At 42.8% G+C, this 144,179-nt stretch overlaps 4 long non-coding RNA genes across 5 annotated transcripts; 2 read left to right on the top strand and 2 right to left on the bottom strand.

The window, feature by feature from the left end:
* Window positions 1-49,957: 49,957 nt before the first annotated feature.
* On the bottom strand, window positions 49,958-109,697 carry LOC310679777. 2 transcript variants are annotated; one of them, XR_014512526.1, is made up of 3 exons: window positions 109,487-109,694; window positions 106,866-106,958; window positions 49,958-50,370 (listed from the first exon to the last, which is right to left on the bottom strand). It is a non-coding gene; the product is annotated as an uncharacterized lncRNA (long non-coding RNA). The 2 variants fall into 2 exon arrangements; XR_014512525.1 differs by lacking the exon at window positions 49,958-50,370 and adding an exon at window positions 98,927-99,277 and having other exon boundaries at window positions 109,487-109,697.
* Window positions 109,698-109,706: 9 nt separating this feature from the next.
* Window positions 109,707-131,455, top strand: LOC310679769. The gene is made up of 3 exons (XR_014512515.1): window positions 109,707-109,912; window positions 111,014-111,110; window positions 131,365-131,455. It is a non-coding gene; the product is annotated as an uncharacterized lncRNA (long non-coding RNA).
* Window positions 124,260-129,593, bottom strand: LOC310679772. The gene is made up of 2 exons (XR_014512520.1): window positions 128,059-129,593; window positions 124,260-124,343 (listed from the first exon to the last, which is right to left on the bottom strand). It is a non-coding gene; the product is annotated as an uncharacterized lncRNA (long non-coding RNA).
* A 169-nt stretch (window positions 131,456-131,624) lies between the features above and the next one.
* Window positions 131,625-132,691, top strand: LOC310679765. Its single transcript, XR_014512510.1, has 2 exons — window positions 131,625-131,821; window positions 132,557-132,691. It is a non-coding gene; the product is annotated as an uncharacterized lncRNA (long non-coding RNA).
* Window positions 132,692-144,179: the final 11,488 nt, after the last annotated feature.

Here is a 144,179-nt window from a genome sequence, read left to right as displayed (position 1 = left end):
AGATTGCTGGGTTGTTGTTGTTGTTTTCTGTTTTCTGTACGACATTCCAAACCACCCTTGGATCTTAATCCAACAAACATTGGTATAAAAGTTGACTGAATAAACAAATAAATATACAGCGAAGCGTGTCTGAATTTAAAGGCAACAATATCAAAAATGCATTGAGATGAACCGCTTAGTTATCTGGAACATTTTCAGGTATGTTTCAGATGCTGTTTTGGGAGCAAACCTGCCCTGGTTATCCTAATGAATTACACATGCTGGAGGCAGATGTGATCAGATCCATACCGTACACATCCAATGGACATTTAAAGCTCATTACTTCTCCTGGCAAATAGAAGGGGAAGAAATGGAGGCAGTGAGAGATTTTACTTTCTTGGGCTCCATGATCACTGTAGATGGTGACAGCAGCCACGAAATTAAAAGACGCCTGCTTCTTGGGAGAAAAGCAATGACAAACCTAGACAGAATCTTAAAAAGTAGAGACATCACCTTGCCAACAAAGGTCCGTATAGTTAAAGCTATGGTTTTCCCAGTAGTGATGTATGGAAGTGAGAGCTGGACCATAAAGAAGGCTGATCGCCGAAGAATTGATGCATTTGAATTATGGTGTTGGAGGAGACTCTTGAGAGTCCCATGGACTGCAAGAAGATCAAACCTACCCATTCTGAAGGAAATCAGCCCTGAGTGCTCACTGGAAGGGCAGATCGTGAAGCTGGGGCTCCAATACTTTGGCCACCTCATGAGAAGAGAAGACGCCCTGGAAAAGACCCCGATGTTGGGAAAGATGGAGGGCACAAGGAGAAGGGGATGACAGAAGACGACATGATTGGACAGTGTTCTTGAAGCTACCAACATGAGTTTGACCAAACTGCGGGAGGCAGTGGAAGACAGAAGTGCCTGGATGCTCTGGTCCATGAAGTCATGAAGAGTCGGACATGACTAAACAATTAAACAACAACAACAACACTTCCCCAAAGGAATTCTGGGAATTAATAGTGCTTGGACCTGTAGCTCTTGGAGTGAAACTGCAGTTCCAAAGGTTCTTTGAGGGAACCTTTGATACCATTGCTCATGGTCAGGGCCAGATTTAGGTTGTATATGGCCCTAAGCTACTAAAGGTAATGGGGCCCTTTATATGTCCAGCTGTCCTTTGACTGCAGAAATGGATAAAAGCCCCCCCCCCCCCATCCAAACAATGACTATCATCAGTGCAGGCAAGAATTTTTTTAAAAAAAATTATCATCTACAATACTGTTTTATTTATTTTATAGTACAGTACATTGATTATTGCTTTCATTTTATGGATCAATGGTCTCATTAGATAGTAAAATTCATGTTAAATTGCTGTTTTAGAGGTTGTTTTTCAAAGTCTGGAATGGGTTAATCTGTTTTGCATTACTTTCTATGGGAAAGTGCACCTTGGTTTTGGAATGCTTTGGTTTTGAAAAGGACTTCCAGAACAGATTAAGTTTCAAAACCAAGGTACCACTGTATATAGAAATGAGCAAACCAGTGATATTTTAGGGAGCAGGCTATCAGGTGGGGCCCATTACTTACATCATAGGAGCCTACACAAAACACTGTTGCTATATGTAGGTTTTATTTTATTTGTTTTTTCTCTCTTATATTTTGGAAATGTACATCCAGGATTTTTTTCCTTAAATTTTTTTGGGGGCCCCCAAGAGAGTGGGGCCTAAACTATAGCTTGTTTAGCTTATACGTAAATCCGGCATGGCTCATGGTCTTCTTCTGGATCACCTTGCATGGGTATCAGAGCTCAGTTGTTGTTTTTTCATCCAGTGTCTGGTAAAATATTTTACATCCAGATTTGTAGATAAGACTTTTGAGGATTATTTTTGGGGTCCAAGGCTGCTCCAGCTGTAACAGAGTTAAAGGGAAAACATCAAAGTTTAATTGAGCTCCCGTTGCTCGGTCCCTGCTCCTGCCAAATAATCAGTTCGAAAGCACGTCAAAGTGCGAGTAGATAAATAGGTGCCACTCTGGTGGGAAGGTAAACAGTGTTTCTGTGCGCTGCTCTGGTTCGCCAGAAGTGGCTAAGTCATGCTGGACACATGACATGGAAGCTGCACGCCAGCTCCCTCAACCAATAAAGCGAGATGAGCGCCGCAACCCCAAAGTAGTCCGCGACTGAACCTAACGGTCGGGGTTCCTTTACCTTTACAGTGGTACCTTGGGTTACAGATGCTTCAGGTTACAGACTCCGCTAACCCAGAAATAGTACCTCGGGTTAAGAACTTTACTTCAGATGGTAACAGAAATCGTGCGGTGGTGGCGTGGCAGCAGCGGGAGACCCCATTAGTTAAAGTGGTGCCTCAAGTTAAGAACAGTTTCAGGTTAAGAACGGACCTCCAGAACAAATTAAGTTCTTAACTAGAGGTAGCACTGTACCTTTACTGACTGTATTGACAGTCCACAACAGTTTTTCTGTGACTGATTTCACATATTTGTTTTTTATAACTTACCTCAGTTCCTATTATTGCTTTGTTGGTTGGATCCCTGGGTTTATTTTAGAGATTTAATATTTGAGGTACATGTTCTGGTACAAAAATACTTTGCAATAGAAATTTAATTTAGTTTTTTTTAAAAAAAAACAAAACTAACAAAGTTAAGTGTTCTCCTGCGAGCCAAGCTTTGACACCCAAGCAACATAAATATCTTAATACTTTGATTCAGCTCTATGTGGACTGTAGCACTTGCTGGTTGAGGATCACAATACAAAATTCTCAGTACCCACAAAACTGGTACAGCCAAGGGTCCAGAGGTTCTCAACTAGCCTTCTTCCTGACTGGATGTGAACCTGGCTATGTAAGCAGGATATGTGTGTGTTTAAATTCTGGGCCATGCAACTTCCCATCAAATGCTGCAAAAAAGGTTAAGCCAGTTATGTACCAATAAACCGAAACAGTAGGAATTGGAGATGTTCCTGAATTCTGCATGCTGGGATTTGGGAAGGAAAACTCAGTGTCAGAAGCATTTTTGGAGCAGGACGCCCTCCCACATACCACACAGTGTGTGGAGTTTTTACTAACTGCACGAGAGTCTCAGAATGTCTTACATATTCTGAGATTGTCTGGTGACAATCTCAGACTCATCACACTGGAAGCTCAGTGGATAGATAGTGGCTTGCAAATGTACCAAATGCACACAAGAGGAATGCATCATAAGGACTTGAAGCCAAAAGAGCTAGTCTAGCATTCTGCTTTCACAGTGGTCAACCAAACGTCCATGGGAAGCGTCTAAGCAGAACATGAGTGAAGTGGCACTCTCCCCATCTGTGTTCAGACCAACTGATGTTCAGAGACATACTGCCTCTGATACTTTTTAAAGCCATTCAAGGTGGTGGCCATCCCTGCCTCGTATGGGAACAAATCCCCTAATTTAACTATGTGCCGTGTGAAAAGGTACTTTGTTTTGTCTGTTCTTGTCAGGGATCGTGCTGTGGAGGGCTGCACTGGTGGGAGTCTCCCCCTCGCCCTGCTGCTGATCCGGATCCTGAATCTTCCCAGGTGCAGGAGGACAGTATAGATTTGGAAGAGTGGTTTGCAGAGGGGCATAGTTCAGAAGGCAGAAGCTGGGAAATACTGGATGGGGAACAGCTAGGAGAAGAAACGCTGGAAGGGAGAGGGTTAACATATTCACAGTTGTTTGACAGCATTCCTCCACTCTCCCCAAGGTCAAGAAGAACTCAGAAAGTCTCAGAACAGGAAGTGCAGAGGGTACAAACTCAGATTACAAAACATAGGAGAAACATAGATTAATAGGAATGAAGGGGGTGTGAGCCTTAATTGGGAGCACCACCAATCTAGGAGATAATAATAATAATAATAATAATAATAATAATAATAATAATAATAATAATAAATTTTATTTATATCCCGCCCTCCCCAGCTGAAGCCAGGCTCAGGGCGGCTAACAACAATAAAACAGTACAAAAGTATAGCACAAACAACACTCTAAAATCATTCATTATAAAATTAATTAATTCAAGCCACTGGCAACCATTGGGCCAGAGCTCTGCGAAGATTGCCGAGGGAGGGAGTCAGGCTGTGCCCTGGCCAAAGGCCTGGTGGAACAGTTCTTTGTTCTCTCACTGTGATTATTACAGATTCTAACTGGTAAGACTTCCTTTCATTTCATCCTTTGTTTACCGCCTCAGGGGAGGAAGCCTATTTCCCGAAGCCTTTCAGTTCTGAATCTTCAGACATTCAATTTCATTGGATTCAGGGCTTTTTAAGGGGGAATTCAACAGAACTCAGTTCCAGCACCTTTCAGGTGGGTTCCAGAACCTCTCAGGTGAGTTCCAGCACCTCTCAGGTGAGTGCCATTGCCATTCAAAGAAGAAGAAGAAAAAGGTGAACTCACAGTGACTTCCGGCACCTCTTTTTCTAGAAAAATAACACTGATGGGATGTCTTCTAGTACTGTGAGGGAGGGAGAAAAGCATTATTCTCTCTGCTTTCTGCACATCACATAATACAAGGTGGCTTCCAAAATGCAGCCCATTGATTTATTTCAATATTTCTCATGCCATCATTCAGTAAAATGTCTCAGTTCCATACAGTATGTTAATGGAAACAGTAAATATAAAAAGCGCTAGGAAAACAAAATGGAGATAGACTACACCAAATTGCATTAAAAGAGGTGCAAATTGCATGACATAATTCCTACCCATTCTCTTGGGACAAAAGCCGGGAGGAATGAAGTACCTGGTGTTATCCAATGACTGAGTTCATTGCAGACTTATTACTGCCTATCTTCTCTGAGGTAGCAAGACAAGGATTGCCACATAAAATAGGTGAATGAATACACATCCAAAAATATTATTTCCCTTCTAGTCATTTCATATTAGAGTAGTTGATGGCATTTACTTATTTATTTTAATGGCAAACCATGTTATCCATTTTTGTTTTGGCATATATATAAAAAAGCATGAGGTGTCATGATGAACACAGCGTGAGGGAGCTTTTTAAAAACACATATTTGCATTCCCTAATGCAGAGTTTTCCAAATGGTGTGTCGCAACATGTTAGTGTGTTGGCTGCAGTGTGTAGATGCATTGTGTGACCAGGCCGCGACAGCCCCAGCCCCCAGGGATCATAAGGAAGGAATAAAGACTGTGACAACAGGTATGGAATTAAAATTAGGCCACAACTTTATTAAACTTCTGAACGTAGGAAGACCTTGGCTTAGGCCTTGGGAGTGTATCCCTCCCAGCCCCTCAGCCAGGGGGAAGTGGGGCACATCAGGGTAAGTGGGATATGGGGATGCTCTGCGAGATGCAAGTGTAGCAGGCAGCCCAGCCCATATCCCCGCACACAGGGTAGTTGACTGACGACCTTTCAGTGTATGGCTAATGACACCCATATATATCACCACTTTAAGAGGGGACCCTGGAATCGCTGCCGCAGGGGGAGGAGTCACCACTTCATACACACCCCCATTATAGGGAAGAAAAGACTAAAGGATTCCACCCAAGGCCATAACCGCCAAAGTTGTGACGAATTGCTACGGGGAAGACAAATCCGGCCAATGCAGGAACATTTCTTCCCAGTCCCAACAGCAGCCAGTCAAAGACCGTAGAAGCGCCCGCCAAAGAGGAAGAAAAAGTTAACCTGCAAACAAGAAACATTAAACAAAGGGAGGGTAGGGAGGGTGAATCTCCAGAGCTGACTGCCTGGCTACTGTCGGATCCACCCCCTATTTATAAATGGGGCTGGCCCCACCTCCCAGCAAGAAACTTGATTACTGAGGCTGGGCGTGAACCTCCAAAAATTAACACTGAGAGGCAAGCCAGCCGCTGTTTTCCAGTAAACTCCCTGGGAACTGTAGCACCGCATGCAATCCCGCAAAGGGCACCCACAATGTAAAGTGTGAGTTCTCATTATGAGAACAGCCCTGCGCTCCTCCAAGAGTTTAGTTTAACCTCTAGCTTGCTGGTAAAACTGAATTACTGTGTTGCAAAATGATGCATGTCTAAAAAGCGTGTCACCAACGTGAAAAATTTGGAAAGCTCTGCCCTAAAGGGTAGGAACTTGTTTTTAATTAAAAGCCTGGTCTCTCAGGAAACTGAAATGTTTCTGAGTGCTCAAGTCGTTGCATTTGCTGTGTTCTGTAGAATCACCACAGTCCATTGCTATCGCAGAAATCCTGTTCATGGGCTCAAACTGTAAAACTATAATCCTATGTTCAGTTCCTTGAAAAGAACTGCTAGTGAAATGAATAGATTACATTTTCACATTACTGAGGGCTGTGTGTGTGTGTATTCAATTCAATTAAACTGCAGGAAGATAATGGAGAAATGGTACCAATGAAAGCCACAATGAACACTTAATAAAACCAACTTTACAGAAATAAATATTTTGAAAGAAAACAGCGCTGTGGGGGGAAAAGACTCTTTCTCAAGCTCAAAGAAATAATTAGAAGGCACAACTTAACAAAGAGAAAAACTAATAGAGAAACTTCCCTTCACGCAATCTGTAATTATAGGAATTAAAGACACACACACACACAATATATATATATATAGAGAGAGAGAGAGAGTATATATATAGTCAGACACAGCTAAACAACTAAACACACACACACACACACACATGCTGTTAATCTCTCTAGGCTGTGTGACAAGGATGAAATGGAAAAAATGATCTACACAATCAATGGGTTGGCTGAGGCATCTGTACCATACACACAATGTGACAGGCTGTATGTAATTATATGAATTCTTTTTAAAAATTCTTATTTAATTCTTTTTTAAAATACAGTTCAACATGTCATATCAAAACATATGGTTCTATAGACCAACGTATCATATAAACAAAGCATATTATGAGAAATTAGATTCCAGCAGATTGACCAGGAAATACAATCTATTCAGTTCTTATGTTAGCAATATCCACAATGTGGAATTCTTATATCAATCTTGTAATGTTCCACGTGAAGATGCTTTAAAGAATTCTAGCGTTCTCTGTATGCAGGTTTCAGACAAAAGACTTAGAAGAATGGCACATGCAGAAAATAAGACAAGGATTCCAGGATAATACCTTGTTTCACCCAACTGGGCTTCGTCACCCGTGCATGTGCCGTTGATATAAGAATTTCACATTGTGGATATTGCTAACATAAGAACTGAATAGACTGTATTTCCTGACAAAGGGTTTGGTAGTGTTTTGAGGCATTTGTATCAGCAATAAGCTCTTATGGGTGCCAGTGGGTCACCCAAAGCATTGAGGCGGGGGCAAGCAACAAAAGAAGATGCAATGATAAGAATGAGGCCACAAAATTTGGCTCTGCTTTCTTCTTCCATGCAGTTATGATCATGTAGAACAGGAATTTGGAACCTCAGATCCAGGACCATCTACCTGGCCCTGGATACACATTCTGGGCAAATCCACTTCTGAGCTGGAGAAGAGGCGGGGTTGCGGGCTTCACGCCCTCCCCACGTGCCATCCCCCGTGAGACTGGGGGAATCCTCGGACGCGTCATCTCCTTTGCCAGCCAATCGGCTGGCCTGGGAAGCGTGGCCCACGCTATTTAGGGCTGGTGCGGCCAAGGATTTCCCTTTTTCTCCGCTCCAGCTGCTCTGGTTTCCCACCCTCCCACCCTTTAGGTTTGGCTCTCTGACATTGCTATGGACTTCCGTTGGTCGCCGTCAAGGGGCCTGGTAGGAATTTTTTCCACTTGGCAAATTGGTACCAGCCATTTGGTTTTTTCACCTACCTCGTAGCAAATTGTCACAACTTCCTCGGCATTGGCGGTTAGGCATTGGTAAGGGTATTGTTATGCAGATGGGGGGGGAGGAAGCGCCATCACCTTCCCCCATATCGAAGGGTATTCCAGTAAAGGATTCCGGGGGGCGTCGCCCTGTGTGAAGCCTATGGAGGTGTGGGCCTAAGGCACGCCCCTGAGCGGTGACCCCGGGGGAGCTCCTAGTTGATGTGCATCAGCAGGACTCCCCCTACTGGTGGTTAACCCTTGCCGGTCTTCAAGCAATCAGGCTGAAGCCGGTTAGTCCATAGGACCAATGCCTAAGCCAATACCGCTCGATTCCTGTAATCAATAAAAGTTGTGGCCTATTTTCTCTCATTAACCTAAAATATTGGTGTCTTGTGTTTTTATTTCCAATGGGGAGGCGGGAACTCGCCACGCAACACCTCTTCCCCAGTCACACACCTTTGTTCCAAGTCACCCAACCTGCTTTTCACTGTCCTTGAGTGGTATTTGCCTGACTAGAATGTGCCTTTAAATTCTCATAGAGCTTCTTGCTTGCCTAGTTGCAGAATGGAGAGGTATATGTGAGTAAATTAACATGCCTTGCTCCATCTACATTTGGTCCTGCCTTGGCCCATTGCTTCCATGTGGCCCTTGTAAGGTTGCCTAAAAGGGAATGCAGCGCTCAGACTGAAAAGAAGAGAAAAATGTTCCCAACCCTCGATGCAGAATATTGTCCAAATATGGCTGTTTTGTGTTGATGATATATAAAAGTGTGCCAGCTAGTTTTGGTTCTCCCAGTTTCTCATTTTCCCCATCTTAAATCCAGTTCTCTAAACTTCTGCAGGAATTTGCACTTTTTGTTTTTTTAAAAAAATGTTGTGAAATGTCTTTGGCATTTTAGCAAAAAACTCACAATTTTTAATTCAGGGTTTTTTTTTGGGGGGGGGAGAAACATAAACAGTTTTGCAAGCAATTATTTTAATACGATGCATTTAATGTTATATTCACAAATATCTTCATTTTTATGCACACTTTCCCCTTAACTATGCATTTTGTTGCACATTGTTTGGAGAAATGCACCACAAAATTTGGATAGAGAATTTTGAAGCAGAGGTTGGATGGCCATCTGTCAGGGAGGCTTTACGTGTTCAGACCCAGAAACCTCCCCCCTAAATAAATTCACACTTGACTCAAATTTTTGGTTTGGTTTTTGGCAGAATTTAGGCCACAACTTTATTGATTACAGAAAGTGACTGGTTGCATAGGCTCTGGTTTGACTAGCTCCCTGTCATGCAGGTAGCGCTGACCCAGGGTTCCAGCATAGGTCAGCTAAGGGTGAACACCTAGATAAGTGGAAAGCCGGGAACAGGCTAACTCCGCCACCCAGATGTTCCCCTGGACTCAGGCACAGGCACAACCCTCTCAGGGGTTGACCAAACCATCAAGGCCCTGGATTCCTTTAACACAATACCCTTCACATAGGGATGGCGAGAGCGTTCTACCATCCCTATCACCTGAACCAGAGCCTATCCGCAACCTTACAAGTTGTGACGATTTGCTACGCGGCAGGCAAAACCCAAATGACACCAGCCAATGAGCCAAGTGGGGAAAATTCCTGCCATGCCCCTCTCCCAATGACAGACGACACACGATGGCATAGCAAGGTCAAGCACAACAAGCCCTAAAAGTAGGGTGAGGTGGGCAGGTGTTCCAAATGCACATGCTGAAAGAGGAAGCTCTGGGTCATGTGCATAGGCATAAACAGGTCCCTCGAACCGTTTGGACTGTGCCCCATTGGCCAGATTGTACCCAGCTTCGAGGGACCTACCAATCGGGTGTTGTGGCTGACCAATTGTACCCACCCACAACACAGGGTGTCGGTTGTCCAGGTCTCACCACAATACGTGCCTTCTTTAAGGGAGGACCCAATTTAGTTGAGATTCCTGCATTGCAGGGGGTTGGACTAGATGACCCTCGGATCCCTTCCAATTCTACAATTCTATGAATGGCTGTTTTCTCATATTGTTTCAGAAAGTGCAAATTTGGGAGATCTGGCTTTCAATCTAAACTGAAATTAATTTCACTACCATCCCTGGTGCCTGTTTAAAACATTTGATACTGTGATGTGTGTGTGTTAAATTGATGTTCCTTCTAAGCTAGGCCGCACATTGAATTTTGTGTTTTAAAAACAGGAATTTCTATCTCATTTTGTTCCTGCCTTGTAAAATTGACTGCTACTTGGGCTAAAAGATGCAGCCTAACCATCCTGCGGACTCCAATCCCTGTAACCAGAAATAGCCTGCATTTCAAATGGATCCCATTTCAAGGTAAATAAAGAGCCATTTAGCAACTCTGGTCTTGGGCGAGTTTCACAATTCACTTCTCCACAGGTTACAACTTCTGCATTATGCTACAATGATAGCTTATCTGAGCCACTTCCCCTCCATAAAATGGCATTTCACATTGAACAAAAAGACAAAACAACTTCATCCGTACAATGACTAGAAGCTGAAAAGCTTGCCATTAGCATTAGACAGAATACCGATTCCAAGGCAGAAGGCTCTTTAAAGTAGCTGCAGGAGACCACTGAAGATTTGCAGCACCCAGCCATTCCACTCTATCATCTAAAGAGGCAAGACTCTGGAGGAGATGCCAAGAAACATTCATAGTTTGAGATCCTCATTGGTTTTACAAATGCACTGGCCAAACAGTACAGAACAAGAATAGATAAAATGAAGGCAGAGCTTTTATACATTTTGTGTGGGTGTGTTTTGCTGTTGTTTTGCCCTAAGGAAGCCAGACTATCCACCACCAGGGCCAGGGTTTTTTCAGTGACGGCTCCAACCTGGTGGAATGCTCTGTCCCACGAGACTAGGGCCCTGCAGGACTTGACCTCCTTCCGCAGGGCCTGTAAGACAGAGCTATTCTGCCTGGCCTTCAGTTTGAATTAGCCTGATCATCTTTTCCCTTTTCCCTTTCCTCTTCTTTGAAGAAACCCTTTCTGGGACCCCACATTTAAATTCTTCCCTGGTCTCCTTGCTGGCCCTCGTAGGACCAGCTTGACCAGTTAGCCCTGGTGATCATTCAATGTCTACCAGCTGGGGTTCCCCCCCCCAAAAAAAAGGACCCCTGAATTTTTGAATTTTATTGATATTGATGCTGAATTTTATGCTGTTTTATGCTGTTTTTAAGTCGCATTTTAATCAATGTTTTATATTTGTTGTTAGCTGCCCTGAGCCCAGTTTTTAAACCAGGAAGGGTGGGGCATAATTATTATTATTATTATTATTATTATTATTAGCAAGGTTTTGCAAGCAATAACCATCTGATTTGTGTTAGGGACTGATTTGCAGTTGTAGCTTGCTTATACAACTGATGAAAGCCACCCTCCACCCCCTTTTCCTTTCCTTTCTCAGGCTCAGGGATTGGCAGCAACACTTGACTTGGGAAAGGCATTGTCATTGTCAATGTATTTCTATACCACATTCCCCACAAGTAAATCTGTGCTCAAAGTCGTTCACACACAAATCTAAATACAGTGGTGTTTAAATAACAACACATATAACTGCAACTTCACACTAAAAATTACTAAAAAGGCAACTGAGTAATGAATGCCGGATCAGTACTGCTGCAGGATACTTCAAGAGTTGTTGTTGTTTAGTCGTTTAGTCGTGTCCGACTCTTCATGACTCCATGGACACACCAGGCACTCCTGTCTTCCACTGCCTCCCACAGTTTGGTCAAACTCATGCTGGTAGCGTCGAGAACACTGTCCAACCATCTCGCCTTCTGCCGTCCCCTTCTCCTTGTGCCCTCAATCTTTCACAGGTTCAGGGTCTTATCCATGGAGTCTTCTCTTCTTATGAGGTGGCCAAAGTATTGGAGCCTCAGTTTCAGGATCCGTCCTTCCAGTGAGCACCCAGGGCTGATTTCTTTCAGAATAAATAGGTTTGATCTTCTTGCAGTCCATGGAACTCTCAAGAGTCTCCTCCAGCACCATAATTCAAAAGCATCAATTCTTCGGCAATCAGCCTTCTTTATGGTCCAGCTCTCACTTCCATACATCACTACTGGGAAAACTATAGCTTTAACTATATGGACCTTTGTTGGCAATGCTTGTATAACTGGTTTTTATATTTGAAAACTGCTTAGAAGCCTATTTGGGCATTAAGTGGTATACAAATTATAGTAATAATGTTTGCCAGTGTTCAGTTCTGCCAGCTAAACATTCTGGGGGCCACTGTTGTGAGAATGTACTTTATCCAGGGGCCACTTCATACCTGGAAGCTGCTCAGCTCAGCTCCAAGCCCAGAAGAATAAAGGATTCCATTCACTCCTATGGGAATCCCCAGTGAGGTTGATGGCTCATCCCTGCAGCTTTTACATCTTTCATTCAATTCTCTTTGCTGGCTCTAGCACAGTAAAAATAGAAAACAATGTTCCAGATCTCATCCAGAGTAGCAAGGGGGAATGGGGAATGAATAGCATGTTCCAATGATATTCACTAAAGGCTCAAGACCTCTGCTTGATTCCCTGATTCATGTATAAAAACAAACATATTAAATCAAACTTCCAGGTAATTTCCAGTGTTGATATATTAGCATAAGAGGAATGTTTTTCTGGCCAATTAGTAATCATATGTTGGTTGCAAAGGTTTGATATTATACAGCATGAATATCCAAAGAGTTAAAAGCATGAGTAAGTTTAATTGGCCATTTACAATAAATATATCCAGAGTCACACACATGTTTCTGCTAATGTTAATTGATGCCAACTGCCAGAGAAATTTCCTTAGAAAAGATCACAGTTGTACATTATTACTATGGATCTGATACCATCTTCTTGTGCTACAAACATCCGTAAATTAAACGAACACATCAATATCAGGGGCAGGTGGGGGAGGAATACTATGAAAAACAAATGGAGGGATTCTCTGAAACAGACTTTATTTCCATGGATACTAGGGTTGCCGCTGATATTTTGTCTCAAGTAAAATCTGACAGTTCTTCCTTAACTAGGCATTTGTATCACCACTACTCCACAAAACTGAAGTGGCCCAGAATGAAGGATGAGCAAATTAGTCTAATTCTGGTCCATGTCATGTATTCATTCATTCATTCAATATTGCATGTATCCATTCATTCCATATCCTGTTCACATTAATGTACCAGGGCAAACAAATCTGCACAACACTTTGCATGGAAACTAGCTCGCGAGACTCTACTCCCAAAATATGCATTTCTTTTTATTTAATAGAATCGATACCACTGCTAATATATTTTTAAAAAAATATTGTGTTTTAAAGAAAATAATAAATTATACATTAAAATCACAGATTAAAGCCAGAAGTTAAAACAAGTTGACCCAAAATACTTTATAGGGTATGTTTATCCAAACATTTTTTAAAAAGCAGGCACCATATACAGTGGTACCCCGCAAGACGAATGCCTCGTAAGACGGAAAACGCGCTAGACGAAAGGGTTTTCCGTTTTTCAATGCGCTTCGCAGGACGAATTTCCCTATGGGCTTGCTTCGCAAGACGAAAATGTCTTGCGAGTCTTGAGATTTATTTTCGCTCCCCACCCCCTTTTTCTAAGCCGCTAATAGCCTTTTAGCAGCTAATCCGCTAATCCCTTAAACCTTTAATAGCCGCTAAACCGCTAATAGCACTAAGCCGCTAAGCCGCTAATAGGGTTGCTTCACAAGACGAAAAAACAGCTAGACGAAGAGACTCGCGGAACGAATTAATTTCGTATTGCGAGGCATCACTGTATACAGTTCAGTGAAAGTACCTGCCTAATGTGATTGAGCAGGGTGTAGTGTAGCTGCTGCCATGCTGAAAGATCAATTGCTTTCAATAGTGGAATGAACATTATGTATATATAATTTTTATTAAATTTTCTGTTTTTCAATTTAAAGTACTCATTTACACATCCTTAAAATATGAATGTGTGGCGCGGGTGGCACTGTGGGTTAAACCACAGAGCCTAGGACTTGCCGATCAGAAGGTCGGCGGTTCAAATCCCCGCGACGGGGTGAGCTCCCGTTACTCGGTCCCTGCTCCTGCCGACTTAGCACTTCAAAAGCACGTCAAAGTGCAGTAGATAAATATGGGAAGGTAAACAGCGTTTCAGTGCGCTGCTCTGGTTCGCCAGAAGTGGCTTTGCCATACTGGCCACATGACCTGGAAGCTGTATGCCGGCTCCCTCGGCCGATAAAGCGAGATGAGTGCCGCAACCCCAGAGTCGGCCACGGCTGGACCTAATGGTCAGGGGTCCCTTTACCTTTAAGATATCAATGACTTCCCTTCTTCTCTTTCTGTGGTTCATTTTACATTTCATAAATCCCTGCATATTTTACCGAAACTATACCATTCAAGATTCCATTATTACCTGTTGAATTTATCTTAATGCTGCCAGGGTTTTCAGCTGTACACAGTTATTTCCCAAATATTCAATTAACGTTTTCCAATCTTCTCTAAACGTATGTTCTTCTTGTTCTCTTATTCTATATGTTGTCTGCAAGCTGCGCATATTCTATCAGTTTAAGTTGCCACTCTTCTTTAGTTGGACCTTGCTCGTTTTCCATTTGGGGCTAACAAAACACGGGCCGCAGTAGTGGCATACATAAATAACCTTTTGGGACAGCTGGGAATTTCAGTCTGAATTATCCCGAACAAAAAGGACTCTGTTGTTGTTTTTGTTTTTTTGGGGGGGAGTACTTTTAAATGTTTTTTTCAATTCGTTATGAATCATTTCCCAATACTCTTTTACCTTTTTACAAGTCCACCACATATGGAAGAACGTTCCCTCCACCTCTTTGCATCTCCAGCACTTATCTGATTCAGTCTTATACATCTTAGCAAGCCTACTCAGAGTTAAATACCATCTGCAAATCATTTCCAAGTAGTTCTCCTTTGAAGAATAGCATGCTTTGAACTTCAAATCACTCTCCCAGAGTTTTCCCCAGAGGTTAAAATCTATACTGTGACCTATATCTATTGCCCGATGTGGCACTTTTAAAAATGTGTTTACTCTCAAGCTATTTACCTTTTAAGATAAATTTTGATACATGCTGGAGCTGAGATCTCCATCTGGAGGTGTGTGAAATCTGGATGGCAACATTTCAGCTTGGGCATTGGAACATCAAAATAAGGTAAACTCAGAGTAGACCTATTGAAATTAATGGGTCTGCCCTGTTTCCTCCATTTAGATTTTTAGTTAGTTACGTTTTAAGCTTGTTGGTGTCTCTGGTATCTTCTCTCTCTTGCATCATGGATGTTGGCTTATGTTTTGGATATATGTTCTATATTATTTTATTGATACTATTGCTACAAGTTTGTCATGGCATTTGGCTAGAACAATAAAGTTACAACCTGAACTGAAAAGCGTGTTTCTTCTGGAGCATGTTTCTTATTGTTTGACTATTTGCTGTCTCATTGGATTTTAATTTATTTTGCTGTTTCGTGTTAAATACTTGCAAGCTGACTTGTGGGTGCATTGCATAGAAAGGCAGGATGAAAGTCTTGCAATAAACTTTGATGGACTACATGGAATTGGCGGGAATGACTGGCAGAATCTGAGACCAGGGAGAAGAGTCGGTGGAAGAAGACTGGAAAAAGTTTAAAGATTATTTACAGAAATACTGCAAAATTAATGAATGGAATGAAGTTATATAGCTTTAGTAGAAATGTTATAAGGATTTAAGTATAAATAGATTAATAGAATATTATAGGTAAAATAAGGTTAGAATGTGTTAAGGTAATTATAGGACAGGAAACAGAGGAAGATGGAAAGGAATTGCTGAAATAATTGATAGAAGTGGAATACAAAAAGGGAGGTGCGAGGAGGTCGGTGAAATAAGTGAATGAAAGATAAGATATTGAAACTGTTTGAGTGTTTTAAATTGTTTTTGTTTGGTTTTGTTAGTTTAATGTGTTAGTGTTATGTAGTGTTTATGTGTTGTATTGTAATGTTCTTTTTTGTTTTTGTTTTTGTTTTGTTTTGTAGTGTTTAAATTGTTCAAAAAGTAATAAATATTATTTTTTTAAAAAATATAAAAAAGAAAGTCTTGCAATAAACGAATTCCACCATGCAGAATTGGCAGGAGGCTAAAATGGACTTGCTCACCCTGAGTTTCTTGGAGGAACTGGGAGGGGAAATACAAATATGATAAATAAGTGTTAATGAGAGAAAGCTTTGTACAAGCTACGGCATATGAGATTTCCTTGCCTTGCTATGCCAAGTCAGATGTCACCATTATTTTGACAGTATATCTTCAGAGGCCTTTCAGCGGCAAGTGATTGTTTTATGATTAAGCTTCCTGCTGGCTTGCTAAAAAGTGAAAAAGAAGCAATATCCGATGCACATTATAAAAGCCAGTGGGAGATTAAACCCTGCTCATCACAGATATGTAAAATAAGTATCTGCCTGTCACTGCTGAGACGTTCTCTCTCGCACACAGCCCAAGCGCTCCCCCACCCCACAAATTTTAGTTCATTGCTCCGGAATGTTCCAATTGAGCTTGTCCTCTCACATGAAATGTGAAATGGGAGAGCTAAAAATAGTCTCATTAAAACAGCTCTTTCAAAAGTTGTGTTGTATTAAGAATTCTCTTACTAGAAAGAAAAAAACCCACTCTTTTCTGGTTGAGGAAGGAAAACTGCGCATGACAGCTTGGTCTGACTATAGAATTGTTGCTTTTCAAAGGATCATTCTCTAACGAGTGGTGCTCAGCCCCTGCTCTCTCTGGTCAGGGAAAGCACTTTGTGGAGAAAGGGCAACTCCAGGTGTGTTTTTGGCGGATGAAGATCTCCGTGGCAAAGCGCCTTCTGGTGGGCAACATCCTACCCTAGTGGGTCCCTTGTAGCAGCAGGAATATATATATATCTTAACCTGAAACTGTTCTTAACCTGAAGCACCACTTTAGCTAATGGGGCCTCCCACTGCCACCATGCCGCTGGAGCACAATTTCCGTTCTCATCCTGAAACAAAGTTCTTAACCCGAGGTACTATTTCTGGGTTAGCGGAGTCTGTAACCTGAAGCGTATGTAACCTGAAGCGTATGTAACCCGAGGTACCACTGTACATATTAGCCCAGCACATAAGGATCTGTTAAGTTGGTGTTTGAATTTGCAAAGGTTGAATTTCCCAAGCATCCTTAATTGTAGCAAGCATGCTTTGGCATGCCTTGCATTCACAGAAGGTCTTTGCTGTTTCACTTGAGGCATCCATTTTGACTCATCGTCCTTGGTCCCTTCCCTTCCATTTCCCCACCACCATATATGGGCATTGTATTGATGTTTAATAAAATTGTGCAACAGATATAATCATTTACTTGAATGAGATTTACCAACATGCAACTGATGCTGTTTCGAAATCGAAGCCTCCCTTTGGTTCAATTATATAGTCCTATGACAATGGAACAGAATTACTTGATATGCTGCAGAATCTGTAATGTGAAATTCTTTGACACCCTGTTTCTCTTTTGTGGAGATACATTGGTACTTTAATCTTTTTTTTGGCCTTTTGCAAAATTGTATATTGTTCAAATGTGCATTGGAGAGATGTTCATTTTTTATTTTAAATACATTGCATTTCAGGAAAGCCTCAGTGAAAGGAAGGGATTTTTAAAAATGACTAATACACACAAAAAGGAAATAATCATTCTCATATCCCCTGTCACTAGATGCCTGTTTTAATTAAAAGGTGTAACATCTTTTCCACACTACACCACATCTGATAGTTCCTAACATGAACTAAAGCTAAGTGGCAGCCACTGAAAATGATGTGGATATTGCAAATATCCATAATATATTAACTTTTGGTGTAAAATCTGGGTGTGGATAACTGTTTCACAAAGGCAGCATCTTCAAGAATATAATCTCAGGATCTGTACTCCCCCCCCCCCCCAAAAAATGGTGATCATATATATATAAGGTGTTCCACAGTTAAACCAAATGTGGATAACAACCTGATTAGAAATGTATATTGGCTTCTGAATGCAGAATATGTTCCCCATTTATACCACATGCATTATGCAGTACTTGGAATGAACTGGTTGAATTTTTTTAAAAAAAAATCTCTGAACTACGTGTGAAAGTAGTTTCAATAATGGCTGGGTGAGCTTAAGGTGAATTAAGTTCATTTGTGGGTACAACTTTGAATGATTTCATTTTTATTTTTTCTCATTCGCCTCACATTCATTCTCTCCCTCCCCACCCAAATGTCTTACCTCCCAGTTTTTTAAAAGGAAATCAATTGGCCATTTATAATGAAAGGTAGAAAGTGAAACAAGGAGGGAATGTTCTAAGGCTTATTAGGCAGACATGGAGACACTGCTATTGCTAAGGTTGCTTATTCACTTAATCACTGTTACTAAGCAATCAGAAGGAAGGAATGTAGGGAATTTCCTGTATCTATCATGCTGCACAAATTCATTCTCTTCCAACAGGAACAGCCAGCAGCAAGTAGTAGAGGAACAAAATGTTTGATTCCTTGTACCTTTAAAATCTCCCTGTGTTAAATCAAACAAGGTAAGCCTTCGGAAATTCAATATGGAAATGCAGTTACTTCTTGTTCGTGGCCCCTGAATTACTTTTGCATCCTATGCTTCAGAACAGCAGCTTGTAAGATGCAGAATGTCAATTCCCCCTGCCCTGGAGGATGATTTTGATATTAACTAAAAAGTTCATTTGGATGAATTTCAGTTGAACTATTATGCAGCACATGATTGTAGACTCTTTTGGGTAAGAGTCCCAAACATCCTAATATAGGTGATGGGAAGGATCAGGCCCTGGGACTCATACAGTGTATTTCCAGAGTGCTTATTTAAATACTGTGATGAAGCAGTGTGATTTTATGAAATAGACTCCATTTTATGAAAGTAGGTTTCTGACAAGTTGGATTTATGGCTTATGTTTTAGAGTTTATGCATTAAATCACATCATGTGCATTATTCATAGAACCTATTACCCTGTTGGTACAAAGTAGAATAGTCCATGCCTTTATATAATACACAAATTTCCAGTGTTTTGTATAAACAATAGGGATCAAAGCTATTAAAAACCTTGAATTTTCCATTCATCTCATCTTTCATCATGTGTTGTTGTTTTTTACGTGTATTGCATTCACTTGTAGTGATTAATATGCAGTTAAAATGTAGTGGGTGCATGACATCACCTATTTATCTCTATTTAAATTTTCTGACACGCTTAATAGTTTGAATCTTCCTGAGTAATTCCTAAATCCCAGACCTCCTGCAAACGTGCAGGTGAAAAAAGAAAAGATTTGGGTGGTTACTTGGTTGCAAAGGTCACAGGAGAATCCAATAAGAATGGGAACAGACTGTCTCAGGCCACGCCCATGGAGATGCCCAATTGCCTGGAGAAGGGACAACCAATGTGTTGACTTCCAGATATTTTTGGACTACAATTCCCATCAGCTGAAGCTAGCATGTCCTATGGGTGAAGTGATGGGAACTGTTGGCATCCGTCTTGGGAAATAATAGAGGAGTGCACCGTTAAATAATAACAATAACAACAACAATAATAATAATTTATTCTTTATACCCCACCCATCTGGCTGGGGTTCCCCAGCCACTCTGGGTGGCTTCCAACAGAATATTAAAAAACAATAGTCTATTAAACCTTAAAAGCTTCCCTAAGCAGGGCTGCCTTCAGATGTCTTCTAAAAGTCTGGTGGTTGTTCTTCTCTTTAACATCTGGTGGGAGGGCGTTCCACAGGGCAGGTGCCACTACCAAGAAGGCCCTCTGCCTGGTTCCCTGTAACTTGCCTTCTCGCAGCGAGGGAACCGCCAGAATGCCCTCGGCACTGGACCTCAGTGTCCCGGCAGAACGATGGGGGTGGAGATGCTTCTTCAGGAATACTGGACCGAGGCCAGTATGAAGTCAAACAGTTGGAAGGTTACAACGCCTGCTGTGACTATAGACACTGATATGGGAGAGACATCTGGCCGATGGCTACCAACAATAACGCTGATTGATTGAGAGACATATTTTGTTGTAGCTGGGACAGATGCAGGCATCTGATTGTGCTGCTGCAGATGCAACACAGTGTTTTTCTCTGTGTGCTCCTCCCATTGGTCCTCGCTTTTCTGGTCACTGCTATGGATGCATGACCTGACTGTCCCCAGGCACTGCGATGGTCTGCAAGTGATTCCCACATGGCGGGGTTCATGTTGTCAGCCTTCAGATCACATTTGCAGATATCTTGAGGCTACCGCCATCTTTCATTCTGTGGACATGACCAACCCAGTGCAGATGTTGCTGAGACAGGAGTGTGAACATGCTGGGAATGTGGGGTTGGAAGAACATAACTTGGTTTGAGACTCTGTCCTGCTATGTTTATTTATTTATTATTTATTAATCAGATTTATATAACACCCTTCCTCACATGATCTCAGGGCAGTTCACAAGATAAAAAAAGGCAAAAGCACAAATAAATAATTTAAAGCAACAAAATAACAGCATCTGGAAGGGACTCCATTGGCTACCCTTGGGCTAGAGGGCAAGGCTGGTTTGCAACACCCAAACTTCTTCTTTTTATTCAACTTAAATACCACCCTTTATCAAAAGATCCTAGGGTGGTGTACAACATGAAGAACACATTTTACAGATGATCATGATAAAAACACGATAAAAAGCATTGTTATGACTGCCCCTGCCTCATGATTCACCCTTATCTCTGAGTGAGAGGAACTTCAAGCTTTGCTGGTTAATTTTCCACTCATACACAACTGCCAAGTCAGTCCCCAGTTACCGACTGGGAGTGGCCGCCAAGACCATATAACACCGGTCCTGAAAGACCTACACTGGCTCCCAGTTCATTTCCGAGCACAATTCAAAGTGTTGGTGCTGACCTTTAAAGCCCTAAATGGCCTCGGCTCAGTATGCCCGAAGGAGCATCTCCAACCCCATTGTTCGGCCCGGACATGAAGGTCCAGTGCCAAGGGCCTTCTGGCAGTTCCCTCATTGCCAAAAGTGAGGTTACAGGGAACCAGGCAGAGGGCCTTCTCGGTGGTGGCGCCTGCCCTGTGGAACGCCCTCCCATCAGATGTCAAGGAAATAAACAACTATCTGACTTTTAGAAGACATCTGAAGGCAGCCCTGTTTAGGGAAGTTTTTAATGTTTGATGCTTTATTGCTTTATTATTATTATTATTATTATTCTGTTGGGAGCCACCTATAGTGGTTGGGGAAGCCCAGCCAGATGGGCAGGGTATAAATAAAGTGTTGTTGTTGTTGTTACTACTGATGATTGAGTTCAAAGCTTGCAGTGTCAAAGTGCAGTCTTGGCCCCTGGGGAAGATACTTGAGTTGTCAAAGGATACAGTCCAAACCCAGGTTTCAAAATTAAAAATTAAGGATGAAGAGAAAACAATTCCCATTTATAATGCTTCCCAGGTATAATGGAAATTGCAGTACAAAAACATCTAGATGTCTCCCCTTTTGTAAGCAATACTTGGCTTATGTATCTGAAGTATTACAAACACTCACAAAGTTCCATATAAATGCTAAACATTTTCATTTTCTTCTACTTCCATCATTTTCACATGGGAAGATGGTGCTGGGACTGGCATCCAAAACAGGTTTTGGTTTTTTTAAGTGCCTCCTGAAAACATATGTTTTTTTTACTCAGGCCTCTTCTGACCCTGGGTAGGACTTTTCAGTTCTGTACTTATGCATTTTTGTTTGTTTGTTTGTTTGTTTATGGCTTTTAAGATATTTGTGGTTGTTGTATATCATGTTGTGGGCCAAGCTGCAGCGCCCTATCTCTCCTCAGTGTGAAGATGAAAGAGAAATAGTTCTGTGTAAAGGAACAGACTTGGCAATACAACAATCTGGGATAAAAATGGCCACAACTCTATTGATTGCACACTGTAAGTAGACTGTGACTTGGGCATTCGGTGTAAATTCATTTGAGTCTCCTGCTGGAGGGCTGAAACTTGAACAGAGTCTTGCCAAGGATTATGGCCTCCCTAAAATGCTAATCTACTGAGGTGGCCACCCTCAGACTACTGCTGGAAGCTCCATGGTGTGTCTGCCCCCAATTGGCTTCTGAACTTTGGTTAATAGGTAGTGTATAAATACGCCTAAATAATTTTTAAAAAACAGATAGTGTTGCGTGATGGTGAATCTTTCTAATTAGATGTGCAGAAAATGACATTTGCTGTTGTATTTAGGTTTTTATTACATATTGGCATATTTTTTTGGTGATTATAAAAGTTGCTCGGAGCACATAAACAGAAGGGTGGGTTATAAAATTTTAAAATCAAATCAAACAATTAATAAAGCACAGAACTCTTGTAGCCATCTATAGCCTTGGGATTTTTCTGCCAAATATTCCAGATGTCAATCAACATTTCCAAAAGGATGCCTGCCAGATCCATGCACACACCAGTTTTTAATGCTTTTGTTCCTTCTGAATAGCAAATGTCCAATACGGCTTTTGTTTGTACGGGGAAATTATATTGACTAATTCTCCTCTACTGAGTCTACATTATTTCTGCACTTTACTCATAAGTCAAGCAGAGTGGGCACCAATTTGCAAACTTAAGTTTTAATGGTGGCATTTCTCCCTTCATTATTCATGGGTTTATAATTTCTCTATATCCACTTGTGTATAAAACTCCTGGCTATCTGGGTCATATCAGTCACATACTATCCAGCATTTCAAGATGAAATTTATATACTTGCATACTTTATATACTTGTATATTTTTACAGCTATTATTGCACCAAGACTTGCTGTCTCTATTTGTGTGTACACACAGAGAAAACACACACACACACATGCACCCACACACACCTGTCTACCTGCTTCCTTTGCTTGCTGTATACTGTGCAACAGCTTGTTCTGCACTTCCTTTTGGAAGATTTGCTAGTAAACTTGCCCTAATAGCTCCCTTCAAGGATATTTAGGAAAATGTTTAATTGGACATTTCAGGCTGTTATCCTCCTAACAACACATTTTAAGAAGCAAGACCTATTCAAAATAGTGTGATTTACTTCCAAGTAAATATGCATAGCATTATACTTTTAATTAAATAATAATAATAATTTATTGCTACTAACATGAGTTTGACCAAACTGCGGGAGGCAGTGGAAGACAGGAGTGCCTGATGTGCTCTGGTTCATGTGGTCACAAAGAGTTGAACACAACTAAACAACTGAACAACAACAATAAATTATTGGAATAACAAAATAGTCATGCTATTTTGGTGACTATATTTTTTAAACACACACAAAAAAACACACACAGAGAGAGTATTGTATTGCTGGAACACCCCCTTGGGTGATAGGTGGATAAGAAATCAAATAAATAATAACAACAGTAGCAAACATTTTACAAAATCCATATTATATTAGATTAACAAAACAATGGACAATGGCAAAAAAAACCACTGAAAAATTAAACCAGATCTTTCTTGTAAATGGATTCAGATATGTTTAATTGAAATTAGAAACAGAGATGACATACCTCCAGGCTTCAAACATTATAGTAACATTTTCTTTGACTACCCAGCCATACCACAATGTGAGATTGAGTTGCAACATTTACTGTTTGCAGTAGGCAGATATGGAGGCGCAGAAGGCATATGCTATGAATGGACATTTTGCATTCATGCACGTCCACTGAAACGTTATGTGCACTAGAGCAAAGATGCAGCCAGACCTACGCTCAAAAGATATAACTTCTAGAGATTTAAAGGAAGCAGCTGAAGCCTGAAGAACTCTAGAAGAACTCTAGAACATGGATGTGCATACTTGAGGAGATATAAATAAAATTTATTATTATTATTATTATTATTATTATCCTCAAGAAGGGAAATTTCGACAGATTTTTCTGAAGGGCAAATCCTAGAAAATAGGATCTGTCCCCGGGGAATAAGAACAGTTGGAGCATATGTGATCACAGCTCTGCTCCTTTGTTGTGGCTCGAATCATCAAAGCAAAAGGCATAAGATTGACATCGTCAGAGTCTGCTCCACCACAAGGAACTCAGTGAAGCAAAAGGCCATGATAAAGTTGCATGGTCGGGAAAATGAGGCAGTCATTTTCCACTTCTGTTCTTATGCATGTTGTGGAAGTGATGTAATGTACTATTATTCCAACTGGGCTACGGGAAGGGGGAGTTTTTGAGGAACAGTTAATATGTTGCTGCTCATCTGGACCCTTGGACTGAGATGTGAAATGTGAAAAACAAACTTGGTTCACATATTGGAAAAACGCAGATGGCGGAAAGCATATAATCAGATATCCCTACTACTACCATATTGGTGGAGTCTTTTGCAATCCATTCAAAAGGATCTGTCTAATTAGGGCTGTTCAATTTCAGTGATTCCATACACCAGATGTCCATGCAGGTGCGCTTCCATTTTAGCTGCCATAATGGTGACAAACAGCATCTGTAAATATGTGGGCAGAGGGAGAGATTTCATGTACCTTTCCTTTCCCCATCCAGCTATCTTCAATCACTGTCTCCCTGCTCTAAGTTCCCTGTGGTGTAGTGGTTAAGAGCAGTAGACTCGTAATCTGGTGAACTGGGTTCGATTCCCCGCTCCTCCACATGCAGCTGCTGGGTGACCTTGGGCTAGTCATACTTCCTTGAAGTCTCTCAGCCCCACTCACCTCACAGAGTGTTTGTTGTGGGGGAGGAAGGGAAAGGAGAATGTTAGCCGCTTTGAGGCTCCTTCGGGTAGTGATAAAGCGAGATATCAAATCCAAACTCCTCTTCTTCTTCTACTGCCTGTCACTCATTCACCACTCACTTTCTCATACCAATTCCGCTCCTTATTATTTCAAACTGAAGGGGGAAGGGGGGGTTGTTCCTTCCAAAAAGTTTAACAAGCAAACGGAGGGGAAAGGGGGCAAAGGACAGAGCCACTGTTGGGGGGGGGGGGAGAGCAAGCAACAAAGTCCCAATGTAAAACACCAACCGCTCCTTCAGGCCAATAAGGGCAAAACAACTCAACCCAGAGGGGACAAAGCAAGAGAAACCCAAAGAAAATGCAAGGCAACCGCCCCCCCCCCAGCCAGTCTCCAAACCTCACGGTTTGCAAACTGCTGATGATTCTGCTTCCTTTGAGGCACTCCACTCAGAAATCTGCTGCCAAGGCAAAATACTTGAGCCCGTGCTTCCTTGCAGGAACTGCTCCTCCTGGCTCTTGCTGCCCACACTCCCAAACCAGCCAAAAAACAATAAGCTCCTCCAGAGGTCTTGATCCGATGAAAACCAGCAGCAGAATGAAGGGGAAGTGCTGCCGCGGCCACGTTTGAGCGGCAAAACCCTGCACCCAAGCCTCTGTTAGGATATTTCCGTTCCACCTTAAAAGGGAGCAGGCTTTGTGAGTCACAGAGTCTGCGTATTTCCTGTTCACAGGAAGTTTAGGTTGTGTCTTTGCTTTCGTTTCTCTCTCTGTGCCGGAGACACTGAAGCAGGCAGTCATGTTTTTTCTTTGTTCTGACCAACGCTGAATAAACTTGTAAATATGCTCTCCTGCGTGCATTTTTCGCTGTGCGTTATCTGCTGATAGAGCGTGCATCGGCTCTGGAATGTGGCAAGCTATTTCTGTAGCTCGTGTCGCTAATTGCTGATACTGCGTGTCTGCGGGAGACCGATGGACGTCCGGAGACGATGTGGAGTCATGATGGACTTTGTCTCCCTGGCAGTATCCCAACAGCCTCCACCTGGTTGGTTGGCTACCTGGGGGTGTGGCGCGGCAGCCAGGCCAGCTGGGCAGGGGGCTGGAACACCCCCTGCCAACGCGGGAAACGGCTCCTGCTCACAACTCCTCCCCTCTGTAAGGAGGAGAGGCTTTATCATTTCAAACAAAACACCTAAATTGTGCAGAAATTAATGTACAGGACTGGGAATAAAACAATTCCAACTGAAACCAAAATAAGGACACAAGCTAACTTCTGCAGGGTGGATGGAGAGTGTAAGTACAGTTGTAAAGGTAAAGGTAAAGGACCCCTGGATGGTTAAGTCCAGTCAAAGCCGACTATGGGGTTGCGGCGCTCATCTCACTTGCAGGCCGAGGGAGCCGGTGTTTGTCTGCAGACAGCTTTCCGGGTCATGTGGCCAGGATGACTAAACCGCTTCTGGCGCAACAGAACACCATGACAGAAGCCAGAGCACATGGAAATGCTGTTTACCTTCCCACCACAGTGGTACCTATTTATCTACTTGCACTGGCGTGCTTTCAAACTGCTAGGTTGGCAGGAACTGGGACAGAGCAACTGGGGCTCACTCCATCGCAGGGATTTGAACCGCCAACCTTCCAATTGGCAAGCGCAAGAGTCTCAGTGGTTTAGACCACAGCGCCACCCGCGTCCCTCAAGTACAGTTATAGCTTGACACCAAAACACAAAAAGATTCAAAACAGTCCAGCATAATACTCTATAGCATGCATGATCTTTTATGGTACATTGCATGCATCACCAGCTCCTTGAGCATCCATATTGTGATTAGGCATTCTTCAGCCTGATCTCTGTGAAATCAATGCATGGACAGCTTCCGTCTGATATTCTTTTTTTTGTCATTCTTTGCTTGCACCGTTAAGCCTTATTTAGCAAGCTAAATATTTCTCATAGCAAGTCCCTCAACAGGCCGTTTTGCCACGAACCACAGCCATCCCTTGCACCTTCCTTCATACTTACTGAGGCACAGCAAAAGGCAGCTAAAAGGAAAATTCATTACGTAGAGTGTTTTTCCTTTATTAAAATGGAGTTCACCTTCACATCCAAACAAATTCCAGACTTCCCCAATGTATTTAGACAGTGTGTGCTCCCAAATAGCCATAATCAGCACATAATCACTACAGCAAATGTTCGTACACAAACCTAGTTTTCATGTTTAAGTAGTCGATGTAAGAAAAAAAGAAAGAAAAAGAAAATATTCCTAGTGTAATCCGGTGTTAACTCCACAATTAAAATGTAGGACTCAGCTACACTGGCAAAGAAAAAGCACTTTATATGTGTTGTTTATGCATTCTAACACTGACGCCAGATGGCGCTGTGGAGTACCATTTTTGTTAACCTGATTTCTCATACAAACTTAAACATTCGTTTAACTGAAATGCTTCTTTGATGTGTCTAGATCCAGCTGAAGTCTTCCACAGCTCTGCCCAGCAGCAGATTTTAGATGGAAATAAAATCTTTTAAATGCTGAGGCATGAGATTTTGAAGAGCTACTGCTCCAGAGATGAAATGGGAGGGGCCCAGTATTATTATGTAAGCATCGCATAACCTACAATGCAAACCAGCAAATATAATTTGTAACACATTCTACACGCTGTAAACAAAGCTAAATTAAAATATGATATAACAAGCCAAGGAAGCTTTGGTAAACAAGATCCTTCAAAAGAGTGTATTTGCACTGCGTAAAGAGAGTATCCCAATTTGAAGCAGTTAAGTATGGAATATTATCAAAGGGATAATAACCACCTCATATTTATGCATGCAGCATAATGAAGAGAAAAGCACAATAGGGCAGATACATTAGATTAGCATAATTTTATCCCACTATTCAGATGTGTAAGTTGGAAACGGATTTTGTTTCAATTACTGCTTCTCTCCGTGGGGTTTAGACATTTTTATTCAAAATCCCTGCTCTGTTTTTATTTTGTCTTATTCATTATATCCCACTGACGTTTGCTCTGCCTCTTTTTATCAGTAGATGTGTTTCAGTAATCTATCCCCAAACATTTGCACTGTACCAAACTATTGCTGAACTCCTGATTATTACATTTATCTTAGGGGTATTTCCAAAGTTTGACTGAACACCTAAGCTGACTGAATACTAACAGGGTCATTTCTTCACATCCTCCCTGCCCAAGATTGAAGAGTAAAGAAAATAGTAATGAAACCTAGAATGTTGTTGGCATTTTATGAAAGCTAACTAATGAAAGTTATTAATAAAAAACAATGTAATATAAAAGCAGGCTGTAAATGTGAATGACGCAAAAGGCTACTTCAAGGAATGAGTGGAAGTGTTTGTCCATGTTCCCATATTCCACCATATGCATTAAACCAGGCATCCCCAAACTTGCCCCCCCCCAGATGTTTTGGGACTACAACTCCCATCACCCCTGACCACTGGTCTTGCTAGCTAGAGATGATGGGAGTTGTAGTCCCAAAACATCTGGAGGGCCTTCATTAAACCATGCAAATAACTAAACTACCACCCTAGAGTCCGTTTTATCAGCCCAAGGTAGCTAGGTCAACCGTGGACCCGTTGAGACATGATGTTAAATGCATCTTTACATTCAACATGCACATTTTCTGAAATTGTAAAATTCAAACAACAGTTTCTGGGAAAGTATGATAATTAATCATATCACAGCATTAAGAGGTTGAGGGAAGAGTTCAAACCAGCCCTTTCCTCCCAAAGGACATTGACGTACCCTCCAGTGCTTCTCAGATGAAAATAGAAGAAGACGACGAGTTTGGATTTTATATCCTACTTTATCACTACCCTAAGGAGTCTCAAACCTATCCATTCTGAAGGAAATTAGCCCTGAGTGCTCACTGGAAGGACAGATCATGAAGCTGAGGCTCCAATACTTTGGCCACCTCATGAGAAGAGAAGACTCCCTGGAAAAGACCCTGGTGCTGGGAAAGATGGAGGGCACAAGGAGAAGGAGCGACAGAGGATGAGATGGTTGGGCAGTGTTCCCAAAGCTACCAGCATGAGTTTGACCAAACTGTGGGAGGCAGTGGAAGACAGGAGTGCCTGGCATGCTCTGGTCCATGGGGTCATGAAGAGTCGGACATGACTAAACGACTAAACAACAACAACAAGGAGTCTCAAAGCGGCTAAGAATCTCCTCCCCCCCCCCACAACAAACATTCTGTGAGGTGAGGCTGAGAGACTTCAGAGAAGTGTGACTAGCCCAAGGTCACCCAGCAGCTCCATGTGGAGGAGCAGGGGCGCGAACCCGGTTCACCAGATGACGAGTCAAGGGGCAGCTTGAGGCAATTACAACCTCTCTGTTGAACCTACCTCACAAAATTGTTGCAAAGGAAAAATGTATGAGGAAAGGGATCGTGCACAACACCGTCAACAGATAAAGGGAATAAAACAATATTTTAGCTGTAAGCTGCCTTGAGTCCTTGTTAGGGGAAAAGGTGCTGGCCACCATTTGCATTTAAAACAACAAGAACATGCAATTAAATGCCAAGATGCATTTAATGACAAGTGTAGTTTGGCCCTGTATCATCCCACTAAGGAGAATCTACCCTTTACCAAGTGGGCTAAGTGGTAAAATCATGGTCTGCCTTAGGCTTAGTGCTGTTTTTTACAGGATCTGATTTTCCCAAAGGCAGGGGAACACAATGCATTTCTGTTTATTCCATTCATGTGTATTTTAAAGTGGAGCGGAGCAAAAACTGCAAACATTTACCCTTGGTGTGATGCGACGGTGTTTTGTACTCAGGTATGCCCACTGAGTACAAAGTGTCAAGTGAAAGTCAGCCCCGATACAAAAGCAAGAGCAACAAATCTTCATATCTCAGCACGTAAAGCACATCTCGATTTGTCTATGTACGATCGACTAAAGGAAAACCTCCGCCAGTCTGCCATGACTCTTAAACCCGGAGAACAATATTTCTTATTATATTAAAGGCTTTTAGATGACTCATTAAACTGAATCTATTTCGGCTTCCACACTCAAAAATCCCATTTATTGACTCCCAGATATCTCATAAAGGATTAATACCCACATCGTGATGCCACAAGGACATCCTTAGGGTCATGTGAAGTGCAATATTATTCCTTCATTCCTGATTTTGCTTTACAATTTTACTGGGGTTGTTGGAAGCAGGTCCAGTATTTGCCTCCAGTTTCCACATTGTTAGGCTGGTTTCCAAGTGGTCAGCAGATGGCTGGTGCTCTTTGTCTTTCTCATCCAGAGATTATTACATGCCAGCTGCTTTTTTGCAAACATTTGATCTATAGGGCGGCAGGACGATTTACTATCGGTGGCACAGCTAAATTAGATTCGGTCTCCCTAAATTTAAAAGGGACATTTTGGAACAATGGATATTTATATGAAATTGAGGGAGCCACTTATTTATGAACACAAGTGTTAGCTCTTGGGGTGATTCATTGTTTCACCGAATAACAAGGCTGATCTACAATCCAATTAAGGCTGGTACTCGGATCAATTCTGTCCCAGTCAAGTCAAGTTTAAATGAGACTATATACAAAAACTGCAGCTCAGATCAAGGTGTGGTCCACAGTGGACAAATATCCAAGTGAAAAACAACAACAACCCTTTCTTTATTTGAAAGGGTATATGCTCTAAGTGAAATATTTTAGGGAAATGAACTTCTATAAATCCAGTTTAAGGCCCACAATTACTGATTACTCCCTTCTATTACAGTCAAACTTCGGCTGTTGAACGTAATCTGTTCCGGAAGGCCATTCGACTTCTAAAACTTTTGACAACCGAGGTGCAGCTTCCGACTAGTTGCAAAAGCTTCTTGCACTCAAGCAGAAGCCACATCAGACATTCGATTTCCAGAAAATGTTTGAAAACCAGAGCATTTACTTCCAGGTTTTCAGGGCTCGGGAGCCAAAATGTTCGAAAAACTGAGCTGTTTGAGAACTGAGGTTTGACTATATTGAGCTCAGCCGAAGAATAATCAAATGCCGTTCCAGAGATTCTGTCTGCCCCAACACAGGCAGAAGCTGTCTACAGGAAACCAACCTGGGAAACTTTTGGCATGCTCAACAGCAGGTTCTTAAACTGGAGGATAATGGTCTTATATCACCTGAATTTCTGAACTGCCTAGTTTCCTTTATTGCTGTTTTCCAACCAAGGAAGCAGAATGTTTTGCCTGAGGATGGAGGCCGATATGAGCATCAGCTGGATTTTCTGTTTCCAAAAATGAAGGATTCACTTTTTCTGTGTGTTTCTTCTTCCTGTCAGCCTTTGTACAACCTGAAACCTGAATAGAAGAAGAAGAAGAGTTGGGATTTGATATCCCGCTTTATCACTACCCTAAGGAGTCTCAAAGCGGCTAACATTCTCCTTTCCCTTCCTCCCCCACAACAAACACTCTGTGAGATGAGTGAGGCTGAGAGACTTCAGAGAAGTGTGACTGGCCCAAGATCACCCAGCAGCAGCATGTGGAGGAGCGGAGACGCGAACCCGGTTCCCCAGATTGCAAGACTACCGCTCTTAACCACTACACCACACTGGCTCTCACCAGTGTGAGAGCACACAATAGCACACAATAGACTCCAATTTCAATGTCTGCTTCTACTTCCCACATTCCCTCTTAAGATTGCAAACAATTGCAGACTCTGTGGTTTCAGCATGTGCCCTTTTTTCCTCCTCTCCTTGCTATGTTTACCATCCAACCTGGTGAAGCGTTCTGGAGAACGTGAGAGCATGCACACTGGAGCTTTCAAAGCCAATTTGACGCTCCTGCTGCTGCTCCCACACTGTACAAGTCTCTCCACTGCCTTGCCTTTCCTCTTCTCCTGTCTGGTAAGCACACCAGTGTGGCTGATGGGAGACCGATGCACTGGTGGGAGTCTCTGCTGTTTTGTGACATTTTGGCTCTAATATTACAATGCTCTAGTGCAGATGTGCCAGGCATTTCAAAGGCAGAAAATAAAAATAATGGTAAATGCTATTGCGCTGTGATGCAAAAGCCACTTGAATTTCACACATCAGATGGCAAAATGTCTTGGTGAAATCTTGCCCTGTAATAACCTTGCATGCATTGTTCTGGTGCATGAAAGCTTGTGGCATAATAAATGAGTTGGTCTTTAAGGTAATTTTATTGTCTAACATGGCTATCCTGTCCACTCTGCAAAGTGTGTTTTTTTATCAATGAATGCTGACGTTTAGCAAACAAAATGGAGTAACAAAGGTAAACAAAAACTCTTGCACATCATCAAATGTACCCATGTTGCAACCTTATTATATTCTGTGCTTTCTTGGCTATGCCAGCAGCTGGGCAGGAAAAATATGTGGTTCATCTGCAAGGGTGTTTCTAAACATTATGGGGGAAATGTTGATAGAGGGATGTCATTTTTTTAGAGCAGCTTCATGCCAAGTATAACTTGTAGTTCTTCATGGCATATACTTCCTTAGTATATGGGCACCCATATTGCTCACAATACCATGTATTCACACGTAGTTGAAGAGAAAAACATATACACAACACTTTAGAAAGGTCCTTGTTACCTTAGAGCCAGGAGGCTGCCTATAAATGAGATGTTCAGCCTTGCTAATCAAATTACTTATTGAAATCACTTACAATAATATAAAATAACTAGGCAGCAAGGGAGTAATAAAACCATTAAACCCATAAACATAAAAGCAAATAAAACGACAATTATTGCAATCATACACTAGTGTATTTCCCTAGATTACAGCATTACATTCCAGTCTAAACTAATACCTCCAGAACAGCTTCCTAGCAGGATGGGAAGAGATAATCTCAACTATTTCCCAAGGCAGTCAAAGGAACATGGTAATAGGAGCAGAAATAGCCAATTATTTACCATGCTAAATAAGATTTCCTGTGCCACTTGCTTGCTGTTTGAAACAAGCAGCACAGTAGGCTTTCATTAGGTAACTCCGAGCAATTGGTTATGTACTGTTTGGAACAATTAGAAACTGCAGCAATTTTTCCAGGCCAGAACCCAGCCAAATCCTTTTGCCACAGTGCATTTTTGCATGGGATTCATGTGCCAGTACGGTGCTTTTGGTTTGGTAAGAGTGCAAAAGAAATCAAGGTCAAAAGAGTGCTGCTTTGGTATATATACACTTTAATTGGGGAGGCCCTGGCATTAGGAAATCATCTAAGGCAACTGTTTTTGGGTATCATGGAATGACAGCAAATTGATAGTCAATGTCCTTTTTTTTTACTTCCAGAATAAGGGACGGGCATTTGTGACATTTTCTGCCGTAAGTGTCCAAAGAAAGTGTGTTCTCCCTCATGGAGAGCACAGGTTGCGGGCAGGGCTGACAAGACACCTCACTGTTACTAGGCAAATGGTTTGGCCATCCTTTAAGCAGGGGCGGGCTGTTACTGGGGAAATCTAGATGTTGCCATTTGTTGATTGACAGCCCTATACAATGCTCACAGCGAGGAACTTCCTCTTTTGCTGCTTACTTCGGATCACCCGCCCTCCCTTCCCTAATTTTGCTTGACCTTGCTATGCCTGTCATGGGATCATCTGCTTTGGGGCAGGGGCCCGGTAGGAATTTTGTCCATTTGGCTGACTAGTGTGTGCCACTTGGTTTTTGCCTACTGCGTAGCAAATCGTCACAACTTGTAAGGTTTGCGGTTAGGCATTGGTCTGGGAATTGGTTGGTGGAGGGGTATGGATTCGGCTGTGCCTGCCCCTCCAAAATGCTGCTGCTTCAAGGATTTTCCATTAAAGGAACCCAGGGGCTCCCCATGCTTTTGTCCAAAACCCCCTGGCAAGGGGCTAGGGCCACGCAAGCCCCTGGGAGCATTCTGGGGAGAGTTGAGGCACGGTTCCCAGTCCCGTCTCTCTCCCCAGGTGACTTACCCTTGCTGACTTCGTGGGGGGTGCGAATGTCAGAGCTGTCCCCGTGTGGGGTCAGTTAGTGCTACCAATGCCTAAGCAACCACTCACATTGCTGTAATTTGAATAAAGTTGTGGCCAAAATTATGCCAAAAACCTTAAACAAAAATTAAGTGTCAATTGTGTTTTTCTTTGGGGGGAGGGTGTCTTGGGGACCTCGACGCGCAACCAAGGCAATACACTGGTACCTTGATTACCTGATTGGCTTAGTCATCAAACAAATCAGCTCTCGAACGCTGTAAACCTAGAAGTGAATGTTCCTGTTTGCAAATGTTTTTCGGAAGCCGAATGTCTGACGCAGCTTCTGCTTGAGTGAAGGAAGCTGCGCCTTGGTTTTCGAATGGTTTCAGGAGTTGAATCGACTCCCGGAATGGATTAAATTCAAGAACCAAGGTACCACTGTATTGGACACATTTACTAGGCACCTTGGAAGGGAATGCCATTTGCCTATTAGTAACACTTTATGGAGGGCTGAAGGACCTTTGAATATAGCATCAGCTGCTGTGTGCAGGGATGAAGTTAGGGTGGTGACAGTCATCAGCCAAAATTCAGAGAAGGAGGCATCCTTCTCCTCAACCATTGGAGCCAAACCATTTTAGTCAGAGGTTAGCAAAGCTGAGCCAGCATTTCATCACAACTTGCTGCTGTTAAAGCAGGATAGTGCCAAAAAATATGTCACATATACTTTTTATAGTTTGAAATTTCAACAAGATAAATGTGTCTTTGAAATCTTAGCCTAATGTGAAATTTAAATACCAGCTGCTGCAGTAGAATACAAAAATAGAATATATTCATATATATATATATGAAACAATTGTTTCACAAGCGACAGTGTCAAGTTCCAATGGCATGAGAAACTGATTGCTTTGGTAGGCACATTATGTGACCCAGAGAAGCAACAAAGAAGAAGACAGGACACCAGGCGTTTGGATGAAAAACAAGTCAAATATTTATTGACTGCATCAGGCAGGGTAAGGGCCGGCATGGCTCTAACAAAGGCTGGCATGCTGGTGGAATAGAATCAGCTGAGCTTGGACCATGCCAAACCTGTTCCTTAGGAGTCACCCAGTATTGAACATTGTCATGGTACAAGCCAAACCAGCTAAGTCTTGTTGAGTGACCGGGATGAGGATACCAACCAGGCAGAGACCCCAACCGCAGCTTGGGGGTGCCAGGGTCAATTCCCACTTCTTCTGGCCCCCACTTTACAATATTGATCATGCCCAATGCCAGTTTCACCCTTATACAAATAGTTATTCCACCTAACAAAATGAAGCAGTAATTTTCACTGTGAGAAAGGCTTAAAAACAACAACAACAGCCAAGTGCCAATCAGGCTGGAAGACAAAAAAAATATTTCTGGCTTAGTCAATCAGCGACCAGGAAATCCCAGCGAAGGTTCTAACCCGAGGGTGAGTGGGAAGTTCACAGTGTGAAAAGTCTTCTCCTCTCTCCTCCTCTCGTGAGAGTTTATTCCCATGGTTCCCCTGTGCTCTTTTGATGGACTTCAAAACAAAAAGAAGAAGAAAGGGAAACCTATTTAATTATTACTTGCGTGTCGAGGTCCCCAAGCCACCCCCCAAATAACTCACAACACACACTTAATTTTTGTTTAAGGTTTTTGGCATAACTTTCGCCACAACTTTATTTAAATACAAAACTGTGAGTGGTTGTTTAGGCATTGGTTAAGACTATCTGTCCCCCCGCCTGGGGACAGAACTGACTTCCGGGCACCACCGAAAGACAGTGCAGGGGAAAGCAAGTCGGGGAGAAATGGAGCTGAGTCACAGACTCTCAACTCTTACCCGCCTGCTCCCCGAAGGCTTGCCGGCCCTAGTCCCATTCCAGGGATTGGACGAAAAGATGGCAAGCCCCAGGATTCCTTTAACGGAATTCCCTTTCGGCAGCAACCATGGAGGGGCAGGCCCAGCCTATCCTAACCCCTCCTCCACCAATTTATAACCAGTGCCTAACCGCAACCTTACAAGTTGTGACGATTTGCTACACAGTAGGCAAAAACCAAATGGCCCAGTCAATCAGCCAGATGGACAAAATTCCTACCAGGCCCCTGCCCCAACGGCAGACGACCCCATGACAGGCATAGCAAGGTCAATGCAACAACCCCTTACTCAAGGGCGGGTGGGCGGGTGATCCGTTGCATGCAGCAAAGAGAAAGCTCCAGGCTGTGTGCAGAGTATTTAAACATTTTACCCCTCCCACCAAAATTGCAACATAACTTTTACCCCAGCAACCCAGTGAACCAATCACTGCCCCAGGCCATCTTTAGAGACCCTGCCTGGTAACAGAGGGGTGGCTCAGCAGACCCCACCACAACACGTGCTCTCCATGAAGGAGAACACGCTTTTCCGAAAAGATACGTACTTGAAACCAAACACAATCTCTTCTCTGAATTTTGCAATGCAATGTGTACAAGGCACGGAAGGTCAGCACTCATACCAAGGCCTTAATATATATAAATAAGAAACTTGGGGCTGAGTGGTAATGGCTATACAGCCTAAACAGGGTTAGTGAGAAAAGAGAAAGCTACCTTTAGTTGAGGAGGGGACTCAAAGGAGGTGACAAAAGCCCCCAACACCCCATGTTCAGTGGTCATAGAAGATTGTGTGTCTGTTGCTGGGGTGAAGGGGGGCAGGAAGGGCAGAAAATCAGAGGGCAGGGAGCATAGAATGGAATATCTTAGAAATGGCTGACTGGCACCCTGAACAGGTGCATGCACATTGCAAGTGTTTTGTGTTAGGCCCCGAGTATAAACAAGTTTCACAGACACGGGTGGCACTGTGGGTTAAACCACAGAGCCAAGGGCTTGCCAATCAGAAGGTCGGCAGTTCGAATCCCCGCGACGGGGTAAGCTCCCGTTGCTCGGTCCCTGCTCCTGCCAACCTAGCAGTTCGAAAGCACGTCAAAGTGCAAGTAGATAAATAGGTACCGCTCCGGCAGGAAGGTAAACGGCATTTTCGTGCACTGCTCTGGTTCGCCAGAAGCAGCTTAGTCATGCTGGCCACATAACACGGAAGCTGTACACCGGCTCCCTTGGCCAATAAAGCGAGATGAGCATCGCAACCCCAGAGTCGTTCACGACTGGACCTGATGGTCAGGGGTCCCTTTACCTTTATCACCCCTAGGCAGGATGTATTGATTCAGGAACATACACACAGAGGTTCTTTAGTGAACACTGAAATGTGTCTATTGCGAAACGGCTTTCAAAAGTTGTGGTTCCCCGTGTCTTTGCTGAATATACGTCGCCTATCATTGCCAAAAGCAAATGCAAAATAAGATTATTACAAAAGGGTTTAGAGCACTGGCTCTAGTTATTTCAATAAATGGAGGCAAGTCAATTTCTTCCGAGAATACAGATATCAAGAATTAATAGTTTCATATCAAAGAAAAAGAGTCTTGTTTCTTCGCAATGAGGTTTCTAATGAAATGCAAATTTTGGTCTGGGCTTTAAAGATTTGTTCTTCCTTATCCAATTCAAGTTTATTAATATTGAGATTGTAGGTCTCGTGGTTTATTTGGCCTATATACTCTAAAACTGGTCAAGTAATAAGAAATGACATTTAAAGTTCCAAAGTATAGTATGAAGCTACAAGATTCACTCCTAGTACAGAAAAAAAATTTAAGCAGATCTGATTCACTGCACTGCCAAGATGGGAGAACAAATGAAATCCATTCTGTAGCCTATGGAGAACTGTCATGTTAAAATGAACAAGCAAGCAAGCAAGCAAAAAACAAACAAACAGGTAGTTGTGAGATATCACCTTGCCAACAAAGGTCCATATAGTAAAAGCTATGGTTTTCCCAGTAGTGATGTATGGAAGTGAGAGCTGGACCATAAAGAAGGCTGATCGCCGAAGAATTGATGCTTTTGAATTATGGTGCTGGAGGAGACTCTTGAGAGTCCCATGGACTGCAAGAAGATCAAACCTATCCATTCTGAAGGAAATTAGCCCTGAGGCTCCAATACTTTGGCCACCTCATGAGAAGAGAAGACTCCCTGGAAAAGACCCTGATGTTGGGAAAGATGGAGGGCACAAGGAGAAGGGGATGACAGAGGACGAGATGGTTGGATAGTGTCTTCGAAGCTACAAACATGAGTCTGACCAAACTGCAGGAGGCAGTGGAAGACAGAAGTGCCTGGCGTGCTCTGGTCCATGGGGTCACGAAGAGTCGGACACGACTAAACGACTGAACAAAAAAGTTGTGAGATAATCAAATGAGATATAACCATGCAAATATATGTAAGATATAGTCCAGTGACCTTCATGGAAATATATGTAATCTAAGTTACTGGTATGCATTCTCAATATATTTTTGTTTCGTTTCTATACTGTATTTTAAATTATAAATAATGCTGGACATGCTTTCATAAGGAAATGGCACAAGGACCTTACTTTACTGCCAGGTCAGCATGAGTGCTGCTGGGGGGCGGTATGTCCCCCCCCCCCCCCAAGATCTCATCCTCTAGTTCCCTCTCCCTGATTGCTGGACTCTGTCATTAACATATTTGTGATTTTTCTTTCAAGGATCTGAACATGTGAGACACAGCTCACCCACCTAGGCATATACATTTTTCATGGTGCCACCACTGCACGTCAGGCCCTGAAGTCTTTGGGAAAGGCTTGTCTAACAGTTACATCAGTGAACATGACCCTCAGTTTGTACAACTCTTTATCTCTGTTCCTCTCACTTAAAACACATCATATCATACTGGCATTTGGGGGAATGTCTGCGAGTAGGCCTGGTGATTTTGATGCTTCCGATTTTATCTGTGTTATGCTCGAATTAAACTCTAAAGGAACTGCTCTACAATTTTATCTTGTGTTTTCACTGTCCTGGCTTCCTATGGGAGGAAGGGTGGTTTATAAACATAAATAGATAGATAGATAGATAGATAGATAGATAGATAGATAGATAGGGTTATACTATAGGGCAGGCGTGCCAACTCTAGGGGCGGAGGTGTCATCAGCCCCCTCAATGTTCCTTAGCAGTGGCTTCAGCCCCATCCCACCCCAATATTTAGGGAGTGAGGGAGACTGAGCTGCTGAGCCGAGAGCAGTGTGACATCAAACACAAGGCCTCCCACTGACGACCTGCATGCCACGCACTATGCGCATTACATCGCAGGCACATGATGCACTGCTGCCCAAGCTTTTTAAAAAATCATTTTTATTAATTTTCCAATAGAAAACATCCAATTAACATATCCAATCACAATCCAATTAAAATAGAAAACTAAAATAAAAAAGACCAAATTATCATCCAAATTATAATTGTTGATTTTTGGGGGCTCCCCATAGTCTGGACCTCTGAAGCATATCTCCAAGTCCTGCCTCTCCTCATTATTTCTATATTTTCCACATCTCGATTTTAATGCTTTAAAGTTCTCCATCTCTGGTTCTACGGTTCTCAATCATGTCAGACATCATATATTTCAAATACAGCTTTATTTGTGTATATTTGTGACCCAAGGCGGCACCTCTGCAATAGGCTTCTTCAGATCTCCTTCTCTAAGCATGAGAACACAGAGTTCCACCCTTGTAAAGACCCCATAAGTTAAAGATAAAGGTAAAGTACCCCTGGATGGTTAAATCCAGTCAAAGGCGACTGTGGGGTTGCAGCGCTCATCTCGCTTTCAGGCCGATGGAGCCATCATTTGTCTGCAGACAGCTTTCTGGATCTTGTGGCCAGCATGACTAAACCGCTTTTGGTGCAACGGGACACCGTGACGGAAACCAGAGCGCACGGAAACGCCATTTACCTTCCCACCACAGCGGTACCTATTTATCTACTTGCACTGGCGTGCTTTCGAACTGCTAGGTTGGCAGGAGCTGGGACAGAGCAACGGGAGGTCACTCCGTCATGGAGATTCGAACCTCCGACCTTCTGATCGGCAAGTCCAAGAGGCTCAGTGGTTTAGACCACAGCGCCACCCGTATCCGCAACCCATAAGACCACCCCCTGCCAGTGCAGAAATCTCTGCCACTCTTCCCTTACTCACAGTGAAGTTCCAGCATTGGCAGTGGGGAAAAGGCAGCGTGCTAGAGCAGATCAGTGGAAGTTGACAGATGCAGTCTCCCAACACTCCCCTAAAATGGATGCATACACATACCGCCCCGAAACAGGTGTATCTGTTTTCCCTCCCACTGGAAAACGGTATTAAAAAAAGAAAGGTTAAGGCTTTTTCTTCCACCCTGTCAGCACAAGCCTGGCAGGGGCCTGCAAAAGGTGGATCATCCATCTTGGGTTCCGACTCCTGCTACCTTTTGGATTGTTCTGCCCATAAATTAATTAGCCAACTAAAGTGTTAATTGTGTAATTGGCGGTAGGTCAACTTTAATAGGTAGGGCTGTGAGTTACAGACATACCTATTTGTTACCAGAAGCTATTATGGCTGGAGAAAGTTACAGTAATAGGAAATGAAGCAGAAAATGTCTTTCCTTGTAACAGTGAGCAGGAATTGGGTCATAGCTCAGAGGTACGGAAGATGCCCTTGCATGCAAAATGTCTGTAGTTCACTCCCTGACATCTGGAGGAGGGGCCAAGAAAGGCAGACGCAGATGAACTGCGGTTTCCTACAGTATGTGCTTTAAGAACTACAAGTTATCATACGCTTCCTTCAACATCTCAAAAAGAGACTCGTATCCAGAGAGGTATTGATGATATTCAAATTAATGAAAATCTGGTTACTAATCAGTAAAAGACAGCAGATTCTTCCACTTGAAAAATAAGGTTTGAGATGAGAACCCTAGAATTTATCTGTCTGATTAAAACCACATTTTATATTTTATCAATGGATTGTGCTGTTTGTGCTTCTTTCCAATCCAATTTAAACTAATTCATAAACAGCCTTTTGCTTTCACATTGGTCTCTTTTATGAAAGAGGGGGATGTCATTTGAATGCTTAATTGTGTTATTTATTGGAGCTTGGGATGTTTTGATTAGCTCACCATGGAATGGAACTAAGGACAATTTGGGCTTATAAAATATAATCAGATTTTTCTTAATAATAAAAAAAACATGCTGGCAAGTGCAATGACGGTAGATTAAATGCTTACTAAAACAGACTAAAAGAAATGTATTAATTCAACAGAGCTAATATTCACACACAGAGACACACACACACACAGGTTCTTAGCACCATTCACCTTAATTATTTCAGATATTTCCATATAAAATGGGAACTTTCTAGACACACTGCACAGATCACAAGTGGTACGATTAAAATCTTACTGCCACACTCATCATTTTAGTTTACAAGGTCACGAGGCAATACCTATTTTACATTGCTTTACAGTAGAGTTAAAGGACAGAATTCAAGATGAAGACACGCTGTGTGTGTCCCAGTCTCCTCCCTAATTAAAGGCTGACAGCAGTTTCTACACCATTCTGTATGTCCTAGAAATGTCAGCATGTGCTTGGAAGAAGACTGATAAATGAGGCCTGTGGCTTTATTCCCTCCCCACAATAGTATGTTGAGAACCATCATGTACTACCAAAGCACTTAGGTTATAGGAAATAACCTATTTTTCACTTTCACTCCCAGGATGGGACCTGATATTCAACACTTGTCTCATCAACCGAGTTATATATACACCGCAGTGTAGAACTTTTCACAAGTGCGTCAAGGAAATTTCATTTGGAAGGTCTGTACTCTCAGATCATGCCTATAAGATGTGTCCCACAAAGGTAAGCACAGCCATTCAGCTACATGCCAGGCCATTGCTCCATGTAATCCAACATTGGCCAAGGCACAGTCCTTTGGTAATCCTCATAGATCTCTAGCCCAATAGTTGCCATTCATTTGATTTTGAATTGATTTTAGAATGAATTGATTTTAGAATGTTGTGTTACTTTTATTGTTGTTAGCTGCTCTGAGCCCGGCTTTGGCTGGGGAGGGCAGGATATAAATGAAATTTTATTATTATTTATTTTATTATTATTTATTAACACTGCTTAGTCTAATTAACAGAAGGCTTGTTCAAGCATTCCACTGGACGCAGGCATAACTGATTTAATTGACACAGAAATGGAAAACGTATGTGTATTCATGATAGCTCAGTTGGTTAGAGGATGGTGCTGATAACGCCAAAGTTGCAGGTTTGATCCCCGTATGGGACAGTTGTGTATTTTTGTATTGCAGGCAGTTGGACTAGGTGTTGGACCAGCTCCCAAAAGACTGTGATCTACTTACAGAATTAAAAACTGGCAGTGGTCTACCCCAGGTCAAAGTTGTTGAGCTTTTTTTAGGGAGGAGGCCCATTTTTCGGGAGTTCAAGGCTAAGCTGTTTATAGGGAGAAAGAGGAACAGCCACTCACCAACCTCAATGAGCAGCCTTTATGATGAGTATACTCTGTCTGCCGTTCTGCAGATCATGCAACAATGGAGGGCAGGGCAAGGGGCCGGGGCTGGGTCCTATTTTAACAATGAAAAGGAAAGGTACCCAATGATCCACCAAAAACTACCAAAACCTCCTGGAGATCTACCAGTAGATCGCGATCAACCTGTTGGACATCCCTGGATTAGATTATCCTCAGGGTCCCTTCCAACTCTACAGTTCTATGATTCTAAATGGAAGGATTTTTCTGCAGTAGTTTTTTAAGGGACTCTATGCTCCTAAATGGGTTAATGACTCCCTGTTGATTGTTTTCTGTTACTCACTTCTGTACCCTTAGATCAGGTATTGAGTTGCAAATTCACCATCTTGAAAGGATGCTGGCTGTTAGTCTTTCTTTGAACATGACTGAGAGCAGAAGGATGTAAATGAAGATCTCGAGGCAAACAGCTCCAGGGAAATGGATAGTGTTAAAGAGAGAGAGACCTTTCTTAATAGGTCGGCTTAGGGTTATCTTTCATTTCTAAGATGTTGAGCCTGTGCTGGACAGCACCAATACATTGTATGCATGTTTTGGATGTGTCATTTACTGTATTTTGTTTTGCTTCTGAAGAGTTCTGCTAGTAAAAACTGAATGCTCTTTTTATGAGCCTGGACAATGATTTCCTCCAAAGGGAGTCGGTCCTTATGCTTCTGGTTGTTTCAAACTGTGCAATAGTAATATCTTCAACAGGTACTAGCTGTGTAGAAGTGTTTGTGTGAATGAGTGTCCACTTATTGATTTGTCCAGCTGAATTATATGTCTACCCAGGTACACAGATTGTACAGTGGTACCTCAGGTTACATACGCTTAAGGTTACATACGCCGCTAACCCAGAAATATTACCTTGGGTTAAGAAGAAGAAGAAGAAGAAGAGTTTGGATTTGATATCCCGCCTTTCACTCCCCTTCAGGAGTCTCAAAGCGGCTAACATTCTCCTTTCCCTTCCTCCCCCACAACAAACACTCTGTGAGGTGAGTGGGGCTGAGAGACTTCAAAGAAGTGTGACTGGCCCAAGGTCACCCAGCAGCTGCATGTGGAGGAGCGGAGACGCGAACCCTGTTCCCCAGATTACGAGACTACCGCTCTTAACCACTACACCACACTGGCTCACACTGGGTTAAGAACTTTGCTTCAGGTTGAGAACAGAAATCGTGCTCCAGCGGTGCGGCAGCAGCAGGAGGCCCCATTAGCTAAAGTGGTGCTTCAGGTTAAGAACAGTTTCAGGTTAAGAACAGACCTCCAGAACGAATTAAATACTTAACCTGAGGCACCACTGTGCACTTGTTGAGTGCAATCTGTTAATACCCCTAGTTACAGCAGTGTTCTGCTACAGAGCCAGAACTTTGCTACATTCTAAGCTATTCATCCCATCAGATCTTGCCATAGATTGCCTCCTTATAAGTCAAACTCTAGCATGCCCCTGTTGTCTGCCTCCATGCCCACTCCTGACTGATTATTCTGCACTTCCTGTATAAGGGACTTCCTTGATGGCTACTCATGGGACCCCATACCTTCACAACAGCCTTTGCTTTTCGCAAAAGTAATGTGCAAAATGGTCTAAACAAACTCATTTAGTATTCATTTTGTTTATCTAATTTAGAGATGCTGCAGTGTTACCAGGCACTAATTTATCTCTAGGTTCATTGCTAGACTAAACTGTATGAGATTGCTCTTGCATATTTATGGGAAGGGATTTTTTTTTTTTACTGCCCCAACAATCTATTAAGCACAGCATAAATACTGGAAATAAATCAAGAGTAAATAGAGTCTGCTGTTGATTTACTAAGCTTATAACTTCTTCAAGTATCTCCTGCTAAACAGGGCAAATGAGTTCAAAATTTCCTACAATCCATTAAATGCTATTTCAATATTTTTTGGCTGGACATGCCTATAAACCTTGCTTTAGGGAGGCCAGTGGGACAAGAAATCATACTTCTAATAATCCAATCCATGCCATGATTACTCAAAGGTAATGTCATTCCTTTCAGTGGAATTTACTTTCAAGAAAGTTTGCTTAGGATGTGATGTGAGTCTGTTTTACTAAAAATAAGTCTCACCGAGTTGAATAGAGTTTACTCAAATTAGCATTTAAAAACCTGCAGCAGCCTAATATAATCCCAAATCCAATACATAAAAGTTTATAAATTTTCTAAATCAAAAGGAAAAGAAGCTACTCTGTGAGTTTCACCTAGTCATTGGTTGACTTTCTATGTTGAAAGGATATCTTCAAAATATCCCCACAGAGGAGGTGAATGGTGCTCAGTAAATTAAATGCTGACAACCCTATAAGAGAAGTGAAGGGTTAGTTTCCCTGGGATATAAACCTCATATAGGGACTAAGTACAAGACAAACAATTTGATGTAGAGGGAAATGGCTGGGAATCTGAGCAGGAACATGAAGAGGTCTAAGAAGACAGAGGACCCAAAGAACAGAAACAAGAGGGCTGGAGGAAATGTGGGGCAGGTAAGAAGAAAGTGACCTCAGACTAGAAAGAAGGATGGATGAAAGAGGCATATGGGGACAGAGGGGCAGGACAGTGTGTGGCAACTAGATCCAAGAAATGAATTGTTGAGAGGAGAATTGAGACCAGATAGGTTGTGATTTGTTGGTTGGTAGGGGGTTGACAGGCAAGCCAAAGAGACAGTGTGATAGTTAGCAAGGATAAGGCAGAGCTGACAGATGATTTCCTATTTGCACTAACTTGCTGCTTGCTAATATGACCAGTACAGTAGCTAGATGAAAAAGATGGCAGAGCTCCTGAGCCTTTAGTATTTATGTGAAAGAGGGAACTTTAACTGTTGGAATTCTTCCTTCTGTACAGATATTGAAGACTGAATTGCTGTCTCTCTGATACGGACTGAAATATTTCGGCTATTCACATTTAACCTCCTTTGCATATCATTAGTTTGCTTAGGCTTCTGAACTCTTGATTGGCATCACCAATTCATAGAATCAATGATCAATCAGGTCTGGTACTAATGTGTGTACAGTCGTACCTTGGTTTTCGAATGGAATCCATTCCGGAAGTCCGTTTGATTTCCGAAAATGTTTGAAAACCAAGGCACGGCTTCTAATTGGCTGCAGGAGCTTCTTGCACTCAACCGGAAGCTACGGACGCCACATCAGATTTTTGGCTTCCAAAAAAAGTTCGCAAACCAGAACACTCACTTCCGGGTTTGCGACATTCGGGAGCCAAAATGTTCGAGTCACAAGGTGTTTGAAAACCAAGGTACGACTCTATTAGATTATATCAACAGTCACATGTGTGCAATTGTAAGGAAACTTCTTGTTTTGGAAAGGCCTCTTAATTTCAGAAATTGTTAACTGGTGTATAGTGATGTGTTGGAAAATGTGAAAGATATGTTATCACAAGGAGAGAGAGACACATCCAACAGGTTATCTCTCTGATGTTTTATGCAGAGTGACCTGAACCTGCTTAGCTAATAGAATCCTTTTTGGCTGTGTATTTTAAGGAATTGGATCTAGAATTGTGTATGATGTCACAAGAAAGTGCTTCAAGCAAGTCCACAGTGTGAGACAGTACAGATATAGGGGGAGCGGGCTTCCCTAAAGGCCATCATAAGTCCTTGGATAGCTGCCCAGGCATCTTTGATGCATGAGGTTTGCATGGGAGTAATGAGCTATCTCCCTTGGCTACTAACCATTCCTTTGAAATAACACAGCCATGAGAGCGATAGTGGAATGTGGGTGGCTTCATTTTAAGATACTATAAATATTATAAAGCTCAGTAATGCCCCTGCTTAGTAGAAGATTTGGAGACCATCTGTGAGAGACTGGAGGAAAGAAAGGATGTGCTTTGCTCAAGAAGAAATTTCTCAGCAACTAAAGGAACATGAGAAATCTGCTTTATTTGTTTTGTGCTTTGTATTGTTGTTGTTGTTTAGTCGTTTAGTCGTGTCCGACTGTTCGTGACAACGTGGACCAGAGCATGCCAGGCACTCCTGTCTTCCACTGCCTCCCGCAGTTTGGTCAAACTCATGCTGGTAGCTTCGAGAACACTATCCAACCATCTCGTCCTCTGTCGTCCTCTTCTCCTTGTGCCCTCCATCTTTCCCAACATCAGGGTCTTTTCCAGGGAGTCTTCTCTTCTCATGAGGTGGCCAAAATATTGGAGCCTCAGCTTCACGATCTGTCCTTCCAGTGAGCACTCGGGGCTGATTTCCTTAAGAATGGAAGCTTTGATCTTCTTGCAGTCCATGGGACTCTCAAGAGTCTCCTCCAGCACCAGAATTCAAAAGCATCAATTCTTCAGCGATCAGCCTTCTTTATGGTCCAGCTTTTACTTCCATACATCACTACTGGGAAAACCATAGCCTTTGTTGGTAAGGTGATGTCTCTTAAAAAGTAGAGGGGGGGAGTGCTTTGTATTATTAGCTTGCAAATAAGCCTGCTAAAGTGCAACTTGGTGTTTCATTCATTGTCTACCTGAATCCAAAAAGAACTCCTTGGCAAGGTGGTGGTCAGGACAGTACCAAAGAGCATGAGTCCAAGCTTCACGGAGTGCATGAAACCTGGGGCATAGCATTTTGGACACCATCTTTAATGAAGCTTCTGACAGTTCCAATGTTTCAGTTCTGTGACCAAACTCATCAAGTGTGGGGAGGGAAGTTGGTTGAGACATTTCTTCAAAGCTTTCGGTGGCCCAGATGTAATCTGTCCATGGTACTGAACTGAATGGGGAAATTTCAAAAACTAACTGATAATTATTGCTTCAATTGCCAGAAAAATATCTTTTCTATTGTACCTTTTCTAAAATGGCAGTTATGGCATTTTCTGTCTCTTCTACAGATTGTATTCATTTATTTGCAAAAAATGCCTATAACACCAACATTAAGGGGGGGGGGTCATATTGGTTATGCAATGATCAGTTCAGGGAGGAGGGTGAGCTAGTGCTGGAATGAAGGGAGAAGGGGCCACATCTCTCACTAAGAATAATAAATTGTCTAGGTTGGATTGAAGGAATGGGTTTCCCAAACCCAAAACTGACTTGAGGCTATCGGGAATAATAATAATAATTTATCATTTATACTCCACCCATCTGGCTGGGCTTCCCCAGACACTCTGGGTGGCTTCCAACAAAATATTAAAATACAGTAATGCATCAAACGTTAAAAGCATCCCTAAACAGGGCTGCCTTCAGATGGGAAGTCACTTTGCTGATTCTTGAGGGCTTCCAAGGTGCTTGATTGAGGTGCTGCCATGGTATGTATATATTGCTTGCTGTTTAGAATAAAATTGATGTTTAAAATAAAATCTTTAATCTTCTCACTCACTTGTGTTTTATATCACTTCTGAATCTCATTTTAAAAGAACAACCTTGCATTGGGCAAGACAATCATGGAGGCGGGAGGCGACTTAAACCTTTGTCCAATGCTGCATTCCAGTTACAGATTGCCCCCAGCACCCATTGGTACTTTTTAAGAGCTACTCACACAGGTGTTAATTGTGTGAACTGCACTCTTGACACCAGGGTCATATTTATTTATGTATTTGTAGTATTTGAAGAAGAAAAAGCCATTAAAAGCAAGTAGGAGGGAACCAGCCAGTTTTATCTCTCCATGGAAGGGCAGTCATTAAATGCCAGGGTCTCCTATGTAATTGTCATTTAAAAAGAAAAAAATGAAATTCGAACTATGGGACATATCTTTAATGGCATGCGTTGGGAGAGCTTTGCAACAAATAACTAGTAAGACCATGCAGGGAATGCACAGAGATAAGAGTGGAAATCAAGCCAAAGAAATGTCAAGAAGGACGTGAGCAGTGTACACACTGGACAGCATGCAAAGCTCAGATTGTGGGAGAAACTTGGCTGATAAATATAAACCTTGGCTCCAGATTTATAAGCCTGTCAGTCTATATGTACAGAGTCGCAGCCGAACCATGCCAGAAGGCAGTTTTAAAATGTAATTTGACTGATACTCCAAATGAGTTAAGTCTTAGCTAACTAGCATTTAAATTAGCATAATGTGTATGAAAAACAGGAGCACGTCCATGACTCACGTAATAAATGCTAAGTTGTTGTTGATTTCCAAATTCTACAGAGCAAAGTGCTCAGAATGCAAGGGATTTGTGTACCTGTGTTCAGACAACAGAATTTCAGGCTGTGTACACATCACACATTTAAAGGACTACCCCCCCCCCCAATAATAATCCTGGGAAGCATAGTTTGTTAAGGGTGCTGGGAATTATGGTTCTATAAGAAGAAGTCTACATTTCCCAGGATACTTGAGGGGTGTAACCTTTAAATGCATGGTGTATATACAGCCTCCCCCTCTCCATTCTCTCTAATATGCTTCGTAATTAAATAAAGGCAAGTTTAAAGGGCACCTAATTATAAATTCAGCATGTCGAGATTTTGTCATCCAACTTGCAAGACCACTCGGTTATAAATAGCGTCTATCTCCAGCTGAAGAATGCTCACCGCAAATACCATACATTTGTCTTTGTCTATGCAGTGTGTGTGTGTGTGTGTGTGTGTGTGTGGACACAGCACATGCATATTCACTAAAACCCTTTCCCTATTGTGTCAATGTATGCAATGTGCAGGCAGTGTAATGTGAAGGGAAATGCATGTCCTGCGCTGTCGTGCCTTGATAAGGAGGGGATTGCGGAGGTGACCCTCATCATTTTGCTGAGTGCATTTGGCCACAGTGCCCATGTGTGCGTGTTCATTTCCTCACTATTGTTGAGGTATATCTTTCCTTCAGCAGAGTACTTGGTTGCCATCTCAGACTCTGTTGGAATCTAGACATATATAAAAGACGCTGTGAAAATGTGTGTTATTGGTTTTTTTAAGCGTTTTGAAAAATATATTGAATTTGCCATAAGCACCTAGTGTCACATTTGTATAATGCACTTAAAACGCATTTAGAATGTTATATTTGCAGCTGTATAGCTGAGTCCTCTCTCTTGGGCTATTGGAGGTGGGGGCAGAGGGGTACTGCCATCTAGGCAGACAGGCAGGGAGGCAGGCAGGCAGGTAGATAGATAGCATCCTCCATAAAGTATGTGAGGAAGCATCCCTTTCCCAAAGGAAAGACACACTGTGTGTGCTCTTAGGGAACTTATCCAGAATGCCTGATTTATTGTGAAGATGAAATGGCAATCATACATGCACAGGGCAGCTCAGCCCCACCCCCAATATGTGGGAACATGGCTGAGCCCCCCAATCTTGAGGGGCCAGGCTCCGCCAGGCCTCCATGCAGTGCCACCCCATGGTGGTGGAGTGCCTCATGGCCTGACACCATGATGTCACACATGTGATGTCACACTTGTGATGTCACACACAAGTGACAAGGCCCCCCTCCATGTTACATGGAAATCGGCACCTCTGATGGCAATCATATCTTCCCAACTATTAAAAAGCACAGCAGTCCTGTCTGTTTTTGCCAATATTTTTTCTCTTACTAGCATAAGACCAGGGTACCAGGAAGAACCCTCTATGTATACGCAGCTTGTGCACTGGAAACAAGAGGCAGCAAGGTATGCTAGCTGGGTTTGGGGGCATGTAGTTTTTTAGCTATGAGAAAAAGAACACAGACTCACCAAGCCACAAGGTTTAAATATGGAGTCAATACTTATTCAGAGATTGATTCAGCAGAGGGGAAAGAAATGGCCTACAATTACACGACAGCATCAATGTTTTGCTCTTTAATTCCTCTCCTCCCTTCCTTTTCTTTTGGCTCACCAAGAAATAAGAATCCAATGAAATGCATTTCCTCACAACCAGCATAAGAGCAATTTAGATTGCCCTGCTTAATGGACCAAATCAAATGGCATTGCCTTCCTATGAACAAGCCTCTAATAATATGTCGAGGTTGAGGCTTTCATCTCAATTTCTTACAGTTTTATTTTTTTCCTACTTAAACAAATGTTTCAGCAGTAGGGAAATCCTTTCCTCACACTTTCAATATTCAGTGTCTAGAAGTTGCACTTACTTTGTGTGCTTGGCAAAAGAGATCACATGGCTGTATTGGAGTCAGTTCTGAAGGCCCTTGATTCAATTCCTAGAATTCAGCTGCAACCAAAACCTGGATGTGAGCGGTAGGAATAATAATGCTTAAGATTTATGTAAAGCTTTAGACTATCCAAAGCAATTCCCATCTAGTAGCCCCGTTAGCCTTCTGACAACTCTGTAAGATATATCACTATTTTTAACCTCATAATGTAGATAGGGAGAGGGGAACAAAACAAGATTTACTTGGCTTTGCTTATTATTGACTCTAGCTCCCCCAGACATTTTCTTTGTTCCTCTTGTGTAGATCTCTTTGCATTCCACCTCACCATTTTCAGTGGGAACCAGACTCCCCTGACTGTACAGATGTTGCTCCTTCCAGAATCAGGACCTAAGATAATTTATCCACTTCTAATATTAGGATGTTGCTTCAAAAGAAAATTCACTCACTTTATTAACCTGATGAGATACCGGGAGCTAAAGCTTTGCTCGGATCATAACACAGAACAGTCTGTAGTCTATTGTTAGCATTTCATTCCGAAAGATCAAAAGTTGAGCATCTTCAGAGACTGAAGTACCCTTTTATCTCCATAGGTGCTGGTCTCTGTAGGTTAGGTATGGGTCGCAACTTCCGATAGTTGGCCAGTAAGTCTGCAAGACTCTTGTTCCTGTGGGTGTGGAATAAAAATCCATTAATGTAAGTAAAATAAAAGTGGAATGTGCATTATAGCTTTGCCCCTTGGCTTTCAAGCAGGAGAATGAAAGCCACACACCCAGAGATTTCTCATTTTCTTTTCCCTTTCATATCAACAAATTCCTGCTATGCTGCTTCTTTTTGATATACTTCTATGTTCTCAGTAACAATTTGTATGCCATAAGGTGTGGTGTTTTTTTCTGTATGTGGGAGCATTCAAACATTCAACCCATCCAACAGCAGCCAAAAATTGAGCAGCTCTGGAAAACTTTACCACTTGATTCTGCTGACTATAAAAACTGGCCCTCAGTAGATGAGAATTAATAAGGTGGTAAGTATAAAATAGGCGTCCAGACACCAGGTCTGGTTCTGCCTACTTTGGGCTCCAGCACAACACACAGATAACTCTGGACAAACCTACCCCAGATGTGTGGACTCTGAAGATTTCACATGAAGGACTGAAGCCCTCAATATAAAATAGAGTTATCCATTTCCTATATAGCAGAGGATGATTTCAGTGTCTGAATGGTAAGCTGCCGAGAAGGCTCATAGGTGCCTTATGAGCTTACATATTCATTCAAACTGAAGGAGGCAAGGGCATAATGAGGAGAAACAGGTTGCCATGAAGGAGTTAAAGGCTGATAAGGCAAATTGTAAGCAGTGTTGAAAATCTGTAGATAACGTATTTGAATGATTGATTTGGCCTGCTTAACACTCTTCAAGTATTTGCTGGTAATAAAGGCTTGTCAAGGGTTCTTCAATGAGATTATGAGTGATGATGCACAGGCTCCACCACAGATCTTCCCCTAGAGGGCATCACTACTAGAAAAGGTTGGGCGTGTTTAACACAAACTGAGTTTATTATATGGAGTGAGAATAATCTAGAGAATCTTCCCATAGGAACTGAATTTACACCCTAGAACAGAAGCCTCTCCAGCATATTCCTCAGCAGACCTATTAATGTGGAAAGTATTGTTTACAGGTGGAAAGTTTAAAAACTTCTGGTGTAGTAGATCAGAGATGGGGAACCTACAACCCTCCAAATGCTGTTGAACTCAAGCACCCATCAGCCCCACCCAGCAAGACCAAACGGCCTTGAGCCAGAATGATGGGATTCAGTGGTGTGTGGTCAGTGGACTAGGGGGACTAGGCTATGCCCTAGATGTTCCCTTGACACCTCCTTCTCAAAACCTAGGAAGCTTTTGCCCGGCTTAAGGAGGAAGGTGCAATGCTCACAAGTGTGGTGTCAGGACGTCACATGCATGATGTCCTGTCCCCCCAATTGCCCTTGCAAGTGGCCTTCTCTGGCCCTAACTGTTCCTCTATGGGGAAAAAAATCACCGCACACCACTAAATTGGGATTTGTAGTCCAACAACATCTGAAGAGCCAGTGAGGTCTTGCGTCTAATGCTTGCTCAATACTTCTAGATGGCCCTGCAGAAGTCACTATCTTTTCATCCTTAGTTACCCCACAGGGATATTCTGAAGACAAAAGGTAAAGGTAAAGGGACATGAGTGGTGCTGTGGTCTAAACCACTGAGGCTCTTGGGCTTGCTAATCAAAAGATTGGCGGTTCAAATCCACACAATGGGGTGAGCTCCTGTGGCTCTGACCTGTCAACCTCCTGTCAACCTAGCAGTTTGAAAGCACACCAGTGCAAGTAGATAAATAGGTACCGCTGCGGTGGGAAGGTAAACGATGTTTCCGTGTGCTCTGGCTTCTGTCACAGTGTCCCATTGCACCAGAAGCGATTTAGTCCTGCTGGCCACATGACCCGGAAAGCTGTCTGTGGACAACGTAAATGCCGGCTCCCTCAGCCTGAAAAGCAAGATGAGCGCTGCAACCACATGGTCACCTTTGACTGAACTTAACCATCCGGGGGGTCTTTACCTTTACCTTTATTCTGAAGACAAAAATGGGGTGATCCCAACTATATGCCACCCCGAATTCCTCGTGCAATGGATAGATTCCAGATATGATAAATACATAAAAATGAATGATGCCATAAGATTTCATATTGTCTGAAATACCTGATCTTTTCAAAATCATTTATCCCTATCAGCAATGTCCCTTGCAGCTGTTTTGATTTCAAATTTGCTTCAGATGTTGATTCTGGTGAAATAAGATAGAAATTCCACAGTGAAACTCATTGTGGCCATGAAGAGTCCTGTACTGTTCTATTGTTAAGACTTGCTTAGCAAAATTAAATGAAATTTGGTAAGATTCAGGGGTTGCACATTGTTACCTTGCTTGCTCAGGCTGCACATCCAAAAATGTCTGTAGGCGCCTTTGTGTTAAGAGATTAAGACATTTCAGAACTTGAATGACTAGAGTGAATTCAACTCAAATGGAGAAATGATTCCCATTGTGGCTTTGGCTCTGTCCCATTTGTCTAGTACAGCTAGTATGAAACTGTAATTCTAATTAAAATTCCCAAAGAAGCCATGGGTAAGTAACGTTTGGATCATTTATTCCCTGGGTGGGGAACCTCAAGTCCAGAGAGCTTTATATTTCCAGACAAAAAATGTAACCTTTTAGAGACAGTGAGATAAGGAACACACAGAATGACAGTGCTCTCTGGCTACAGCATGTAGTCATGTGAAACTTTCATGGCCTATGCCAATTGCAGATGGGGTTGCCATCTTTCTTTTTCTGATGGGGCTCCTGTGCCTGTGATGTTGGGTTGAAATAAACGACAGACGAGTGACAAGTGTCATACGGGAGGCATCTCTCGAACATGTCTCAGAGAGTCCCTTTTATTGAATATTACAGCATTGCCACGTATGTGCTTATTGCTGATTGGTTAATACAAAGACAAAGCAAGGGTTGCATATAGGCATTAATCATCAATAGATTAAAGGTTGGGAAAGGAACACAGAGTTAGACAGGTATGAAAACCTCCTTATTAAACTATTTACTAATGATTGATATACTCCATTATTAAACTAGTGATTGATATAGCAAAACTTAAAAGGGCATAACCATCACATTCCTAGATGTGGTCAACCACGCATTAAAAACAGGAACAGGTCAGGATACAATGTTTCATGAACTTGATATGAACTGAACATTCCAAGGTGGGTGAGCACGGAATGCTTTAGCTCAGAACGGTTTGTCAAACCCATGTGCAGAAGCAAAACTTCCCATCACTGTGACATTCAACAAATGAAACTTTCCCCAGCTCTGAAAACTTCTCGTACTATATTTCTGCTTTTTGTGCAGCTGTTAAAGGCAGAGACCCCACTAGAGAATATTGTAGCAACTCCAAAGTCCCTCGTTTGGAATTTTGAAAGAATGTTTGTAATTGCCAATGGGTGAGGGAGAGGAGGAAAAACCACTTTAAATACTGAATAAACACCCTTTTGGGGAGTAAGGCAAAATAACATACAAGCAAATTCACCCTTAATAATTTCAGTGCCTTTCAGTATTCTTCATAAAAAGCCTCTCATCTCAGGGAAAGCTATCATTATCCTTTTCATTTACCTCATGTTTACCTCACCATAGGCAATTTCAGTTCCAGAGGCTGTTCTGAAAGATCCGACTACAATCTGTGGCTTTTTTTTTTTTTTTTTACCTCAGGCCAATATCCTATCAAGCTTTTGAGGCTCTTTTTTGGATGAGCAAATGGAGAAGGAAAAGAGCTCAAAAGCAGCTTTCAAACCTCTTTCATTATTAGCTGTAGTGAAAAATAAACATGGCTTCTCATGAAATGAAATGCCTCCAGGTATTATAATAGTATTTGTAAACTTTTCAGTTTCTATCTTTGTTGTTATCTTGCTACTAGTATATATATATATACTAGTAGAATATATATATATATTCCGCTCAAACATACATGAATATATATTCAATAATATAAGGAACAAGAAGACAAATGTAAGAGGAGTAGGTTCAGTTTATAGAACTTCCATAACTTCCGCAGACCAAGATGGGAGCAGGATTCCTTGAGCACAATCTAAAACCCAATCGTAGGATATTTGCATTGTGTGCAAAAGTTCCCAGGCCCAATTCCCAGCGTCCCATATTTAAAAAGGGTCTCAGGCATTGCTGTGTCCAAATCTTTATCAAAAGGTTTATTGAATACAGATGTAAGGAAGCAGTAATTTCTGCCATGTTCTGGGTTCATCGCAACTAGCGCTGTTTCTATGCTGCCACAGTTCGGCTTCCACGGAAATCCACACTATTAATCTCACCATCTGCTATCATTGAAACAAATGTAATTACAGTGGTACCTGGGGTTAAGAACTTAATTCATTCTGGAGGTCCGTTCTTAACCTGAGGTACCACTTTAGCTAATGGGGCATCCCGCTGCCACCATGCCACCAGCGCACAATTTCTGTTCGCATCCTGAAGCAAAGTTCTTAACCCAAGGTACTATTTCTGGATTAGCGGAGTCTGTAACCTGAAGCGATTGTAATCTGAAGCGTCTGTAACCCAAGGTACCACTGTAATTCCAATGTGTTTTTCAATGGAAAGGAAACACAAAAAACAATGCAGAAAATTACATAACTATTTCTGTTACATTTGCAGACTTAAAAACAACAGTGGTGATAACAAATATTGGCTCATATTCGCTTGTGTGGTTTCTGTTCCTAACTCAGGTAGCAGCACTTGAAAACGGACCTACATAGGCCCCCCCCAAATCCATAACCACCCCCAGAACAGCCAGTAACAGAACAAGGATTCAGCTAAATATGAAGCAGCTTCCTGTGCCTATTGTTTTGCATGACTAGATGCAATTCAACAGCAAATAATAACCCCTGGTGCCTTTCAAATGGGACAACTACACCTGGTGAGTAGGTGGCATGAAAAGCCATGAGCTGCATCCTCAGTCTAATCCCTGTACCATGTGTAACCTCCATCTGGAGAGAAGATAAGAGACAACACAAACTGGGTCTGAGCTTTGCTGTATAGTGTGCCACTGGAGACCTGGATATAGAATATTTATTTCTAGAAGGTTAAGAGTCTGAAAAGAAGACGTTACATAATTGTAGTAGTTAAGGAGCTATAAACAGACATCATTTGGTGTCTTCTGCAATAAATAAATACACCTGAAGCGTCAAGCAGATTTACCGCAGCCAGCAAATAATTTAAATTTAGCACCGCTCGCTTCTAAAATGCAAATTCACGCCATCGTAACTTCTGCATTTAATCAAAGTGCACAGCACTATCCGATTCCAGAAAAGTGGTATAAAGGGATGCCGCCTCCAACCTGGGTGTCTATGTTAGAATCCCTGCTCCATGATTGCAGTCATGGGATTGTTGTCTACCACATGATGGTATATGTTTTGACTCCACAGAGTGGGAAGTGACAAAGACAGGATGTTTGTGTTACTGTGTTCCGTGAAGTGGGATTATTGTCCTTTGTTCTTTTTCTCTTTGCTGTCTGATGCTAGAGAGAGAGGGAGCCATGTTGCAGTGCTCCGTGTGTATTTATATGTAAATAAAGTAGATTAGCCAAAATGCTGAGTTGCTTGGCATTCTGTCACGCAAGTTGTGAAGACTCTGTGGATCCCTAAGTGTGCCGATGTCTGTTGGCATCGGTTGCTGTGATGTTCGGGCTGAAGAAAACTTTTGAAGCTCCCGAACGATCGACCAGGAGGGAGTGAACATGCCAGTCGGGCATGTGTCTCTGCCAGGGTCTTCCTCGAGTGTTGGCCGAGCTCCTGACAGTCTATAGGTGTGGTGGATGTTTGCTCCCAGTATCCCTGATCATTGCCATGTGGGATAGATTTTGACAAATTCATGAAGGATCTCAATGGCTGCCATTCATGATAACTGTGTACCACCTCCAGTATTAGAGACTGTAGGTGTCTGAATATCAGTTGCTGGGAATCACAAGTGGAAAATGATTCCGCTCATGTTTTATTTGCAGACTTCCCATAGGCATCTGGTTGGCCACTGTGAGAAAAGGACGCTTAACTAGACAAGTCTCTTCTGTTCTCATATAAAATAAACTTGCAAGAGCCCTGTCCTCTTTTGTATCTGACCATCCTAAAGGGAGGGTTCTGCATATTTCAAAGGATTCAGCAACACTCTTATTTTGCCCCCCAGAGATGAAAGCTGTCAGTTAACCCTGAGTCAGGATAAACACATAAGCTTGGGGCTTGCACAGAATTTGCTGAGACTCAGGGCTCTTACAAAAGAGGAGAGGCCCATATATCTTTGCTGAACATAAGGCTTATTAACACATTTCTTTCTTTCTTTTAAGTGCTGCAATAGACTTCAACTTTTTCAGACCCACCTGTGACTCAATAGATGCATTTGCGGGTACACTTTTTGATTTTTTTGCGGCTTACTTTAGATCAGACTGCAGCCCAACAGTGGATCCCAACACACCAGTTGAAGACCAGTGGCATACGCATTATAGAATTACAAGTTACAAATTACAAGTTAAATGTCATTAACACGTGAAATATGATAGTTTTGTACTATACTTTTTGGCACTCAGTGCCTCCTTTGAGAATGTTCACTCTCAATAAAGTCAGAGAGGTTTCATGCATGGAATGTTGGCTTGTATTTTACTACGTCTGTTTCCATGAATTTCAACATTATCCACCAGTTAATGATGAAGGGATGAATATTGTTGGAATATGAATACAACGCAACTGCAAACTGGCAGCTCAGTGTTTACATCACATGAAGCGGCTAGCGGTGGGAAAGAATGTTCCCGGAAGTTCACAGGATTTACAGAGCTTTGTTCTGTGTGTAATATGAGACCTTCCTATTGCGCATGTGAAGGAAGTCTTTGTCACTTGCTTGAAGGAGACTGAACTGTACGGTCATGTTTTTGTACAGCTGTAAAGTCAGAAATAAACTGTAGAGATGTAGACTTTCTGGCTACCTTCTTTCTCCTGCTGGTATGCAAAGGGGGAGAAGGGGGTGTGGCCTATCACGATCTTCCTAGACTTGCGGGGATGCCAGCCAGGGCAGATCATCGGTAAACAAGCCCGGGAGCCTGGGAGAGTTGCCAATCTCTCCCGAGGGGGCGAGTTTTCCAACAGAACAACCCTCCTGATAACATTGGACTCCCAGCTCCCATCAATCCTAGCCAGAATGTTAGGTGTGATGGAAGTTGTTGTTCAACAACCAAACCCAATTTAAATGCACAAAAGTTTACAGCCCTATATAAAATACAACCTTTGCACATTCATGTAGCCACTGGAAACTATAAAAAACATAAGTGAACAGCTGCTCTCAATAGTATTTCCTGCACTGAATACTCTAAACAGCAGCCAGTTGACTTTTTTCTTTCTTTAATGGATTCTATATATTTTTAAACTATTTTATTCTTTCAATGATGGTGGGACTCCTGCTTCTGGAAATAATCAAGCAACAACAGATACTAACTACTGGTATTATTTTATTAGTAAGCTCTTACTTTCTGGGGGCATAATGATTGAAGCAACTAATTGCAAAATGTGATTGAAATAATGGTATTTTTTCCCAATAGAGCAAGTTCAAAATTTCCATAAATTGTGTAATATAGATCAGAAAATTGATTCCACCATTTTCTTTCTAGCGGGAAAAGAAATAAAATATATATTTAAAAATAGTCTATCAGATCTAATTCAATGATATAAATCTCTTCAAGCAATTAGTGTGTTATCTTAATGTGGAATGTGTGAACGACATTAGCTTCTAATACAAACAAATAATACAGGGTGTATTTACTGGCATTTTAGTTCAGGTTAATCAAAATGTAACAGAAATATGCATTGTAATAGGGTCCTTGGGAATGAACTCATATGATTAATAAGAAATGAGTGTTGCATAAGAAATTAGGCTGAACAGAATAGAGTTGCTTAGTCTTAGGAAGGGATAGCCAAATTTGTCAATCTCAGTATCTCTGTTTCTCATTTGTCCAATCTTAAGTTCACCTTACCCGGTTTCTTCAACAATTTGCAAACAAAAAAGGAAATGTTGTTGTTTAAAGCTGATGAGAAATTCCATATACATTGCTGTGTCCATTTCATCTAACACATGCATTTTTATTTGCAAACAGCAGTACTGCCTAATATTATGCATTTTGTGCTTCAATTTGACTAATATACACATTCTCATGCATATTTTCTCCTAAGAATTACCTTTTCTTGTACACATTTTTAGTTGGTAAACAGCATCCGAAAATTTTGGTGAAGGATGAATTTTGAAGGATATCTGCATCTCAATTTGCATATTAGTTCAGGAAGTGTGGATTTGATAGGTAACAAACGGGACAAACGTCTTTCCCTTTGTTTTGGGTATATATGGATGTATGAAGACTTTGTGAGAATATCAGAAAATTCAGGGGTATGTCTGATTCACACATTATCCCTTGAAGTATGGATTGGTCATTTTGTACAGGAATTGCCTAAGATTGAATTCCTTAAGCATTGCCAGCCTTTTGCCACAGCCCTGTTTATTCCTTCAAGCATTTCTTGTACCTGGATTTAAAACATATGCACATGACTAGTGTTATCAATATATCTTTTGTACCTCTTGAAATTGAATGTTTCTCTTTGGAAAAAAGATCCATATTTGTTTTTAAAATGTTGCTCTAGATCCATGGTTCCCAGCATGGGGCACATGCCCCACAAGGGGGCAATATGATTTTTAAGGGGGGCAATTCAAGAATGAGTTATTAACAGTTAATGGCCCTTTAGGCTTCCTCCATGTGAATATGAGTTCACTTTTTGAATAATAAAAATTATATGTCGGGGGGGGGGGTCAGGATTTTAGAGATGCTTAAGTAGGGCTTGGCAAAAAAAGGGGGGGGGGGAACAACTCCTCTAGATGAAATTAAGTGGAAACTGTAGTTCCAGGTCTAATCAGCTCTAGTTCCTCTGTGGACATCTTTTACAAAGCCCTGGACTCACGAGTTATCCACATGGCACCTGCACTCATCTCGAGACCTTGTCCAGAAAGATTTATGTCCTAAGTATAAGCATAAGTAGGGACACGGGTGATGCTGTGGGTTAAATCACAGAGCCTAGGACTTGCCGATCAGTAGGTTGGCGGTTCAAATCCCCGCGATCGGGTGAGCTCCCATTGTTCGGTCCCTGCTCCTGCCAACCTAGCCGTTCTAAAGCACATCAAAGTGCGAGTAGATAAATAGGTACCACTCCAGCAGGAAGGTAAACGGCATTTCCGTGTGCTGCTCTGGTTCGCCAGATGCAGCTTAGTCATGCTGGCCACATGACCCGGAAGCTGTACGCCGGCTCCCTCAGCCAATAAAGCGAGATGAGCGCCACAACCCAAAGTCGTCCACAACTGGACCTAATGCTCAGGGGTCCCTTTACCCTTTACCTATAAGTGTGCCTCCTACACCAAGATATTTCACAAGGCCATTGGGAATGGTTGAATTTAGACACAGGCAAATACGATTGTACATTTAGAATAGAGCCACTGACACTAAAGGGTATAACTAGTTTAGGACTTTTGATTTCAATGGGTTTATGCTGAGTAGAACTTAGTTGGATACAACCCATCATCTCAAATAAAGGAAAACCTTAAGAATTAATTAAACCCTAATTTTCTGATGCAGTTTGCATTCCACAGAACCAAAATGCAGGTCTCTCCTTTCAGAACCCAACGCCCAGATATCAAAGCGAAAAGGCGATAGATCAAAACTGGGGAATAGCCATCATCTCCCGCAACACATACAATATTTTCATGTCCTTTGTGTCTCAGTTTTTGAATTCTGGTTAGTCTTTTTAAATAATTTGTTTCAGCTCTAATGCTAACAAGTGAGCTCAGTATTCCTCTTCACACCAGTCAACAATTTGTTTCCATGGTGAGCTATCCATTTAGCTTCTTAATGCTGCACAAAGAGGCTGCTCTCAACGTGAAGCAGATAAATCAGCACAGTCAAAATGAGCAATCATGGTTCAGTTCTGTCATGAAGACACGCTGAATACTAACCATGGATTTGTTCAACTAATCAAATTTAATAAACTCCCTCCCACTCTTTTGAGTGGGCACAGAAATCTTCTGTGGAGTGCAATGGATAACTTGGGAAACAGCTTTCCATCCTCATTAGGTGAGAATGATTATAAATCAGTGTTATTCCGCCAAGCTAAATTAAGTAATGGTGATTTGCTGAGGGCTTGGATGTTTTTGACCATTATCTCTGCAAAGTTAATGATTTACTGCAAAGGCTGTGGTCATTATTTCCATGTTTTCTATATTCAGTAAAAATGTGTTTATATAGTTGCGCCTATTTAATTTACCCAGACTTCTTAATCCGAGACAGCATGGTACATTAAATCATTTTGGGAGTGGTTGATCTGCAGAGAAGTCAAGGATAGGAGGCACATTAGGCAAATATGTATCTGGGATCCCAGATTGGGGTGAGTGGGGAGGGAACAATTGGGACGAGTTACAGGGGGAAAGCCATGGATGGAAGTGGGGAGATAAGCATCCCTTTCCCCAACCACCATTGAAAAAATGTGTGAGAGGCATGTGGGGTCATGCTTTGTAGCTCTCCCCGCCCCCCCCCCACACTGGTTTTGTCAGCTACACATGCAGTAGTTGTATCAATGTGCTACTAACATATGCGCAAAAAACTCCTCAGCATGAGGGTGTATCTTCACCAATACATCAGCCCCTTTGCAGCAGTGACATAACATGGGTTGCCAGTGCTTGGGGCCGCATAGAGGCAGTTGGGAGAGAGACTATGAATGAACATTCAACTGCCTGGTGCCCCCCACATCACCCAGGAGATTGCAGGTGCAGAGATAAGAAAAGAAGAGTCATTCCATTGTCTGGAGAGGCCACTTTCTCGTTTGCATGGAGAAGCAATTTGCAACATAGCTCAGCGAGGGAAGCACACAGCTCTATTGAGGCAACACCAGGTGTTGAAATTTTGCATCCCTAACAATTTTGCACCCAAGGGAACCATCCCTGTGGCACCCCCCATGCTATGCTACTGCTATGCAGGGCCTCTTCACCGAACCGTAGAATGCACATCTGTTGGGGCATGGCTGATTTGCACAAGGGTTGTTCAGATTAATTCTTCTGGCGCTGATTTATGCAGTGAAGAAGCAACAGCCTCAGTCTGGAAACATACCTTTCCAAGCCCAAAAGTCATTTGCTAAAATCAGCACTATTTGTAGCCGTAAAACTCCTATTCAGAGAGGGCTTCCAACAGCAAGTCCTATTGATTACATTAGAGCTGGCTTCTGAGTAAACATGCACAGGATTGCAGTTCATACTGATTAGAGAGACTGTTGCTCTAACTGCTTGTATGCTGCTCAGAGGGGAGCCCAAAGGATGCAAATTTCAAAGTGGAAATTTGCATCTTGTTTTCTTTAAGCTTAAATGCTAGTGCATGCTATCTAGAACCAGAAAACACACACCACAGGCAATTTAGAAATGTATATAATTATGATTTACTTTCTATACCATTTCTGATTATTGCATTTATGTTAATATCTCCTTGTCAAGAATTCAGAACTCGGTTGTTTAGTGGATGTATTCATAGCTTGGGTGCTCAAGAGAGGCTTTGCCAGACAATTTGGGATTCGCTGCTGTGCAATATGGTTTGACTGGCTAGCCAGGAGGTTCCCTATGGCAAACGTCCTTTATAAGGCTGTTAAATCACTCACAAAAAATATAGATTTCCAAGACTACGCATTCATAAATAATAGTTCTGGAAAATGCATGTTCTCTAAGCTGAGGGATTGAGGACGGTTTTAGGATGGCTATATTTCAAAACAGGCCAGGAGTTCTCGCCCCGTTAAAATCCTTAAGAAAGATCAAAGTTTTTTTTTTATGTGCAGCAACTGCCATCACAGTGTGCCTCATGCCCATGACAACTATAGCAGTAGCTTTGCCAGCTCTTGAAATAAAAGATAGAAATCTGTTCCTGGGGTTGTCCTCAGAAGTGAAGTCCAGAGTGGGCTGAGGAGTGGTGCTGGGGTTAAACAGCATAAAAATTCAATTGATGACAGCAAAAAAACAACAACCCCGAATGAATAAAATCCCTATGAAAACATTGACTTGCATCCAAAGAAACACAAGGAGAATGGTGAGCTTGCACAATGGGCCTTCCTTACCTCTGTAGCCCCATGCTTTTGCTGCAATGACACTCCTGAAGCTAGAAACCTTTCAAAGGGCTGCCATTTGCAGTTAGACTTATGGGGGCTTGTAAACCACTTAATCTCCATCTTAAAATATTGGAGGTGGAGCATGAGCTCCAGCTTGAAGTGGGGTTGCTTCTGAATCTGCTCAATTCAACACCACCAGTTCTAATACTCAGCCCCATACTTCCACCCATACAATCTGTTCACATTCTTGTGCCTGTGGTGGAGAGACCATAACTCCGTGGTATATACGGATGGGGGAGAAATGCAATTCAATGTGAATGTATCTGAAAGAAAACACAAACAACCTTTAACATTTTCATTCCTCTGAATTTTGCAATACAGTTTGCCAGCCAAGCAATTTGTATAAAAAATAGATAAGTGGGCTGGGAAATATATACCGGTAAGTGGGGTGTGAAGGGGGTTAATGTGAGGGAAATGGAGGGGGGTGACTCGGGGGAGCAGGGGCACCTTTATAGTTTTAAAGAAATCTGTAGAATGTACACAGTAAAATTCCAGCATGTTTCCTTTAGGAAAGTGATCAGTTATCCTGTGCAACTCAAGTTATTTCCCATGACACACACCAGACAGATTTCAACCCATCTTCGCCAGAAATTACTGATGTTCACATTTATCTGTATTTTCACTAAGAGTGCAGCTGGGATGTAGCCACATTATAAGTAACTCAAACACAAAACAAGTGGATTTCTCTAGTTCCTACATATTACATTATTGTAATACATGGGGTATTATTGCAAAAATGTGGGGTGGTAGGAATGACTGGTAAGAAATACAGAGAGATGGCATGCCTTCTAGAGCTTCTGCTTCTATCTCAAAACAGTTTGAGTTTTATCTTGAATTCATTTAAAGTAGCTAGTTCTTCCCTTACCACCTCTTTTCTGATGTATGAATTGCTTCAAAAAGGATAAAATTCTTCAAAATATAAAATACAGTCATACCTCAGAAGTCCATTTTGGAAGTCCTTTCCAATTCTGAAACATTTGACTTCCAAAGCACAGCTTCTGATTGGCTGCAGGAAGTTCTTGCAGCCAATCAGAAGCCACAGAAGCTCCATTGGACGTTCGACTTCTGAAAGAATGTTGAAAAACTGGAACACTCACTTCCGGTTTTTGATTGTTCGGGAGCCGTAATGTTTGACTCCCGAGGCGTTTGGGAGCTGAGGTATGACTGTAACAGTAAAACATCATCAGGTATTTTATAAGTTCTAACAAAAACTAATCTGTCTAAAACTGTGCCCCACAAATGTCAGCACTGTGCCCCTCAGAGGTCCACACCCTAGGCAGCTGTTTAGTTGGCCAAATGATAACACCACCCTGGTCAGGCAGGCCACTTCCCTGCCAGATGGGAGAGGAGTTCCACAGCACAGATGGAGCTGTTCGGGGAGGAGGAAAATTATGCACTGTCTTCAAGGCAATTGCAGCACATCAAGAGGCCCAGCCACCAACAAGTTGTGCCTCACTTCAGCCCAGGAACTCTTAGTGGGGTAGGGGACGCAGGTGGTGCTGTGGTCTAAATCACTGAGCCTCTTGGGCTTGCCAATCAGAAGGTCGGCAGTTCAAATCCCCACGACGGGGTGAGTTCCCATTGCTCTGTCCCAGCTCCTGCCAACCTAGCAGTTTACAAACATGGCAGTGCAAGTAGATAAATAGGTAGTGCTGCTACGGGAAGGTAAACGGCATTTCCATGCGCTCTGGTTTCCGTCACTGTGTTCTGGTGTGCCAGAAGTAGTTTAGTCATGCTGGCTACATGATCCAGAAAGCTGTCTGTGGACAAACAGCGGCTCCCTTGGCCTGAAAGTGAGATGAGTGCCGCAACCTCATAGTCACCTTTGACTGGACTTAACCAGCCAGGGGTCCTTTACCTTTTTACATTTACCTTAGTGAGGTAGGCATTCCCATGAATAGCTGATACAGCTTCTTGCCAGGGGCACTGATATAGCTCCTTACCAAGACTACAATACATCCTAGGTATGTCTCTGCCTAGAATCCTGACCCCTGGCCTTGTCCCTCAACTATGCTTCCTTGCTGCATCCCAGGCACCTAAGGGGATCAGAATTAATTCCATCTCTTCTCTTGTGCTGAGTTTACACTGCCAGTGTGCTAGAGTAAACCTTGGCTTCTTTCCTTACAAGAAAGGGCATCCGTTGTTGTTCTTGGGCAGCAGCCAGGACAGACTGCAGGAGACCTACAGTTAATCCTAATTTGCTTAGTACCTGCAGTGGTGTGGTAGCTATTGGAACCATAGTCACTCCCAGGGTATACTCTGGGTAACATCTATAGCAAAAGAGGTTAGGGTGGAGCATGTGGCTGTGTACTACATGAATGGTGCCTGTCAATAAATGGCAGGGTTTTTTTAATAGAGTATTTTTATTATGCAATTTCAACATAACAAGATATCAAACCACATAATCAATCACATTATTTTTTCCCTCCCCCCCCCCCAGGACTTCCCTCACCTCCTCTCTCTGATTTCTTTGCACATATTGTTCCCTGCATATTATAAAATTATACATATCCTTGCTTTATCTATCATGTGTTCAACTAATAAATTTGTGGATGTTTATTCAAAACTTTCCAAGGAGTCCAGATCATTTTATTGTCTTTTTAAGTAATTTGTTAAAGGTTCCCATTTTTCCTTGAAGTCACTGTTGTCCTTTTCATGCAGTTTATATGTCAATTTGGCCAATTCCACATAACTCATCAATTTTTCTTGCTACTGTTCTTTCGTTGGGATTTCCTCATTCTTCCATCTTTGTGCTAACAAGACTCTTGCTGCTGTTGTAACATACATGAATAAGTTCTTTATTTTTCTTAGAAGGTCTTGTCCTACAATCCCTAAAAAAATTGCTTCTGGTTTTTTTTTACAAATGTCACTTTAAACATTTTTTTTTTCAATTCATTATATATCATTTCCCAAAAAAATTTAACTTCTCTGCATTCCCATCACATATGATAAAAAGTCCCTTCTTTTTCTTTACATTTCCAACTTGTGTTTGACCCGGTTTTGTACATTTTTGCTATCTGTATTGGTGTTATATACCATCTATACATCATTTTCATATAATTTTCTTTCAATTCAAATAAATGGCAAGTTGATGGATAGGCCGTAACCCTGTGGTCCTTGTGAACAGAACAGAGCAGAACACCACACCACACCACACAGAGACAGACATTAATTCCTGGGAACAGTGCCTATAAAGTTTGCCACAACCGGTAAAATGTATAATAAAATCATATAAATCACTAGTATTTCCTAGAGATGTGTTGTTTATTTCCCTTTTGAGATTATCTACAAGACAGCTGATAAAAGACCACAAAAGTTTATTTTCCTCTGGAGAGCATATACAAGACAACTGGGATTGGAATGCTGATCAACATTCAGAAGTATTATACAGCAGAACTCTCATTATGTGAATTGTGGGTGTCTCATGCATCTTATCTGAATTTCTCAAACGTCTTCCCACAGTGTATGATATCTGTGTATCCCGTTGTGAATTGCAGTATTTTTCGAACTGCGCTTCTGATTATCTAAACCTTTAAGCAGCAGCAGTGATACTATAAATCATATCCACCCACTCCCCATGGCTTTGGGGTAAAGCAGATTGCACTGTATATAGGAACAGTGACTTGCCTGACCCATATTTCTTAAAATATTCCTCGGAGCACACAGATGGACTTCTCCTTCAATATGTGCAACATCTGTGAGAAGTTGTCTCAAATCAAAAGTTTTTACTGGCCCAAAGTGTCCATCCCCTGTCTATCCTTCATTCAGACAAGCAAGAGATACTATAGAGGGGCAAAAATATGCAAGGTTCAAAGCAAATCTAGTGAGGGATGTGGGCCTGTGGAGAAGAGGAATGGCCTGGGAAGAATTTCAAGGCCCAGATATAGAGACTTAGATGTCTATATTTTGCCCTGTGGCCCGAGATTCCCCAGTCTACTGCATCTCTGTTAAGAATTATGATAGACTGAATTCCCCTCACAATTCTTACCTTTTCTATCTTGTTGTTATCTACGTCATTATTTATGTTTATTTGTGAATTTAACTATGCAGATTTGTTTCTTCAATTATGCTACTGGATGAAGTATGGAGACACACATAAATTGTTTTAATATTGTGGCTCATCTGATATTTCCACACCAGGACAGAGGAGAGGAGGAAATATTTGAAACTGTTGTAATTTGAAAGAAGGAACAAGAGCAAAAGTTTGAAAAAAAGGAATGCTACATTAAACCACTCGTATTCTGTGCTGATGGTATATAGCGATGCATTAAATTATTGGAGCAGCCCAGCTACCAAAGGAAGAAAGTTCAGTTTAATAAAAAGGAAAGTAATTCAGATTCTGTGCACAAGATAGACAATCTCTTACTTCAGCTCCCCAAAATTGTTTATTGGATTGTTGCTTCACTGGAGCTGCAAGATCCAATGTGGACTGACATATCTGTGACAGAATGCGCCTGTATGGAAGGAAGCTTTGTGCTAAATGACAACTCACATACTCATGACAACCAACCGAGTACAAAGCTGAGTGAAATGTTTTAATATCATTTCCCCCTGAACTTTCCTGTTTCCTTAGAACTTGTTTGTGATTTCCCATTTCTTTTTACACTGCACTGGATCTATGGTCATGGTGGTGATCATAGTATGAGGTCCACTTCACACATGCCCACTCATCTAGAAAAGGAGATGCCTGCAGACAGCAGGTGGGGATGCTGTTCTGGTTTCCACCGGACTTCATGGATGTGTCTGCTGATGTTGTGTGTCCCAATCCATGACCATTACTCACAGGAAACACATGAACTGAACAGATTTCTACATAACTGTACACAGCTGGCAGAAACAACTGAGCTACTTTTGACATCCCAAGTGGGATTTTTTAATCTTTCTGCCTTTAAACTCCAGATATCCTATCCCACTGCTTTCGAAAGTCTCTTAGATTCAGAAACAATTTTCTGTGCGGCATTACGACAGCATGCCATTTCTTATTGTTTAAGGAACATTAGCACAAGATCTCTTGGGTGCATGGAGTAAGCTGTGTGTGTTTCTGGATCCTAGCCATTACATACTTCACTTTGAGGGGTAAAAATCACACCTGTTTTGCACACAGCAAAATTTATATCCATGTAATTTTCATACATCCATGAACATGGATATCTTTATCTATCTATAGATACACTATATGTTTTGGAAAGTTGCTTGTCTGCTTATCCATTTGCTTGTTTGTCTGTTCTCTGTTGGTTTGGATGCTTCTCAACATATCATTACCAAACTCAGCTCAAGGGTTCATGAGATGGGGAGCGTGTGGTCTTTGTTGACCCTGGGATGCTGGGTGCATTTAAAATCAAGATAGTGGAAGGAAATGTGACTTTGCATGGCTTCACCCAAAGTGTGCCACTTTGGATGCCACTGAAGATATCATTGTCACCCCATTTGGCAGGACTTCATCAAATTTGGCATCCAGATTCCAACCTGTTCTGATTTAGAAGCTTCTAAAGACACCATTGTCTAACCCAACAGGAGTGTTCCCAAGGGGAATTGGTGTTTGTCTACGTTTGAACACCTGGTACCATTTTGAATCAAGATGGTGGACAGAAACATTTTTCTTATATGCAACTGCTGCAGCCAGAATGATTATAGCAAAAAAATGGGAAGGGAGAAAAAACTCCCTCAATAAGAGAATGGCAAAAAAGATTTTGTGAATATATAGAATCAGCAAGACTTAAACAGCAGTGGTAAGAGGCCAATCAGACCAAAAACTGATAGAGGAGTGGACTTGCTTGAAGGAATACATCAAAAATCATTGTTCTGGCATTAATATACTGATATGCAATGAATGGAACTTATAGAGTAAAAAAATTAAGAAAAATGGGTATAAGATGAGATCGTCAAAATAATATTGATAACACAGTGAGAAGAAGAAAAGAAACAAAGGAAGCCACATATAGGTGGAGGAAAGTGAAGATTTATGTCTATGTTTAGTTTGTATGTTTGTTTTCTTTTTTGTAATCTAAGTTGAGAGGTGCATGTAGAATGTAGAATAAGTTTGTTTAGTGTTCTGGTTTGTGTTTGTAAGTATTGCATTTATCAATAAAAGTTAAAAAGGGGGGGGGGGTGAAACGTGACCTTGGTGTGCCTTCACCCAGTTTGGTGCCATAGGTCCAAACTGTGCCTATTTGGATTACTCTTAATATATTATTGCCCAAGTTTTGGCATGAAGGTTTGCAACGCTGCTCATTTGGATGCCTCTCAATATATCATCTCTGAACTCAACACAAGGGTTCCTGAGGTGGAGATCTTCCTCAATATTTGAATGCCGGGTGCCTTTTTGAGTCCAGTTAGTGGACCAAAATGTGGCTTTGGCATGACTTTATTCAATTTGGCACGGCCCAAAACTCATAAATCACACTACCCATTTAAAAAGCACAATATTTTTCCGTTTCCCAAAATTCCTTGGCAGTGCCGGGCACTTTCTGCTATAGCTCTCTGTTTTCCATGTAGGAAAAATGATACACAAAACACCCCCCAAGAGCACTAGCTGTACATCAATACAAGCCGAAGCCCTATTTCATCAGCAGTCAGAATAAAGATAGCACAGGTGCAAAATGGAGATCACCTTTGCAACTGATTGGGAATGACACTTCCTTCTGGCACACATAATATTCTTCCTGATTCCTCTGGCCATCTGACAGAATGGCCTGTAATGCTAGATTTTTGCACAGGGAAAAGCCACAGAGGCAAACATATTGTGTGAGTTATTACGGACATTTCACTCCATGACAGAATGCTGAAATGCAAAATTACTCTATGCTGCATGTGCATCTTGGGATGCTACTGCATGCATTACAAATTAATACAGGATGCTGGATATTCAAAAATGCATGTGAGAAGCCATCTCTACTGTCTAGGGTATTGATGGAAAGGAAATAATATTCACTGTGAATGACATCCATTGCTTGATTCCAGCCAACTAACACTTTGCCCATTTAAATTCTAGTGTATGCAGTATCCTGAGCATGGTGTATATATATATATATATTACTTTGCTCTGTACATTAGGTGTGGAACTTGAGATATTACAAATGAATTCTGAACAATTCTCCCCCAATTTTAAAAATTCTAGCCATGTTCCAAACAGCTCAGGTTGGTGTACTTAAGGTCTGTCTCATTGTGTACTCAAACTGGGCTGTGTTGGACCGCCGTATCATTTCCTGAAGGCCACCCAATGTTATGTTTCAGGAATTTGAACTCATATATTTCTGGGAATGCACCATATTGATTCTCCTTTGAGTTTGTCACAGTGGAGAGGGAGGGAAGGTTTAGCGGGCTCACTTAGCCTGTCTTTTCTCCTTGCTTCCATGAGTTCAAATGTTTGTGTGTGTGATCTGAGTGTTGCTCACTCCAGATCATATATCTGAAACTGGTTAGCTTTTGAAGCAATGACAACATTGCTTCAAAACATTGAGAACCAGTGTGGTGTAGTGGTTAAGAGCGGTAGTCTCGTAATCTGGGGAACCGGGTTCGTGTCTCCAACTCCTCCACATACAGCTGCTGGGTGACCTTGGGCCAGTCACACTTCTTTGAAGTCTCTCAGCCCCACTCACCTCACAGAGTGTTTGTTGTGGGGGAGGAAGGGAAAGGAGAATGTTAGCCACTTTGAGACTCCTTAAAGGGAGTGAAAGGCGGGATATCAAATTCAAACTTTTCTTCTTCTTCTTCTTCAACATAAGAAGATTCCTGCTGGAATCTGACTAAGGAACCTTCGGGTGCAGCATCCCACATCAGCTATGGAGAGCCAGATGCCGTCTAAAAAGTATATACAGTATGAAGATAGAAGCCCTTCCCTGTTGCATGTTTTCAACATTTGACGTTCAGAAATATACAACATTTGAAATCTGAAGTATCTTGGCATAGTTAATAGATGCTGAAGAGTGGGACCTGCAGCAAAATGTTGCATTGTTGGGTGTTCCTCTTCAGGGTGAGTTTTCTTTGCCCCCCCCTTTTTTTCTACTTCAACGAGTCTTGAGGTTCATGCCCCCCCCCCAATATCCCTGTTGTGTGTGGATGGTGCTGTTTTGAATTCATAAGATTCAGCACTTTTTTCAAGAGCTCCGCTCAAGTGCTTGCATAAATCTCTGTAGCCTCACTTCCATTGTCACTCCCCCTGCCCCCTGAAAGTGAAAGCTTACTTACCGCAGGGGAAGAGAGCAATAGGTATGGCTGCCCCACATAAAATAACTGTTAGTTTCCTTGACATTTGGAAGGAATTGGACCTTTCTATATGGACTGTTGTGTTTTGTATGGGAATGCATATATTTTTCTGTCTGTTTCCTGGGGATTGTAGGGTTGTAGCTAGCTGGGAAGAAGCAGTGATGTAAAGGGCTTTTTAAAAAGGCAGCTACTCTGGAAGTGGGCAGATCAAGGTGGATCTCAGCGTAATGAGGAAAGGCTTTTCTACACTTGGGAGAGAAAGGCAGAAAAGGAGGACTGCGTGAGAACAACAAAGGAGCTTGCATAAAAATGTATCTTGAGAGAAGGCACTGAGAGATGGTGCAGAGGATTGCATTTAATCTTTATTTGTTCTTCTGCTCTGTTGGGGAATCTGCTGCTTTTCTGCAACTTTTTGCATACAATATCTTTTCCTTAAAACTCGGAATCTTGAACAACATGTTTCGTAAATCTTTGTGGTCTCTTTTTAATATAAAGACCCTCACACCTGGAAGCCATAACCTCTGCTACTTGGAGAGGTTTCAGGAAGACCCCCAGGGAAGCATTTAGGCCATTTGATAGGGAGCAGACTGGTAGAGATAATTCCCCCCTTTATCTGGTGGCAATGAGTTCTTAAAGTGGGAATGGGAAGGTGCAAGCAGAAGGGAATACACTGCTGTGACCCAGATCTCTCTTCCACAGGCAACACCAGACCCAGGGTGGCTGGGAAGCGGCTGTCACAGACATCAAGGAAATGTATGTCTTTTTATTTTTTTCATTACAAGCCATTATTCTTTATAGTGGGGCAGGGGGTGGAATACTCAAAGCCCGTTGCTTGGTGAATCCATCTCCTACACTCACCTTGTACGTTTCCTGTCTTTAATGTCACTGTTTGTTTTTAGAATTATTTCAAGGGCATTTCATGTTATCCTAGATTCCACAGACAGCCAGAAGAAAGAGAAATTTGGAGTCATGGCCTGAAACAGAATCTCATCACATTTTGGAATGCTGTTTGTGACACAGATAGACAGACAGACAGACAGACATTTGCTTATGGAGAAAAATAATGCATGCAATGTTTTTCTTACGGTTTTCAGTAGCAATGGAATATATCTCCTCTTAGAAATTGTTACAGGGGCAGCTGAATTGCACCATAGGTGGAATTTGATGGCAGATAAATAATTCAGTGCGCAGTCCTACTGCTGTGTCACACAGGGAAATAACTCATCCATGCACATGAGCAAAATGCATCTTTGCCATAACTGCCTCTCCATTCTGTGGGAAGAAGAGATAGCAACAATGGAGCTTGAGACTCAACATAACAAAGGCAGATGTGGTCCGGCTTTTTAAAGGGGGGCAGTTGTGGAAAATGGGGAGCCTGGTGGTTTCTTGGGGGTGATCATTAGGTAAGGAGCTGCACATGTCCTTTCTATGTAGTAGGAAAAATACTTGGAGAGTGTGCATGTGGAAAGCATACTTTCAATACTGTGTAATGGTAAGAGCTTTCTGTACAGACAATGCAGCCCAGTTTTGTTTATTCTGAGCTGGCAACAGCTCTCCATCAAGAGCTGCACCAAAGTTTTACCCATTTTGAGGCTTGAGTTTTGAGGTCAAAACAGTTGCCTTAAGTATTATTTTTGAAGGGTGTCAGGACCTAATATTGAGAACAACTACTTTTTGTTGTTGTTCATGGCCACGTTTCCCCCATTCTGTAGCTGTTTTAGCACCATTATGTCTTTTATTTACTGAGTTGGAAGAAAACGTTGGCTTTCATTTCAGTGAGTAAAGAATTTTGCTGTCCTTTGAGACAATGTTCCTTCAAAAGTCATCACCCAAAGATGAGGGGACTGTTTTCTGAAAGTACTCCAACTCAGCCCTAGGCCTTGATATTTGTGAGAGCTTTATGTATTGTATTGTACTGTACTGTACTGTACTGTATCACATTACATTGCATTACCCTGTGAGGTAAATTAGGCTGAGAGGCAATGATTGGCCCTAGGTCACCCAGGGAGCTTCATGGCCAAGTTGGGATTTGAACCCTGTTCTTCCAGATCCTAGTTGGACACTAATTTCTACACCACACTGCTTCTCTCTTGTAGTGGTGCGGGTGGTGCTGTGGTCTAAACTACTGAGCCTCTTGGTCTTGGCAATCAGAAGGTCGGTGGTTCGAATCCCCACGATGGGGTGAGCTCCCGTCGCTCTGTCCCAGCTCCTGCCAACCTAGCAGTTCATGCAAGTAGATAAATAGGTGCCAGTGCAGCAGGAAGGTAAATAGCATTTCCATGCACTCTGGTTTCTGTCACGGTGTTCCTTTGCGCCAGAAGTGGTTTAGTCCTGCTGGCCCCATGACCCGGAAAGCTGGCTCTGGACAAATGCTGGCTCCCTCAGCCTGAAAGCGAGATGAGCGCTGCAACCCTATAGTCGCCTTTGACTGGACTTAACCGTCCAGGGGTCCTTTACCATTTACCTTACTGGTTCCCTCATTGTGCTCTCATGCAATCTATTGTTTTAAATTGAAAACTTAGACTGTTATAGCTACTTGTACACATCTGCTCTAACACTGATCTTTGGCCCCTTCCGTATCAAGAAAGTGATGTTTTGTACATTGCCATTCATGAATATCCACATGCTGATAAAACTAGGTATAATTACATTTCCTCCCCACATAACGTAATATTTACAAATACATTCATGAGTATATGTCTGGATATACATGTGGAATTCAGGAAGAAAACTGGGGAGCACAAGAAATGCTGGAAAAGGTTGGTTTGGGCTTTTGTTTTCTTTTTGGCTGTCATAGAAGGGGCAAGGACATAGCTTGATTCTATTTTTCCTCCAAGCAAGTGATTTGTTTCATATTGCCTTCAAGGAGGCAGAGTGTTCTTCCTCTCCTTTGAGCTAGCTGAAGAACTTGTGGCTGTTCAAGGTAGCAACAGTCGCTTTGAAACTGGGACACTGTATAGTGCAAATGCTCCCCAGAGGGATTTGAACCTTGAAGAAATCTAGATGCGCCTTCAGACAGCAGTGGCCTTTTATGTCATTGAAACACACAGCTGATTGATGCCACCTGGCCTATCCACATCTTTTAGCACAATGTTCTTCAGAGAGTAACCTTCAGGTGTCACCCAAATAGCAGAAAAGAAAAAGAAAGATAACAGAGTCGCCATCAATGCGCTCCCCCTCCCCAAGCACGCTAGAGTAATAAAATCATGCAGAATTGGCCCTGTAAAATAAATAAAAGCAATAATACTTAAGCACGAGATATATTGCATTGCCACATTTATCAAAAGCCCACACAAGAAATGTAAAATCATTAACATAACTAATATTGCCTAAAGACTGAGGGAAGCAAGGAGGAGTGAGCATGAATCAGACATTTTGGTGCCTTATCTTCTTCAAGCAGGGAAGTAATTTTAGAAGGTTTCAGCAAAACATTTGAAATTTTCAGTCATTTAACATTCTTCAGACTATTAAACATTAGGAAAAAAAACAATTAACCGCAGCAGAAAAGGGGAAAATGAAACCAAGTGAAATATGCACCAGCTGACTGGCTTCTCGCAAGCCTCAGTGCAAGGTTTCCATGGGAACCAAACTAGGACATCCATTTCCAAATAGACAAATACAGTGGTACCTCGGGTTACGGACACTTCAGGTTACGCGTTTTCAGGTTGTGCACCACTTCTGGGTTTTGGCTTTCGCGCATGCACAGAAGTGCTGAATCGCGCTTTGCGCATGTGCAGAAGCGCCAAATCACGACCTGCGTGTGCGCAGATGCGACGCTGCAGGTTGCAAACGCTGCGGGTTGCAAACGTGCCTCCCGCACGGATCATGTTCACAACCTGAGGTTCCACTGTAAGTAACCCAGTCCTGCAAGGACCTCTATGGAGATGTATTCTTTAAACTTGAACAACTCCCTAAACTTCAGCAATGAGCCTATTGTGGCCTACAATTACCAACAGAATATTCAAAGGAAAGTTATATTTTAAAGCAACCACATTCTACTGGAACATTTATATATCCACGTTGTTTTAGTCTTGTGTTGATTTCATTAATGGATCTCAGACTAGGACCCCACCTATACTATAGATTTAAAGTATCATTATACCACTTTAAACAGTCCTGGCTATCCCCAAAGAATCCTGGGAACTGTAGTTTGTTAAGGGTTCTGAGAGATGTTTGATGACCATCACAGAACTACAATTCTGATTGGGTGGTTTGGCACTTAATCCCCTTTCCAAGGAACTCTGGGAATTGTAGTTCTGTTTGAGGGAATAGGAGGTCTCCTAAGAACTCTCAGCACCCTTAACAAAGTACAGTTCCCTGGATTCTTTGGGGGAAACCAAGTGGTATGATGCTGCTCTAAATGTGTGGTATGGATGGGGCCTTGCTATTGCAAGATTATATAAAGAAAATACCAGCAACGATAAAGGAATATCACCCATTCCAATTGCAGGTGATAATTACAAAGAAACAGGATGCCATCAAAAATACTATGTAAAAATGACATGTGAATAGAAAGGTCACATTTCCACTTTCCGGTCGTCGTCGTCTTCTTCTTCTTCTTCTTCTTCTTCTTCTTCTTCTTCTTCTTCTTGTTTAGTCATTTAGTCATGTCCGACTCTTCGTGACCCCATGGACCAGAGCACATCAGGCACTCCTGTCTTCCACTGCCTCCCGCAGTTTGGTCAAACTCATGTTAGTAGCTTCGAGAACACTGTCCAACCATCTCGTCCTCTGTTGTCCCCTTTTCCTTGTGCCCTCATTCTTTCCCAACATCAGGGTCTTTTCCAGGGAGTCTTCTCTTCTCATGAGGTGGCCAAAGTATTGGAGTCTCAGCTTCAGGATCTGTCCTTCCAGTGAGCACTCAGGGCTGATTTCCTTCAGAATGGAGAGGTTTGATCTTCTTGCAGTCCATGGGACTCTTAAGAGTCTCCTCCAGCACCATAATTCAAAAGCATCAATTCTTCAGTGATCTGCCTTCTTTATGGTCCAGCTCTCACTTCCATACATCACTGCTGGGAAAACCATAGATTTAAGTATAAGGACCTTTGTCGACGAGGTGATGTCTCACTTTTTAAGATGCTGTCTTAAAAATTGGAGATGTTCCGTGCGGGATTGAAGAGACTCTTTTTGTCTCAAGTGTAAGTAGGATTTCTAATTCTTTCTGAATTCTGCTTCTTTCACTATCCCTCAAGATTTAGAAACATAGGGTAGGTTTAGCTGCCAGGTGCCCCAAATTCAGCACAGAGATATAATCAATGAAGTATCTAGAACTCATTTCCTTATTATTTTCCTTCTTCTTCCCTAGGTTTCGAAGGCTCTGAAGGATCTGTGGGCTGCTGGTCTCCTGCTGTCACAAGCCGAAGATCCACCCCCTGGTCTGGGATGAGGAGGTGAATGTAATAAACAATGACAAGCTGGAGAAGGTGGAAATAAGAAGGATATTCGTAAGACCATGCAACCAGGGAGTGGATGCCACCAATACCAACATGGATGCTGAGTGCTGATCTTTGTTTATCAGGAACAGGGAGGCCAGAGAGAATTTGGATCACTGGGGGGGGGGGAGGGGCAGCTCCCTGATTCAATAAGAGTTCAGGAATGGGATGAGGAATGGAGAAAGGTAGAATAATGAAGGCCACCTTGAGATTGTTGTAGAAAGGGAATATTAAGAATTGTTTCTCTTCTTTTGTCCAACAGTTGTGGGCATGGGAGGAAGCCCGGGTCTTGCTGCAGGAGTCTATGGTTTGGCTCCTTCCCTTGTGGATACTTTCCCCAAAAAGTAAAGAAGAAGAAGCCCTAGTGAAAGAAGAATGGATACCAAATCCTATGGAAGATGCAGAAATGGCGAAGCCTACCGGAAAAACAAGAAATTAAGATAAACTGATTAATTCTGTTTATAAATTCTGTTAATAAAAGATAAATTCTGTTTATAAAAGAGTTGAAATGGTTTATTGAATATTTACAAATAAACTGTAAACGGAAAAGAACACTGCAATAACTTGCAGTTTTATATAAGTATATATATATTTACAGTAGATGAATAAATGAGCAAATTTGGATATGCAGAAAATTTATAAAAAATAAAATTTAAGGAACAGTAGAAAGAGGGGGATGGAAGTCAAATTTTGAAATGTTAAAATGATTGAAAAACAACTGAAATGTATAAAATTGAAAATCATAAATACTGGTAATAAAAAAAGAATGTCCTCCTGGACTTTTTGGTCTTCCAGGAAAAAAGCCACAAGTGGGGTGCCACAGGGTTATGTCCTGGGAGCATCACTGTTCAATGGCTTTACAAATATAAGGTTTTGCATTTAGGCAGAAAGAACCAGATTCACAAATATGGGGGGGGGGGAACACCTTGCTTACTAGCAGTACAAGTGAAAAGGATCTAAGGGTGGACCACAAGCTTAACATGAGTCAACAGTGTGATGCAGCAGCAAAAAAAAGCTAATGCTATTCTAGGCTGCATCAACAGAAGTACAGTGGTACCTCGGTTTACAAACACTTTGGGTTACAGACTCCACCAACCCAGAAGTAGTACCTTGGGTTAAGAACTTTACCTCAGGATGAGAACAGAAATCGTGCGCCGGTGGCATGGTGGCAGTGGGAGGCCCCATTAGCTAAAGTGATACCTCAAATTAAGAACAGTTTCAGGTTAAGAACGGACCTCCAGAACAAATTAAGTTCATAACCAGTATAGTAACTGTATAGTGTCCAGATCAAGGGAAGCAATAGTGCCACTCGATTTAGCCTTGGAAAAGGCTGGAATACTGTGTCCAATTCTGGGCACCACAATTTAAGATGGATGCTGTCAACCTGGAACATGTGCAGAGGAGGGTGACCAAGATGATCAAGGGTGTGGAAACTAAGGCTTACAATGAATCCTTGAAGGATCTGGGTATGTTCAGCCTGGAAAAGAGGAGACTGAGAGGAGAGCTTCAAATATCCTAAGGGCTGTCACATGGAAGATGCTTGTTTTATCCTGCTCCGGATGGTGGGATTCGAACAAATGGCTACAAGTAAAAAGAAAGGAGATTCTGACTAATCATTCGTAAAAAAAACTTTCTGACAGTAAGGGCTGTTTGGCAGTCGAACAGACTCCCACGAGAGGTGGTGGGCTCTCCACCCTTGGGGGTTTTTAAGCAGAGGTTGGATAGACATTAGTCATGGATGGTTTCACTGAGATTCCTGTGTTGCAGGGGGTTAGACTAGATGACCCTTGGGTCCTTTCCAACTCAAAGATTCTATGATTCTCAAAAACCAAAAGATATTGTAGACCAGATCTGATAGTTAAGTGAGGAAGGATGAATTGAGTTAAGCTTACAAGAGTTGCCCTCTTTCTGCAGCATAATCCACCATCATTAAGCCGTGGATGCAAGCATTATGGGAGATAATATTTTATTATTATCCCCCAGCCCCCAAGTACAATAGGATGAGTTGCAAATGGTACAGATGTCTTACATCTATCTTAAAGACATTGGCAAAATTCTTTTGACATGTTACTCCTAATCAGAAGTAAAGTTTTTGAAATGTACCGTATTTTTCGCTCTTTAAGATGCACCAGACCACAAGACTCACCTAGTTTTTGGAGGAGGAAAACAAGAAAAAAAATATTCTGAATCTCAGAAGCCAGAACAGCTAGAGGGATCGCTGCTCAGTGAAAGCAGCAATCCCTCTTGCTGTTCTGGCTTCTGTGATAGCTGCACAGCCTGCATTCGCTCCATAAGACGCACACACATTTCCCCTTACTTTTTAGGAGGGAAAAAGTGAGTTTTATAGAGCAAAAAATACGGTACTTCATTCTTTTCTTTCTAGCATTATGGTCCTTCTATCATAAGACAAGGCACACCTTAACAATTATAAAATTATAAATAGTGCTATAATAATAAATTTCTTCTCACACAAAAATACAATATCCCTAAGATTATTCCACAAATGTCCTCCGCAAGTATGATTCCAACCACTAAAGTGAAGTATCACATTTTTTACATGGTGTTTCTCAGAGTATAAGTAAGATGCTGAAATTAAGTGGCTGGAAGTTATTAAACATTGTACATACTTGCTTTGTTTGTTTTGTTTTTGTACTACCCTTTCAGGCAGAGAAAGCTCGGCAGAGAAAAGCCAAAAGATAAATTGACATGGGTATGTTCTTTTTTCTCTGTAAGTTTTAGAGTTCATTAAAGTAGCATTTTAACAGTATGCTGCTGTATTTATACCTTTTTATGCCTCTTTGGTTCCCTTCTGTTGACACCAAGATAAATGGATCAGTGGAAATTGCAATCATCATTAACATTTTCATGGAAAAAAAATGGTGCTGAAGTTGCAGTTAAGATGATTACTTGGAATTGATTTTGCCCTATTAAAAAACACTCTAATTACTGAGAAACAGGAAAAGCTGAAACACCCTTCATGCTAATAGCCCTGATTAGAATAGATTTGCAACAAGCTTTAACTACACAGATTAATAACTTGAACCATCATATATAAGAAAACCATTCCTGGAATTTCTGAAGTCACGGAACTCAAGCATGACTCAGGAATAGAACTCTATGTGAGCAGATGAAGAGGCTCATTTCAACATGTTGAGTCAGGCTTGATTTTCATTGGCTTTGATTGGCTGCCATCTTGGGGCACATTTGGTGCAAAAGGCAGAGCTTGCTTGGCTTCCACTTTTTCTGGGCTTGGCTGTGCCTTGTGAGCCACTTTGAGAGGACTTTTTGTACAGAGCAGCAGCATAAAAGTTGCAGTGTCACCACCATCATCGAGCACCCAGGTGCCCCCTGGAGTCCTCCAAAATATACACCCTTCCTCTGCCTGCAGGCAAAATGATGGGCATTCTGATAAATAAGTTGTTGCTTATTTTATCCATTCATACTATGCGACCATGCTAGACCTGCTCTCAGTACTGTCTCCAACTCCTCTCCCCTCCCCACTCCAGCATCCTTTCCCCACTACATCTTTTGTCACCTTGTGATGGCAGCCATTTTGCTCCCACAGTGCCCTGGGATGTCTGGGGCATGTTGAGGTCCTAAAACATGTCAGCACATGCTGTCAGAAAAGATTGGTCCTCTTATTGGCCACCACCCAATTTGACAAAGAAAAAAAGGCGTACCCTCAATTAATGAGGCAAGCAGTTCTCCTGGGCTTTTCTATGCCAATGACTTTTAGGAGGACAAATTCACCACCACAAAGTAGGAATGTCAGAGACTTTAAATGAAAACGGAACTGGGAGTAGAAATTGCCAGAGTTAGCATGTCCAGAACAGAAATCAGTCTGGAGAATATGATAAGTGTTCACTGTTGCTATTTTCAGTCAACAGACAATGTGTAATTGATGATCCCCCAGCCAATTTGCAATTTGTTTCCTTTGCATTGGAATGAATGGTGTGAAATGACATGATTATAATGTAATTAAATATGCAAAATCTCACCATTGTGAATAGCCAGGCAAATAATGTGTATTTGCTGAAAGCTGGACTGCAGTGAAACAGAAACAGTGTTGAACTTGGTGAGCATAGGGTTGAATGAAAATCAATACCTTCTTACATCCTCACCACAAGGATCACTATAATGATATTTTGGCAAACCTTATTTCAGTCCTACTATGCTTGTCTATGCTATCCAGGCAACAGACAGATGACCACCTTCATGATTGATGCCTTATGGGTGTTGATGATCAGCACTGGGATCAATCAAGACACTCCAGAGTTTTTGCTTCCTTAAGGGTAGAGTTGTGAGCAGGAAAAATAAACCTTGAGATATTTCACTAATCTTAACCAAATCCTATTATTTTTGCTCAAAGTGGCTGTGGATAGTTTACCTGAGCAGGATGTTCCAAATTCATTTTGAGTTTTGCTCAGGGAGTGTGCTGTGGCCCAATGGCCCAAAGGCAAACTCCTTGCTTTTCTTCTGTATGTCCCTGAGCAAACAAACAAAAAAACCCTCCGAATAACTGCAAGGTTTACCATTTGCCTTTGTTTTCCCCAGCTGCACTCGTGAAAGCCTGAACATTTGTTTCTTTGCCTTCAGGCACGAGGAAAGGTGCTGTTTATACCAGTTCTCAGGTACTGCCATAGAGCAGACAGTTTCTGAAAAGAAATACATTTCACAGAGCTGAGAGTGGCAGGCAGCACACATCTTTAAAATGGTGAATGTAAATTTTCCCTTTGTGTGTTTGGCCAAGCAAGGTTATGCAGGGTGACATAGGGCTCCCAATTTAGGGACAGAGACTCTGTTGACTCATTACCTTTGTAGTATGGAAGCCCCTGGTGCTGTAGAATGGAAGCCAATGGAAGTTGAGCTCTTTTCTCATGCTGCAAAGATAATGTGGGAAGCTTCAGGTCACAACCATACAGTTGCTTCAGTCATGGCTTGTGCACCTTAGGACCAGCAGGGTGAGAGGCAAGGAGGTCAACAGTACCTGGAGCCAATGGAAGGCAAAGGCAACTAAATTATAGCTATGTCCCCATCCATCTCTCTACAGAGTTCTACAAGAGCAACACTGAGACTAAGAAGGAGGAAGCTGACAGCCAGTGCCACCCCCATGGCTGAACATAAGTAGGAAATTATTATCATTATTATTTATTGAGTTTATATATTGCGCTATACCTGGGGGTTTCAGGGCGGTTCACAGAATAAAATCAAGATATAAAACCACAAAATACATAATAAAAAAGCAACAACAACCAAATACCCCCCCTCCACCCCAAAAAACCTCCCACATTTTAAAAGGGCATAGGATGTAAATCAGATCAAATGAAGGCCTGGTTAAAAAGGAACGTTTTTGCCTGGCGCCTAAAGGTGTATAATGAAGGCGCCAGACAAACTTCCCTGGGGAGAGCATTCCACAGATGGGGAGCCAATACAGACAAGGCCTGTTCTCATGTTCCCACCCTCCAGATCTCTCAAGGAGGAGGCACATGAAGAAGGGCCTCAGAAGATGATCTCAGGGTCTGGGTAGGTTCATATGAAAAGAGGTGGTCCTTGAGGCATTGCAGTTCTGAGCCACTGGTTGAGGGCAGACTGAGATTGGTGGGGCCTGACTACATTCATCCTAATGGACTAGCGTCCTTCCCACACTGGTATTGCCCCTCTTGGAAACCAAAGCAGTGGTGCCATGGAAAGAACATGAATCTACCACCAAATCAGCCATGTAGGAACTATTTAGTAATGCTTTCCAGCATGCAAGGGACAGTCTTGCACCCAATTGTTGATAAAACAAACCCAATTTCCATGCTAAGTTCAAACTAGATGGTTATGTATATGTGCCTTAAACAGCTCTTGACTCTCCAAGTTGAACACAGCCCACCACCCATGGTTGGCAGCCCAACAGGAGCTCAGTAAAGCAGTTTCCCCTGCTTACATGGACTGCCAAAGCAGAAGGACAATAATCACTTGGTAGGCAAAGTATGTGGCTCGAAAGATTTGCATGATTCAGTGGGCCTCAGGTGGTGCCGGTCTACTTTGCACACTTCAGAATTAAATATTCTGTTGGGCTTTGAAATGAATTTCAATTTATTCTAGCATGCCTTGGGATTGAGTCCGAATGCTTGAAGGGCTTTAGCCTGATCCCAGGTAGGCTGGAGGACTTTACCGTCACACAGGTGCCTATTGATTTTTAAGGTTCCATGTATTTTAATGTTCATAGCTTTCGCAGGACTGAGCAGCTAGTTTCTTTCAGAATCTTTCCAGGCACATCAAATGAAGTTGGATTCATACAAATGGACACAAAAGCACTGGGATTTTGTAGCATCAACTACCAAAGAGAGAATGTTAGTAGACAGTCAGTCCCAAGAGGCTGTTGGTGATGGCTTGTTTGGCTTTGTGAAAATCAGAACTAGGATCACAGGGGGAGCTCAGTTTTTAGAAGGGGATAGCAGCTGCATGATTTGGCTTAAAGTTGAAGGAGTTGTGGGGAGCTTAGATTTTATTGTCTCTTCTACCTCCCCACTTCCAAATGAGTCAAGTACTGGTGGAAATAAATGGTGAATGGTTGGCGAATGATAACTGTGAAATCAGGACTTATCTGAAAATCCTTATCTGTTTCCCTTTATTTTATATCTTTGAGAGATGCTAAATGAAGCTAGATGCCTATTTAACAACTTCATTAGGATAATCAAATCTATACACAGGACAAAAAGCAGCATGCCAGGAGAAAAAAAAGATCAGTTTAGAAATCAAAATGGGATGGTTGTTTCTTGTATTCAGTTAATGAAGCAAACCAAGACCACTTTAGATGATATTTCCAGGCCTACTTTATACAGAAGAATGAGGGGGGGGGGGTGCCATGGCATCAATTCAAGAATGCCTGCATATGCAAAATTCAGTGTACACATTTGCTGGTAACATCATCAGTTTACCCAGGAAAAAAAAACAAAACTGGCTGAGGAGGGGAGGCTTCCTTCAGTCTGCACCCTGTGCTGAGCCAAATATCTGCCCCTGCCTCCCCGCCAAGTGTATGAACTGGCCTGCAAGAGATGAGAAAAACTCCTCATCATCTTTCCCTCCCCATTCAGGTTTATGAAGGCTGAAGCAGAGGCGTAGCTCATGGGGGCAGGGCACACTGGGTACCACATTGTGGGGGTGGCACTCTGACGGCCTGCAGCATGCCCAAGCCATGTGTCTCTCCACCCTACAGCTGAGGGGGAAGCAGCAGGCGGAGTCCATGGAGGCTCTGCGCACTGTGCCCTGCCCTGGCTCACCTCATCCTGTGGGCAACGTGCCCTGCCCCCGAGTGCCTGAGCGGCTAGCTACACCGCTGGGCTGAAGGCAAGTTACAGACATGTTTAATGAAACAAACCCATAACTTGAATTAAGCCTTCACAATGAAAGGATAAACAGAAATACTGTTCTTGTTGGCATCCATTTGTCTTGAGTGTGCCTCTAGGGGTTAAGTCAAACTACTCTGTTTACAGCACAAGCCTTGGCAGTGGGTGGGTATGGAGGTCCTGGGCTGTCCAGATGACCAGACCCCACTCTTGGCATTGCTTATGTGGTTCAAAGCAAAGAAGAGCAATACGTTTGGCACCAGGAGTTGCCAGGAGGCGGCATACAAGGCTCCATCCAAACATCTAAGGGACTCCACTAGCATTTGTGTTGGGTTTACTCTTTAGCCTTTTATCTCCCAAAGATATTTTGCAAGGCAGTGGAGTTTTAGGATCAGAATTTCTCTTCTCCAAGATGGGCTACTTTTCCAGGTTGAAGGTCCCCATCTGCCCCTCACTTCCCTCTAGCCTATAGCATTCTTGACCATTGGACCCACTATTGTCTTTCAAAAGATACAGAGTACCAAAAAATGTTTGAAGACTCCATAACTGCATCCCATTAATACATACTGTAGGATGGGATCTGCCCCCTTGATTGTGATGACACTTGCTCAGTATATAAGCATGGAGAGCCTCCACAGAATTCTTGGAAATGACAAAGAGAGAATGATGAAAGTCTGTTCCTGTGGCATGGTGATTTCACTTTGGAAGCACTGAACCATGGCTGGCAAGAAAGGAAAGCCATTTCTTATTCAAAATGATGAATGTCACTGTGTGAACATGCTTAGAAAATTCAGCTCCTCAAGCTAGCACTAGCAATTAATATCACATATTTAACATTCCAATCAAATCTTTAGCCCTTCCGGCCATTTCTGACTGGACACATTTTGTCAGCCCCACACCAAGCAAAATAACTTCCTTTGAATTTCACCTGTTTGATGATTTGTGCTTGACAGCAGTTCAACATCCCTGCCTCCAAATTTGTAATTTGTTTCTAGATGTTTGTTTTTATTTTTGGTGTTTGTGTTTCAATGAATATATAATAGTCAATGTATAAATTTTGTGTGTGTGTGTGTTAGTTATAGTGAGTAAACTTATTTCACAGCATATACATAGTGTTATGTACTGAAGTTCTCACCCTGGGCCAGCAGGGGGATACTGTAGATAGTTATGCAAATGAAGGATCGAAAGTGACGTTCAGTGATTGGATAGTTACAGAAAATGGTTACTGTTGCATTCTAGTGGAGCTCTATATAAGCAGGCTGACTGAGCTCCTCAGTTCAGTTCTGTTCCAGCTTACAAATAAAGAGCTGCTTTGGAAGAATCGCTGTGTCATCTGATATGTTCGCCCACAACTTAACACATAGCTGCAGTGCTTTCTTTTCTGGGGGGGACACAGGGGTACATATACCCCTAAACATTTTGTGAATCTTTGTACTTTTGTCCATTTACTGTATTTATTTTTCCTGAATTCAACTATAAAATGGTGATTTTAATGAATCAAAATGAGAGTACCCCTAAACATTTTTTTTAAGGGGAAAAAAGCACCGCATAGCTGCATATAAAAGGGATGTGTATCATCTTTGTGAGGAGGCCAAATAATGAGGCGAGTTAGGGTCTTCTACCCTCCTGAGTCAAAACACAAGGTCAGTACCCCTCTGAATTTGACCAAGGCTCCCACAAAGCCTCATTTCTTGCTCTGTTGCTTCCCTCACCCCACCCCCGTGCTTTTCTGATAAAATAGTTTTATGTTTCTGTATATTTCAATGTTTCTGTATGTTTTAATTTGGGGGGGGGGGGGCTTGCAAGAAGTAAAGCTATACAAAATGTTGCCTGTGGAGGACTAAAGGGTTCTGGGTTGTTTTGTTGTTGTTGAAGCACAGCAACAGATAGGCTTAAAAAAAAAAGTTTAAAGCTTCATTTAAGGTGTGTTTTTTTAATTAATATTCTACATTGTTCTGCTTTAACAAAACAAACAAATAAACCCAGAGCTCTTCAGAACTCCACATGCCCCCAGACAGACTCATGTTGTAAGGCCTATTGGAGGCCTGAAGGCAACTCAGAAGACACAGACAAGCACTGGAAATGTTTTTAAAATGTACAATAAAAAATACCCATCACTTGACCATCTCATAATTATTTCAAGGTAACAAAGAGCAAGAGAGAAATGCTAGCTCCTGCTTTAAAATATATGGAACTAATTGGGATTTTGGAGTTTTAGTTGGCTTAGTAAAACTATTGCCCTAATGTTAATTATAGAAGAAAGTTCTCCTACAAAGGTCCCTGGGCCTATTTGTCTACAATTTGACAGGCTTAATCCACTCTGCAGGGACCCCCATGCTTGTAAATTTCATCCGCATTGGCCCATAGCTGTCAACCGTCCCTTATTTGGCGGGAAAGCCCCTTATCCCAGTGCTGTGTCCCGCTGCTGTCCCTTATTGATTATGTCCCTTAAATTTCCCAGGTTTCAAAGGAAGCAGCTCCTCTCCCTCCCTCCCTGCCAGCCAGGGAGGAGGGAGGCTCCAACTGTGTTGCTTGGCTGCATTGCTCACCCAATAAGGAGTCTAAGAACAACCGGGGGGGGTGGAGCTTGCATGCCTTGTGCCGATCAAATTGGCCACGTTGCCTGGGGACTCGCCTTTGCTTAGCACTTCCCAGCGGAGAGGTGACGGTGGTTTTCCTTGCTGCATCCCCTTTGCCGGATTGCTGCGCTGTGGGAACCACCGCTTGAGGCTTCGTTTGGCTGCTGGCTGGGCTTTCTGCCTTTGGCTTGGAGGGGCTCAGAAGTTGAACATACCTGTGCTTGGAAAATCCCTTATTTTGGCTGCTGATCCCTTATTTTCGAGGCTGCTGGTCCCTTATTTTCAAATCTGTAAGTTGACAGCTATGCTTTGGCCAAAAGGGGGGAAATATTGCTGTTTTTAGATTTCCTGTTGTAGTGAGTGGGGAGTACAGAGCTTTCTTTTATACAGAGTGGATCATAACCCCAGACTGGAGTGGAGAGAGCAAATCAGAAACAGGCCAGAATTGGTTATGGCATACTCTCCAACATTTCTCCAATGAAAACAGGGACGGCCTAGTTGTTGTTGTTGTTGTTAATGCCCCACCCATCTGACTGGGTTGTCTCAGCCACTTTGGGTTGCTCCCAACACATATAAAAACAATAAACCATTAAACATTTTAAAACTTTCATATACAGTGCTGCCTTCAGATAGCTTGGGATTGGATAACTCCATACCCTCCAACATTTCTCCAATGAAAATAGGGATTTCCTAAGGAAAAGTGGGATATTCCGGGATCAAATCAGAAACCAGGACAGCTTCTGTAAATCCAGAACTGTCCCTGGAAAATAGGGACACTTGGAGGGTCTGCTAGTGATACAAGACAAATCTTAGGACCAGTGCACAGCCCTAACATATAATAATAATAATAACATGTATTCTAACAATTATCAGCAATTAGAATACCAAATCCTTTTTAAGCATATTTTGTCATTGTTATTCATCGCAGAGATACAGAATGTCAGAGTTTATATGCTGTTCTAAGCCTACAAAGCTTTGACTCTCTTGGCGAAATGATATTAGAAAAGGAAAGATGAGCATTAGCATTCTAAAGTAGGATTTTATAAAGATTGGGGTGAATGTTGTTATGTTAATAAAAATGTGAATACAAATGAAAGGTATTAAGAAGAAAGTGGCTAAATGGGAATATTTATCTTGCTTATATCCCTACCTGCAGCTGGTTATTATTATTATTTCCACTGCAGCTTATTTTGACATTTAGGATCAAGGTTCATTCCCAGCCAGCCTTCGCAGTTTGAAGAGCCACAGATTGTTTAATTAGCCAAAGGCCAGTGAGAAGAGGAAATTTTTTTTGCCTGATGCCCTAAGATATGTGTCAGGGAACTGCCATCGGAGGAGGAGGTGAGAAGGCTCCAGGATGATGGCAGAGAAGCTCCCAGCAGAAGGAGGGGTAGCCCGCAAGCTGGGGAAGGAAATCAGCGTAGCACCAGTGGAGAAGGGGAGGAGATAGAGGAAGCGGAGAGGTGGCTCCAGGACTCTGCGCAGGAGACAAGCGGAGAAGGGACCAGTGCTCCCTTGCCAGCTCCCACCTTGCGCAGAGTCCTGGAGCCACCTCTCCGCTTCCTGAGGCAGCCACGAGATAGAGGCTCCTCTGTCAGAAAGGGTTCAACCAGGCAAGACAGCCACGAGTAAAGGCAATTTACACACAAGCAATCCCAAGAACCATAACAATATGTAATGAAGGCCCTAGGCGAGCCTCCCTGGCATTTTGCAAACAGGGAGCCATTGCAGAAAAAGCTTTCTCTCATGTCGCCCCCCTCTGGACTTCTCGTGAAGGAGGGTGTGGCGTTTTCTCTCCTTGGTGTGTGACATCATGCTGGGTCATAAGGAAAGGGTTAAATGAGTGTGAAGTGATTGGCCAGTGGGAACCCAAGGGGAGGAGTTAGAGTTAGAGTTAGTGTTGTTAAGAAGTGAGTTGGGTGTTAGAGAAGAGAGAGGGAGGATAAGTCTGTGGGTTGGGATAGTCTGATGTGAGAGAGTGAGAGAATCTGTGAAGAGGAGTCAGATAGACAGTTGGGATAATCAGTTAGGAGTTATTAGGAAGGTATAGGCCGGTAAAGAAACTAAGATTAAGAAACGGACAAGAAAAATTATCTGAAACCATAAACTTGTTAATGCTTATAAAATAAACTTGTTTATTTGGTTTAATGTTAACAACTGTCGGGACTCCGTGTGTACCCGAGAGAAATGGGTTGGTGGCAGCGGGAAAGCAATCACAGTGATGGCACAGGGATCAATAGACCGTCAAACATCCGGGGACCCTGTGTGATCGCCACAGAGAGTCACAAAGAAGGTCCTCAGATGATGATTGGATGATCTGGGTTGGTTTATACAGGAAGAGGTGGTCTGAAGTTAAAATAAGTTTTTAAAAGCCAGTACTTTGTATGGACCTGGGAACTAACAGGCTGCCAGTGCAGTTGGGCAAGGATTGGTGTTATATCCTCAAACCTGGCTGCTGAATTCTGCACCAGCTGAAGTTTCCAAACCATCTTCAGAGGTAGCCCCATGTATAATGCATCAGAGTAATCTAACCTAGAGGTTACCAGACAGCGGTAATCATACAGGGCGACCAAAGCAGTTTCTGTGTCCAGACTTGGTCTAAACTCTGTTTGAAATGGCACTTTCCTCTAAGAGTGTCTGGATAGAGATCCCTAAGGGGAGTCATCAAGGTGAATGAATGAATGGGAATCTGCAAATTTGTGCAGCTGTACACTCTTATCGCTGCCTGCTTCAACAATATCAGTTAAACAGTAAAGCTGATATATCAATGCACAGATGAGAGCAAGCAGAATGTCATTTACTCAAAGAACAAAAATCTACCCTCTGACTACAAATTACTGCATATTATCCCTCCAGAACCCCATGTTTGATTAAGGGAAATTAGATAAAAACTTATGCTTTCAAGGGAAGGCAATAACTTATAAAATATTCCAAGAAACTGTTTACTCTCTTTGTAGAGCACTTGGATATGTCATAACTCTGTCGAGAGTGCATCAGGTTTAGGAAAGACTGGAGTAATTAAATCAGAGCAAGCCTAATGTGGCATTCTTCAGATAATGTTGGGCTCCATCTCCCATCAGTGTGACCAATGGCCAGGAATGATGGGAATACAGTAGCATGTGAAGGGCATCACATTGGGGACCCTTGGGGTTTTTTTGTTTGTTTTGAAAAATAACGTTGTGTATAACATTCTCCTTCTGCTGCACCCAGAATGTACTGACACCCCCTTCTGATAGCTGCATTTATCCAATTTCCTAAGAGAATCAGTGATGTGTTTTCAGATTTGGTAAGATTGCTGGGCTAAGTTTGCATGCTTGCTCCTATCTCATTGTCACTTGCTAAAGCTAATGAGAGCTGACGGGAACCGAAGGTGTCTGGGGTCTGAAGAACCCTGCACATGCTGCTTTTTGTTTTGTTTTGTTTTTTGCTATAGTAAGTGCTTTTCAATGGTGGAGTTTGTGGTTCGAGGACCTGATCCCCGCTTTGTGGAATGAAGACACACGGACACAGTGTATAAGGTTAATGGGCAAGAAAAGGCCACAACTTTATTGATTACAGCAAGTGATAAGGTATTGGCTTAGGCATTGGACCACGACAGATTGACTCCACCCACTCGGAGAGGGGTGAGCCTAAAGGGGGGTTTATTCACCAGTAGGTGGAGCCTGTTGATGCTAATACAACTACAGTGGTACCTCGCAAGACGAATGCCTCGGAAGACGAAAAACTCGCAAGACGAAAGAGTTTTTCGTTTTCTGAGTTGCTTCCCAAGACGGATTTCCCTATGGGCTTGCTTCGCAAGACAAAACGTCTTGCGCCTTTTTTTAAAAACTGCCAATGCATTCCTACGGGAAACCGTCAATACGCAGTGGTGCTTCGCAAGACGAAAAAACTCGTAGAACGAAAAAACTCGCAGAACGAATTAATTTCATTTTAGGAGGCACCACTGTATAAGCTTTCCCCTGATGTCACCGAAAGGCAGATTGTGAAAATTAACACAGATAACGAACCTGGATGCCTGGGTTTTTAAAGCAGTAAAGCAATGAGCGCACGCAAGCCTCCTAAATTTAAAAGGCAAGCCAGGAACCAGGAAGCCTCCACACACACACACACCCAACTCCAAACCTCGTGGCTGAGCTCTTCCCTGGCTTCTGCTAACCGCGACAATGACTCCTAGCTGACTCCAAGCTGACTCGCGACGAGAAGGTGAAAAGTGAGGCGGAATGGCTGGCGCAGCGGTACCTTAAACCGCAAACCACGCCCCCTCCAAGCCGCCGTTGGGTGCTTACCTGTGTGGGCGTGGTGCGCCAGCCAAGAAAGTGGGGTAGGGGGCATAACGCCCCCTGCGTGACGCAGAAATCGCGTCCCACCCACAACACCTCCCCTCTTGGAGGAGGAGAGGCTTTCTTTTTCTCCCTTGCTGTATGGTGATCACAGTCCCTCTTCCTATGTCAATCTTAGCTTAAGTGAAGGGAATTTACAGTCCTTGTGTCTTTAGAATGCATTCCAGCCAGAGGAGGCAATGTCAGGGCCTGAGAAACTATGGGCTAAGTATAAGGAGTAGTGACATCTTTTATCAATGACGACAACAGGTTGGGGAAAAAACCAATGCAGGACTCTCTCCCCTCCCCCAAAGAATCTCTGGTGCATGTTGCAATTAAGTATGACAGACAAAATCCTCAAGCTGCAATTGACCTTTCTCTTCTCTAAGAAGCTCGAACGTAAGTAAAAGTGGTGTAGGTCTTTGCTTTAGTGCTTGCAAGCCAATTGGTGGCTTGTTTTTTGTTTATTTTCATAGTTGTGATTTTTTATATATATAGAGAGGCATTAGCAAAGCTGCATGAACTAACTGCTGAAGCAATAAAATCATGTGTGAAAAGAACCCAAAATCTATGACAACAAAACAGGGATTCTGCAGCCCATAAAGAATATGCAAATCTACATGCTCTCTCCTATTTTAAATCATTTATTCTGAATTGTTATGAATGTGCTTTTCAGTGTGCTTCCCTTGTCCTCAATTAGAGGAGGGACATTTTTTTTTTTAAGGAAAAAAAGCACTGACAATGACTGCTGATGTTATTATTATAAGTGTTAATAATTGCAATACAGTGGTACCTCGGGTTACAGACGCTTTAGGTTACAGATGCTTCAGGATACAGACTCCGCTATCCCAGAAATAGTACCTCAGGTTAAGAACGTTGCTTCAGGATGAGAACAGAAATCGCATGGCAGCAGTGCGGCGGCAGCGGGAGGCCCCATTAGCTAAAGTGGTACCTCAGGTTAAGAACAGTTTCAGGTTAAGAACAGACCTCCAGAACGAATTAAGTTCTTAACCCGAGGTACCACTGTATTAATATTGTTATGATTTGGGGATAGGCTGCATGATGAACGAGTCCCTTCAAATTCCTGTATCAAACAAGGCTTAACGTCTAATGGAAGATTCCATTGTTGAATTAGCCAAGCAAGGGCCATAGTTATGACCTAAATGTGGTCCTTATTCTGGCAAAGTGAACTGCTCTGTGCTCAGAGATTGGTGTGCCATGCAACAATAGGTTTGTGCATGTCACACCTCACTACGTATAGCACCCAAGGCAGCTTACAGCTGCAGTGGAGGCTGGTGTTAGTTTCTGTTTGCCACTGTGCAGTGCTTTGGAGTCACAAGACTCTGTTTACATTCCACACATTCCATACTGTTGGAAGTCTCACGGGAAACGGGAGACCGATGTGACGTTACTGGTTTCCTGTTCCTTTGTTTGTTCAGTTGCTCTCTGCTTTCACAGAGAGAGGATGTGTTTTCTGTCTGCGTAGTAAGAAATAAAGCATAGCGATGTAGCCATAAATCTCATCACTTCCGCATGCTGCTTTGATTCTCTGCTGAATGGGAATGTGCCTGAAGTCTCTTCAAAGGCTCAGGTCGTTAAGCATCATCGGAGGGCGATTCCGGAAGATGAGCTTTATCATCTTGGTCGAATGGAGATTCCGACAGCTGGTTTATTAGGGCACATGCAGCTCTACTCACCAACCTCAGTTTGTTCTCAACCACTCCTACCAGCCTGCCTTCTTACAATTCCAAGGCATGGCATGCTCTGTTTGCTTCCTTCTCCTCCTTACAGAACTCATCAAAGGAGAGGATGGGGTTGACACTGGAATTAGTTGGCCCAACTGTCATTGGTGTTGTCTCTGCCTGTTGCCGCCACCACCACTACCAGATCCAATGGGCACTTGCCACCACTAAATGGTGATAATAATAAACTAATGAACCATTTTTGAAAGAAAAAGCCAACAATTTTCAAAAAGTCTATAACAATAAGGTAGAACAAATAAAAAATGCCAACAGCAGCCACATTAAAACATATTAAGATAAACAGTAAATGGGGAGGGGGGGGGGTCAGCTCAACAAACTCAAAACCTGCTTGAATTATTTTTAATAATATTACTACTACTATTAATAATTATGATGATGATGATGATAATTTGCCTAGCAATTGAAGAAAATCAGAGAGGGGGCTAAGCGGGGTCTGTTAATGAGTGCTGAATTTTGCAGCTTAAAGAAAAAAATCTGCAACATTGTGACATATACATAAGCCTGAACATAAGAATTGCTTTGCTGGATTTAACCAGCGCTATGTTTGCAAGAGCACCTAGCTTCTGAAAACTCCCAGGAAAGGCATTGTTGTGATAGCTAATCTCTGGGCTTTGGTTCCATCATAATGAGATCTACAATGGACCTGAACATGGAGATTCCATTTAGCTATCATGAGCTTCGGACACTAATAGACCTCCATAAATTTGTCTATTCCTTATTAAAATGCCATTTAACCTAATGGCTATAATCACGTTTGGTAGTAATTGAATTCCACACTGTTCATTGCTGTTTGGGAGTGCACATGATGCTCCAACTTTTATCCTTTTCTGTAGATGCTAAAATCCAGTTGGACATCAAAACACAATTGCTTCTTTGTGAATTCTGCTGGTTTGTTGGTCATCCCAGGCCAGCAGTAGAAACAGGAGGTTTATTAAACTCCTGGCTATCCAGCATAGAGAGTGTGCTGTGGTCAACTTTGTGAGTTACAAGTTGCGGACACATGGTATGCTTTGTACCAGTATCATCTCAAGTAAGTTTGTGAGTTTTTGAAGTATTAAAGAATCTGATCAAGGGGGGTGGGGGAAAGTAATGGATGTACACAATGAAAGCTCAAGTGGTTTGCTATTCACAAAAGTCAATACGGGGCACCTCTTTTCCTTTATATCAGGGATGAAGAAGGAGAGTGCCTCCCTCCAAATGACTTTCATCATCCTTGATAATTAGCCATTCCCACTGAGGCTCATGGGAGGTGGAGTCCAGCAACATTTGAAGGGCCACAAGTTTCTCATCCCCAGCTTATATTGAAAAGAAAACACTGTTCACTATTAGGAAAGAAGAAGTTTGACTACTTATGCTTTGCCATTTAAAATGGTAACAGGCCTGCTGTTACAGTTCTGGTCTCTCGCTGTCCAGGTACTGGCAACATTGGCGCTGTGGTCTAAACCACTGAGCCTCTTGGGCTTGCCGATCAGAGGGTTGGCGGTTTGAATCCCTGTAATGGGGTGAGCTCTCATTGCTCTGTCCCAGCTCCTGCCAACCTAGCTCTTTGAGAGCATGCCAGTGCAAGTAGATAAATGGGTACCGCTGCAGCAGGAAGGTAAACAGCATTGCCATGCACTCTGGTTTCCGTCACGGTGTCCCGTTGCACCAGAAGGAGTTTAATCATGCTGGCCACATGACCTAGAAAGCTGTCTGTGGACAAATGCCAGCTCCCTTGACCTGAAAGCGAGATGAGCACCACACCCCATAGTTGCCATTGACTGGACTTAACTGTCCAGGGGTCCTGTATCTTTTTTACTTTTACATGTAAGATGCCAGCTGTTTTGATCAACAAATGGTTGATTGGTTGATTGACCTCTTTGAGAGATATCTGTAGCACATTTACTGTTGTGTGTGCCATTATTACTCCTCAGAACAAAAATTATAGTTCTTGAATTCCCAGCTTTTTCTGCTTGAAACCACAAAACAGAGTGTCTGAAAACTCACATGTAAGTTGCGCTCAGGTGAATAGGATAATAGCCTTATTGTCAAACTACAAGTCATGTCTTAATGTGTAGCATTCAGCCTGCCTCCATGTACATATCTCTATCTCTCTATCTATATAAATAGAAATGGGTTGATTCCTTTCTGGACCACAGTATGGCAGGGAAGGGAAGTTGATCTTCTATCTCACCCCAACCTGCAGCTGCAGTCAGGGTGAAAGTCACAGATATACAGAGCTGGAAGAAAAGCTACCTTTGTGAGAATTATTTCTGAAACATCTTAGCTGCACAGGAGGGTGTTTTTCATCATGATAACTAGCTAGGGAGGAGAGATACCCCACAACCCACTATGGTCCAGATAAAAATAACCCTCAAACACCTGTAATTAAAGACCAGCAATGTAATTGCATGGTACACATTAAATGTCATGAGTAGTTTGACACACACAGTAATATTATGGCAAAGATGAACTTCTCCTGGGGTCTAGAATATGGAAGCAATTGAATGATGGCGGCAGCTGGAGGGCGAATCCTGACATTCTCCCATAGTTCTGAAGAAATGAGAACAATTGTCAGAGAGAATCAGCAAGGCAAGATCCAATTTGAGGCTTCAGAAAGTGAGTGCTGTGCACTGACAAGGAATATTAATGTGGATGTGAAAGAAGTGTTTACAGTCAACTTAATTTAATTGTGAGTGAAGCACCAGTGAGGCAGGTGGTAATGGAAGAGTTCATTTCTGAAATTCCATCAGTTCAGTCTGACATATTCTTTGCACCATAGCATATTAACTCTTTGGTTCTCATGCCTAGGCCTCTACCATTCTTAACCTTCAAATACCTCATTCAGCTCCATAGGCTTGTTCATAAAGGTAAAGGTAAAGGGACCCCTGACCATTAGGCCCAGTCGTGACCGACTCTGGGGTTGCGGTGCTCATCTCGCTTTATTGGCCGAGGGAGCCGGCATACAGCTTTCGGGTCATGTGGCCAGCAGGACTAAGCCGCTTCTGGTGAACCAGAGCAGCGCACGGAAATGCCATTTACCTTCCCGCCGGAGTGGTACTTATTTATCTACTTGCACTTTGACATGCTTTCGAACTGCTAGGTTGGCAGGAGCAGGGACCAAGCAATGGGAGCTCACCCCATTGCGGGGGATTCAAACCACCGACCTTCTGATTGGCAAGTCCTAGGCTGTGTGGTTTAACCCACAGCGCCACCCACGTCCCAGGCTTGTTCATACATTATGACAATCCCAAAATGAACAACTTGAGAAAGGGTGGAACTGTTATGGGGTTCCATGTTGGGTAATTCCCAATGGGACACATCCCATTGGGTAATCTGTTTGATACTGAAGTTGAAATGATATAGAGAAAGCATGAACAGCATGCTCATCATTTCAACTTCTATATCAAAGAGAATATACCCAGTATGTCAACTGCTGAACTGCTATATTCCCTAAAAATGAATTAGGGTGCATTTTTGTACAGACACACAACGGTTTTTGTTCTGCCCTGTACCGCAGAAACATACTGATTCAAGTCTAAGTCCTACTTAGATCAGTGGAACTTTCTTGCAGGAAAGTAGGTGTAAGACTGCAGCCTCAGAATACCTGTGCAGTGCTACTTCTTTAGCTCTAGTTTGGAATGTGTCAAGGCAATCCCAGATCACTCCAGGCTGGTTCCACCTGGAATTATCTATGGCTACCAAAGAGGGAGGAGAGACTTTTGCCTGCACCATCTCCTACATCCCCCAGACTCACCATCAACCACATATTTAATTTGGGTTTAAAGCTCTGATTCAACATGCATGTTGGGTGGAGCGGGCAGATGATGCCACCTACTGCATGTTTAATTGGGGTTTGAAATTCTAATTTTATATTGGGGACTGTGCAAGTCCCCCTATTCCGTTCAAGCCTCTCGTCAAGATCAGGTTGGGTCCAGAGCAGTTCAGGTCTGACTGGGGCCTAACTGGGATCACCAAATTGGGTCCCACATTGAATCAGAAGTGGTCCACACAGCCCTACTTCACATGTTCAATCTGTGCCACCAATGCATGGGTTATAGGAATGAATATTTTCTCTTATATGAGACCCAGTCTCTTCTGCTCCTTCAACTTCATCCAACTGATGCTTACAGATTCAGTAGCAGTCGACTTAGATTACTATAAAGTGAACGAAGAAGAAAAAATAAAACTGCTATAAGATGAATTCAGTGGGGCAAATGTCATTCTCACTCTACCAACACATATTTCCACACATGGCTAATTTTCTTCTCTGTTTCTTGTTTGAGCTTTTCTATACAATTCCCCACCCCACTGCTGAAGGCAAAACAATAATGTTTTTCTTAGGTCCAACTTTAAAATATAAAATGAAAGTGACAGGTGTAAGATTACTACGAGTCTGGGAGAATTAGCCTGAACAGATTTGTTTGTAAGAAGATGGATGATAAGTACCTTGAAATCCCATTATCACTCCAATAGTCATAACCTGCAGAAACATCATTTATTGATGCAGCCTTCCTTAGAGGCATTGAAATATTTGCATGGCTAGCAGTTGTGAATGGAAATGTATTATGATTTCACCAACCCATGCTCACACCTGTTTAGTAGCCAGTTTGGGGCTTTGTTTTCCATCCTCCCGATTTTATCAGTGCTCTTATTTTTATCACAATTTTTATCAATGCTCAGTTGACTGTGCAGTAAAGTCCTGTGTGGATCAAATGAGACTTAACTATAGTTATTTATTTCCTTTCTTCCCTGCCTTCCTCAAGATTGTGGACCCAAGGGAAGTTATAAATTCAGTACAGTGGTACCTCTGGTTAAGAACTTAATTCGTTCTGGAGGTCTATTCTTAACCTGAAACTGTTCTTAACCTGAGGTACCACTTTAGCTAATGAGGCCTGCCGCTGCCACCACCGCACAATTTCTGTTCACATCCTGAAGCAAAGTTCTTAACCCGAGGTACTATTTCTGGGTTAGCGGAGTCTGTAACCTGAAGCATCTGTAACCCAAGGTACCACTGTAATGTAATCCATCAGTTTAAACAGTAAACAGAAACAATCACCGATGAAGCCGTCATAAAAAGGCACCGCAGCAACACAGATTAAAGTCATCCTTCACCCTGCTGCAAACACTTTCTGGGGCAGAAAAGGAAGTGTCTATGTCATTCCAGAAGGTTTTTAAAGAGTGAATCACATTGACCTGAGAAGTGAGTTCAATAACTGTTGAGTCACCACAGATAAGATCATACTCTTGGAAGCAACCAACTTAACTTCAAAAAGGGATGCTTCAAGGAATACGCTTCTCCTAAAAGATCCAAGGAGACTAGGATATCTATATGAGACAACTTTTTCCTGAAGAGCATAGCTAGATAGTTTTCTCTCCACATCACCTCACTGGCCCTTATGCTGCAGGAGATAATTACCGGTGGACTTTTTATTGCCAATAGAAGTGGGAATGTTAAGGAACATACCTTGTTCATGGACTGAGGAAAATGGTTGGAGGAAAGCACATTTGGTTTGTTGGCTAGTTTCACATTAATGTAAATAAAAGGTGCTTGTTTTGCCCAGATCTCCAGTTTATTGAGACTTGATTTCCTTGCAAAAGAGGCTCCCTCACACCCCGGTCACCTTAAAAACAAGGTACGCACAACAAAAACCCCACCCATGACTATTTTGTATTTTCTCTGTCTTTTGATATTAATTGATGAAAAATGGGGAAAGCATGGATTCAATTTTCAGCACAGTACTGTACAAAATGTGTCATGGGGCACTAGAACTCCTGCCAGATCAGCTCATAAGCAAAAGGATTTCGCAGTACAAAAACCTCCTACTTTGTGCTTGTTGTTGTTTTGGAAGCCCAGCAAAGCATTCTGGTATTTGAGGCAACTAGGGACGGGTAATTCTATCAATTTCAGTTTCTCTATTTTCCAATCTAAAGTTCAATTCTCCACATATATATATTTTTTAAAAGATCATGAAAATTCATCATCAACTTTATCCTGGTCTACACATTTTTACATGCAACTTTTCCTAATCTACACAAATATAATGCATTTTTATTTATGCTGTTTTCAAGAAGATATGCATTTCTATGCCTACTTCACCCTGGTATATGCATTTTTGTGCACATTCTTTGAATGGACTACATTGCAAAATTCAGAGAAGTGCAAATTTTGAAGGGTGTCTGTGATTCAGTTCAGTTTCATGTATTGTTCCAGGAAGCAGGCCCACGCTTAAATATGAACTGAAAGATATCCTCCTTTAGTTTCACCAAATACAGATCCACCAGTTGCCAAGGCTGCTGTTCTATGCTGAAGCGCTTCTTTTAAAATATCTTGAACAGGAAATCTACAAGCCATTACAAAGGCCATGTTACTGCTGAGAGGTATATAGACCTTCCCTGCCAGCCTAGCAGTTCGGAAGCACACTGTGATGGCCTGGGAATCTGATTCAGAGGCTGAACCGGAGGAACCCCAGCCTGCACAGGAGTCCCTGCCTCCAGGGCCAGCTGAGCTGGGGCAGGGCCTTGGATCTGAAGTGCCTGCACCTGTGCCGGATCCTCAGGAGCAGGGACCAGGTGATTCCACTCTGGCTCCGGAGGTGATTGAGGACACAGTGCCTACAGGTGTGCCTCTCCCAGCCCTGTCAGGGGAAGGCGAGTCTCCTCCTGGGTCCAGTAACCCTCCAGCGTCTCCTGAGCTGCAGAGGCTCAGGGCAGAGAGGCGGAGGGAACTGGCTTCTCCCAGGAGGAGTGCTTGCCTTAAGGCCAGGAGAGACGGGTCTCCTGGGGGCCAGGACCGCCCCTGGCCTCAGAGGAGATAAAGGCCAGTCAGCCCGGTCCCAGGTTGCAGGAGCAACGTCGTTGAATACCTGCTTCTGCCCGGACCCAGACCTGTCCTTCCAGAGTTCCCGTCCCCGCCCGGCTTCCTGCTTCAGACCCCGCCTCGCTCTTTGTGAACTGTTTCCAGACTCGTGACCCAGGACCGGACTTTGACCATGCCAACGGTAACCTTCCCCCCAGGACCAGCACACACACCAGTGCAAGTAGATAAATAGGTACTGCTGTGGTGGGAAGGTAGATGGCATTTCCATGTACCCTGGTTTCTGTCACGGTGTTCCATTGCGCCAGAAGCGATTTAGTCAAAGCTGGAAAGCTGTTTATGATCAAACGCCAGCTCCCTCGGCCTGAAAGCAAAATAATAATAATAATAATAATAATAATAATAATAATAATAATGTATTATTTGTACCCCGCCCATCTGGCTGGGTTTCAGCTTCCAACAAAGATTAAAAATATATTAAAATTTCACACATTAAAAACTTCCCTGAACAGGGCTGCCCTCAGATGTCTTCTAAATGAGCGTTGCAACCCCATAGTCACCTTTGACTGGACTTAACCATCCAGGGGTCCTTTACCTTTTTTACATGGACCTAGAAGGAGCATGTCTGTGAGGGCTCAAGAAGCTGTGTGGCAGTAGAATAGTGGGTGGAAGGTTTTTAAACAAAGCTTCCCATTGAGATTTCTACATGCTTTGGAGAATCACGAACCACTTTGCTCTTGATGTATTCGTAACTGTGAACTAACGCTGCAGTTTAATTAGCTGTGAAAAAGTACCAAATCTTCTCTGAAGCTAAGGAAGATGCAGAACATCCTCCAGGCTCAACTTCACCAACTTTGGTGACGTAGAAAGCACTCATTGGAAGCATCACAGGGGCCGAAAAGCAGATCCGTTGATTATCAGCACAGGGATTCCGTTTTTAAGAAAATCTTGTGAAATCATCCTGAAATTGCAGGGGCTGCTGGAAACTGGCGTGAATCACGGAAAAGAGATGCTGTTCAAGATGAATGGATTTATGATGTTTTCCTTTGTGCGTTTTACTGCTCCGATTCACCTGCATTTCTCCATTGCTGTTAAAATCACAGCTTATGCTTGGTCTTAGCCAATGGTAATTTAACAGCCCCGTTAAATTGCTTTGTTCATGTATTTAAGGAAAAGAAAGAAAGTGGTCAATTAATGAGCTGGGACTAAACAGTTTTGCAGCACATCCCCTCTAGATTTGTATTAATGCAGATCCAAATTGGGGGCAGGGATGAGGGGAATATCATCAGTTTCTATTAATCCCCAGTTGCCCTAGCTGCTGTTCTCCAGTGCCATGAAACCTCACTTCTGCAGGCTTTAAAAAAATGGGGGTTAGGGGAAATGACCAAATGTGAGTGTAAAACACCTGCTTTGCATACAAGAAAATTAAAGTGCAATCCAAAGTATCTCCAGTTAAAAGGATTCAGGCACCAAAGAAAGAAAAAGGAAGAGGTCAGAGACCCTGAAGACTCACTGCACCAACCCTGATGTATTTGTAGTACCTGGTGAAAGATATACACCTCCCAGACTAATCTGTAGATCTGAATTTAACCAATCCACCATGCAGTGACCAATTTGCATTCTTTTACGTATCTTTATTTCCACCTACATCTTACAACATAGTAAAGGAAATGATGTTGTAAATATGACACCATTTGTTGCTGTTGTTGTTTAGCCATTTAGTTGTGTCTGACTCTTTGTGACCCCATGGACCAGGGCATGCCAGGCACTCCTGTCTTCCACTGCCTCCCACAGTTTGGTCAAACTCATGTTAGTAGCTTCGAAAACACTGTCCAACCATCTTGTCCTCTGTCGTCCCCTTCTCCTTGTTCCCTCAATATTTCCCAGCATCAGGGTCTTTTCCAGGGAGTTTTCTCTTCTCATGAGGTGGCCAAAGTACTGGAGCCTCAGCTTCAGGATCTGTCCTTCCAGATCAGGGCTGATTTCCTTCAGAATGGATAGGTTTGATCTTCTTGCAGTCCATGGGACTCTCAAGAGTCTCCTCCAGCACCATAATTCAAAAGCATCAATTCTTTGGCGATCAGACTTCTTTATGGTCCAGCTCTCACGTCCATACATCACTACTGGGAAAACCATAGAATCAAGTATACAGCTCTTTGTCGGCAAGGTGATGTCTCTGCTTTTTAAGATGCTGTCTAAGTTTGTCATAGCTTTTCTCCCAAGAAGCAGGCGTTTTTTAATTTCGTGACTGCTGTCACCATCTGCAGTGATCATGGAGCCCAAGAAAGTAAAATCTCTCACTGCCTCCATTTCTTCCCCTTCTATTTGCCAGGAGGTGATGGGACCAGTGGCCATGATCTTCGTTTTTTTGATGTTGAACTTCAGACCATATTTTGTTTTTGTCCATGGAATTTTCTTGGCAGGGATACCAGAGTGGCATGCTGGTTCCTGCTCCAGGTGGATCACGTTTAGTCAAAACTCTCCACTATGACCTGTCCGACTTGGGTGGCCCTGCACAGCATAGCTCATAGCTCCTCTGAATTATTCAAACCTCTTCACCATGACAAGGCAGTGATCCATGAAGGAGAAATATGACACCATAGGTAAAGGTAAAGGTACCCCTGCCCGTAGGGGCCAGTCTTGACAGAATCTAGGGTTGTGCGCCCATCTCACTCAAGAGGCCGGGGGCCAGCGCTGTCTGAAGACACTTCCGGGTCACGTGGCCAGCGTGACATCGCTGCTCTGGCGAGCCAGAGCTGCACACGGAACGCCGTTTACCTTCCCGCTAGTAAGCGGTCCCTATTTATCTACTTGCACCCGAGAGTGCTTTCGAACTGCTAGGTTGGCAGGCGCTGGGACCGAACGACGGGAGCGCACCCCGCCGCGGGGATTCGAACCGCTGACCTGACGATCGGCAAGTCCTAGGCGCTGAGGCTTTTACCCACAGCGCCACCCGCGTCCCACATTCAAATTGCACGCAAATTACACACCCAAGTGCAGCAAACCCCCTGGCTTCCAGGATGGCTGCCACATCCTGGAGAGGCATTGTTGCTGTCCTGCAGCAGCGCCCAAATGGGTGGTAAGCATCATTACACAACAGACGAAACATGTTTGAATGGTTTTTCAAAAGTAATAAGAAGAAGAAGAAGAAGAAGAAGAAGAAGAAGAAGAAGAAGAAGAATACTTTATTTGAACCCCGCTCATCTGGCTGGGTTTCCCCTGCCACTCTGGGCAGCTTCCAACAAAGATTAAATATACATTAAAATGTTACATGTTAGAAACTTCCCTAAACAAGGCTGCTTCAGATGTCTTCTAAATGTCAGGTAGTTGTTTATCTCTTTGACATCTGATGGGAGGGCGTTCCACAGGGCGGGCGCCACTATCAAGAAGGCCCTCTGCCTGATTCCCTGTAACCTCACTTCTCGCAGTGAGGGAACTGCCAGAAGGCACTCGGAGATGGACCTCAGCGTCCGGACAGAATGATGGGGGTGGAGACGCTTCTTCAGGTATACTGGGCCGAGGCCATTTAGGGCTTATAGATCAGTACCAAAACTTTGAATTGTGCTCGGAAACGTACTGGGAGCCAATGTAGGTCTTTCAAGACTGGTGTTATGTGGTCTCGGTGGCCACTCCCAGTCACCAGTCTAGCTGCCACATTCTGGATTAATTGTTGTTTCCAGGTCACCTCCAAAAGTAGCCCCACAGAGAGCGCATTGCAGTAGTCCAAGCGGGAGATAAGCTGAGTAGGCTCCACTCTGGCGAGACAGTCTGTGGGCAGGGTGGGCCTCAGCCTGCGTACCAGATGGAGCTGGTAGACAGCTGCCCTGGATACAGAATTGTTTCTTGGAATTGTTTCCTGGATACAGAAATTTTCTTCTTTCTTTATGCTTCCACTGCCTCCTTATTTTTATTCAATGCCTCCCAATTGCAACTGAGGCTAATACCGCTCTCCAAGGTGGCGGTAATGCCCATTTTGGGAAACACTGGCCCATCCCTGCATAGTACCTAATTTTTTGAATTTTGGTGTGCTTGTGCACTCTTATGGTCACTTTGAATAAGACCTGCTATTCTTCCCTAGGGTAAGCAGCTTCCCCTGACAGCCTTTGCCTTTCTTCTTTCCATCACAGAACGAAGGAATAGCTATGCAAGCTACGATTTGTAATGCTAAAGAGAAATGGATGAGAATGTGCTTGAAAGCCATTGTTCTTCTTGCTTAGGCTGTATCAAATTTGGAATGCAGAAATAAATTACCGAATCTCAGAGTAAGCAATGGTACCTAGCAGTGCAGTACTATTTCAGTTTCAAAGTTCAGCAAATGTATTTTCCAGCAGAGACAGGTAAATCAGTCAGGTTCCTGTTCATAGCAGTTTCCTGCGTGTTCACTCACAAATCTGCTACCATATCTCCTCTCAGTCTCCTCTTTTCCAGGCTAAACATACCCAACTCCCTCAACCGCTCCTCATAAGGCTTGGTTTCCAGACCCTTGATCATCTTGGTCGCCCTCCTCTGCACCTGCTCCAGCTTATTCATATCCTTCTTAAATTGTGGTGCCCAGAATTGGGCACAGTTGTCCAGGTGTGGTCTGACCAAGGGAAAATAGAGTGGTGCTATTACTTTCCTTGACCTGGACACTATACTTCAACTGATGCAGTCTAGAACAGCCTTTTGCTGCTGCATCATACTATTGACCCATTAAGCTTGTGGTCTACTAAGGCCCCTAGATCCTTTTCACATGTACTTCTAGCAAGCCCGGCGTCCCTCAACTTATACTATTAAGCTTGTTCTTCCTGTCAACGTGTAGAACCTTGAATTTGTCCCTGTTGAAATTCGTAGTGTTAGTTTGGGCCCAGTTCTCCAATCTGTTAAGGCCATCTTCAATCCTGATTCTGTCTTCTTGTTATTACCACTCCCAGTTTTGTGTTATCTGTGAATTTTATTAGCATCCCCTCAATTCCTTCATCTATGAAGGTGCTGAACCACAACAGGCCCAGGGCAGAACCCTATGGCACCCCACTTGTCACTCCCCCCCCCCTAGAATGATGAGCACCATTCTTGCATCAGTGCGATAATTATTTATTGTTCAAGTCTACACACAAATCACATATAAATATGGGCTTTAAACTAATTTTCTCCCGAAACGAACTCTTCTGAACAGCTTTCTTTTGCATTTGACTACCTTTTTGTTGCTAGCCAAGATCTCTGGTAGAATATTAGGAAGTGTAGAACCAGGATGATCTAAGAAAGCATCAAAGTATGTGGAGGCACAGATCAGAATTCAAAAGAATGAATTCCTCTAGCATCCTTAATTCACAAGAAGATTTATATATGAAGATTTGCAGTTTTATAGCCCTATTCAGAGGGTTCCAGATGTGTAACAGCTGAATTGACTCCTTCATCACCAGTGAACCTTCCATCTTCAGTCAAATAAGTTAAAACAATGTAGGAAGAACAGAAATGTTAACTGTGGAAAATGAAAGTTGCCCCATCTCCTCTCCCTCATATTCTGTAGTCCTATTAATTTTCTTTATGCAACCCAGGTGAGTCAAGAGAATCCATTAGCTGTGGGCACAAAGTACTCTAGCACAAACAAACAAATCACATAACGCGCACATAAAAGTGAAAGACTGCCTTTGTGTCCCATTCACTTATATCACATGCAACACAAATCACAACCGAACACCATTTGAGCTATTTTCCTACTGAAAGGAAACATTCTACAGAAAACCAAATGGTGGAACAGGCTTCAACTATTATAGGCTTAGTACTGCCCCACCCCCTCCAGCAGTATGTCTTTATGGCAACATATCTCCTTTTACTTACAGCAGCTTTACCTCAGTGTTGCAGCATTTGGATTCTCTACATCAATTACAAGCAGAGGAAACAGGGAGGCAGCAATCTAGGGAATTGGTTCAGCCTGGACACTGAGATCCAGCTTCAAGGGCTTTCTGGTGGTTCCCTCATTGCGAGCAGTGAAGTTACAGGGAACCAAGCAAAAGGGCCTTCTCGCCTTGTGGAACACCCTCCCATCAGATGTCAAAGAAATAAACAATTACCTGACTTTTAGAAGATATCCGAAGGCAGCCCTGTTTAGGGAAGTTTTTAATGTTTGGTGGTTTGTTGTGCTTAGTTTTCTTCAACATTTAACAGCTGAAAAAGTTACATGGGCCAGCTTCACAACTAAGCTTTGAAAAGACCAATGCCCATCTATTGGAATGAAATTCTTCTATAAACTGCCTGTCTCTTAATCCTCAGCTTTTGTCTGATATCCCTGTTTGTTCGTTAGACTTCTTAAAACAATTTCCCCTCAATTCTTGCAAGGTGAGGAGCTCCTTTTCCTATTTAAAAGACTAGCAGAGAATGTGAAGTACAGAATTTGTTGCAAGAGACCTTAAAAAAAATAAAGCTGGGTCCTTTTCTCTGTCGGGATGGTATCCAAAGAAAATGATTAAAAATAAATGGCCATCAAGATCCAACCCAGGTAATTCTTCTTTTCAGTGAGAGCAAAACCTCAGACGTAAAGATAGATACAAATCTCTGAAGGGTTGTCATAGTAATCAACACACCAAAAGTAATATTTCTACACCTGGAACTTTTTTCTTCCTTTTTTTACAAGAGAAGAAGAAAAATGATTTGAGTTTCTAATCACAGCAGGAGACTTGGATGGAATGGGAGGTTGACTGTCTTCCTCCACAACCACCTGCTTTAAGAGACAAGAAGAGAAAATCTTGCACAATGAGGATGATTTCAGAAAGCATTTCAGTGTGGTTCTTGGGTGCTGGCTTTACCTGTGATGTTAAAAGAGATAGAAAATCTTTTATTTCCTGGCAGGGCACCTTACTTTTCTTTTCTGCCACCCAAAGTGAATGGAGCAGGAAGAGTGCTGGAGAGACTGGGACGCAATTTTTCAATCACTCACGAGTTTATCTGGTGACTTTGAGCCAGCCACTCTCCCTTGTTCTAGCCTACCTCACAGGGCTTGTTGTTGTTGTTGTTTAGTTGTTTAGTCGTGTCCGACGCAGTTTGGTCAGAGTCATGCTGGTAGCTTCGAGAACACTATCCAACCATCTTGTCCTCTGTCTTCCCCTTCTCCTTATGCCCTCCATCTTTCCCAGCATCAGGGTCTTTTCCAGGGAGTCTTCTCTTCTCATGAGGTGGCCAAAATATTGGAGTCTCAGCTTCAGGATCTGTCCTTCCAGTGAGCACTCAGGGCTGATTTCCTTCAGAATGGAGAGGTTTGATCTTCTTGCAGTCCATGGGACTCTCAAGAGTCTCCTCCAGCACCATAATTCAAAAACATCAATTCTTCGGCATACTGAGAGAATAAAACAAGGTAAGTCCCATGGACTTCTTTGGTGAAATTGTTAGAAAGTGAATATGATTAACGTTTTTAATCTGTTTACCATCAATGAATGTCTGTGCAATGGAAAGCTCAGAGGTTTGTGTAAGGTGTCACCTGATGACTAAGAGAGTGGGAGGAAAAAAGTGTATATCTCCAGTTCAAACTAGGAATGTGCAGCGGTACCTCGGGTTACATACGCTTCAGGTTACATACGCTTCAGGTTACAGACTCTGCTAACCCAGAAATAGTGCTTCAGGTTAAGAACTTTGCTTCAGGATGAGAACAGAAATCATGTTCCGGCAGTGCAGCAGCAGTGGGAGGCCCCATTAGCTAAAGTGGTGCTTCGGGTTAAGAACAGTTTCAGGTTAAGAACAGACCTCCGGAACAAATTAAGTACTTAACCCGAGGTACCACTGTACAAACTTGCCCCAATCCATTCTAACTATCATTTGTATTCAGTACTTTTAGTTCTGCTGCAATTGTATTATTTTGCACAAGCTTTTGTTCCATTTCAATATCCACTGATGTGGAAATACACCCATTTTTTTATGTAACATAGCACCCAATGCACACATATTTCTCAGTTGTCAACAAATATTTACAGATCAGTTACCTTGCCTGTGTGTTTCCTTTTCCAGTTCATAAATTTGCAGTTCGCAGGCCTTGTTAGTCTTTGGTAGCAAAAGCAACAGAGTCCTGTGGTGCCCTAAAGACAAAGTGAATGAAGGAGTTAATGGACCATCACAAAGCCATCCATGGCTGTAATCCTAACTATGTCTACTCAGCTGTCAGTCCCATTGAATTAAAGAGGGCCAAGATAAGTCTTGTTAGGATTGCAACCTATCTGGGTGGCTTGATTTCCTTCCTTCCTTCATTTTCTTTGTAGGCTGCTTTTCTACAAAGAAATCATGCTCAAAGCAGCTTACAACAAAGAAACAGGGATGTATTAAAACATCATCATCATCATCATCATCATTTATTATTTATTATTTATACCCCACCCATCTGGCTGGGTTTCCCAACAGAATATTCATAGAATCAATCGTTAAAAACTTCCCTAAACAGGGCTGCCTTCAGATGTCTCCTAAAAGTCGGATAGTTGTTTATTTCCTTGACATCTGATGGGAGAGCATTCCACAGGGGGGTGCCACCACTGAGAAGGCCCTCTGCCTGGTTCCCTGTAACCTCAACTTCTCACAGGGAGGGAACCGCCAGAAGGCCCTCACCGCTGGACCTCAGTGTCTGGGCTAAACAATGGGGTTTATGACCAGGGTTGCTGTGCCTAAGAGAAACCTGGTGGACAAGCAGCGGCAAGATCTGGCCCATCTGCTTCATCCAACCAAGTCTCTGTTACACATGCCAGATCAAGTCCTCCATCCACGATCAAGTCATAGATGGCAGTGGTCTTATGAATAATTGACATGGCATTGCACAGCAGCACCTTGAGGTGATTCCAGTATCCTTCCGGTCAAAACCAGACCCAGAGGCAGGGATAGTCTTCAAACAATGACTAAGCCTGCCTCCTCAGTAATGACATGGTCTGGTCTTAGCGTAACTCCTCCTCCTGCCCGTGATCACTGAGATCGGGTGTCCCAGTGCATCCCCCCTGCCCATGAAACCTGCCCTAGACATTCTGTTGGCTGGGCCCCACTGCCAGGCAGCCCTGACCCTCTCCCTTGAGAACAAAGCATAAACAATACTATAGCCAATAAAACGGGGGGGGGGGGGGTACAATTATACCAAAACTGTCAGGAGTCCAGGTTCTCAGCTGGATAACACAGTAAGCGTAGGTCAGGGACGTCCAACTCCCAAGAGACTGCGATCTACTCCCTGTATTAAAAAATTGGCAGTGATCTACCCATTGCCATGGCCCAAAGTTGTTGTTGTTGTTTTTTTTTTTTTGGAGGGGAAGGAGGTGCAAAACAATTTCTAAGCTTCTTTGGGGATCACCACAGAACACCCCATGATCAACCTGTTACATCCCCACGATCGACCAGTAAATTGTGATCATTCTGTTGTACATGCCTAGTGTAGGCAATTAAAAATGAGCATTATTGCCAAAAACAACAGGTAGCTCCGGACGGTTTAAACAAAGCATCCAGCATCAGTACTCAGATGACCCTTCTAAAAAGTCATTCTGGGATCTACAGAATGACTTACGACTCTTACGTCTTTGGTTTTTCTTCCTATCTAGCAACCCACCCCCATTCGCTCGCTTTTGGGACTTATTGGCTTAGCTCCAACCTGATCCGGTTCAGACAGAATATCTCCTTGCCTGTTCGTGCCTAATTGATCTTCCAGAGAGCTTTGGCTGCATTCCAGCCTGCTCTCTGTCGTTCCCTCGGCAACCAGCATTCCAATGCCTGTGGCAGTTGCAATGGGCACTGAGCACTGTTCAGCTGGCTGCAGATCTAACTCTCTCAGTTCTGCAGCAGGCTGTGAAGTTTCACCAGGAGCTGGCTCATTCCTGACAAAAACTAAACCAATCCGGAGCCCCAACCTAACATCCAATCCACCAGGAACAGAGCAAAAAAACAAAAATGCCACCAACTGCCTAAGAACATTTGAAAACACATGGGCAGGGAGCAGGGAAACAACAGCAGAACACCCACCAGCCCCCATCACTTCCCCAGTGAGTCCAGCTCCACGCAATGGGCCCTGCAGTCCTCTCTGCAGCAGATTGTCCCTCGGCTTCGCAGGGTAAGTAACTTCACTTCTCATGGGGTAAGTGCCGCATTTTTCGCTCCATAGGACACCCTTTTTCCCCCTTAAAAACTAAGGGGGGAAGTCTGTGGGTCCTATAGAGCGAATGCAGGAGGCAGGCAGGCAGGAAAAGCCCCCAAGAGCCTCACACAAGCTTCACGCGGCTCTTGCAGGCTTTTCCCAGGAGAGAGAAGGGACTGACACGGCCAGTCAGTCCCTTCTTCCTCCTCGTAGAAAAGCCCGCAGGAGCCGCGTGCTCCTTAAAGGGTGCGTGGCTCCTGTGGGCTTTTGCGGGAGGTGCGCAAGGCTAAAGAAGCCAAGGCAGTGAGCGCGATCCATCCCGCTCGCTGCCTTGGCTTCCTCTTTAGCCTTGCGCAGCCTCTCCAGCCCCCCAGCTGGAGAGGCAGCTCAAAGCCTGTCAGCTGCTCTTTGGGGCTGGGGGGGAAATAATATTTTTTTCTTGATTTCCCCCTCTAAAAACTAGGTGCGTCTTGTGGTCTGGTGCGTCCTATAGAGCGAAAAATACGGTACCTGGAAGTGTGAGGGCCTGGGCTCCACCCCATAGGCCGGCTGATGAAGGCCTTGAAAGGGAGCAGGACCTGCAGTCCTCCCCACTGCCCATAGCATTGCCAATCAACCGGAAATGGAACATCCAAAAAAATTACCGTACTTTTCCATGTACAAGACTGGGGGGGGGGGGGTTACTCAAAAACAATGTTAATAAACAGAGCTCGTCTTATGCACGGGCAGTGCATTGTGGGGACGGGTGATTGGTTGCAGGTCCGAGCTGCAGCTTGTCAGTGGCAATTTGATGGGTGATTGGTTGCTGCTGCAAAGGCTGCCACGGATTGGGTGCCGCAGCGGCAGTTGGGTGTTCAAATTCCGGCTGCTGTTGGCAAGTAGACAGACGGCAGTTGGCTTTTGCGACATGAGCGATTCTGAGCGTTTGTCATCCGGGTTAGTGATTTTCTGCATTCCAGCCCCCCCCCCCCCCAAAGCTCAACAACTATATTTTCTTAAATTTGAGTCCCCCAAAATAGGGGGGGGGCATCTTATACACGAAAGCGTGTTATACACGGAAAAATATGGTACATTCCAATACTATAAATATAACAAGATTACAATGGTACCTTGGGTTAAGAACTTAATTAGTTCTGGAGGTCCGTTCTTAACCTGAAACTGTTCTTAACCTGAGGTATCGCTTTAGCTAATGGGGCCTCCTGCTGTCGCCGCACCGCCGCCGCCCGATTTCTGTACTCATCCTGAAGCAAAGTTCTTAACCTGAGGTATTATTTCTGGGATAGCGGAGTCTGTAACCTGAAGCGTCTGTAACCTGAAGCATCTGTAATCTGAAGCGTCTGTAACCCAAGGTACCACTGTACTTAAAAAGCATGCAGCACCCAACAGCGAAAATAACAAGGGAATTTCTCTTTAGTCCTAGAAACACCCCTCCCTTGATGTTCCCCATTGTATGTCTCCTTCAACAGATTCTTATAAGGCTTCCAAAGCAAAGGGTGAGTGGAGCTAAAAACACCCCTCTCAAGATGTCCTTCATGAGGTTTTCAGTGCAAGCTTGCCATCCTCTCGCATTCTCTTTACTCAAGCATCAAGGAGGGACCACTTAGCACTCAGTGTCCTGGATTATATGGATTCCTGTGGGCAAATCACACTTTTTACAGACATTTTCCTTTGCTCCCTGTACTGCCACTGAACCACATATAAATCCTATTTTCAATTGCGCATTTTATTCTGGAAATGCATATTCTATACAGGAAATGACCGTGTGTGTTCATCTGCTGAAGTATAACATTCATGTTAATTTATGTTGAAATGTTTGTATTAAAGGGGTGCAATTCAACATTGTGCTATTTTAAAACGAGTGGGTGGAGAGCACAAGCTATGATCATGTTGCTAATGAATTTGATAGAGCAAATCCCAGTTTTTCTTCCCCACCTCACCCCCTGGTTCCACGGCACATTTTTAAAATAATGCAATAGAACAATTTTGTGATAATCTTTGAAAAAAACATATATTTCTTTCCTGACCATTCATTTTCAGATAAGACGTTTGCATGAGAATTATGTTGCACATTTGATATACATATCTTCTCCAGAGACAAGTTTAATCCAGAGCTGCCAGAACTGCACAAATGTAGGTTAGTCACAAATATCTGAAATAATTTGAATGAAAAATTGATGGCTGTCTGGTAAAGAGTTATAGAAATCACGGAGAAAGAAATGTAGGTTAGCCTAGACTGCTAAACAATCTACTTTTTCTGCTCCACAATGATTCCCCCCCCCCAAAAAAAACCCCACACATTAAAAATGCTTACATTGGGAAAGAAATTAAAAGTTTCCTGATCCCCAGAAGTAAAGCCTTTCATAGGAACAACTTCCTGAGAAAGCTGGCAACGAACATGATGCCAGCAGAGATTCATAGATGACCTATGAGTATGTAAAAGAGTTTGCATGGATGCTTTTCCACAGCAGGAGTTCATACCACCAAAGATATGAGGAAAGCCACCTTTAAAAACAAACAGCAGCTTCTCTCTTCGGCAATAAGCTTTCCATGCTGTTTTTTTTTTTACAGAAGTCTTGCATGAAATGACACACAAGGTTCTGATGGCACATGCAGTCTCTTCTACTGTAACATAATCACACTTAACCTAAGGTTACCAGATGTCCCTGTTTCCCGGGGACTGACCCCAGATTCACAAATCAGTCCCCTGACAAAATCCATCTTCTTTAGTAGGAAGTTGAAAAGTGTCCCCGGATTCATTGAAAAAAAATCTGGTAACCTTAACCCTCCAAAGAAGCTGCATTCTAGGCCAAATTAGGTCCTGGAACCCCTTTGTCCATGGCTGGTGAGGAGCAATGGTGGGCAAGAGTTTTTGCACATGTCATGATCTCCATGGTTCCCCATGGGAGTGGGAGGGAGTAGAAGCTTCCCAGACTGGAGTTCAGGAGCATTTTGCCCCATGAGCTTCCCACCCACCCTTAAGTTGGCCTTCACTGAGCTATTTGGGTCACTGGTGGACTAGGGCTGGAAACCATTCCTCCCCTCCCAACCAGGTTTGCACTAGGTTGGGGTTTCCTTGTCTTTCCCCCAGTGAAAATTATGAATTTCTTTCGTTGGGTGGAAGATGGTTGTCTTTGTACAGTTGCTGGATACATATTCCCTCATTCCCTTTCATTGCTGCTGCCACCATGTGAACATGGGGCATTAGTGTTTTGAAGAAAACTGTAGATTCATTTCAGTGTTTGTGAAGAGCAGCTTCCATTCTTCTGTCTCTTGATTATGCACCTAAATGTAACTCACGACTTGGGGTATGTTGGAAATTAAAGCATTAAAATCTATACCATATGGGGATAAGACCATTCAGAAAATGGCTACCCTCCTCTCTCAATATCACCCTAAGACACACTAATAAATTGTTTACTTCTCCTTTTCCCCTGATCCCTGTCTGATGCTTTCCTTCCTCCTTGCTAGCTTCTCCTCCCTTCCCCGCCAGTTACTCTTACCCTACTTCCCTTTGCTCTGTTTTCTTTCCCCCGTCACCCCTCCCCCCTCCCACATCCTTACCCAAGCAAGTGATGATACTTCTCTGTGGGAACCACTCGACTCTCATCCTTTTGAGGAGACAGCCATTTTAGAATCCTCCCCAAATGCATTACCCAGCATCAAGTTGGACTTCTGAATTTTTGGGATTCCAAAATAACCATTGCCTCATGGGGCTAGAAGTAGAGCTCATATAGAAACACAAGTGGCACTGTGATCTAAACCACTGAGCCTCTTGGGCTTGCCATTCAGAAGGTCAGCAGTTCGAATCCCCATGTTGGGGTGAGCTCCCATTGCTCTGTCCCAGCTCCTGCCAACCTAGCAGTTGGAAAGCATGCCAGTGCAAGTAGATAAATAGGTACTGCTGCGACAGGAAGGCAAACGGCATTTCCATGCGCTCTGGTTTCCATCACGGTGTCCCGTTGCACCAGAAGTTGGCCACATGACCTGGAAAGCTGTCTGTGGACAAACGCCGGCTCCCTCGGCCTGAATGCGAGATGAGCCCCAACCCCATAGTCACCTTTGACTGGACTTAACCATCCATGGGTCCTTTACCTTTACTAGAACTGCCATCATCCACTTGAGTGACAAACACGCATTAAAATCCCATTTTACAGTAAGTCTTTTAAAAAAAAGAAATGCAAAAGGACCTGTGAGGATAAAAGCAATCTAAAAGAAGGCAGGGTGGGGTATGAGGACATTTATTTGTGTTTTTATTTTGAGCATGCATGTGTAGCGACTGATGGTCCAGTGCAAGTATAGCTCGGCAATTCAATTAAAGTGCCATTTCTAGAAACTCACACACCTGCTGATTTCTATTTCTATTTAGGGATAATTAATAAACTACCCTGCAGAGAGTGTCTGTCGCAGATGGGAAGTAAGGAAAGGCCACGTTTTCACTAGAATGGCAAAGCGGGACAAAGCCATACCCGACATTCCCCTTTGACGCTGAAACCAGGTCTGCTGCCAGGGCAGAGGTTGCAGATGAGGAAATATGTTCCCCATTTCCCTAGCTGTCAGTGATTAATCTTACTGTGGGCAGTACTGCTTTGCCCCTATTATATTCTGAAAGGTTGCAGTGAGTTTAATAAGTCTTCTATCAAATGAAAGCGGTTTCAACAGGAGAAAATACTCAAATATTCTCAACACAAAGAACAGGCAACCACTCCCACCCCCAATTTACACGGGGTTATGTTCTGAGGTGGTGCTGTGGGTTACACCACAGAGCCTAGGACTTGCCGATCAGAAGGTCGGCGGTTTGAATCCCTGCGACGGGGTGAGCTCCCATTGCTTGGTCCCTGCCAACTTAGCAGTTCGAAAGCATGTCAAAGTACAAGTAGATAAATAGGTACCGCTCCAGCGGGAAGGTAAACAGCGTTTCCATGTGCTGCTCTGTTTCGCTAGAAGTGGCTTAGTCATGCTGGCCACATGGCCTGGAAGCTGTATGCTGGCTCCCTCGGCCAATAAAGCGAGATGAGCGCCGCAACCCCAGAGTCGGTCATGACTGGACCTAATGGTCAGGGGTCCCTTTACCTATGTTCTGAGGTACTGTAAGAGCCATTGAGAAAACATTCAAATACCCTGTTCCGCCCATTTTGTGATGTATTTGTGACATTTTGGGGTCAATTCTGGGTTCAGCGCGATGCCGTATGAGCGATTGTGCACATATTGAACGTGCGTAAATTGGGCAACTGAATCATCACAAATGATACTTGTTTGCATGGGCTTGCCACCATAGCAAAGAGGATTTTGGAGCCCTCACAGCCTGAACAAGACCGGTCCAGCCGAGCTTACTACAGGGATGTGAATATCAGGGCTTTCTCTTTCTTTCTAACATGTGCTACTGTGAATGGAACAATGAGACAGGTCCAAGCCGATTTTTCTCAGATGCAGGAAATTGTTTTCCAGTTGCACTGCTCCTTTTTTCCATGAGTGTGCTGCTTCTGCTGCCACCACCAGGACCACCACACCTTTCTCCAGGCCTCACTCTAGCAACAGTCAAGGGAGTGCTTCCTCAGAACAACGTGCTCTGGAGAACACAGTTGTGAGAGTGCCTGTGGCACTGTGGGTTTCCACAACCACTAGTTTAAATTTAAGGGAGGTAGGGAGTTGAAAGTCACTGGCTAACTTAGAGGTGTTAAGCTTTCTTTCTAAATCTGTAGCATTTTCATTGCTAAGACAAACCACACCAGGGCACGGGGGCGGCTCTCTCAGCTATCTTACCCAGAATGCCTCACTCAGAGGGAGACTGCGGCTCCTTCCAAGGCTAGCATCACTTGCTTCATAAATGGTGACAAGAGCAACAAGGGACCAGAACCCCCCACCTGCACTCGTCGCATGTTGGCTTAGGGCAGACATCTCCAACCTGCGGCCCTCCAGATGTTTTGGCCTACAATTCCCATGATCCCTAGCTAACAAGACCAGTGGTCAGGGATGATGGGAATTGTAGTCCAAAACATCTGGAGGGCCAAAGATTAGGGCTTATCTTAAGTAGCATGGGGAGAGGGGTTCTGGTTTGCAAACATTTTACTGTCTGAAACTTTATATACTGAGCTGCACCCTAACCATTGTTTTCTCCTTTCTCATTTTTAAGGGCATACACGTTGGCACCATTGGAGCCCATGTGCTAAGCCCTGAATGAATTCTCAAAAGCTTGTCCATCCATAGGCTCAATAAAGCAGACTCCATTAATCTTATCAAATTGTTTCTTGTGGAATTGTACTCTGAAGTGTTTGTTTAAAACAGTGGAGTGTGGCAGGGGGAGAAACCTCTGAATGCCTCAGTTTCCGTGGAGAGATATCTTTATCGTCAAGCCACTTTCTCCAGAGTAATCCTGTTGAACTCGGTAATGCTACCCTTACGTAAGCAATCTGTAGGTTGCAGTCTACAGTGTCTGCTTCCAGTCTTTATTAGGCCAGGGTCCCTCATCAGTATTCCTTCCTGTGCTCATTCCTCCTTTTAAGACAGTTTCTTGGAAGTCTTCACAAAGGACAGTTACACAGTGTGCAGGCAGCTTGTTCATCTTTGGATTCTGTCCACCTGGCCTGCCCCCCTTCCCGCCCACAGAAGCACAATGGGAACTGCACAAATTCGGCTTTTTTCAAAGCCATTCTCCTACCTGTGAAAGAGAAAGTCGGATTTGCCAATGTTCCTTTTCAGTCTCCATCACAACTGCCTTGCCTCTCCATCCCCCCCTCCTTTTATTGTGGCTGCCTCTGACACTTAGCCACATCGTTCTGAAGTTGTTCCTCTTCTTCCTCTGCCTTGTTGTATTCGACACTTTTGGCTTTTCGAGATAAGGGCATCTTCTGAGCTGCAGCAGCATCCCATTTGCAGGAGAGTGCCTTGCGGAAGTGTGTGCAGTGCAGAAATCATATCCACTCAGCTCTGCACTCAGAAACAGAGAGACTTTGCTAGGTCACTCAACAAAGCTGATCCCCACCCCACCCCCCGGCAACAAATGCACTCTTTCCCCTCCATCCTTTGTTTGCAGGAGTGTGGGGTGGGTGTGGGGTGTGGGGGTGTTTGCAACATGTTCTATTTTCCTTGCTACCACTTGGTTCAATTGATCCACCTAACAACAATGGAGAGAATGCTATTCTTATGTTTCTTTCTTTGGATCAAGAGAACCAGTGTTGTATAGTGGTTAGAGCAGAGCTTTCCCAACAGTGTGGCGTGACATGTTAGTGTATTGGCTGTAGTGCATGGATGTGTTGCATGAATGCTCCCTGCACTCCTCCCGAGGCTGGAAAGGGCGATGTGGTCTAAACCACAGAGCCTAGGGCTTGCCGATTGGAAGGTCGGCGGTTCGAATCCCCGTGATGGGGTGAGCTCCCGTTCCTCGGTCCCTGCTCCTGCCAACCTAGCAGTTTGAAAGCACTTCAAAGTGCAAGTAGATAAATAGGAACTACTCCAGTGTAGTAAACGGTGTTTCCGTGAGCTGCTCTGGTTTGCCAGAAGTGGCATAGTCATGATGGCCACATGACCCATGGTCATGGTCTTACATATATTTGTCTTATTTTTACCACCTCCAGCTTCCCGTTTTGATTACATCAACCTCCTCCCACTGTTCACAGACCAGGGGATGGATTTTCCAAATTCGGCAGCAGGAGACCAGCAGCACACAGAGTCTTTGGAGACTTCGAAATCTAGGGAAGAAGAGGGAAGATAATCAGGGAATGGGTTCTAGATATTTTCCCCAAAGCATCTAAGGTGGCTCCGAGGACAATTTTTTAAAATTAATCTAACCATGACCTGATTACCTATATTTCTAAATCTTAATGGATAGCAAAAGAAATAATGGAAAGAATAAGAGATCCTATTTATAAGCGGGATGAAGAAATCTTCATTGTGTCAATTGCATTTTCTGAAAAACCTCTTTTCTTCTGAGCAACTGTTGTCAAATAGTTGCTCTTCCCAAATTTCTCAGCCAAGTCACTCAGCAGGGGGATGTGTCACAATAGTAGACATGACACCATTACTTTGGCGACCTTGCTTAGCAATATGAATTTTCCCCCTTAAGGAAGTGAAATGTTATGAGTTTGTGGGTGACAGACTCTCCTATGCCATGTGTTTCAGGGTGCCAGGCATTGAACCCCTGGACACTGAACATCTGGGGAGTTGATCTGTGCCTTGTTTACATATACCCCAAGCTCTACATTTGATTACTGGCTATTAAAAACTGGTTGAAACCATTGCATTTCATTCACAAAAGAAAAGCTGACGTGATTATGATAAAGGTTTATAGACAATGGGTGACACATTTATTGATCCTTTCCATAAGTTATTATATGTCCAATGCTTAATTTATATATAGTAAGATATATATAGTAAGTTATATATAGTATGAGATCTAGTCCGACCCTCTGCAATGCAGGAATCTCAGCGAAAGCATCCATGGCAGATGGTCATCCAGCTTCTGTTTAAAAACCTCCAAGGAAGGAGAGTCCACTACTTCTTGTGGGAGTCTGTTAGACTAGATGACCCATGGGTTCCTAACAACTCTAATATTTTATGATTCTATGAAATGGATCTGGATTCATGACAGTCATTCACCAGTTCATATTCAAAACTGCTTCCCACCTCGACTCCTTACTGATTACTATACATAAATAAAACATTAAAGTAGACAAATAATAACCTACAAGAAGGATCAATAAATGTGTCACCCATTGTCTATAAACCTTTATCATAATCACATGTCAGATTTTCTTTTGTGAATGAAATACAATGGTTTCAACCAGTTTTTCATAGCCAATAATCAAATGTAGAGCTTGGGCTTCCTTTAAACAAGGCTTAGATCAACTCCCCAGATGTTCAGTGTCCAGGGCTTCAGTGCCTGGCACCCAGAAACTTATGGCACAGCGGAGTCTGGCACCCACAAACTCATAGCATTTCACTTCCTTGCAGCCTAAGGAAAACTGTTTATTGGCAGAACACACTGGGCAGAAACTGAAAGAAATGGGGATGAGGAGGTCTAAGGGTGAAGCCCTGCTCCTGTCCATCATAATACTGGACAGATTACTACAGGGTGTTGAGAGGGGTTATTTTTAACTCTTAAGTGAGAAATAGCAGCTGTCGTCTAGGCCAGAAGTGTTGTCCCTTGGTGACCCCTCCATGTTGAAAAGTGTGTGTGTGTTTGCAAGGTGTTTCTTGTCCTGTCCAGAAATGCACCGTGCTGGATGAAGCCAGCTCTAGATCTTTTCTAAATAAATTGAATAAAATCACTTAACCCACTGAAAGATATATTTGAGAAATAAATATTAAGGGGAACAATGTCCATTGTTAAGCAAGGTAGCTAAAGTAACCGTGTCATGTCCTCCATTGTGACACGTTCCCCTGCTGAGTGACTTGGCTGAGAACTTTGGGTAGAGCAACTATTTGAGGTTATTGAGTGAGAAACAAATTGGTTTGGGTGAATTGTGTTTGCTGAAAAAAAATTAAGATTTCTTCATCACGCTTTTAAGTAGGATCTCTTATTCTTTTCACAGTCTGTTTCTTTTGCTATTCCTTAAGATTTGGAAACATAGGGAACCAGGTCATGGTTAGAATTATTTTTAAAGATTGTCCTCAGGGCCCCTGCAGATGCTTTGTGGGAAATGGCTTGCAGTGCAGAGATAGAGAGTATCGAGGAAATAACTAGAATCCATTTCGTGATCTTCTTTTTTTTTCTTCCCTAGATGTTCCGGTCTCTGCAGGATTCGAGAGCTGCTGGCCTACTGTTGCTGCTCCATCAAGATCCATCCCCTGGACTGTATAAGGGAAGAAAGTGTAATCGTGGAAGGAAGGAGAATTAAAGTGAGAACCATCTATGTGAGACCGAAGGACCAGGCGATGGATGCCCCCAGTGCTTCCACCAGTGGTGAGTGTTGATCTTTGTTCATGAAAAACAGGGAGGCCAGAGAGAATCTGGCTGGCTGGGGGGTGGGGGGGGGAGGCAACTCCCTGATTTAAGAAGAGTGTAGGGATTGGATGAGGAAGGGAGAATAATGTGGGCCACTTGGAGATCCTTGCAGTCATAATAAATGAAAATTTTAAGAATCTTTTCTGTTCTTTTTTATTCCAGGCAGCAGCAACAGTGAGGCCAGCAGCTCAAGCTGAGCTCCCCCACCAAGGCCCCGTTCCTCCTTCCCCAATTAAATATTTTTTCTTCTATTCTAATAAAGGTTGTATTACAAATATGCTAGTCTTTTGTCATGTTAATGGAAAGAAGAGGAAGAAGCCCCAGCAAAAGAAGAATGGATACAAAAACTTATGGAATATGCAGAAATGGCAAATCTTACCGGAAAAATAAAAAATCAAGATAACAAACTTTTTAGATATTTCTTATTAAAATGAAAGAGGAAGTATCAATTAAAAGAATTTAAGGAATTATCATGCTGTTTTACAACATGGATACCATATCATCATTTGGACCAAGTATTTAAGAAAGATCTGATACGAGGGTTTGGGGAACAAATATCACAACTGGAGAGAGATCTGTTGGAATGTAATGTAAAAGTGCTGTCTAAAATGTATAAGATATTACTGAAATGGGAGACCAAGGATTAGCAAGTAAATTCCTCAAAGATACATTAGGCAATAGATACTGGTTATAATGTAGATATGGGAGCCTGGGAACAATTGTGGAATATGGATATAAAACTTACAGCACGAAAGAAAATTATATGAAAATGTTATATCAATGGTTCGTAATACTGAGTAAATGGCAAAAATGTATAAATCAAAATCAAATAAGTGTTGGAAGTGTAAAGAGAAAGAAGGTTCTTTTTATCATATGTGGTCTTGCAGTAAGGTTAAAGCTTACTGGGAAATGATATATAATGAATTGAAAAGGATGTACAAAATAACTTTTATTTTATTTTTTAAACCCAGAAGGTTTTCTTTAAGGAATTATAGGGACAGAACTACCTAAATTGTATAAAAATTTATTCATGTATGCAAATGGTTTATTGAATATTTAGAAATAAACTGTAAACAGATAAGAAGATTAGCAGGATTATTGTAATAACCTGCAGCTTTATAAGAGTATTTAAAGTAGCTGTATAAATGAGCAAATAAAGTTAATTTGGATATGCAGAAAATATAAAAAACAAATTTAAGGAATTGCAGAAAGAGGGAGAAGGAAGTCAAGTTTTGAAATGTTAAGATGATTGTAAAATTACTGAAATGTATAAAATTGAAAATCATTTAAAAAAGGAATGAGGTTCAACAGAGACTGCAGTTTCTTTTTGATGCATGGTTTGTATAAAACTGAAAATCATAAATGAAATATATATAAAAAAGAGAAAAGCAGGTCATTCCTGTCAGCATTCACCTGCACAGTGCTGCCTGTCCCCACCCACCTTACCCCTCTTCCGGTAAGCTGCAGTGATGCTGCTGCCAGGAAACTTGCAGCTAAGGTACCTCTTCTATCAAGCTCTTTTATTACTTTTTTTTTTTTTTTTTTTTTTGCCCAACCTTCTGTCCAAGGAATTCAAGATGGCATACATGGTTCTTTTCCCGCTCCTCATTTAATCCCCATAACAACCCTTTGAAATAAGTTAGGTTAGATGCACCAGATTCCTAGAATCGTACAGCTGGAAGGAACCCCAACGGTCATCTAGTCCCACCCCCTGCAATGGAGGAATCTCAGTGAAAGCATCCCTGACAGATGGCCAGCCAACCACTGCTTAAAAACCTCTGAGGATGGAGAGCCCACCACCTCTCGTGGGAGTCTGCTCGACTGACAAACAGCTCTTACTGTTAGAAAGTTTTATTTTACAAATGTTGAGTTGGAATCTCCTTTCTTGTTTCGAGTCCTACCCTCCAGAGCAGGAGAAAACAAGCATCCTCCCTCTTCCATGTGACAGCCCTTAAGATATTTGAAGATGGCTATCAGATCTACTCTCAGAATTCTCATTTCCAGGCTGAACATACTGTGATGGCCTGGGATTCGGACTCGGATGCTGAACCTGAGGGATCCCAGCCTGCACAGGATTCCCCACCTCCAGAACCAACTGAGCCGGGGCTGGGGCATGAGCCTGAAGGGTCCTCACCTGTGCTGGATCCTCAGGTGCAGGCACCAGCTGAGTCTGCTCTGGCTTCTGAGGTGATGGAGGACCCATTGCCTGCAGGTGCTCCACTCTCAGCCCTATCAGAGGAAGCTGAGGTTGCCTCTGGGTCCGGTAACCCTCCAGTCTCTCCTGAGCTGCAGAGGCTCAGGGCAGAGAGGCGGAGGGAACTAAGTTCCCGCAGGAGGAGTGCTCGCCTCCAGGCCAGGAGAGGCGAGTCACCAGAGAATCGGGGCTGCCCTATGCCTCGGGCCGATAAAAGCCGGCCAGCCCCGGTCCCAAATTGCTGGAGGAACATTGTTGGTTGCTAGTTCCTGCCTGAACCCTGTCCTGCTTTCCTGCCTGAGCTACTGACACGCCCTGGCTCCCTGCTTGCATGTCTGTTCCTGACTTCACCCGACTCCCTGCCCTGCACCCAGTGTCAGCTACTATGGACTGCCTCCATGTTGCACCTTTGACCATGGACCGGACTTGGACCCCGCCTCTTGGGTAACCCACGGGACCAGCACACATACCCAGATCCTTCAAGTGTTCATCATAAGGCTTAGTTTCCAGACCCTTGATCATCTTGGTCACCCTCTTCTGCACATGTTCCAGCTTGACAACATCCTTCTTAAATTGTGGTGCCCAGAATTGGACACAGTATTCCAGGTGTGGCCTGACCAAGGCAGAATCGAGTGGCACAATTATTTCCCTTCATCTGGACATGATACTTTTGTTGATGCAGTCTAGAATAGCATTAGCTTTTTTTTTTTTTTTTGCTGCTGCATCACACTGTTGACTCATGTTAAGCTTGTGGCCCACCAAGGCACTTAGATCCTTTTCACTTCTACTGCTAGTAAGCCAGGTGCCCCCCCCCTCCTATATTTGTGAATCTGGTTCTTTCTGCCTAAATGCAAAACCTTACATTTGTCTCTATTGATATTCATTTTGTTAGCTTGTGCTCAGTTCTCTAATCTGTTAATGTCATTTCGAATTCTGATTCTGTCTTCTGCAGCAACAGATATCCCTCCCAGTTTGGTGTCATCTGAAAATTTGATGAGCATCCCCTCAGCTCCTTCATCCAAGTCATTTGTAAAGCCATTGAACAGCAATGTGCCCAGGCCATAACCCTGTGGCACCCCACTTGTGGCTTTTTTCCTGGAGGACCAAAATGCCCCGGAGGACATTCCTTTTTTATCATTTACGATTTTCAATTTTATATGTTTCATTAATTTTACAATCATTTTAACATTTCAAAACTCGACTTCCTTCCTCCTCTTTCTGTTGTTCCTTAATTTATAAATATATATATTCTGCATACTCCAAAGTATCTTAATTTACTCATTTATTCATATTGCCTTGTTGACCAAAGTTCACTCCAATGTGCCCATCAGGTCAAAAGGTCCCCAGTACCCACAGGCCATGCCTGACAACAGTGACTAAATATGCCCACAACCCATCACTGCCATCCTTTCTGAAATCTTCTCACCTGTCCAGACTACATACCAATTACCCAAACTGAAGGAACATCACTCCAACAGACAACATTACTCAACAGTGTGGAGTAGGTGAAAAACAGAAAACCCAGAGCAAATTAGAGTCTCCCAAAAATATATCTACTCAGCCCCTGGAAAGCAGAAGACTAGCTTGTAGGCCCACACTGAAAAAGGACGAGAGGGTTGTTGCTGATTAAGAATGGAGAATGCAGGGCAGAACAGATTTACATAGTCTATCACCACCTTTCCCCATTAAGAAATATTGCCCTCAGGCCATAACATTCTCCCATAGGAAAATATTGCCTGTACTTTTTTTCTAGGAGAGGAGGAGTGTGACAAATTCACCCCACCCATAAATGGGGGAAAACACATCACCAGCTGATAATAATAATAATAATAATAATAATGATAATAATAAATTTATTTATACCCCACCGATCCGGCTGGTTTTCCCCAGCCACTCTGGGTGGCTGCCAACAGATTAAAAACAGAATAAAAACCACACATTAAAAATTTCCCCAAACAGGGCTGCCTTCAGATGTCTTCTAAAAGTCAAATAGTTGTTTATGTCATTGACATCTGATGGGAGGGCGCCACTACCGAGAAGGCCCTTTGCCTGGTTCTAGGGGTACTCTCCTCAAATCCATTGGCTATGTAGCTACAAAATGATCACACAGCCCTCGAGGGTGGGGGGAGGAATTGATTACCCTTATCCTTTATCCTTCATCCTGCAATCCCTTCCCTCCAAAGAGGCCTGAACAGTTTACAAGACTCCTGTAAAATTGGAGAACTCCTCTTAAAGATGGGGATACACAGCAACATGGTGTTAAGTCTCACAAATTTTTTATTTGTTAGCTCTTTGAGAAAGAATATACATGGAAGGAAAGCCTAAGCATTATTAATATAACAGGGTTTTACTGTATCTTGGCAAAGTCTTCCCTTGAATATTAGGGATACAGGAGTAAAATGTCCATCACTTAAGGAGAAAAAATTCACCTTTCCCTTGCTAAAATGTCTATTACATACTATAACTTGTACCAGATTAGTAATTCAAAGTGTGTTTAAATAGGATTAGAAATTGCATGTTTGTCATTGTTATTTGGTTATATTTCCTAGCCATGTGTAGTATTGATTCAACTTTATTATAGAATCTATTTGAAAGCACAGCTATGGATTTTTGATATTTGTTTAGTTTTCGGTAGGGAAAAATGGGTGAATGTGTTTAAGCAAAGCATTCTTCCATAGCTTTCTCTCACACAAAAATTAATCTTTCTAAAGCAGATGAAAATTAGCATTTTGGTTTGGTTCAGACTACTAATTTTCCAGTCATCTTGACAATGATGATGTGAGACTCAACTTTGTGTTTTGTGCCTTTATAAAATGTTTGTCCTGCTCCTGGGATATGTCAGTTGTTGCGTTGCTTCTATTCCACCTCCAGAAACTGTTCAGTTGGAAGGAAACTGATTCTCTTTTGTCTGGTATGTCTCAAATTGTTGGATGAAATGTTTTTCATCTCCTGTTATTTCTTTATTAACAGCCTCATACTCATCTTTGCTTGGGAATTCTAAGAAACAAAAAAATGCGGCTCTGGAAGATTTAGTCCACCATATTGATGCAAAATGGCACCCAATTTTATCCAAATGTAGATGAAAACCTGCTCCTTTATCTCAGGAACTTTCATGCAATATTTAGTAATGATACCTTAACAACAACAAATTTCCAAAATATAAAGCAGATTTGTCTGTTTATTCCTCCAATCTGTAGAACATCCATCATGCCATTGTGCTCCCAGGGCGGTTTCTAAAAATACACAAGCAGTAATAATGCATAAAATTATTGAGACGAATCCCCTCTGTGGACAGAAGGCATTTTGATCCAAGGGAGCGGAAGAGGGATTGAGTCAATCTTTGCCAATCCACCTTCCACTGATTTGTAAGAGCTGGCCTTGACACCAGACTTCGGGATGGGATGGGCAGGTTAAATTGGGGGGGGGGAATGTGAGTGATTTTTTTCATGGGGGGTTGAGTTTTTGTTAATGTTGCTCACTAGCATTTATATGGCTAGTATGTGTGTGTCCCCCCCCAGGATGTTAGCTTATATGAAATATTAATGTATTATATGGTTTCCCTTCTTCCCCCCCCCCATGGTATTATGTACTAAAGGTACATATCATGGGTGGTGCTGTGGTCTAAACCACTGAGCCTCTTGCGCTTGCTAATCAGAAGATCGGCAGTTTGAATCCCCGTGACGGAGTGAGCTCCCGTTGCTCTGTCCCAGCTCCTGCCAACCTAGAAGTTCGAAAGCATGCCAGCGGAAGTAGATGAATAGGAACCGCTGCAGCAGGAAGGTAAACAGTGTTTCTGTGCACTCTGGTTTCTGTCATGGTGTTCTGTTGCACCAGAAGTGGTTTATTCCTGCTGGCCACATGACCTGGAAAGCTGTCTGTGGACAAACGCCGGCTCCCTTGGCCTGAAAGCGAGATGAGCACCACAACTCCTAGTCGCCTTTGACTGGACTTAACCATCCAGGGGTCCTTTACCTTTACCTATTATGTACTGTACAGTGGTACCTCGGGTTACATATGCTTCAGGTTACAGACAGCAACATGGTGTTAAGTCTCACTAATTTTTTATTTGTTAGCTCTTTGAGAAATAATTTACATGGAAGGAAAGCCTAAGCATTATTAATATAACAGGGTTTTACTGTACAGTGGTACCTCGGGTTACATACGCTTCAGGTTACAGACTCCGCTAACCCAGAAATAGTACCTCAGGTTAAGAATTTTGGTTCAGGATGAGAACAGAAATCGTGCTCCGGCAGCACGGTGGCAGCAGGAGGCCCCATTAGCTAAAGTGGTGCTTCAGGTTAAGAACAGTTTCAGGTTAAGAACAGACCTCCAGAACGAATTAAGTACTTAACCCCAGGTACCACAGTATATTGCCGTAAGTCACTAGGAGACCTTCAGGTGACAAGCAACTAATAAGTTTAATAAAGAATACAGACACAGCTGTTCTAGAACATTGAGGAAGTCCAAAAGCCGGTCACAAAAATTTCCTCAGTAGTATAACGGTTGAGGAGGGCCCTCAATGCTTGTTGCACCACCAATAATCTGACAAGTACAGAACTCTTGAACTGATTCAAAGTGATGTTTCTCATTCACACATGCAAATTCCCACACTTGATTTTCCTGCCATCCATTAATCAACACGTTCTGTGTGAATGTGCCCTAACAGCCTGATCCCAATGAGGTAAAAATGGAATCAGACTTACTCCAAGGAAGTCTGCATAGGATTGCTGCCTGTAAATCTACTTAGCTGAAGAAGTGGGAAAGGAATTAGGTGAGAACAGCTCCAATGCATAAAAATAGTGTAATTCTTTAACAGTCAATAAGACACTCTCCTTTATTTAAGAAGTGAGAAATATTTTTCAACGGCAGAATGCTTCAAACAATTCTACCTATTAAAAAGCCATTAAACCCGGGGAGGCACAGAAGCATATCCACAACAGCTGTTCTGAGGAAATACTTTGTATTACGAACTATTATTGGAAACTGAAGGTCAAGTAGAACAACACTGTTCACATGAAGTTGTTTTCCTTTTTGTCCCACCTCTCCCTCTCTCACACAAAATGAACAAGACTTTATTCTTTTAAAATGCATCAGATGAAGGGAACATCGGGGAATACACAGTTGAGGCAAAGTCAGTGTGACTATAATTTTGAGGATTGATGGCGGAATAGAAAATGACTTAACACAAAATCCATATAACACACTTCCCTATGGATATATATCATCTGAAAAATGGGGAAGGGGGGTTGAGATTCCCCCAGTATGAAGGGGACATGAAAATGAATGCTATCATTTAGTTTAGTTATATAACCTAATGGCTTAAAGTGTGAAGCTTGTAGGTTTGGCTAAGGAAGCACTTCTGATCATAATTCAGGAAGTCAGGTTGCTACCAGCTCCTTTTAGGGGGGTTCAGCTGAAGCCTTCATTATACATGTTTAGGTGTTAGAATTCCTGCTCCATGACTGCAGTCATGGGATTGTTGTCTATCACATGACGGTATATGTTTTGACTCCACAGAGTGGGAAGTGACGGAGGCAGGATGTTTGTGTTACTGTGTTCCGTGAAGTGGGTCTATTGTCCTTTTTCTCTTTGCTGTCTGATGCTAGAGAGAGAGGGAGCCATGTTGCAGTGCTCCGTGTGTGTTTATAGGTAAATAAAGTAGATTAGCCAAAATGCTGAGTTGCTGAGGACTGTCAATCAAACTGTGCAGACTCTGCAGATCCCTAAGTGTGCCGGTGTCTGTTGGCATCAGTCACTGTGATGTTCGGGCAGAAGAAAGCTTTTGAAGCTCCTGAACAAATGACCAGGAGGGAGAGAACATGCCAGTCGTGTATGTGTCTCTACCAGGGTCCTACTCGAGTGTAGGACGAGCTCCTGACATTAGGCACCTGGCAAAGGTGTTCCTCTTTAACCAGGTCTTTGGCTGACTGACACCTAGTGTCATTTTAAAAGGTGTTGGAGGCGGGAGAGGTTACTTGGTTGTTTTTGTTTTCCATTTTATTTATTTATTATAATGCATTTTGTGTTTTTATATTGTGATTTTATGTTTTAACTGCCCTGAGACCTGTGGGTATACGGTGGTATACTACCACTACAACTACTACTACTAATAATAATAAACAACCAACCACCCCCCACTAAGCCCAGTATGGCTTTCATCAAGCCATTTCCCCCCTCCTTCTCACTGATTCTATGGCAATGGTGATCTTGGGTGTTGCGCTGGGCCAAAAACCTAGCCTCCAATTTCTCTCATGAAAGATGATTCTGTTCTTCTGACAGACTCACATGGCAGTTTAGAATTTCCTTACAATTCTGTGAGTCACAAGGGCTGCCCCAGAACACTAAAGGTCTCATGGTTCTAAAACTGTTGAAATGGCAGGAACATGGGGAAGAGGTGATGCAGTGGTGAGACTCCCTATCCTCCTTTCCTTCTCTCCCCTGTAATGGCAGAGCTTGAAATTGGTTGATACTCCTTTAGTGATAAGGACCTGGTAGTTTTGAGGGCTACCTGACCTGGGCAGTTTCTTAGGCCTGCTGTTTCAATTATGGCAGAAGGTCTTAGAGGCTCCTCTGGATTTTTATTAAAATGTTTCCTACGGTTGGTGTCTGTTCCTGGGCCAATAAACTATTCATCCTCTATGCCTTCCTGTCCACTGATACCTCTTCCTGAAAATCCCCACTGCTTTCATTTCTCCTTGGGGAGGCATCAGCTCAGAGTTTTGCAGGGGTTGATCTCAGAGGGGCTCCATTTGCCCTGCAGGAATGTGTTTATGCACATTTAAATGCATCACCCATCCCAAAGACTCAGGTGGGCTTTTTTTCTGCTCCGCTTCCTCGCATTGTTGCTTTTCTGAATTAATTTCTGAATCTTATATCCAGGCTGGAGGAGAGAACAAGAGGAGAAGGAAGGAAGAACACCCCCCCCCCAAAAAAAAACCCCACACTTACCCTGGGCTTTGATGTATGTTATATGTAAAATAACTGGACTTGTTCTGCACTACAACCAAGTTATCAGTTATGACCACCGAAGCATGAGGTAGCTGCTGAGCGTCAAAATCCCTTTCCATGCTTGCATGTGTTCGCATTGACAGCTTGGCACCTAGCAAAAGACAAGTAGGCAAGCTTCAAATTAGACCATTTGTTCCCCTTTATTAACGAAGCAAAATAAAAGCCCCCACTGGCAGGCTGCCTGTATAAGCTGTCCCTTCAGCACCACATAGCATAGGCATTAATTAAACCAGTGACTTCTCCCTACCCTCTCTCTGTAATAAGATGCAATGATGCAAGTTAAAGTGAATTTTCTATAAAGCTGACCCTCGCCCTGGTATTTCTAAGACATTGCGATTTGCATTATCGATTTTGTTAAATGAAGAGAGAGAGAGAGAAAGTTAGCTACTTGTGGTCACCTTGACTAAATGTCAAAGTCCTTAGAATGCCACTGACAAGAGAGGGAGAGTTTATTTTCAAATTCTGCATGCATTCAAGCTAAATGAAACCACTGGGATCAAAACAAAGTCCCAGATCATATTGCATTGTGATGCTAGTATATTTTAAAACCTTCGTTTACTGTGGACATGCCAATTACGTACACCAGAAGTTACTTTTTGCAGTTGTTTCTCTTTCCCCAGAAAACTGCAAAATTATATTTCTGTCAGCATATTCATAGCAGCTGCTTCATGCAATAATTCACAGGATAGTTTGAGGAAGCAATGACAGCAAATTGGTGTTTGTTGAATTTCTCTCTTGCCTCCTTCCAAGAAGCTCAGGGCAGAATACATGGTTGTTTTACAGAAACCTTGTGCAGTAGGTTAGGCTGAGAGACTGTGACGACCCAGAAAGTTTTATGTCTGAGTCAGGATTTGAGCCCAGATCTCCACAGTCCTAGGCCAGCACTCTGTGCCATTAGCCTGTAGCAAAGATAGACAATGTAGTGCTGTTTAGATACTGCTGGACTACAACTCCCATCTTCTCTAACCATTGTCCATACTGGTTAGGGCCAAAGGACCTTGATTTTAGTTTTATTCCTCTTTGAACTGATGCACCCTGTGCTGTACTGTTCTACATGTAAAAGGGGCGTGGGTGGCACTGTGGTCTAAGCCACTGAGCCACCTGGGCTTGCCGATCAGAAGGTTGGCAGTTCAAATCCCCATGACAGGTTGAGCTTCCGTTGCTCTATCCCAGCTCCTGCCAACCTAGCAGTTCGAAAGCATGCCAGTACAAGTAGATAAATAGGTACCACTGCACTCTGGTTTCCGTCACAGTATTCGTTCTGTTGTGCCAGAAGTGGTTCAGTCATGCTGGCCACATGACCTGGAAAGCTGTGGACAAACACCAGCTCCCTCAGCCTAAAAGTGAGATGAGTGCCGCAACCCCAAAGTCACCTTTGACTGAACTTAACCATTCAGGGGTCCTTTATCTTTCTTTTTTACCATTTCCGCGGGTGGCACTGTGGGTTAAACAACAGAGCCTAGGACTTGCCGATCAGAAGGCCAGTGGTTTGAATCCCCGCGACAGGGTGAGCTCCCTTTGCTCGGTCCCTGCTCCTGCCAACCTAGCAGTTCGAAAGCACATCAAAGTGAAAGTAGATAAATAGGTACCGCTCTGGCTGGAAGGTAAACAGTGTTTCCGTGCGCTGCTCTGGTTCACCAGAAGTGGCTTAGTCATGCTGGCCAGGTGACCCGGAAGCTGTATGCTGGCTCCCTCGGCCAATAAAGCGAGATGAGCGCTGCAACCCCAGAGCCGGCCACGACTGGACCTAATGGTCAGGGGGCCCTTTACCTTTACCTAGAACAAATGCAGATTGTGCACAGCTGTATGTAAGGGGGGAAATGTGGTGTGAGCTTCTGCTCATGTGTCGATCCCACATGATTGGGACACCAATCACTTTAGGTGTCCCCCATCCTTTGACTATCCAGCACAGGAGCAGGAGATCACAGACTGAAGTTTCCTTATAGGCAAGTGTGGACAATGCATAGTGGAATCCACACAGGAAGTGTAGCTGACACCAGGCGTGGACCTAAAAACATGGCATCAAAGCCACCCGCCCCAGTCAACACCCAGTTGCCCTATATGTGGATAAGACATGAACAAGTTTCAATCCTGAGATTGTAATCTGTTTTAACTGATTTTTTCCCCAATGCAAAATTACAAACATTGAATTCCAAATAAAACAGTACAAACAAGAAAAAGAAAAGAAAAAAGAACACAAAAGAAAAAAAGAACAAAAAAACACATCTACAAATAAAACCATATCATCATTCTAATCTAGTCATTACATACATATACACATATTGCCTCCTCATTGCCTCAGCAGTGGGAATGCATATATTGACCACAAGAGGAAGGCAAGCGAAGTCATTTGAGAATGAAGCAAGAAGAAGAAGAAGAAAACATAAATTAATTAAAATAAACCCCATAAAACTATCAAAGATGGGAGAGCCTCCTTGATGCTGCTAAAATATGAAATAATACAAGTGGCTTAAGCTCATCAAACCAGTCTGTCCAAAAATTCAAAATTTGTTTCAGCTTGTTTGAATCTTTCCTACCACAGCAAGTCTTATTTGGTTATGTGTGTGTAGACAGCACCCACCTTAATTCTAATCTCAAAAAGGCTTTTTGAGTTTAGCAAAGTCATATCAGCTTCATGCTGCAGTAAGAGCAATTGCTTTGGGGAGGCCTTTGCCTGCTACAGATGTGCTATTGCTTAGTGACTCAAAGAGGATCAAACCAGCTCCAAGAGAATCACGGAGGGAATACATCATCTGATATGTGAAGTGTTTACAATAAGCTGAGCAGCAGGGAAGTGACCTATTACCAAGCATCTAAAACAGAATGTTGACTTATTTGTTCCTTCGCATCTGTCCCTTGAGGTAGCACCTAAATCCTACTGTTATTTATTTAGGAAGTTTTTCTTTCTGCGTCAGGCAGAGGCTTTCTTTCTCTTCAGTTTGGTTCCAGCTGTGACAACTCTCATGGAGAAACTAATTCAACTCCTAGTGGGCGTATGATCCTGTGGTATGTCTGCAGGTGGTTGTGTTACAAAGGCAAAGACAAAACCAACTCAGAGCTGCTTTGCAGCTCAATCATGAACACATTTTTCCCCCTGCAATGCACGCAGGAAAACAACGGATAGATAACATGCCCCTTGTGTGAAAATAGTATGACGTCTGGTTTGCTACAATGCCTCACCTGTTGGGAAGCTCCTCTGCTATCATTTCAAATGGCCAGCCATAATTATTCAGTATGTTTCAACAGAAAAAGGGATGGCATGGTGTGACAGCAAAGGCTGCAGCTTGAACCATAAGGGGAAAGGAAGGCAGCAGCAGCAGCAGCAACAAAAACAACAACAACACTATACCCTCCTCCTTGTCACTGCCACCAAGCAGATATCTCCTCCCCATGCTTGATTGCCTCCACTACAAAGCACGTTGAACTTTTGGACATTTACTGGCTCTTTGTATTGGGTTGAGTGGCAGAGCACCTAGGTGTGAGGTGGAGTAACACACGAAGAGAAGAGGGAAGGCAAACAGTGCGAAACCAAAAAGCAGGGAGAAATAACTTTGGCACCAACAGCATGAGGATCTGCTCCACCGCAGTCCTGCTAACTGCAAGCCAGACAGGTCCTGTCTGAGGCTGCCAGTCCTGTCTGTCCACCAGAGGAGGTTCTTCCAAAAGTAGAAGATCACTCCAGTTTGGAGCTTCTAAACAACAGGTCTCTAGAGACTTGTTGTCTCCAGGGAGCTTACAATCTAAATTTTGACAGGTGAAGACCAACTGGGAGGAAATGGAAAGGGTAGAAAGGGTACAAATTAAAGTTTGGGTTTGGGTTTGAAACGAGGCTACGGCAAAGGCTTCAGTGGAAGAGGTGGCATGGAGTTATGGTTTGAGGGAAAGAGTGGAGTGGCACCAGGTGGGTGTTTAGAGAGGCATTGCAATCATAATTCCATCATAATAGGTGGAACGGGCAAAGTACTATAAGAAAAAACAATTGCCATTACATAAAGGCAAAGGCAAAACCACAGGTGTCTATATATAATTCTATTAATTTACGCACTTGAGATTGCAAAGCACAAAATTGACCAGAAAGCTCAGGAACCAAGAAGACCAAAACTTTAGCAAAGAATGGGGGGGGGGGATTATAGTTTATCTTGCCGATGAAAACTTTAGCAGGATTGCAATAATGCTTGTAATGTAGCAAGTATTATGGAGATAATGGAGTGATATAAAAAATGGACTATTGAATAATATGCAGTTGAAAAGGTTAACAATAGGACCCATGGAGGGGGAGGTGGGAAGTCCAGAGATTAGGAGGAATCTACAAATATTATAATTTCAGACTTGTAAAATCAAATAAAATATATATATATATATATTAAAAAAGATTGCAAAGCACTTGCAAACATCTTTGAATATATTAAGGACTTTCTTTCCCCTTCTTTTTCTTCAGCAGGAAGAAATGGCCTGGCTCACACTGCCTTGAGTACGCTAAACCCTGGCTTTGGTCCACGGAAAAGCTGGAAAAGAGCTTGCATAATGTCCCAGGGTACCATATCCCAGGAAATAACCCATATTCAGAGGAGAACATTCATAATTCAGGGTGTGAAAACCTGGCAACTGCAAGAGGCTAACTTTGTGCAACACAAAGATTGCTTGGACAGCCTGGGAGGCTGGTGGGCTTGATGTCAGTGCTATTGTTTTTATCTATCCAGATGCAGATTCAAGAACACAATACGCATCTGCTTTCCCAACCAACAAGGGGAGGGGGCTGATAATGGAAAGAAGACTACTACTTATGTTAAAGAATGGTTCATTGCAGGCAGATAGGAAAATGTGAACAGCCTGTACATGGAGGAAGTGTTCCGGAATCCACAACCTGCAATTGTCCTGCTGAAGGCATTTATTCAAATTCCCTTTGAGAGGCTGTTTTTTTTGCTTTCTTTCATGATGGCTATGCCATTGCCTTCCAAGTTTAGAAAGATCTATTTGGGGGCACAGCCTATGGGTATTTAGGTTGGTCTTTTCAATAAGCAGGGGAAGGACAACGTGTCAACAACAACAACAACAACAAATTTTATTTATACCCTGCCCTCCCCAGCCAAGGCTGGGCTCAGGGCGGCTAACAAGCAATAATAAAAATAAGTTGAATGAGTACAACGTAAAAACAAGCTTAAAATACAACATTAAAACCTTTAAAACATTAAAATGCAGCCTCATCACAGGAGGAGAAAGGAAAAAAAGAAAGAGGGAGAGGGAATCAAATTGACTCCAAGCCAAAGGGCAGGTGGAACAATTCTGTCTTACAGGCCCTGCGGAAAGAAATCAGATCCTGCAGGGCCCTGGTCTCATGAAGCAGAGCGTTCCACCAGGCCGGAGCCAGTGTTAAAAAAGCCCTGGCTCTGGATGAGGCTAATCTAACTTCCTTAGGGCCCGGGACCACTAGGGTGTTGCTATTTAGGGACCTTAAGGTCCTCCGTGGGGCATACCGGAGAGACGGTCCCATAGGTACGAGGGTCCTAGGCTGTGAAGGGCTTTAAAGGTCAAAACCAGCACCTTAAATCTGACTCTGTACTCCACTGGGAGCCAGTGCAGCTGGAAAAGCACTGGGTGAATATGCTCCCATGGCAGAGACCCCGTGAAGAGCCTCGCTGCAGCATTCTGCACCCGCTGGAGTTTCTGGAACAGTTTCAAGGGCAGCCCCGCATAGAGCGAATTACAGTAGTCAAGCCTGGAGCTGACCGTCGCATGGATCACTGTAGCCAGGTCAGGGCGGGAAAGGTAAGGGACCAACTGCTTGATGCGGCGAAGGTGGAAAAATGTCACCTTGGCTGTTGCTGTAACCTGTGCCTCCATGGAAAGGGAGGCGTCAAGGATTACACCCAAACTCTTAACGGAAGGCAATGACACTAATTGGGCCCCCGCAAGAGAAGGGAGTTGGTCCCTCATCCCCATACCATCCTGACCCAGCCAGAGGACCTCTGTCTTTGAAGGATTTGGTTTCAATTGGCTGCCACGAAACCATCTAGCCACAGCTTCCAAGCATCTGGTCAGTGTGTCTGGGGCCGAGTCGGTGTGGCCATCCATCAGCAGATAGAGCTGAGTGTCATCAGCATATTGGTGACAGCCCAGCCCAAAGCTCCAGACAATCTGGGCAAGGGGGCACATAAAGATGTTAAAAAGCATCAGGGAGAGGATTGCACCCTGCGGCACTCCACACACCAAGGAGTGGTGCGACGACAGTGTCCATAAGCAAACAGCCTTCCTTTCAGCATGGCCAGAGAGAAAACATTCCACTGAAGCAAATGGCACTGTGTATGTGAAACATTTAGGCAGCCATAACAAATCATCATACCATTACCACAATTAGACTAGAGACAAATTAGTGTTGCTGATTATCCAGAGAGCTGGATATGGCCTGAAAGAGCATAGCGGTCTGCTGTGTTGCACAAGACACACTCATATATTTATTTCCTAGAATCACAGCATTCAAAGGGATCTACATGAGTCTAACCATCCAGGCAAGACGTGCAATGCAAAATGAAAGTACAGAATTCCTGATGGAAGGCCATCTACCCTCTTCTCAAACACCTCCAGTGAAAGAGACCTCACCAGAGGCTGTCTGATCCACTGTTCCATCGCTCCAACAGTAAGGAGGTTTCTCCTACTGTTTGGCCAAAACCTGCTTCCTTAATATTTCCATCTATAGGTTCTGCCTTCCAAAAGCGGAATGGATGAAGCCATAACCAAAGCAACTTGCATCATATGCTGGAGTAAAAAGGTTTTCACCTGATTCCAAAATGACATCTAACCTGATGCAGGTGGGCATAGGCGAGGAGGCTAATCCATCAACTGGGCACCATGACTGAAAAGGCCATCTGCTGGACATAAACTAACCTAAAATGGCAAAAGGTCAGGTAGAAGAACCTCATGTGATGGCTGCAGAGCTCAGACAGCAGGCTTATGGTGTTCCATCCTGCTGCTGTTTCTGGCAAACAGATTTTGAATGATTTTCAAGTTCACTGAAAACTCGGCAAAAATGCTTTAAGCAGAGATTATAGTAGGAAAGAAAAAATGAGTATATATACCATGGCCAATTTATTTGCTAGATAACTTTAAAACTTGGTCTCTGTGTGTGTGCGAGGGAGGGAGGGTGATTTTACTCTAATCCAGTGGTTCCCAACCTTTATTTGGCCATGACCCACCTAAACACCTGTAAAATCCTGGTGCCCCCCCCAATAACATATAATTCTTATTATTCAAAAAGTGAACTCATATTCATGTGGAGGAAGCCTTAAAGGCCATTAATGTGGTCTAAACAAGCTTCCAAGTTGTCCCCCTTAAAAATCAAATTGCCCCCCTGTGGGGCGTGTGCCCCACGTTAGGAACCATGGCTCTAATCAAATACTTAGGCTACCCATGCACAACAATTAGTGTAATTGACTACTTTGTACATGTGTATCAGAGGAAGCAACCCCCACGGCAGGTTGCCAGGAATGGGTAAGACAAGGAAAAGTCCTTACCATCTGCTTTTTTATTCAATATTTACACTTGGAATGAATGCAGCCTCTTGGAATAATGGCGTTGTCTTGAGTGACTCTCCATCCCCCTTTCCCCCCACTTCCTCATTCATCACCTTCTCCCCTATAGGTGGCACTGAGGGCCCTTTGCTTCTGAGCCCTTTGCTCTACTACTTTCAAGGCTCACCGGATTCTGGGAGAGGGTGTCTGGAATGCTTTCTAAAGACACTGTGTCCATTAGCTGTTGCTCTCCTGGTGCTTCCTCCTCTCCCATTATTTTCCAGCTTTTCCCCTTATCTGCCTCTGAGCTGTGATCTCCCTCAAACCCCTGTTGTAATTCTGAACTGTCTTCTTCTTCTCTGGAAGGGTCAAGCTGGGGAAGCAGTTTCCACCATTCCTCCTCTGCCCAGTCCCTGACAATGTGTGTGGTGTAGTGGTTAAGAGCGATAGACTCGTAATCTGGGGAACCGGGTCCGCGTCTCCGCTCCTCCACATGCAGCTGCTGGGTGACCTTGGGCTAGTCATACTTCTCTGAAGTCTCTCAGCCCCACTCACCTCACAGAGTGTTTGTTGTGGGGGAGGAAGGGAAAGGAGAATGTTAGCCGCTTTGAGACTCCTTAGGGTAGTGATAAAGCAGGATATCAAATCCGAACTCTTCTTCTCTTCTTCATTCATAATTTTATTGAAACAATAACTATTCTGAGAATACCATTAGAGTTGCGTAAGAATTAGGATTGATGTGCGGGTGCTGGGAAGGAGGAAGGGGCAGCGTAAGTTTCAGAATGGGAAATGAGAGAAAGCACAGAGGAGGCTATGGGTCAATGTGCCCAGATGTATTTGTCTCATCGTGCCTTTTTTGCAATCCTCCAATGCTTCTTAGAGCCATGCAAATATATCTAGATGAAATAGTATGGGATACAGACAAGTTATTTCTCACATCTATTGGGAACAACATTAATGTTAACAAAATTGCTTCATTAACTGGAAGCACTTTGCAGGTTGAAACTGCTATATCAGAAGACTAAAGATTTTTGACATTGCAGCTTACTGAAGATATGGAGCAAATGGAATAGGAAAAGATTTAGAAGTATTATGTTCTGCAAATAACCTGATCAGAGTGGGTAGAGAGAAACCAATGAATCAAGCTAAGCATGGATTTTTCTTTCCCCCCTTTTCTAAATGACCTTTCTTAATGGATTTGCAGAAATTCCGATGCAGAGCAGAAATGTGTATATTGTGTCACATCATTCTAAAAGCTGATGTACTGCATTGCAACGATACGAGAAAAAGCAGTAATAAATGGAATCGTGTTTTTTTCAGATGTGTAGCTTGAATATGATAGTTGTTATCTGTATAAATGTACTCTGGTCAGAAGCCTTATGCATTTTCTCAGCATCTGCAAATTCAGCAGACGCCTGATTTCATCACTACGTTTGCATGTACCGAAAAATTCTGTTCTCAACAATGAGACAGAGAGGGAGAGAAAATGAAAATTATGTACATTTAGGAAGCGGGGCATATTTTTAATGCTAACTTGTCAGAAGGAACATAATTACCACTTCCAGTGAGTCATGATCCTTCAGCAAGACACATTTCCATTCCCCATACAAAAATGGAATTTGCAGAGCACCACATCTGAATTTTATGCAGTGGTTGACAATAAAACCTGTTTGGGTTATTGCCATATGAATAAACAAGCTCATGCCGCATGCCATGTAGCTTCTGAAGCATATTGCAGAATCTTACTCCTGAGAGGGAAACTGCTATTAAAAGAGATTGGAAAGATGTGATTCTAGGAATTCTATCAAAAGCACATAATCTTCACTGGATTGCCAGAGCTTGTTCCAGAATGCAAATTCCTAATAATAATAACAATAATGTAGAAAAATGTGCAGAAGGAAATGAGATATGGAAATGTCATCTAAAATATGGAACAGACTACATGGGCTTATACCTCTCATACTTTTATTGATTATTTTAAGCCACCTTTTTATGACATTGAACATGATCCTACCACATCTAAATGCATTTGAGTCTCATTGATTATTTTTTAAAAAATATAAACATTTGCGCGTCGAGGTCCCCATGACACCCCCCCAAAGAAAAACACAATTGACACTTAATTTTTGTTTAAGGTTTTTGGCATAATTTTGGCCACAATTTTATTCAAATTACAGCAACGTGAGTGGTTGCTTAGGCATTGGTAGCACTAACTGAACCCGCCCGGGGACAGCTCTGACATTTGCACCCCCGCGAAGTCAGCAAGGGTAAGTCACCTGGGGAGAGAGACGGGACTGGGAACCATGCCTTACCTCTCCCCATAATGCTCCCAGGGACTTGCGTGGCCCTAGCCCCTTGCCAGAGGGGTTTCAGACAAAAGCATGGGGAGCCCCTGGGTTCCTTTAACGGAAAACCCTTGCAGCAGCAGCAGCAGCATTTTGGAGGGGCAGGCACAGCCAAATCCATACCCCTCCACCAACCAATTCCCAGACCAATGCCTAACCGCAACCTTACAAGTTGTGAAGATTTGCTACGCAGTAGGCAAAAACCAAATGGCACACACTAATCAGCCAAATGGACAAAATTCCTACTGGGCCCCTGCCCCAACAGCAGATGACCCCATGACAGGCATAGCAAGGTCAAGGAAACAGTGTAACATTAGGGAGGGAGGGCGGGTGACCCGAAGCACGCAGCGAAAAGAAGAAGTTCGTCGCTGCGTGCATTGTATTTAACAAATAGGGCTGTCAATCAATAAATGGCATCATATAAATCTCCCCAGTAACAGCCCGCCCCTGCTTAAAGATGGCCAAACTTTTTTGCCCAGCAACAGTGAGGTGTCTTGTCATCCCCAACCGCAACCCGTGCTCTCTATAAGGGAGAACACGCTATGTCTGTCTGTTTGCTTATCTTATCCAGGCTATTTTACGACATGATCCAATCCCATCATTCTCATGAGCCCAATTAATTTCATTGCAAAGCTTCAACCATAAATTTAAATCTCCCGCTGAAATAGTAATCATTTCCATTGGGCATACATTTTGCCTGAGTTGGAACCTCCAAATTCCGTTCATATTTCAATACTGTGAAATCTTCCAGCAATTTCAGATCTGCAAATCCTGCAAATTTCCTTGTCTAAGCTATTGTATTTTCCCTTGAAATGCCTGCAGATGCCACAGCAGGGAGCTCCAAAATAGGCCCATGCATAAGTTCTGTCCAGTGCCCATGCACTGGTCACTGCACCTCGAATTAAAATTACACCTCAAAGACTTCGCAGACAATAACTCCATCAACGGCTCAACTGATTAGTAAACTCAAAGCAAAAATTTGCGGGAAAATGGGATGGTTATAGAAGATATGTTCAAAAATACAATAATAGTTTTTGTTATGTTGTGGGCTACCATAGCAGACGACACAGCGATTTCTCCAAAGCAACTCTTTATTTGTAAGCTGGACAGAACTGAACAGCAAACAGCTCAGCCGGCCTGCTTTTATAGGCAGCCGGCTGTCAACAATGTAGCAACAACAACCCAGGGTTTCCCGCCTAAAATAACTGACGTGGTCCTGAGTGAAAACTACATACACAATACTCCTGGTGGCCAGGGCGAGAACTTCAGTACATAACAGTTTTGACTCCATTCTAGCATTCGAGTGATAAGGGAACTAAAAGGTGGACAACAATTAAGGATTTAATATGTTTTCAGAATGTATTAGAAAAAATTATATAGAAAGGTTTATTGTTTTGTGTACATTCAAATATAAGATAAAATATATGCAAAGGGACTTGACAGGAAGTCAAAGTTGAAGAAAAGATTTTGGAAGATAAAAGGGGGGAAAATATTTACTTTCATTATTATCATTTTGTGTGCGGGCGTGGGTGTCTGCACATATGTGTGTTGAGAGGAAATAAGACGGTAAATAACAAATAACAAACTAAATATCGGTGTATGTAATTTTTATTTCTTAATTATATTTAGTGGTAGTATGGCTGTAATGTTTTTTGTAACATAAAATCATTCAATAAAAATTATTATTATTTTTTTTTTAAAAAAGACAATAACTCCATCAACGCCTTTTTGCTTGGTGTTGTTTTTTGCAGTCTGTATCTGGGCTCCTGTCCTTATTTTCCTTGCTTCTAAAAATAAAAAGGTACTTTCAAGGTCTTCTTGCTACAGCTGATTTTGACAAATACTTCTGGCTGTGTTTCAGAAATGGCTGGCCCACTGGAGTGGACTCACAAAGCTAGTTTATTTCTGGATGGGTCGCTGTTGCTTACTGAGAAGGGAAAGGCTGGGAAGCTGATTGCCTTCACCAATGCGCTTTCACTGTGAGAACCTCCCCACTGCCTTGCCCCTCTTGCTCCCAGTAAGCAACAGTGACTCACCTGTCAGGAAGCTAGCATAGCAGATGCCCAACCACCCAGCATGCCACTTCTGTTCTGTTTGCTATGAATCCAAATGTAGCAAACTCCAGCATTTCTCTATGAGATAAAGTGGAGATAAACTAACTGCATGGAGACCTTTTTTTGCCTTGCAGCGGGTTCATCTGTATTCGAGGCAGGTGGAGGAATATTAGGTTGTCCTCAAGTCCTCTTCCCCTTAAAGGCAAATGTTCTACACGAACAATAGTAAACAACTTAGTTTGACAGCTCCCAGGTTGCGAGAACATAGTGTGCCATGCATTAATTAACGGGAGCTGAAAGAATGGGAAGTGGAAGAAGATTAAATCCAGCCAAGTGAATAAATTGATTGAAGGAGAGGACTTTGCTGTCAAATGCTCCACTTAATGATGTTTAATTATGTATTGTTAACAAGTTATGTTTGCTTCCCTTGAACACAGGATCATTAAGGAAAATTTTGGTTCCTGGCCATTGGTGTACACAATTAAGCCACTCTCAAGTCGAAGGCATCAAGTTGCCAGAATGGAGATGTCTTGGCCAGCGCTTTTTAGATTTTGCAAGGGCTACATGAAAGCAATGGCCTAATATAAAAGGAATGCATAGTCCTTGTGCTGGATGTATTCCAAACGGAATTAGTGAACCTATGGCAGGTTTTTGTCATAAATATCAAAAGGGATTCGGATGTTCTGGCAGGAATTTACGGAGAACCAGATCACCCATGCCAACACAATCACCCGAATAAAATCCGTATAGACCAAAACAAGTATCCATCATTTACAGTTCCTGAATTTTATTGTGAAGAGGTGTTGATTCAGTTCAAAATTAAGCTGAGCAGCAGTGACAGACTTATGGACCAGAGACCTGAGTTTGAAATTGTGAGGCTTTGGCAAAGAAAATTATTTTCATATTCCACTTTCAAGAGCCATTCAGAAAGCATAACACACACACACACACACACAGAGAGAGAGAGAGAGAGAGAGAGAGAGAGAGAGAGTGTTAGAGAGTTGCAAGCAGAAAAGTCAGGTGGCTTTTAAAATGTATGCAAATTGTTCTCACCTTGAAAAATTATAATACTTGCGACGTTGAAATGATGCAGCTAGCTGATCAGAAGATGGCTCTCTCACATGTTACAAGTTACCGGTAATGGCACAACAGTGGTCGCCATCTCTTCTCTTTCTAAAGATTTAACATGGGAAGGATAAATGGATGTTACTAGCTTAGGCCTCGTCTCTAGCATGGTGGCAGACAATCTGGTTTGCATAGTGAAGGTCCCAAATTCAATTCCTAGCATCTCCAGGTAGGAGTAAAAAAGACCTCTGCCCTAAAACTTTGGCTAGTCGGTATTGACAATATTGAGCTGGATAGTCCAATGGTCTGACTCTGTATCGGGCAGCTTTCTATGTGCATTTGAGTAAGCTCACTAATAATCCTCTACATAAAACAATGGGAACACTGGAATATCAATATATATAGTGCTGTTTCTCCCAATTTGAGAACAGGCAATAACACATAAGTAGGGCTCCTAGCACATCACAAACAAGTGACAGGAATTAAATAAGATATATTTGGAAGTTGATCTCTTTAACTCCCCAAAGTTGGAAGCTGCATTGGCCATAAGATTTTATTCAGAGTCCAATATAGAGCTTCAGGAAACAGCCCACCTCAGTGGGAGATGTTTTATAGGTTGCTCATTCCGGCTGAAAGCTGGTCTGTTTCTGTTTCATTATTTCTACCACCACCATTTGGGTTTTTTGTGTGTTTGGGGGGATGGAACACACAACTTTAACTTTTTTTCTTTTTAGGAGAAGTTGATGACATTTTCAGTCACGCTGGCCTCTACAGTGTGGGTGAAACCTGCCAAATATAAGACAAAAAGGTCCAAATAGGCTTTTGTGTTGGACACCTTTACATTTTCAAAATACCATATTTATAACCCCCCCTCCCGTGTGTGTGAGTGGGGTTTAAATTGGCAGGTAAGGTTACACTTTCTGATGGCGTGTATCCTGCTAAATTTCAAAAAAAAAAAAAAAGATAGCGGCACTGATTTTCCTGCAAGTTTGGGGAGGGTGAAAAAAGATATTATTTCATCCCTAGTGTATTGTGGGCAATTGGCGCAAAAACTGCAGACATAGGGATGTGTTCCAGCAACTTCCTCTCCCTCATCACTTGGACAGAATAAGGGAGAGGGAAGGGATTATGAAAGAAGAAGAAGAAGAAGAAGAAGAAGAAGAGTTTGGATTTGATATCCCGCCTTTCACTCCCTTTAAGGAGTCTCAAAGCGGCTAACATGCTCCTTTCCCTTCCTCCCCAACAACAAACACTCTGTGAGGTGAGTGGGGCTGAGAGACTTCAAAGAAGTGTGACTGGCCCAAGGTCACCCAGCAGCTGCATGTGGAGGAGTGGAGACACGAACCCAGTTCCCCAGATTACGAGACTACCGCTCTTAACCACTACACCACACTGGCTCTCATAGTCTAGCTTCATATTACTGAGGGGGAACAAAGTTTTTTTGTAGGTAAGGGGATGAAGCCTTACACCATCCCAGTTTCTTTTCTTTTTTTGCAAATCTGAAATCTCTAGAAGCCCCTTCTAGTGTTCTAGGCTATCTACATGTGCAGCCTTCATAGGTCTTGCATAAATTTGGAAAACCAGAGAATTCTAATGAAAACAAGAATGGAAATTTCCAGTGTTTGCTCATGATTCCCATGTTTGGAGTGGAAATAAATCCAGGAAATATGATTAGTATTCACTGTTGTTGATGCATCCAGTCTGCAAACAATATGCAATTGATTACACACACACACACACACACACACACACTTTGCATTGAAATGAATGTAGCAGAATAATGTAATAACAATTAATTTAATTTCCCCACAGCTGATATAAAGGCAAATAATGCAATTCTTTTGTGGAAGATGAACTGCAGTAGAAATGAAACACTGTTGCATGCAACAAATAGTGGGTGGAACAGCAAATGATACCTTTTTTACCTTCTTAGTCTAGATACAAACACAACTCTTAAAGAAGAGTTTTAACCACCTTCTCTACATAATTATCAGATACAGCCTAATTTAAAACTAGGCATGCTTTCCTCAGGTGCATTTTCCATTTTATTTAAAGACTGTCCAATTGATTTACAGAAGGGACAGCAACTAAATGAATACCACGATATAAGTGACAGAATATTTAGGGTATCTGAATAATTTGATCAAGTTTCCCTAGAAGTGAATATTTTCTTTGGCCTCCAATGGTTGTAAAGTGAGCAGTGATTGACTGTGTGTCTGCACATACAGAACATCAAGGAATTCAGAAACTGCATCGAGCAATTACTTGATCCAGTGCTGGCAACCATCTCTGATGCTCTCTACAAAATATGACCCAGTGCCCAAGAGTGACAGGGCTATCCATCATCAAATCTGGAAACAGCCCACTACAGGGTGAAGGTAAGGCATCACATTTTTAGCCCAGCTGGCAAAAGCCACATTTGAATCCTTCATATCCCAGCAGCAGTACTGAACCTCAACTCTTTGCCACATTATTTGCTTTTAACCTATATTGGCTAAACCAATAAATTTCACTAAAGAAGTCTGGCTTCCGAACTGCAGATGCATCTACCTTTGCTTATCAGGTTCTCCCAAGAAATTCATCATGCTCGTCAAGAAGAAAACAATGATTAAATCCCAGCACTCTCTTTCACTATCTCTCAGTACCATCTGAATCAGGAGAGGCAGTACAGGGCCAAAGGTGGTAGCGTGGTGGGCGTGGGCTGATAAATTGAAGTTGAATGCAGACAAGATGAAGGTTCTGTGGGTGGGTGGTGGTACTCAGGTCCTGGAATTGCTTGGTCAACCTGCTGTAGGCAGAGGGGTAGGAAGAGGGGTACGGTGGGTGCGATCCACCCCGGGTGTCATGACTGAGGGGTGACAAAATGGAAGGTGAGTGGGCGGCACACCTCGTACCCAGTAGCAGAAGCTCTTCTGACCTGGCGGCAGAGAGCAGCCCTCCTCAGTCATGGCAAGGTGCACCCATTGCCAAGTTATGTCTGACTCGGCTGCAGAGAGCAGGAGGAGAGTGAGCAGCAGCTTCCTCTCCCCTCTCCTACCCTGTGTGGGATGTGAAACATAAGAGCAGTCAAGTACAACATTCCTAGAGTGAAC

The sequence above is a fragment of the Podarcis tiliguerta genome (genome assembly GCF_965153285.1).
Source record: "Podarcis tiliguerta genome assembly, chromosome: 6".
Taxonomy (NCBI): Eukaryota; Metazoa; Chordata; class Lepidosauria; order Squamata; family Lacertidae; genus Podarcis; species Podarcis tiliguerta.
This window is presented reverse-complemented; position numbering and strand designations above follow the sequence as displayed.